This window comes from Pseudophryne corroboree, chromosome 3 (genome assembly GCF_028390025.1).
Source record: "Pseudophryne corroboree isolate aPseCor3 chromosome 3, aPseCor3.hap2, whole genome shotgun sequence".
NCBI lineage: Eukaryota > Metazoa > Chordata > Amphibia > Anura > Myobatrachidae > Pseudophryne > Pseudophryne corroboree.
Genome location: NC_086446.1, coordinates 701,537,169 through 701,681,347, shown reverse-complemented (window position 1 = coordinate 701,681,347; position 144,179 = coordinate 701,537,169).

Below are 144,179 nucleotides of genomic sequence, written 5' to 3'. Positions count from 1 at the left end.
GTGACAGCGGAAGCAGTCCTCTGACAACTAAATCCCTTCTTCCTCTTGTACCCAAGCTCCTGCAAACCACACCACCAACTCCCTCAATGTCAATTTCCTCCTTAGACAGGAACGCCAATAGTCCTGCAGGCCATGTCACTGGCAAGTCTGATGAGTCCTCTTCTAACTGGGATTTCTCCGATGGATCCTTGAGTGTAACGCCTACTGCTGCTGTTGCTGCTGGAGCTGCTGTTGTTGCTGCTGGGAGCGATCGTCATCCCAGAGGGGAAGTCGGAAGACCACTTGTACTACTTCCAGTAAGCAATTGACTGTCCAACAGTCCTTTGCGAGGAAGATGAAATATCACAGCAGTCATCCTGTTGCAAAGCGGATAACTCAGGCCTTGACAACTATGTTGGTGTTAGACGTGCGTCCGGTATCCACCGTTAGTTCACAGGGACTTACAGAATTGCTTGAGGTAGTGTGTCCCCGGTACCAAATCCCATCTAGGTTCCACTTCTCTAGGCAGGTTATACCGAGAATGTACACAGAGGTCAGAAAAAGTGTCCTCAGTGTCCTAAAAAATGCAGTTATACCCACTGTCCACTTAACCACGGACATGTGGACAAGTGGAGCTGGGCAGACTAAGCATTATATGACTGTGACAGCCCACTGGGTAGATGTATTGCCTCCCGCAGCAAGAACAGTAGTGGCGGCACCAGTAGCAGCATCTCGCAAACGCCAACTCGTTCCTAGGCAGGCTACGCTTTGTATCACTGCTTTCCATAAGAGGCACTCAGCTGACAACCTCTTACGGAAACTGAGGAACATCATCGCAGATTGGTTAACCCCAATTGAACTCTCCTGGGGATTTGTGATATCGGACAACGCCACCAATATTGTGCGTGCATTACATGTGGGCAAATTCCAGCACGTCCCATGTTTTGCACATACAATTAATTTGGTGGTGCATAATTTTTTGAAAAACAACAGGGGCGTGCAGGAGATGCTATCAGTGGCCCGAAAAATTGCGGGCCACTTTCGGCATTCAGCCACCGCGTGCCGAAGACTGGAGCACCAGCAAACAGTCCTGAACATGCCCTGCCATCAGCTGAAGCAAGAGGTGGTAATGAGGTGGAATTCAACCCTCTATATGCTTCAGGGGATGGAGGAGCAGCAAAAGGCCATTCAAGCCTATACATCTGCCTACGATATAGGCAAAGGAGGGGGAATGCACCTGACTCAAGCGCAGTGGAGAAGGATTTCCATGGTGTGCAAGGTTCTCCAACCCTTTGAACTTACCACACGTGAAGTCAGTTCAGACACTGCCAGCCTAAGTCAGGTCATTCCCCTCATCAGGCTTTTGCAGAAGCAGCTGGAGAGATTGAAGGAGGAGCTAAAACAGGGCAATTCCACTAGGCATGTGGGACTTGTGGATGGAGCCCTTCATTCGCTTAACCAGGATTCACGGGTGGTCAATCTGTTGAAATCAGAGCACTACATTTTGGCCACCATGCTCGATCCTAGGTTTAAAGCCTACATTGTATCTCTCTTTCCGGCAGACAAAAGTCTGCAGATGTTCAAAGACCTGCTGATGAGACAATTGTCAAGTCAAGCGGAACATGACCCGCCAACAGCTCCTCCTTCATTTTCTACCACCACTGGAGCTGCCAGGAAAAGGATTGCATTTCCAAAACCACCCGCTGGTGGTGATGCATGGCAGTCAGGAGCAAGTGCTGACATCTGGTCCGGACTGAAGGACCTGCCAACGATTACTGACATGTCGTCTACTGTCACTGCATATGATTCTGTCACCATGGAAAGAATTGTGGAGGATTATATGAGTGACAGCATCCAAGTAGGCATGTCAGACAGTCCGTACGTATACTGGCAGGAAAAAAGAGGCAATTTGGAGGCCCTTGCACAAACTGGCTTTATTTTACCTAAGTTGCCCCCCCTCCAGTGTGTACTCCAAAAGAGTGTTTAGTACAGCCGGTCACCTTGTCAGCGATCGGCGTAGGAGGTAACTTCCAGAAAATGTGGAGAAGATGATGTTCATCAAAATTAATTATAAATTCCTCCGTGGAGACATTTACCAGCAATTGCCTCCAGAAAGTACACAGGGACCTGTGATGGTGGATTCCAGTGGGGACACAGTGAAAGGGGTGAGGAATTTGATGATGAGGATGAGATGGACATCTTGCCTCTGTAGAGCCAGTTTGTGCAAGGAGAGATTGATTGCTTCTTTTTTGGTGGGGGCCCAAACCAACCAGTCATTTCAGCCACAGTCGTGTGGCAGACCATGTCGCTGAAATGATTGTTTTGTTAAAGTGTGCATGTCCTGTTTATACAACATAAGGGTGGGTGGGAGGGCCCAAGGACAATTCCATCTTGCACCTCTTTTTTTATTTATCTTTGCATCATGTGCTGTTTGGGGACAATTTTTTTAAGTGCCATCCTGTCTGACACTGCAGTGCCACTCCTAGATGGGCCAGGTGTTTGTGCCGCCCACTTGGGTCGCTTAGCTGAGTCATCCAGCCACCTCGGTGCAAATTTTAGAACTAAAAATAATATTGTGAGGTGTGAGGTGTTCAGAATAGACTGGAAATGAGTGGAAATTATGGTTATTGAGGTTAATAATACTATAGGATCAAAATTACCCCCAATTTCTATGATTTTAGCTGTTTTTGAAGTTTTTTTTTAAAAAAACACCCAAATCCAAAATGCATCTGAATCCGACAAAAATCCGAAATGGTGGTTTTGCCAAAACGCGTCCGAATCCAAAACACGACCGCGGACCCGAATCCAAAACCAAAACACAAAACACGAAAAATGCCTGCTGCACATCTCTAATTTTAAGGTCCGTGTCCACTGAAGAAAATGAATACAGTACACCCTTAAATAATTTATTCTGCGATATGAAATTATACTTATCGGGGCAGGAAATGAAGTGGGCATGATAAATATGCCCCTAGATTCCTTGTTACATGTTGTCAATAACACATGGGTTTGTGACAAATTGTACCCACTCAGCATCTTGTAGAGACAAATAGCATGAGAGGTAAAGTGCATTTTTACATGCATATGTTCCAATGGGAGCATCTCAAGATGTGTCCAGCTGTAGATCAGTAGCATATGGGCAGACGCGTGTTGGACATACAGTACAGTAGAAGTATGTATACTTATGCCACATGACAGCGTAGCGGCTCACTAGTTTTAGCTGTAAATGCTAAAGTCACATTACGCTATTACCCTATTAGTACACAATATAATGTAAGGAAGTGTCATATGGGGCAGTACGGATGGTGTAATGGTTAGCATTACTGCCTCACAGACACTGAGGTTATGGGTTCGATTCCCACCATGGCCCTAACTGTGCAGAGTTTGTATATACTCTTCATACTTGAGTGGGTTTCCTCTGGGTACTCCGGTTTCCTCCCACAATCCAAAAATATACTGGTAGGGTAACTGGCTCCCAACAAAAATCCTAGCGTGAATGTGTGTGTGTGTGTACATGTGGTAGGGAAAATAGATTATAAGCTTCACTGGATCAGGGACTGACGTGAATGGCCAAATATTCTCTGTAAAGCGCTGCGGAATATGTGTGCGCTATATAAGTAACTGGTAATAAATAAATATAAACAAAAAACAATATTGTCTTAACAGTTACTGCAACACATTTTTAATTTGCTGGAGGGATCCATTTGGACAGGGCTGGTGATCATAATCATCAATAAACCCTCCAGCAGCATATCTGCGCCTGCGTCTAGGTCTACTTCTGTCGTCCCGCCCCTGAAATATCTTTAATGGCTTAAGGAATTGAATAAAGTGTGCAAAAATGTGAATATGAATGTATGCATACTTTTCATTCATTTGCGTTCGCAGTACAGAAATAAACAGTACAGAAATAATGCACCTCTCCCACTCTAGACACATCATGTCTTTAACAGGAAATGTGAATATGAATGTATGCATACTTTTCATTCATTTGCGTTCGCAGTACAGAAATAAACAGTACAGAAATAATGCACCTCTCCCACTCTAGACACGTCATGTCTTTAACAGGAAATGTGAATATGAATGTATGCATACTTTTCATCCATTTGCATGCGCAGTACAGAAATAAACAGTACAGAAATAATGCACCTCTCCCACTCTAGACACGTCATGTCTTTAACAGGAAATGTGAATATGAATGTATGCATACTTTTCATCCATTTGCATGCGCAGTACAGAAATAAACAGTACAGAAATAATGTACCTCTCCCACTCTAGACACATCATGTCTTTAACAGGAAATGTGAATATGAATGTATGCATACTTTTCATCCATTTGCATGCGCAGTACAGAAATAAACAGTACAGAAATAATGCACCTCTCCCACTCTAGACACGTCATGTCTTTAACAGGAAATGTGACTTTTTGCAAACGGCAAGCAATGCAACAAAATAATAAAAAATATAAAAAAGGGTCAGATCACACGTTGTCTCAGACAGTGGCATCCGAACTCAGATTTGCTGCATATGACACACTTTCCTAGTACAAGCCCAGGCCTTAATTAATCCATAATTAAATCTGCATCATTTAGCGCTGCAAGCATGGGTCTTAAAACCAGACCGGAGACGAGCGGAGGACAAATTAGAACACGTTCCGCGTTTAATTGAGTAAATATTTGAACGTAAAAAGCTACAGCTGGCATTCTCAATTTAGATTTACAGTGTGATGACCATGAATAATTAAAAAAAAAAGTTCAAATTCCTTAAAGCGAATGGTCACGACCTTTAAGTAAGTCGGTTAAATCTAATTACTACATCTTTGTTTCTGAAAGTGTCTCTCTAAGCTGGAAGGAAGCTGAATGAGCTTCCTAGATGCTTCCTGCGTTCTGACTTTCAATCCCCTGCCAGGACAAGTGGGGATAAGGTGAAGTTTGTTTTGAAGAAAAAGTAATTTTACCTCTGATTTGTTTGCACAGAAAGACAGTGATCTTTATCTTCCGGGTGTCCTATATGCCCACCCTAACCCATGGGATTCCGAAGGTTATCTGTCTGCTTTTAGCTGCTCTCACAAGGAACCATAAGGTAGCTGAAACATATACATGAAATACAAGGCAGGAGCACTAATATGTCAATGAACTATGATTTACCCTGATGCTCTTTGTGAACTTCTGCTCGCTGGGTGACCTGATGTTATCTATTGCTTTCCCACTCAGTGCAGCTTCTGGTTGTAATTACCCCATTTAAGGAGCATCCTTTTAAAAGAGCTTACATGTTGGGATTCTCCTGAGATAATCATATTAAGACCATACTGGAGCGGGACAGAAAGAGGAGATGTTCCAGTCCCCATACTCAGTGGTATAGACAGAAAATAGACGGCAGTCGGAGAAGGGAAAAGCATTATTATGTGGCCATAGCATGATCAATATCCTGGTATCGCACAGCACATGGGTCCCTGCAGACAGACGGTTTATGTCACTAAATAGAATATATATCTAAAGATTTGGCTATTATAGTAGCAGGATCCTGTATAAAGCAGGGACATTAGTGACTGACAGCCAGCGCCATTTTAATAGAGGAGGGTGCCCCTGTGCAGACTCCCGTTGCCCCTCCCCCCCTGCACCTCTCCACGGCGCAGCAGTCTACTGCACATGCGCAGGTCTCCGGAAACATGGCGCCCGCCATGTTCTGAAGACTATTTTCACTACTCTGCATTCGTGGTTGCCATTTTGGCTGTGATTTTTGCTGCGGCTGCAGCACCCAAGGCAGGACTTCTGATAGTATGTATTAAAACATGGGTGCAGTGTGTGCAGTGTGGGCCCCCCCTGGACCAAGGAGCCCATGTGCACTGCACACATTGCACCCATTATAGAAACACCAATGGAGTCAGCCACGTATCTAGGTACATGTGACATCAGAAGTGCATTTACCTGCTAATTCGAACCATGTTGCAATGCAAATGGTGCCAATATATTTGCAGGGTAAATACTTGCTGCTTCTGCATGTAGCCCATAAATCATACTTACCTACTTATCTACTCTCCCAGAAGGTGCGGTAGACTCCTGAATTATCGGGTAGTCCTTCTGGACTCCCAGAAGAGTGGGCGAATCTCCCTCATCCTGCCCACTTTTGTAGCGAAGTGGGCAGGATAGGGATATAATACTGGGAATCACGGCACAATATGGAGGGGGTGGGGCCAAAGTGACATAATTTGCCTAGTGAGAGCTCGGCCCCATCCCTAGAAGTGGTCTGCTGCATCTCCTCTCCGGGCTTCTCCCAGAGAGGAGCAAGTAAGAAAGTAAGCCATAAATCAGGGGTGGCCAACCAGTCAGAGGCAAAGTGCCAGAAAAGATCTGTAGTCAAGGGCAAGAGCCAGTATCATGCGCGTGCCCAAGGCGCGTGCGCAAAAATGGGGGCGTGGCCTATTTTTCACAAAGCCACACCCCATTTTGTGCGCACACCTTTTGTTATGACGTTCGTAGGAGTATGACCTTGTGTCATAACTCCGTTTTTAGTCATGTTGTACAGTGCCAAATACATATAATGCCCCAGTACAGTGCCACATACATATAAAAATGTAAAAAAATGAGTGCCTCCACACTGCCAGAAACATATGTCCCCACAGTGCCACATACACATATGTCCCCACAGTGCCAGATACATACATGCCCCACAGTGCCAGATACATACAGTATATGCCTCACAGTGCCAGACACATATATGTCTCACAGTGCCAGATACACATGACCCCTCAGTGCCAGATATACATGTCCCCCCAGTGCCAGATATACATTTCCCCCCAGTGCCAGCTATGCCCCCAGTGCCAGATATATATGTCCCCACAGTGCCAGCTATGCCCCTAGTGCCAGGGTATATATGTCCCCAAAGTGCCAGCTAATGCCCCCAATGCAGTGTCCCCACAGTGCCAGATATGCCCCAGTGCCAGATATTCATGTCCCCACACAGTGCCAGCTCTGCCCCCAGTTCCAGATATACATTTCCCGCCAGTTCCAGCTATGCCCCTAGTGCCAGATATATATGTCCCCAAAGTGCCAGCTATGCCCCCAATGCAGTGTCCCCACAGTGCCAGATATGCCCCCAGTGCCAGATATACATGTCCCCCAGTGCCAGATATACATTTCCCCCCAGTGTCAGCTATGCCCCCGTGCCAGATATATATGCCCCCAGTGCCAGATATATATGCCCCCAGTGCCAGATATGCCCCCAGTGCCAGATATATATGTCCTCACAGTGCCAGCTATGCCCCTAGTGCCAGATATATATGTCCTCACAGTGCCAGCTATGCCCCTAGTGCCAGATAAATATGTTCCCTCAGTGTTAGCTATGCCCCCAATGCCAGTGTCCCCACAGTGCCAGATATGCCCCCCAGTGCCAGATATACATGCCCCCCAAGTGCCAGATATATATGTCCCCACAGTGCCAGATATATATGTCCCCACAGTGCCAGCTATGCCCCCAATGCCAGTGTCCCCACAGTGCCAGATATGCCCCCCAGTGCCAGATATACATGTCTCCCCAGTGCCAGCTATGACCTCAGTGCCAGGTATACATGTCCCCACAGTGCCAGCAATCCCCCCAGTGCCAGATATACATGACCCCCTCCCCCCCATCCCCCGTGCTGCTCACCGCGCTGCTGCTGTCTGTGAGGGGAGGAGAGCGCAGCGTGCGCCTCTCCTGCCTCTCATTCTCCGGCGGCTGTGTCTCTCTTCAATTAGGCGCTGGTCCGTGAGCCAATCAAAGCTCGCGGTCTGGCAGCCTTAGCTGCCGGTCCGCGAGCTCTGATTGGCTCACGGACCTGCGCTGAATTGAAGCGAGACACAGCCGCCGCAGAGGCGTGTGTGTCTGGGGCTGAGGGCAGCAGTGGGCAGGAGCCAGCTGAGCCGCATGCGGCATATGAAAGAGCTACATGCGACTCTATAGCCGCGGGTTGGCCACCCCTGCCTTAAAGGCTGGGCAAGGGGATTTTTCCACACCTCGCAATGGCCGCAAGGAACATCAGACACAGGGGCCTAATTCAGACCTGCGGGGGGAAGCCAAGCACAGGGCTAGTCCGCCCCGCATGTCAAGCCCAATCCCCCCGCACAAGTACAAAAGCATTGCACGGCGGCAATGCTTTTGTACTTGAAGATTAGCTCCCTACCAGCGCAACTCCTGCGTGCTGGCAGGGAGCTACTCGTCGCTGTGAGGGTCGCAGCGGCTGCGTGTGACATCACGCAGCCACCGCGCCCCTCCTCCCCCCCGCGCATGGTCCGGGAGCCCCTGTGTTGCCCGGACTGCGCACCGAAAACGGCAGCCAAACGCCGCCGGCCTGCCCCCTCCTGCCCAGCAAATGCCTCTGCCTGTCAATCAGGCAGAGGTGATCGCAGGGCTGAGATGGTCGTTGGCTGTCTGGCATGCGCCGGCGCACTGTGCGGAAATGCAGAGCAGCGATCAGGTCTGAATCACCCCATAAGTGTGGATACCCACTGATTATAGGAAATCATTGAAATATTGAAACAACTTGTGCTCAGAATTTAAAAAACAATGGGGGTCATTCCGAGTTGTTCGCTCATTGCCGATTTTCGCTATACTGCGATTAGTCGCTTACTGCGCAAGCGCAAGGTTCGCAGAGCGCATGCGCTTAGTTATTTTACACAAAAGTTAGGTATTTTATTCACGGCATAACGAGGATTTTTCATCGTTCTGGTGATCGTAGTGTGATTGATAGGAAGTGGGTGTTTCTGGGCGGAAACTGGCCGTTTTCTGGGAGTGTGCGAAAAAAACGCTGGTGTTTCTCGGAAAAACGCGGGAGTGTCTGAAGAAACGGGGGAGTGTCTGGGCGAACGCTGGGTGTGTTTGTGACGTCAAACCAGGAACGAAACTGACTGAACTGATCGCAATGTAGGAGTAAGTCTGGAGCTACTCAGAAACTGCTAAGAAATTTCTATTCTCAATTCTGCTAATCTTTCGTTCGCAATTCTGCTATGCTAAGATACACTCCCAGAGGGCGGCGGCTTAGCGTGTGCAATGCTGCTAAAAGCAGCTAGTGAGCGAACAACTCGGAATGAGGGCCTATGGGGGTAATTCAGAGTTGATCGCAGCAGCAAATTTGTTAGCAGTTGGGCAAAACCATGAGCACTGCAGGGGAGGCAGATATAACATGTGCAGAGAGAGTTATAGGCCCTACACACTTGGCGATATTCTGAAAGATATGAACGATCTCGTTCATAAATGAACGAGAACTCGTTCATATCTTTCAGTGTGGAGACTTAAGCGATGAACGATGCGCGTCCCCGCGCTCGTTCATCGCTGGTCTCCCGTCGGCTGTGCATGCAGGCCAATATGGACGATCTCGTCCATATTTGCCTGCACTTCAATGCAGCCGGGTGACGGGGGGAGTGAAGAAACTTCACTCCCCCCGTCACTGCCCCCCCGCCGCCGGGTCGCTCGTCGGCCGTCGGGCACCTCGGCGGCACATCGCCAAGTGAGTAGGGCCCATTAGATTTGGGTGGGATGTGTTCAATCTGCAATCTAATTTGCAGTGTGAAAATAAAGCAGCCAGTATTTACCCTGCACAGAAATAAAATAAGCCACCCAAATCTAACTCTCTCTGCAAATGTTATATCTGCCCCCCCTGCAGTGCACATGGTTTTGCCCAACTGCTAAAAAAAATTCCTGCTGCGATCAACTTGGAATTACTCCACATGTGCACTGCAGGAGGGGCAGATATAACATGTGCAGAGAGAGTTAGATTTGGGTGTATTATATTGTTTCTGTGCAGGGTAAATACTGGCTGCTTTATTATTACACTGCAATTTAGATTTCAATTTGAACACACCCCACCCAAATCTAATCGCTCTGCACATGTTATATCTGCCTCCCCTGCAGTGCACATGGGGGTAATTGCAAGTTGATCGCAGCAGGAAATTTTTTAGCAGTTGGGCAAAACCATGTGCACTGCAGGGGGGGCAGATATAACATTTAGGGAGAGAGTTAGATTTGGGTGGGTTATTTTGTTTCTGTGCAGGGTAAATACTGGCTGCTTTATTTTTACACTGCAATTTAGATTGCAGATTGAACTCACCACACCCAAATCTATCTCTCTCTGCACATGTTATATCTGCTCCCCCTGCAGTGTACATGGTTTTGCCCAACTGCTAAAAAATTTCCTGCTGCGATCAACTTGGAATTACCCCCCATGGTTTTGCCCAACTGCTAACAAATTTGATGCTGCGATCAGCTCTGAATTACCCCCAATGTTCCCCTTTATTTCATCCCCTTTATTTCACTAAGCTTCCTTTACATTCTACCACTAAAGTGTTCCTCTATATATGGCACAACGCACTCCCTCCTGTAAATTATAGGTATTAAGTCATAGAGGAGTAGAAAAGCACCAGACAGAAGGCCTTGACTTTATATGGTTCTCGGGGCTGTGGATCATTGGATCGTCCAGAATTAGGTCGACAGTGTCTAGGTCGACACCTGAAATAGGTCGACACAAGCTATAGGTCGACATGGGAAAGGTCAACATGACAAAAAAGTAAACTGGTGTCGTTTTTGGGGAAAAAAAAAACCGGTGTCGTTTTCTTCGTAGAGTGACCGGGAACCCCAATTAGTGCACCGTGTCCCCTCGCATGGCTTGCTTCGCTCGCCATGCTTCGGGCAAGGTTACCGTTCCCAATTGTAGTCCACGTGGATTGGAAATTATGAAAAAGTTCTTTTTTTTTTAAATTGTGAAAAACTCATGTTGACCTAATGCATGTCGACATAAGTGTGGTTGACCTAGAGACCGGATACCGATTCTCGGACATCTCACATCAGTAAAAATCATGCTGTCAACGTTTATAAAAACCACCAGGTCTGATGTGCCATGGTGATTGTGTTATTGTGGCTCCCCCAACTCCCATTGTCCAAAGCTACAATTTGCACCATTCCTCGGCAGGAGAGTCACGATGACGCAATCCAATGTGAATCGCAAGATCATATCCCCAGGTCCCCCAATTCACTCCGTGCCTGGCCATCTCTTTCAGAAAGCCCCCCTAGCCCCCTAATTTCAGTATTCTGGACATTTGAGGAGAGTTGGCAAACATGGTAATAATGTATAGTAGGAGAGTATTGTCCCTTATTATACATAACATTCCAGCAACAAGTGGGGAAGTCAATGGCTGGGGAGGCACTGCCTTATAAAAAAAAAAAAAAAAAAAGGGTGCCCCCCAAATCAGTAACTAGTCCTGGACGACCACTCAGCTGGGTCTGGTATTGGAAAATATAGGGAAAATTTGGCGTGGGGTTCCCCTTATTATTTTTCAATAACCAGCATCGGGCTGATCTAGCCTGTGTGATAATGCCATAGCAGGATGACACACAGAGTGGGGTCCCCCTGCCATTACATTAACCAGCCCCAAAATGGTCAGCCCAGGGCGGATTCCCAAAGAAAATGGAGGCCCCAAAAATAAAACGAGCAAAAACCAGTCCAGGGCTATTCCCTGCACCGCTGGTGGTGGTGGGTGCAAGGTTAATGGTATGGAAAAAGTGTGTATTATTCTATACAAGCCACCCACAGGTCCCAGCAAGCCCGTCCCGGCATGCTGCCATTTGTGGAACAATAAGTGCCAGAATGTCTGGACATTAAGTACCTGTAGTCCATCTGTAAAGAAAATGTTAAAATAGAGACAAGACACCAAATGTTTTAGTAATTTATCAAACACCTGGTGTGCTCCGTCTTCCCTGCCTGCATGTCACTGCAAGATTCCCAAATGTTAAGTGGTGGCATTTCAACGGTTTATAAAGATATTATTTACAGGAGATTATAATAAGAATTTACTCACCGGTAATTCTATTTCTTGTAGTCCGTAGTGGATGCTGGGAACTCCGTAAGGACCATGGGGAATAGCGGGCTCCGAAGGAGACTGGGCACTCTAAGAAAGAATTAGGACTACCTGGTGTGCACTGGCTCCTCCCTCTATGCCCCTCCTCCAGACCTCAGTTAGGGAAACTGTGCCCGGAAGAGCTGACACAATAAGGAAAGGATTTGGAATCCCGGGTAAGACTCATACCAGCCACACCAATCACACCGTACAACTCGTGATACTATACCCAGTGAACAGTATGAACAACAACTGAGCCTCTCGAATAGATGGCTCCAAACAATAACCCTTTAGTTAGGCAATAACTATATACAAGTATTGCAGACAATCCGCACTTGGGATGGGCGCCCAGCATCCACTACGGACTACGAGAAATAGAATTACCGGTGAGTAAATTCTTATTTTCTCTGACGTCCTAGTGGATGCTGGGAACTCCGTAAGGACCATGGGGATTATACCAAAGCTCCCAAACGGGCGGGAGAGTGCGGATGACTCTGCAGCACCGAATGAGCAAACTCAAGGTCCTCCTCAGCCAGGGTATCAAACTTGTAGAATTTTGCAAACGTGTTTGAACCCGACCAAGTAGCAGCTCGGCAAAGTTGTAAAGCCGAGACCCCTCGGGCAGCCGCCCAAGAAGAGCCCACCTTCCTCGTGGAATGGGCTTTTACAGATTTAGGATGCGGCAGTCCAGCCGCCGAATGTGCAAGTTGAATCGTGCTACAGATCCAGCGAGCAATAGTCTACTTTGAAGCAGGAGCACCCAGCTTGTTGGGTGCATACAGGATAAATAGCGAGTCAGTTTTTCTGACTCTAGCCGTCCTGGAAACATATATTTTCAGGGCCCTGACTACGTCCAGCAACTTGGAATCCTCCAAGTCCCGAGTAGCCGCAGGCACCACAATAGGTTGGTTCACATGAAAAGCTGATACCACCTTAGGAAGGAATAGGGAACGAGTCCTCAATTCCGCCCTATCCATATAAAAAATCAGATAAGGGCTTTTACATGACAAAGCCGCCAATTCTGATACACGCCTGGCCGACGCCAAGGCCAACAGCATGACCACCTTCCACGTCAGGTACTTTATCTCCACGGTTTTAAGTGGCTCAAACCAATGCGACTTTAGGAAATCCAACACCACGTTGAGATCCCAAGGTGCCACTGGGGGCACAAAAGGGGGCTGAATATGCAGCACTCCCTTTACAAAAGTCTGAACTTCAGGCAGTGAAGCCAGTTCTTTTTGGAAGAAAATCGACAGAGCCGAAATCTGGACCTTAATGGAACCCAATTTTAGGCCCATAGTCACCCCTGACTGTAGGAAGTGCAGAAATCGACCTAGCTGAAATTCCTCCGTTGGGGCCTTCATGGCCTCACACCAAGCAACATATTTCCGCCATATGCGGTGATAATGTTTTGCGGTCACATCTTTCCTAGCTTTAAACAGTCTAGGAATGACTTCCTCTGGAATGCCCTTTTCTTTTAGGATCCGGTGTTCAACCACCATGCCGTCAAACGCAGCCGCGGTAAGTCTTGGAACAGACAGGGCCCCTGCTGCAGCAGGTCCTGTCTGAGCGGCAGAGGCCATGGGTCCTCTGAGATCATTTCTTGAAGTTCTGAGTACCAAGCTCTTCTTGGCCAATCCGGAACCACGAATATAGTTCTTACTCCTCTCCTTCTTATTATTCTCAGTACCTTGGGTATGAGAGGCAGAGGAGGGAACACATAAACCGACTGGTACACCCATGGAGTCACTAGAGCGTCCACAGCTATCGCCTGAGGGTCCCTTGACCTGGCGCAATATCTTTTTAGTTTTTTGTTGAGGCGGGACGCCATCATGTCCACCTGTGGCCTTTCCCAACGGTTAACAATCATTTTGAAGACTTCTGGATGAAGTCCCCACTCTCCCGGGTGGAGGTCGTGTCTGCTGAGGAAGTCTGCTTCCCAGTTGTCCACTCCCGGAATGAACACTGCTGACAGTGCTATCACGTGATTTTCTGCCCATCGGAGAATCCTTGTGGCTTCTGCCATCGCCAACCTGCTTCTTGTGCCGCCCTGTCGGTTTACATGGGCTACCGCCGTGATGTTGTCTGACTGGATCAGCACCGGCTGGTGTTGAAGCAGGGGTCTTGCCTGACTTAGGGCATTGTAAATGGCCCTTAGTTCCAGAATATTTATGTGTAGGGAAGTCTCCTGGCTTGACCATAGTCCTTGGAAGTTTCTTCCCTGTGTGACTGCCCCCCAGCCTCGAAGGCTGGCATCCGTGGTCACCAGGACCCAGTCCTGTATGCCAAATCTGCGGCCCTCTAGAAGATGAGCACTCTGCAGCCACCACAGCAGAGACACCCTGGTCCTTGGAGACAGGGTTATCAGCCGATGCATCTGAAGATGCGATCCGGACCACTTGTCCAACAGATCCCACTGAAAGATCCTTGCATGGAACCTGCCAAATGGAATTGCTTCGTAGGAAGCTACCATCTTTCCCAGGACTCGCGTGCAGTGATGCACCGACACCTGTTTTGGTTTCAGGAGGTCTCTGACTAGAGATGACAACTCCTTGGCTTTCTCCTCCGGGAGAAACACTTTTTTCTGGTCTGTGTCCAGAACCATCCCCAGGAACAGTAGACGCGTTGTAGGAACCAGCTGCGACTTTGGAATATTCAGAATCCAGCCGTGCTGTTGTAGCACTTCCCGAGATAGTGCTACGCTGACCAACAACTGCTCCCTGGACCTCGCCTTTATAAGGAGATCGTCCAAGTACGGGATAATTAAAACTCCCTTTTTCCGAAGGAGTATCATCATTTCGGCCATTACCTTGGTAAATACCCTCGGTGCCGTGGACAGACCAAACGGCAACGTCTGGAATTGGTAATTACAGTCCTGTACCACAAATCTGAGGTACTCCTGGTGAGGAGGGTAAATGGGGACATGCAGGTAAGCATCCTTGATGTCCAGTGATACCATGTAATCCCATTCGTCCAGGCTTGCAATAACCGCCCTGAGCGATTCCATTTTGAACTTAAACCTTCTTATATAAGTGTTCAAGGATTTCAAATTTAAAATGGGTCTCACCGAACCATCCGGTTTCGGTGCCACAAACATTGTGGAATAGTAACCCCGTCCTTGTTGAAGGAGGGGTACCTTGATTATCACCTGCTGAGAATACAGCTTGTGAATCGCCTCCAGCACTGCCTCCCTGTCTGGGGGAGCTGTTGGCAAGGCTGATTTGAGGAAACGGCGAGGGGGAGACGTCTCGAATTCCAGCTTGTACCCCTGAGATACCACTTGTAGAATCCAGGGATCCACCCGTGAGCGAGCTCACTGGTCGCTGAAGTTCCGGAGACGGGCCCCCACCGCACCTGGCTCCTGTGGAGCCCCAGCGTCATGCGGTGGACTTAGAGGAAGCGGGAGAGGACTTTTGTTCTTGGGAAGTGGCTGTATGGTGCAGCTTTTTCCCTCTACCTCTGCCTCTGGGCAGAAAGGATGCGCCTTTAACCCGCTTGCCTTTCTGGGGCCGAAAGGACTGTACCTGATAATACGGTGCTTTCTTTGGCTGTGAGGGAACATGGGGTAAAAATGTCGACTTCCCCGCTGTTGCAGTGGAAACGAGGTCCGAGAGACCGTCCCCAAACAATTCCTCACCTTTGTAAGGCAAAACCTCCATGTGCCTTTTAGAATCTGCATCACCTGTCCACTGCCGAGTCCACAATCCTCTCCTGGCAGAAATGGACATTGCATTAATTCTAGATGCCAGCCGGCAACTATCCCTCTGTGCATCTCTCATGTATAAGACTGCGTCTTTAATATGCTCTATGGTTAGCAATATAGTGTCCCTGTCGAGGGTATCAATGTTATCAGACAGGGAATCTGACCACGCAGCAGCAGCACTGCACATCCATGCTGAAGCAATAGCCGGTCTCAGTATAATACCTGAGTGTGTATATACAGACTTCAGGATAGCCTCCTGCTTTCTATCCGCAGGCTCCTTTAAGGCGGCCGTATCCTGAGACGGTAGTGCCACCTTCTTTGACAAGCGTGTGAGCGCTTTATCCACCCTAGGGGATGTCTCCCAACGTATCCTGTCCTCTGGCGGGAAAGGGTACGCCATTAGCAACTTTTTAGAAATCACTAATTTCTTATCGGGGGAAGCCCACGCTTCTTCACACACATCATTCAACTCATCAGATGGGGGAAAAACCACTGGTTGCTTTTTCTCCCCAAACATAATACCCTTTTTTTTTTTTTGTGGTACCTGGGTTAATGTCAGAAATGTGCAACACATTTTTCATTGCCGTAATCATGTAACGGGTGGCTCTGTTGGAATGTACACTAGTCTCATCGTCGTCGACACTGGAGTCAGTATCCGTGTCGACATCTGTGTCAGCCATCTGAGGTAGTGGGCATTTTTGAGCCCCTGATGGCTTTTGAGACGGCTGGGCAGGCACGGGCTGAGAAGCCGGCTGTCCCACATCTGCTATGTCGTCAAACCTTTTATGTAAGGAGTTGACACTGTCGCGTAATTCCTTCCACATATCCATCCACTCAGGTGTCGACCCCGCAGGGGGTGACATCACATTTATCGGCACCTGCTCCGCCTCCACATAAGCCTCCTCATCAAACATGTCGACACAGCCGTACCGACACACCGCACACACACAGAGAATGCTCTGACTGAGGACAGGACCCCACAAAGTCGTTTGGGGAGACAGAGAGAGAGTATGCCAGCACACACCACAGCGCTATATAATGCAGGGAGTTACACTACACAAGTGATTTACCCTATAGCCGCTATATATATAGTATTTGCGCCTAAATTTAGTGCCCCCCCTCTCTTTTTTACCCTATTGAGCCTGGAAACTGCACGGGAGAGCCTAGGGAGCGTCCTTCCAGCGGAGCTGTGAGAGGAAATGGCGCCAGCGTGCTGAGGGAGATAGCCCCGCCCCTTTTTCGGCGGACTTCTCCCGCTTTTATAATAATAATGTGGCAGGGGTATTTTACACATATATAGCTTCTTAGGCTATATTATGTGTGATTAGCCACTTTATGGTACTCTAATTGCTGCCCAGGGCGCCCCCCCCCCAGCGCCTTGCACTCATCAGTGACCGGAGTATGTGGTGTGCACAGGGAGCAATGGCGCACAGCTGCAGTGCTGTGCGCTACCTTAATGAAGACCGGAGTCTTCAGCCGCCGATTTCCGTGAAGATCTTCATGCTTCTGGCTCTGCAAGGGGTACGGCGGCGCGGCTCCGGGACTGGACGACCGAGGCTGGGCCTGTGTTCGATCCCTCTGGAGCTAATGGTGTCCAGTAGCCTAGAAGCCCAAGCTAGCTGCAAGCAGGTAGGTTCGCTTCTCTCCCCTAAGTCCCTCGTTGCAGTGAGTCTGTTGCCAGCAGATCTCACTGAAAATAAATAACCTAATAAATACTTTCTTTACTAGAAGCTCAGGAGAGCCCCTAGTGTGCAACCAGCTCGAGCCGGGCACAGATTCTAACTGAGGTCTGGAGGAGGGGCATAGAGGGAGGAGCCAGTGCACACCAGGTAGTCCTAATTCTTTCTTAGAGTGCCCAGTCTCCTTCGGAGCCCGCTATTCCCCATGGTCCTTACGGAGTTCCCAGCATCCACTAGGACGTCAGAGAAACATATATTACCATCACTTTGTTTATTATAATGGGGATGTAGTTATGTGACCGACAGCCAGGAGATATTACCGGGGGCCGGGATCCTAAACACTACAACGCCCGACAGCTGGCATGCCACCTAGCAGGTATTATTCCCACCAAGCCCGCTGCATGGCGATTGCAGTGAGCCCCCCCCCCCCCCCCCTCCCCCCCAGCATTCTAAACCTCGGGATCCCGGCGTCCGTATGGTGACCGACGGGATCCCAAATGCCAGTCACCCATACCCAACCATTATAATGTACTAATTTGTAATGTGATCTCTTTGGAACAATACCCTTGCTATAATGCTTGATTTGTTCTGTATTGCAAAGCAGAGAATGACAGCACTAGCACATTACTTACCGTACATAAAGTGTCACACATTTTCTACCAGTTTCAGTTGTATGGAGCCTGAGAGGCAGTGAAGTGCCGGCATGACACCACACAATGATATATGCACTTTTTGACTCCATTGACTGCCTTAGGCAAACGCTAGCTACTGAACACATCCCCCTGTGTCTACAGACTCAAGTACTACTTTTACTTACAGACAGGATGTCTACTACTGCTTGCAAACTTGTCACATGTATCTCATATTAGCAGTCGGTTCCACCAGGAGCTGGAGTGGTAGCCCAATGTGTTTTACACAGTCACGTCATCTCTATCAGTAGATGTCAAGCTGTGATAATTTACTAAGCAATGATAATTCATTATTAATATTTAACCACTTATGCTAATTTTATATTTTGTAAATGTTTCCACTCATTTTATACTGAAAATTATTTTGTTATATGCTTATCTTTTGGTGTTACAGTATTTCTTGGAACGTTAACCAAGCATTCTACCATTATCATGAATATTTTATTACCAGGGTGTAATCTATTGATAGTAGCAGTAGAAATGAATGTAACTTGCGCCACATTTTCATACATAAAGGATAAAATCATAAAGGCAATTTACAAGATGCAGCACACGCACATGTTACTGTACAAATACATAAGCATTGCCTATATCTTGTGGCCGTGCAAAGGGCAATACAAACAAGAAAACATCTTCCAAGAGAATATTATCTATAAATGGGAGCATGTGAAATCAATTTCCAAAGACAAAACTGGACAGCCATGTACAGTAGGTGTACACAGACACTGTTTGCAGATTTAAGACTCAAACGACCCCTTCCTAACACGACCTGACAACTAACGTTATAGAACAATATTACACTGTATTCAAATATAGGGCACAATAACTGTCCAGCATGCCCTGACCACTGGATAGCATCATAGTACATAATACAACACTAATACACTCTACACAGTTATAGGGCACTATAACTGTTGTCAAAGTCGAAAAATATTGCAGTACACACATCACGTACAAACTACGCACAGATGGCCTCCGTGCGCGTACTTGCTCTGCTGTGCGTGCACATATTCGCAATTTGCGTATGGTCGCTCCCGTGGTCCTGCGCATTAGCGCGTGGTATGGGTATTTACGGTAGAGTTTGTGAACGCGTGGAAGGCTATCAAAACACATTACATATTTAATCCAAATAGTGCACAATGTACACATAGTATCCCTGCACCACATCAGAAAGTAACAGCAGTTTAAATGGTATCAGAACAAAGGGATTCACCTTTACAGGATAGGAGGGGACAGAACAAGGTTATAAGGTCGTGTTTGGTATCCAGCTGAAGGGTATTTTAAGGGTAACATTCTGGTGTTGGTTTGAGAAAGATCGCATGTTCCTGCGGATAGTTATGTGCAGGAGCAGAATATAGATATAAACTGTATTTACTGTACATTATGTATGCAGCGGGAATCCAGAGGAGACCACCCACAAGAGCAGTTGGGAAAGACATCGCCTACCTATTCAAACCTACCTATGACCTCTCCTGTACTGTAAATGTGCATCCCTGTGTCCAATGGACAAAGAGATTACAGTATCCATTGTGTTAAGTTTTGGATGAATTGTATAAAGAGAGCCTGCAGCAGGCCTGGTCAGACACAAGACTCACAACGTTATCTATCAGATGACGGTGGACCAGACTGGGTAGCCCGGCGAATCCACTCACGTATGTAACATTGACTGTAGCCATTTACTCTGTTATACATATATTGTATTGATTGTATTGTAACCCCCTTTCAGCAATAATACGCTGTGGTGTCGGAACCCAGTGGTTTAGCCACAGACTGGTGTCGTGTCTTTCCTTCCCTGCTAAGGTTTAAAGTGTAATAGCATCACACTGCATTGCTGCATAAGGTTTAAAGTGTAATAGCATCACACTGCATTGCTGCATAAGGTTTAAAGTGTAATAGCATCACACTGCATTGCTGCATAAGGTTTAAAGTGTAATAGCATCACACTGCATTGCTGCATAAGGTTTAAAGTGTAATAACATCACACTGCATTGCTGCATAAGGTTTAAAGTGTATTAGTAACGCATCACATTGCTGTATAAGGTTTAAAGTGTGTTCATTGGGTGTGTGCGCGCTGTATGTACTTTGTACCATCAGCGCGGCGTTTGTACGCTAAGTCCGTACACAGTACGGGACTTTGTACGCTAATAGCGTACAAAGGCCCTCATTCCAAGTTGTTCGCTCGCAAGCTGCTTTTAGCAGATTTGCTCACGCTAAGTCGCCGCCTACTGGGAGTGAATCTTAGCTTCTTAAAATTGCGAACGACGTATTCGCAATATTGCGATTAGACCTCTCTTAGCAGTTTCTGACTAGCTCCAGACTTACTCGGCATCTGCTATCAGTTCAGTGCTTGTCGTTCCTGGTTTGACGTCACAAACACACCCAGCGTTCGCCCAGACACTCCTCCGTTTCTCCAGCCACTCCCGCGTTTTTCCCAGAAACGGTAGCGTTTTTTTACACACACCCATAAAACGGCCAGTTTCCGCCCAGAAACACCCACTTCCTGTCAATCACATTACGATCACCAGAACGATGAAAAAGCCGTGAGTAAAATTCCTAACTGCATAGCAAATTTACTTGGCGCAGTCGCAGTGCGAACATTGCGCATGCGCACTAAGCGGAAAAACGCTGCGATGCGAAGAAATTTACCGAGCGAACAACTCGGAATGACCCCCAAAGTACGTAGAGTGTGTATTCAGTACAGCGGCCGCAGCGGCTCCGTGGTAAAGTGTATTTAAGGTGTGTTTAAGGTATAGCTTTCATTCCTGCATATAAAACGGCATTATCACTGTCAGAGCCGGCCCTAACCAATATGATGCCCTAGGCAAGATTTTGGCTGGTGCCCCCTAGCACCACCGCTGGTTCTGCCTCTGACCTTGCACCTCTTTCCCAGCACCATCACCCCTCACCCATAGCAGTCCTTGTACCCCCTATATTTTAAATAGGAACAGTTCGCACATTTGACGCACAGCCCAAAAAGGGGCATCTTCTTGCTGGGAAGGGGCATGGCCACACAATAGTAACCCCAATTCCAATTACGCCACACAGTGCTGCAACTTTATTCACATTTTATCTTGCGATAGTGTCCATAATTCATATTACATCCCACAGTAGTATCACTTTACCTTATAAACGTTACTCCTCACAGTAGAGCTCCTTATTCACATTACATCACACTGAATTGCTCCTTATTCACATTACACCACACCTTATTGCTCTTTATTCACATTAGACGACACAGTAGTGCCCTTTCTATATGCAACGCCACATAGTAGAGCACCTTATACACATAATTCCACACATTAGTAATGCATTTATACAAAATTCCACACAGTAATGCCCCTTACACATATGAGACACATTAATGTCCTTATAAACATAATGCACCTTACACATTATGACAACCTTTATTAATACCCTTTTACACATAATGTCCCTTACACATATGCCGCACATTATTAATGCCCTTATACACATAATGACACACATAGTGCCCACTACACATTTGCTGCACATTATTAGTGCCCCTATACACATAATGACACACATACAGTAGTACCCTGTTACACATATGCCACACATTATTAATGCCCTTATACACATAATGACACATAGTGGCCCCTACACATTTGCTGCACATTATTAGTGCCCCTATACACATAATGACACCCTTACAGTAGTATCCTGTTACACATATGCCGCACATTATTAATGTCCTTATACACATAATGACACACATAGTGGCCCTTTACACATATGTTGCACATTATTAAAGCATTTTTAAATGACACACATAATGCTCCTTACACATATTCTGAACACTACTGCACAACCAACCCACTCACATGCACACAGCACTCACACTTCCACTAACACTGTGACCTCTGCTTGGATACAGATGTGTCCTCATAAATCTTGCATCAATGCTAACGTCGGGCACCTTTTTTTTTTAATGAAAATGCATCTTATTTGCATTGCTATGTGACTAGGATGCACAAGCAGCTTCTGCTGATTAAACTGATATGCAACATGCCTATATACTGTGTGAGACTGTGGCTGTATCTGCATATGAAATGCTACATACAGAATATAGGCATGCCGCATATCATTTTAATCAGCAGAAGCTGATGATGCCCCTAGGCATATCAAATGCCCTAGGCAATTGCCTAGTTTGCCTATGCCTATGGCCGGCTCTGATCACTGTCCAACATGGCATGACCATTGGATAGCATCATAGTACATAATACAACACTAATACACTCTACACAGACATAGGGCACTATAACTGTCCAACATGCCCTGACCACTGGATAGCATCATAGTACATAATACAACACTAATATACTCTACACAGACATAGGGCACTATAACTGCCCAACATGCCCTGACCACTGGATAGCATCATAGTACATAGTACAACACTAATACACTCTACATAGACATAGGGCACAATAACTGTCCAACATGCCTTGACCACTGGATAGCATCATAGTACATAATACAACACTAATACACTCGACACTGACATAGGGCATCATTACTGCCCAACATGCCCTGACCACTGGATAGCATCATAGTACATAATACAACACTAATACACTCTACACAGTTATAGGGCACTATAACTGCCCAACATGCCCTGACCACTGGATAGCATCATAGTACATAATACAACACTAATATACTCTACACAGACATAGGGCACTATAACTGCCCAACATGCCCTGACCACTGGATAGCATCATAGTACATAATACAACACTAATACACTCTACACAGACATAGGGCACGATAACTGCCCAACATGCCCTGACCACTGGATAGCATCATAGTACATAGTACAACACTAATACACTCTACATAGACATAGGGCACTATAACTGCCCAACATGCCCTGACCACTGGATAGCATCATAGTACATAATACAACACTAATATACTCTACACAGACATAGGGCACTATAACTGCCCAACATGGCATGACCACTGGATAGCATCATAGTACAACACTAATACACTCTACACAGACATAGGACACTATAACTGCCCAACATGCCCTGACCACTGGATAGCATCACAGTACATAGTACAACACTAATACACTCTACATAGACATAGGGCACTATAACTGCCCAACATGGCATGACCACTGGATAGCATCATAGTACATAATACAACACTAATATACTCTACACAGACATAGGGCACTATAACTGTCCAACATGCCCTGACCACTGGATAGCATCATAGTACATAATACAACACTAATATACTCTACACAGACATAGGGTACTATAACTGCCCAACATGCCCTGACCACTGGATAGCATCATAGTACATAATACAACACTAATACACTCTACACAGACATAGGGCACTATAACTGCCCAACATGGCATGACCACTGGATAGCATCATAGTACAACACTAATACACTCTACACAGACATAGGACACTATAACTGCCCAACATGCCCTGACCACTGGATAGCATCACAGTACATAGTACAACACTAATACACTCTACATAGACATAGGGCACTATAACTGCCCAACATGGCATGACCACTGGATAGCATCATAGTACATAATACAACACTAATATACTCTACACAGACATAGGGCACTATAACTGTCCAACATGCCCTGACCACTGGATAGCATCATAGTACATAATACAACACTAATATACTCTACACAGACATAGGGTACTATAACTGTCCAACATGCCCTGACCACTGGATAGCATCATAGTACATAATACAACACTAATACACTCTACACAGACATAGGGCACTATAACTGCCCAACATGCCTGACCACTGGACAGCATCATAGTACATAATACAACACTAATACACTCTACATAGACATTGGGCACTATAACTGCCCAACATGCCGTGACCACTGGATAGCATCATAGTACATAATACAACACTAATACACTCTACACAGACATAGGGCACTATAACTGCCCAACATGGCATGACCACTGGATATCATCATAGTACAACACTAATACACTCTACATAGACATAGGGCATTATAGCTGTCCAACATGCCCTGACCACTGGATAGCATCATAGTACATAGTACAACACTAATACACTCTACACAGACATAGGGCACTATAACTGTCCAACATGCCCTGACCACTGGATAGCATCATAGTACATAATACAACACTAATACACTCTACATAGACATAGGGCACTATAACTGCCCAACATGCCCTGACCACTGGATAGCATCATAGTACATAGTACAACACTAATACACTCTACACAGACATAGGGCACTATAACTGCCCAACATTCCATTACCACTGGATAGCATCATAGTACATAATACAACACTAGTATACTCTACACAGACATAGGGTACTATAACTGCCCAACATGCCCTGACCACTGGATATCATCATAGTACATAATACAACACTAATACACTCTACATAGACATAGGACACTATAACTGCCCAACATGGCATGACCACTGGATATCATCATAGTACATAATACAACACTAATACACTCTACACAGACATAGGGTACTATAACTGCCCAACATGCCCTGACCACTGGATAGCATCATAGTACATAGTACAACACTAATACACTCTACATAGACATAGGGCATTATAACTGCCCAACATGCCCTGACCACTGGATAGCATCATAGTACATAGTACAACACTAATACACTCTACACAGACATAGGGCCATATAACTGACCAACATGTCCTGACCACTGGATATCATCATAGTACATAATACAACACTAATATACTCTACACAGTTATAGGGCACTATAACTGCCCAACATGCCCTGACCACTGGATATCATCATAGTACATAGTACAACACTAATACACTCTACATAGACATAGGGCACTATAACTGCCCAACATGCCCTGACCACTGGATAGCATCATAGTACATAATACAACACTAATACACTCTACACAGACATAGGGTACTATAACTGCCCAACATGCCCTGACCACTGGATAGCATCATAGTACATAATACAACACTAATATACTCTACACAGACATAGAGCACTATAACTGTCCAACATGCCCTGACCACTGGATATCATCATAGTACATAATACAACACTAATATACTCTACACAGTTATAGGGCACTATAACTGCCCAACATGCCCTGACCACTGGATAGCATCATAGTACATAGTACAACACTAATACACTCTACACAGACATAGGGCACTATAACTGCCCAACATGCCCTGACCACTGGATAGCATCATAGTACATAATACAACACTAATATACTCTACACAGACATAGGGCACTACAACTGTCCAACATGCCATGACCACTGGATATCCTAATAGTACAATTCTACTACACTCTGTACAGACTTAAGATGTTATAACTGCCCAACATGACATGCCGACTGGATATCATCACAGTACAATACTATTAGACTCTATACAAATATAGGACACTATACTGTACCTACCTAACATGACATGACAACTGGATAACATCACAGTACAATTCTATTACACTCTATACAAATATAGGACACTTTACCTACCCAACATGACATGACCACTGGATATCATCATAGTATAATTCTATTACACTCTATACAAAATTCAGACACTATACTGCACCTACCTAACATGACCTGACACTTGGATAACTAACACAAATGTATAAAACTCTGTACAAACATAGGACACTATACATACCCAACATGAACTGATCACTGGATAACATAACACTAATGTATAAGACTCTGTATAAACATAAGACACTATACCTACCCAACATGAACTGATCACTGGATAACATAACAATACAAATCTATTACACTCTGTATAAACATAGGACACTATACCTATCCAACATGACCTGACAACTGGACATACTCATAACACAATTCTATTACACATAGAAGAATACACAAACAACATGACATGACAACTGGATGTACTCCCAATACAATTGTGGTTAATTACAAATACTCCTTTTTCATGAACTTTAACAGTCCTAACTTCCTAGTGAGAACTGCATCAGACAATCCAAAGAAATAGCGGACATCTGAAAATTGTCTGAGTGTTTAAATGAAGCACGATCATTTTGCATTTTTGGCCCAACAAAATAAGGTGCTAAGTAGTGTAACACTTAAATGCAACACTTATTTTGCCTCCTCAATTCCATAAAACTTCTAAGAATAAACACAAATTGCAAAAACAGTACTATAGTGCATAGGTGGGTCTCTCACACTCACTAAGAGAATGATGCTCTCTCTCTTTACCACTTTGCAATTACTGTAACTTGGTTTGCACCACCTAATACAGCTTTGTCCTTTCCTCTGATTTCAATTTTAATATACTTTCTTCGGACTTTCCCTCTCCTTCCTTGAAGTCTATACCATCCAGATTGCTGTTTCGTCTCCATATCATAGTCATCTATGACCCTCCAGGCCCAGTCTCGCCTTACATTGATCCAGGGGCACTTCAACAGAAGAGGGGGCCCATGTGCGCCTCCGGGTGGGCCCTCTCCTCTGTACGGCGCTGTAGACTCCGGCATTGTGCTGGAGTTTACTGCGCATGCGCAGGTCTCTGGAAACATGGTGTCCGCCATGACCCAGAGACCAATTTGGCTACCGCGCATGCGCAGCGGCCATTTTGACAGCAATTCCTGACGCTGGACTCTGGAAAGGTAAGTATTAAAATGGGTGCAATGTGTGCGATGAGGCCCCCCCCCCCCGGAACCAGGGTCCCATGTGCACTGCACACATTGCACCCATTATAGAAACGCCAATGCTTTGATCCCTCCCAAAGGGAGATCATCTCCCACTCATCAGACTCTTCTCTCAACATTATTACATTCCAACTTCACCAACCCAGCATTCACACTCTCAGATTTTGCCTTCATTTTTTCATACATTACCCCGCCTTCAATAATGCACTGCAAATCCATGTGAGACCTCAATGTCCTCAACCTGAAACTCACTTGTGCCAGTCTTTTCTTCTATTATTATTAGAGATGAGCGGGTTCGGTTCTCCGAGATCCGAACCCCCCCAAACTTTACCTATTCTACACGGTTAACCCGAACGCGGCCGAACGTCATCATCCTGCTGTCGGATTCTCACGAGATTCGTGTTCTATATAAAGAGCCGCGCGTCGCCGCCATTTTCACTCGTGCATTGGAGATTGAACGGAGAGGACGTGGCTACGTTCTCTGCCTGAAAAGCTCCATATCTGTGCTCAGTGTGCTGCAAATATCTGTGCTCAGTGTGCTGCAAATATCTACGTTCTCTGCCTGAAAAGCTCCATATCTGTTCTCAGTTTGCTGCAAATATCTGTGCTCAGTTTGCTGCATTTTGGTGGCCAACAGTATATAGTTGTACAGTACAGTAGGCCATTGCTGTATCTTGCAGCTCTGTGTCACTTCAAGTATCCATTCCATATCTGTGCTGCATTTTTGTGAGCAGTATATATAGTAGTACAGTGCAGCATTTTGGTGACCAACAGTATATAGTTGTACAGTACAGTAGGCCATTGCTGTATCTTGCAGCTCTGTGTCGCTGCAAGTATCCATTCCATATCTGTGCTGCATTTTTGTGAGCAGTATATATAGTAGTACAGTGCAGCATTTTGGTGACCAACAGTATATAGTTGTACAGTACAGTAGGCCATTGCTATTGATATAATAATATTATTGGCATATAATTCCACACATTAAAAAATGGAGAACAAAAATGTGGAGGGTGAAATAGGGAAAGATCAAGATCAAGATCCACTTCCACCTAGTGCTGAAGCTGCTGCCACTAGTCATGGCAGAGACGATTCAATGCCATCAACGTCGTCTGCCAAGGCCGATGTCCAATGTCATAGTAGAGAGCATGTAAAATCCAAAAAACTAAAGTTCATTAAAATGACCCAAAAATCTAAATTAAAAGCGTCTGAGGAGAAGCGTAAACTGGCCAATATGCCATTTACGACACGGAGTGGCAAGGAACGGCTGAGGCCCTGGCCTATGTTCATAGCTAGTGGTTCAGCTTCACATGAGGATGGAAGCACTCATCCTTCTGCTAGAAAACTGAAAAGAGTTAAGATGGCAAAAGCACAGCAAAGAACTCTGCTTTCTTCTAAATCACAAATCCCCAAGGAGAGTCCAATTGTATCGGTTGTGATGCCTGACCTTCCCAACACTGGACGGGAAGAGGTGGCTCCTTCCACCATTTGCATGCCCCCTGGAAATGCTGGAAGGAGCACCCACAGTCCAGTTCCTGATAGTCAAATTGAAGATGTCACTGTTGAAGTACACCAGGATGAGGATATGGGTGTTGCTGGCGCTGAGGAGGAAATTGACGAGGAGGATTCTGATGGTGAGGTAGTTTGTTTAAGTCAGGCACCCAGGGAGACACCTGTTGTCCATGGGATGAATATGGCCATTGACATGCCTGGCCAAATTACCCAAAAAAATCACCTCTTCGGTGTGGAATTATTTCAACAGAAATGCGGACAACAGGTGTCAAGCCGTATGTTGCCTTTGTCAAGCTTTAATAAGTAGGGGTAAGGACGTTAACCACCTAGGAACATCCTCCCTTATACGTCACCTGGAGCGCATTCATCAACTTTGCGGTCAGCGGTCAGCAAAGTTCCCACCATTGGCTACAATGGAGCGCATAGGCGCTACATTGTATCTCTGCCGTGTGCAGCCTGACAGACACTACAGGAGCACACAGCCAATCAGGAGAGTGCCACGACGTGGCGCTCCCTGATTGGCTGAAGGGACCCTCTTTGACAGGAGTCAGGGGGGTCCTGGCAGTCGGGGAAAGGGGTCCCATGTGTAAACATGGGACCCCTTTCAGTGCGTGGTCGGGTTTCCATTTTATTATTTTGCCAAGTACGTGGATTATACAAAGGTCTAATTCTACACTGTAGATGAGCGGGTTCGGTTCCTCGGAATCCGAACCCCCCCGAACTTCAGCCTTTTTACACGGGTCCGAGGCAGACTCGGATCTTCCCGCCTTGCTCGGTTAACCCGAGCGCGCCCGAACGTCATCATCCCGCTGTCGGATTCTCGCGAGGCTCGTATTCTATCGCGAGACTCGGATTCTATATAAGGAGCCGCGCGTCGCCGCCATTTTCACACGTGCATTGAGATTGATAGGGAGAGGACGTGGCTGGCGTCCTCTCCGTTAGAATAGATAGAGACACTTGAGTTGATTTACTACTAACTTAGTAATTTTGGGGAGCATTAGGAGTACTCAGAGTGCAGAGTTTTGCTGATAGTTACTAGTGACCACCACCAGTTTTATTTATTATTTAATATAATCCGTTCTCTGCCTGAAAAAAAACGATACACAGTCACATACCATATCTGTGCTCAGCCTCAGTGTGCTGCATGATAATATCATCTATGTATATCTGACTGTGCTGAGTGCTCACTGCTCACACAGCTGAATTGTGGGGGAGACTGGGGTGCAGTTATAGCAGGAGTACAGTGCACACTTTTGCTGCCAGTGTGACTGACCAGTGACCACCAGTATATTGTCTGCCTGAAAAAGTTAAACACTCCTGTGGTGTTTTTTTTTTTTATTCTATAAACGCATTCTGCTGACAGTGTCCAGCAGGTCCGTCATTCATTATATTATATAAATATTTACCTGCAGTAGTGTTATATTTTTTTTGTTCATCTCTATCATCTTTATCATCTCTATATTAGCAGACGCAGTACGGTAGTCCACGGCTGTGGCTACCTCTGTGTCGTCAGTGCTCGTCCATAATTGTATACCTACCTGTGGTGGGGTTTTTTTTTCTATCTTCTTCATACTAGTAGTTTAGGAGTCTGCTGACAGTGTCCAGCAGGTCCGTCATTATATTATATATACCTGCAGTAGTGATATATATATATTTTTTATATCATTATCATCTCTATACTAGCAGACGCAGTACGGTAGTCCACGGCTGTAGCTACCTCTGTGTCGTCAGTGCTCGTCCATAATTGTATACCTACCTGTGGTGGGGTTTTTTTTTCTATCTTCTTCATACTAGTAGTTTAGGAGTCTGCTGACAGTGTCCAGCAGGTCCGTCATTATATTATATATACCTGCAGTAGTGATATATATATATTTTTTATATCATTATCATCTCTATACTAGCAGACGCAGTACAGTAGTCCACGGCTGTAGCTACCTCTGTGTCGTCAGTGCTCGTCCATAATTGTATACCTACCTGTGGTGGGTTTTTTTTTTCTATCTTCTTCATACTAGTAGTTTAGGAGTCTGCTGACAGTGTCCAGCAGGTCCGTCATTATATTATATATACCTGCAGTAGTGATATATATATATTTTTTATATCATTATCATCTCTATACTAGCAGACGCAGTACGGTAGTCCACGGCTGTAGCTACCTCTGTGTCGTCAGTGCTCGTCCATAATTGTATACCTACCTGTGGTGGGGTTTGTTTTTCTATCTTCTTCATACTAGTAGTTTAGGAGTCTGCTGACAGTGTCCAGCAGGTCCGTCATTATATTATATATACCTGCAGTAGTGATATATATATATTTTTTATATCATTATCATCTCTATACTAGCAGACGCAGTATGGTAGTCCATGGCTGTAGCTACCTCTGTGTCGTCAGTCACTCGTCATCCATAAGTATACTAGTATCCATCCATCTCCATTGTTTACCTGAGGTGCCTTTTAGTTGTGCCTATTAAAATATGGAGAACAAAAATGTTGAGGTTCCAAAAATAGGGAAAGATCAAGATCCACTTCCACCTCGTGCTGAAGCTGCTGCCACTAGTCATGGCCGAGACGATGAAATTCCATCAACGTCGTCTGCCAAGGCCGATGCCCAATGTCATAGTACAGAGCATGTAAAATCCAAAACACAAAATATCAGTAAAAAAAGGACTCAAAAATCTAAAATAAAATCGTCGGAGAAGCGTAAACTTGCCAATATGCCATCTACCACACGGAGTGGCAAGGAACGGCTGAGGCGCTGGCCTATGTTCATGGCTAGTGGTTCAGCTTCACATGAGGATGGAAGCACTCAGCCTCTCGCTAGAAAAATGAAAAGACTTAAGCTGGCAAAAGCACAGCAAAGAACTGTGCGTTCTTCGAAATCACAAATCCACAAGGAGAGTCCAATTGTGTCGGTTGCGATGCCTGACCTTCCCAACACTGGACGTGAAGAGCATGCGCCTTCCACCATTTGCACGCCCCCTGCAAGTGCTGGAAGGAGCACCCGCAGTCCAGTTCCTGATAGTCAGATTGAAGATGTCAGTGTTGAAGTACACCAGGATGAGGAGGATATGGGTGTTGCTGGCGCTGGGGAGGAAATTGACAAGGAGGATTCTGATGGTGAGGTGGTTTGTTTAAGTCAGGCACCCGGGGAGACACCTGTTGTCCGTGGGAGGAATATGGCCATTGACATGCCTGGTGAAAATACCAAAAAAATCAGCTCTTCGGTGTGGAAGTATTTCAACAGAAATGCGGACAACAGGTGTCAAGCCGTGTGTTGCCTTTGTCAAGCTGTAATAAGTAGGGGTAAGGACGTTAACCACCTCGGAACATTCTCCCTTATACGTCACCTGCAGCGCATTCATCATAAGTCAGTGACAAGTTCAAAAACTTTGGGCGACAGCGGAAGCAGTCCACTGACCAGTAAATCCCTTCCTCTTGTAACCAAGCTCACACAAACCACCCCACCAACTCCCTCAGTGTCAATTTCCTCCTTCCCCAGGAATGCCAATAGTCCTGCAGGCCATGTCACTGGCAATTCTGACTCCGCCGATTCATCCTTGAGTGTAACGCCTACTGCTGCTGGCGCTGCTGTTGTTGCTGCTGGGAGTAGATGGTCATCCCAGAGGGGAAGTCGTAAGACCACTTTTACTACTTCCACCAAGCAATTGACTGTCCAACAGTCCTTTGCGAGGAAGATGAAATATCACAGAAGTCATCCTGCTGCAAAGCGGATAACTGAGGCCTTGGCATCCTGGGCGGTGAGAAACGTGGTTCCGGTATCCATCATTACTGCAGAGCCAACTATAGACTTGTTTGAGGTACTGTGTCCCCGGTACCAAATACCATCTAGGTTCCATTTCTCTAGGCAGGCGATACCGAAAATGTACACAGACCTCAGAAAAAGACTCACCAGTGTCCTAAAAAATGCAGTTGTACCCAATGTCCACTTAACCACGGACATGTGGACAAGTGGAGCAGGGCAGACTCAGGACTATATGACTGACAGCCCACTGGGTAGATGAATTGACTCCCGCCGCAAGAACAGCAGCGGCGGCACCAGTAGCAGCATCTCGCAAACGCCAACTCTTTCCTAGGCAGGCTACGCTTTGTATCACCGCTTTCCAGAATACGCACACAGCTGAAAACCTCTTACGGCAACTGAGGAAGATCATCGCAGAATGGCTTACCCCAATTGGACTCTCCTGTGGATTTGTGGCATCGGACAACGCCAGCAATATTGTGTGTGCATTAAATCTGGGCAAATTCCAGCACGTCCCATGTTTTGCACATACCTTGAATTTGGTGGTGCAGAATTATTTAAAAAACGACAGGGGCATGCAAGAGATGCTGTCGGTGGCCAGAAGAATTGCGTGACACTTTCGGCGTACAGGCACCACGTACAGAAGACTGGAGCAACACCAAAAACGCCTGAACCTGCCCTGCCATCATCTGAAGCAAGAAGTGGTAACAAGGTGGAATTACACCCTCTATATGCTTCAGAGGTTGGAGGAGCAGCAAAAGGCCATTCAAGCCTATACAACTGACCACGATATAGGAGGTGGAATGCACCTGTCTCAAGCGCAGTGGAGAATGATTTCAACGTTGTGCAAGGTTCTGCAACCTTTTGAACTTGCCACACGTGAAGTCAGTTCAGACACTGCCAGCCTGAGTCAGGTCATTCCCCTCATCAGGCTTTTGCAGAAGAAGCTGGAGACATTGAAGGAGGAGCTAACACTGAGCGATTCCGCTAGGCATGTGGGACTTGTGGATGGAGCCCTTAATTCGCTTAACAAGGATTCACGGGTGGTCAATCTGTTGAAATCAGAGCACTACATTTTGGCCACCGTGCTCGATCCTAGATTTAAAACCTACGTTGTATCTCTCTTTCCGGCAGACACAAGTCTGCAGGGGTTCAAAGAACTGCTGGTGAGAAAATTGTCAAGTCAAGCGGAACGCGACCTGTCAACATCTCCTCCTTCACATTCTCCCGCAACTGTGGGTGCGAGGAAAAGGCTCAGAATTCCGAGCCCACCCGCTGGCGGTGATGCAGGGCAGTCTGGAGCGACTGCTGATGCTGACATCTGGTCCGGACTGAAGGACCTGCCAACGATTACGGACATGTCGTCTACTGTCACTGCATATGATTCTCTCAGCATTGAAAGAATGATGGAGGATTATATGAGTGACCGCATCCAAGTAGGCACGTCAGACAGTCCGTACGTATACTGGCAGGAAAAAGAGGCAATTTGGAGGCCCTTGCACAAACTGGCTTTATTCTACCTAAGTTGCCCTCCCACAAGTGTGTACTCCGAAAGAGTGTTTAGTGCCGCCGCTCACCTTGTCAGCAATCGGCGTACGAGGTTACTTCCAGAAAATGTGGAGAAGATGATGTTCATTAAAATGAATTATAATCAATTCCTCCGTGGAGACATTCACCAGCAGCAATTGCCTCCACAAAGTACACAGGGAGCTGTGATGGTGGATTCCAGTGGGGACGAATTGATAATCTGTGAGGAGGGGGATGTACACGGTGATGAATCGGAGGATGATGATGAGGTGGACATCTTGCCTCTGTAGAGCCAGTTTGTGCAAGGAGAGATTAATTGCTTCTTTTTTGGTGGGGGTCCAAACCAACCCGTCATTTCAGTCACAGTCGTGTGGCAGACCCTGTCACTGAAATGATGGGTTGGTTAAAGTGTGCATGTCCTGTTTATACAACATAAGGGTGGGTGGGAGGGCCCAAGGACAATTCCATCTTGCACCTCTTTTTTCTTTCATTTTTCTTTGCGTCATGTGCTGTTTGGGGAGTGTTTTTTGGAAGGGCCATCCTGCGTGACACTGCAGTGCCACTCCTAGATGGGCCAGTGTTTGTGTCGGCCACTAGGGTCGCTTATCTTAGTCACACAGCTACCTCATTGCGCCTCTTTTTTTTCTTCTTTGCGTCATGTGCTGTTTGGGGAGTATTTTTTGGAAGGGCCATCCTGCGTGACACTGCAGTGCCACTCCTAGATGGGCCAGGTGTTTGTGTCGGCCACTAGGGTCACTTATCTTAGTCACACAGCTACCTCATTGCGCCTATTTTTTTTCTTCTTTGCGTCATGTGCTGTTTGGGGAGTATTTTTTGGAAGGGCCATCCGGCCTGACACTGCAGTGCCACTCCTAGATGGGCCAGGTGTTTGTGTCGGCCACTAGGGTCGCTTAGCTTACTCACACAGCTACCTCATTGCGCCTCTTTTTTTCTTTGCGTCATGTGCTGTTTGGGGAGTGTTTTTTGGAAGGGCCATCCTGCGTGACACTGCAGTGCCACTCCTAGATGGGCCAGGTGTTTGTGTCGGCCACTTGGGTCACTGAGCTTAGTCACACAGCTACGTCATTGCGCCTCTTTTTTTCTTTGCGTCATGTGCTGTTTGGGGAGTGTTTTTTGGAAGGGCCATCCTGCGTGACACTGCAGTGCCACTCCTAAATGGGCCAGGTGTTTGTGTCGGCCACTTGGGTCGCTGAGCTTAGTCATCCAGCGACCTCGGTGCAAATTTTAGGACTAAAAATAATATTGTGAGGTGTGAGGTGTTCAGAATAGACTGAAAATGAGTGGAAATTATGGTTATTGAGGTTAATAATACTTTGGGATCAAAATGACCCCCAAATTCTATGATTTAAGCTGTTTTTTAGGGTTTTTTGAAAAAAACACCCGAATCCAAAACACACCCGAATCCGACAAAAAAAATTTGGTGAGGTTTTGCCAAAACGCGTTCGAACCCAAAACACGGCCACGGAACCGAACCCAAAACCAAAACACAAAACCCGAAAAATTTCCGGTGCACATCTCTACTAAACAGACCCTTTCCCATAGATAACCATGCACAGATCTCACTGATCCGTGCATGGTTATCCAAACTCGACTGGAAAAAGCAGGTCTGTTTTTTTGCTGCTTTTTCTAACGAATCTAAAAAAACAGACCCGCACTTGAGCACTCAGAAACTAACACCCAAATACGAATGAATAGTGAATGCCCATATTGTATGAAATAACAGCCGTGTTTGACCGATGGTCTATTCATTCGTATTTCGGAACTTTGCAAATCAAACCATTACGAATAGTCCAAACACTGCCGAGATTGGTGCTTAGTGAATTCCCGGATTGGGACTTAGAAAAAAAAACACAAATCGGACAAACTCGGATTTTTAGTAAATACTGGCCAGGGTCTACCTTATTGGTGTGTCACATAAGTGTTTGTGTTCTCAGGCACTCAGTCAGAACTCACTTTGGAGGCTATACTCAGATGGTCATTTTGCACCACATAGGATTGGTGCAAGTTTTGATGGTGGCTTCATGCACCAGGCAGTATTACAGCACCTCTCTTGATGAACTGATATGTTTCTTCATCTTCCGCTACAAGCACTATGTAAATGACACACAAATTTACCTATGTTCCCCCTTACCTCTCTGTTATCCTACATGTTCCACTGATTCTCTAACTGGATGCCTCAACGTTACATAATTACGTAAAGCTGAGCATAGTCAAACCCAAGCTCAATCTCTTTTCTAAGGAATGCTCTGGCAAGGCACCCTGCAGCCTGTGGAGCATCTTTAGGACCTTCGGGCAAGGCCTACTTCCCAGAAACAATGGCCCCACCTCCTAGGCATGACATCACAGGTTTTAGGGGCAGTGCTGGCACAGGGTGCGCTGCTGCCCTGTTACGATGCTGTATACAAGTAGGCACATCATACAGGCAGGCACTCTGGCAAATTTTCTGCTCTGCCTCATGCCTAGTCAACAACAAAATGTTACAGTGCATTGACAATAAAATAACCAATAAAACATGACAAGCGCATGGGACAAAAATGAAAGACAGCTGTCTCTGTATACCTTTAGCACAGATGCTTTAGTGATCATTGTCCACTTTAACAAGTGCTGTTTCCAACACATTCACATATGAACATGCGAGTAGAGAGTAGAGACAGGAGCAATTTTTATAGGGAACAACGCCAGTTGCATTTATATTTGGCTTATAGATGTTTTGCGACAAATACTTCCTCTGTATGTTGGCAATGCCAATTGAGATTTCCAATTTTTTCCTTAAATCATAGCTAATACACCTTAAGGCCTGTTGTAAGGAATAATATGAACCTGATCCTCAGATATAAACAATCTTTTTTTTTTTTTAAATCATATAGGTTTTTATTGAATTTCAGGCAGGAGAATAAGCATTGCGACAACAATAGGCGAAATATGCAGGCATCTAAACAGATACAATGCTGTATGCAAAGTTATAGCAATGGCAATATAACAAAAAGACAATAAAACGGATTTTAAACAAATGAAGTGCCGAGTTCCATTTGTTATTATTAGAGTAAGTAGCACAGCATTAACTGAGAGGCACAGCAATGCATCTAAGACCAGGGTCATAGTACCGAAATAAACAATCTGTTTTAAACTGAATTCATTTATTTCACTGTGTCGCTTTCATTTCATTTATAGAGTTCTATATTTAATTAAGCACAAGAATGTCAATACAAAAATACAGGTATTAGTACTTCTGATGTAAGTAATGTTTTATTTCCCCCTTGTAGTTGGGCACTAAGAATATATTGAGTCTTTAGAACATAATATAATATTAGTACAATAATTATTTGCTTTTGCCTATGTAGTGTCAAATATTTAGTTTTATTTGTATAACGTTAAATCCAAAAACTCTAAAAGGGGAACAATTTCACATTGTTCCCACTAACCTTCATGGGAGGTGAATTTTAAAAAGTGGATAAAAGGGGTCTTCAAAAGACAACTGACACTTTTCAAAATATTTAGTGAAAAACAAAGAGAAGAAAAGAGGCGTCTTTCTTCAATCAATTGAAAGGTCACAGAGCTCGGGGCAGATCTGAGCGGAGAAAGAGGGAGCCAAAGGCAAAAGAAGAACAGCAGGTGTCATATTGCCAAAAGGATTTGGCAGGTAAGCTTTCAATGGAAGCCGTCTAAGCTCAGATGATGCCTATTGTTCCGCTGCAATACTCATATGGATTATTTAAATGTGCGGCACACATGACTACATCTGAATACCTCTAACCAAGGCGGACAGTTAAAGTATCGGAGTGATTATTAAGAGGTTTCAAATCTGCTTGCATTATAGGCTGCCACTAATGATCTAGGAGGCTCCTTAATTATGTGTTGCTAAATAATTAATTTATATATATATATATATATATATATATATATCTCCCAAAGCAAGTGCACTCACTACTTTTTCAGTTCCAAAATACTGTATACAGTTATTTTATTCAATTCAATCTGCAGGTACAGTTGTATCAATTCATCATCTTCATACACATGTCCATATAGGAGTCAATACACCACTTCAGGTTTATCCGTTATATCAATCCTCCTTTATCATTCCATTAGAGATACACAAATACTCTCAATATCTCCAAGTATTAATATCAATGGTATGGCTCCATTTGTTTATGGTTTTTACATGTTATGAATTCTTATGGTACATCATGTCATTTTCTATGTCTGTCGACTTCGGCCGCTTTTCGTGCCGTTTAAGACCCACATCTAAAACATACCAAAAAACAAAAAAAAACAAATACACACTATTACAAACTTGTATGAATGTGTGTTTACACCAGCGAAATCATTACATCCAGCAACTACCTGATCAGCCGAACTCCCCGGCGTGCGTTCCACCGTCCTGCGCATGTCTGTTCTCACAGCGGGAGTACGGGCATTAAGTCCCGTCAATCCGGTCACATGGTACGCTTCAGCTACTCCCACTATTTGGCCGCGTCCACCGCATATTGCGTCATCAATAGACGCCTTATGCGGGTCACCTGCGTTCCACTTCGTTCTCCCTTTACATTAACTTTAACTTATAGCATACAATGCGGTATGATATCATTCCTGCTGTCTCTATCTCTTTAACTTCGCTGGTGGTCACACATCCATACAATTACAAGCTACAATACCCACCAACATTTAGGTTAAAAACTCTTCAAGTAACTATTCCCTAATCTCCTATTCTTTTTTTATTTAAAAAAAGCAGATTCTAACATCATTGAATGGTGTACATCCTAGCAACCTCTATCACAGTAATATTCCCTTACTCTATTTTTATTTTTATTTTTTTACTCCATGGCCCTCATCCTTAACATCCGAGAAAGCATTTAAAATTAATATTTTCATTCATCCCCCTTGGGGCTATTGTATCTAGATCATATATCCATCTAGCCTCTCTCCTTAATAATTTCTGATCCCTATTGCCACCTCGTTCTAATGGTGGCTCGTGATCTATTAATTAACATACACCGTAGAGATGCTACTCTATGTGATTTCTGTAAGAAATGTCGGGCCACTGGTTTATCACTTTTACCCTCCCTGATTGCTTCCCTGATAGATCTCCTATGATTGGCCATTCTTTCTCTGAAATTCCTTGTGGTCTTCCCCACATAGACTAAACTACATGGACAAATTGTATCTCTAATGGAATGATAAAGGAGCATTGATATAACGGATAAACCTGAAGTGGTGTATTGACTCCTATATGGACATGTGTATGAAGATGATGAATTGATACAACTGTACCTGCAGATTGAATTGAATATAATAACTGTATATTTTGGAACTGAAAAAGTAGTGAGTGCACTTGCTTTGGGAGATATTGGAGGTCGCTACAAGGGACTATTAAGGACGCACCCTACATGTTGAAAAGGAGAGTGCATCTATGCAAAGGAGGATATATATATACTAGCTGAATACCCTGCTTCGCTATGGGATGAGAATGGTAAATTAAAATTATAGTTATTCATTAACTGATGTTGGTTGGAGATCTAGTATATAGGCATATCTTGCTGACCTGACCCACTTTGTGTAGTGTCCGGACTCCTTTTTGGTCCCCCAAGGGACCCTGCTCTTCCCACTATACAACTCTCAGTCTGTGGCTTCTTGCTGCCTCCATTCCCTTCCTCACATCATGTCAGTGCCCCTGTGAAATGATCAATTTATTTACAGTTTCTTATATAGCTCAGCACATTATGCATCTCATTATATACTCTGTGCTGCTGGGGGACCCTGCTACTTCCACTATATAACTCTTAGGGGGAGATTCAAATGTTTGAAAAGTCAGTTGGGTGTCTGTTTTTTCCTGTCTATTAGATAGGAAAAAACAGACACCCAACTGACTTTTCAAACATTTGAATCTCCCTCTTAGTGTGTGGTTTTGTGCTACTTCCATTCCCCTCCTGACATCATGTCACTGCCCCTGTCACATGTAGCCCTGTCCTGCCTGACATATCATGCATCTCCTAATATACTCTGTGCTGCTGGGGACCCTGCTCCTCCCACTACATGACTCTCAGCGTGTGGCTTCCTGCTACCTCCATTCCCCTCCTCACATCATGTCACTGCCACTGTCACATGAAGCCATGTCCTCAGAGACATATCATGCATGTCCTGATATAGTCTGCACTGCTGGCCCACCCTTGCACCAGGCATTCCAGAGTTATGTTGTCTGCTGAAATACTCTGTGCTGGTGCCTCACCCCTAGGGGTACTATGGGTGTCTTACCCGCACAGTGTTTGTTCCCCGATTGTAAGTCATATGTGTACCAAGTTTGGTGTAAATTGCTACAGGCCTTCCGGAGTTATGCTGGAACATACATATACTCAAACATACATACATACATACACACACATCCATTTTTCAAGTTTTCCATGGATGGGCAGTGACATTTGTAAAACCAGTTCTTAGCAAGCACCTGGGACCTAAGGAGAAGATACATGCCAAGTTTCAAGATTATAGGTCTTGTGGTTAAAGAGATTTTGTGATGAGTCAATCAGTAAGTCAATCTCCTTTTTTGCCTCTTATATATATACAGTAAATTGTAAAACGGGTACTGGAAATAAGGACTCATGCAGCAAGTCTTCCGGTTTAAAACACAGTGTCTTTACTGGCATCAGACACTATGCAAGCGTACTCAGGCTTAGGCATGGTCATACACAGGTACATAACTGAAAAATAAGCAAAGAAACTTAAAAAGTCCTAGCACTCCTTGTGCTCAGCAATCAGTCTGCCATGCTCTCCTTGCACAGCCAATGTCATAAGTCCCTGGCACTATAAAACTGCAGCCTACTCGCTTGCCCCTAACGGGCATCAGTGCAACATGCAGTGGGTGTATGGGAGTTTTAGGTGGTAATTCCGAGTTGTTTGCTCGCTAGCAGTTTTTAGCAGCCGTGCAAATGCTGTGCCGCCGCCCACTTGGAGTATATTTTAGCTTAGCAGAAGTGCAAATGAAAGGATCGCAGAGTGGTTTTGTGCAGTTTTAGAGTAGCTCAATACCTACTCAGCGCTTGCGATGACTTCAGACTGTTCAGTTCCTGTTTTGATGTCATAAACACGCCCTGCGTTCGCCCAGCCACGCCTGTGTTTTTCCTGACATGCCTGTGTTTTTTTGAACACTCCCTGAAAACGGTCAGTTGACACCCAGAAATGCCCACTTCATGTCAATCACTCTGCGGCCAGCAGTGCGACTCAAATGCTTCGCTAGTCCTTGTGTGAAACTACATCGTTCGTTTTAATAGTACGTCGCGCGTGCGCATTGCGCCGCATACGCATGCGCAGATGTGGCTTTTTTTGCCTCATTGCTCCACAGCGAACGAATGCAGCTAGCAATAAACTCAGAATTACCCCCTTAAACTCTTCCCCTGCACCTGACTTCCTAGTGTCTCTGGGTGAACTGGAAAACCCGGACCTCTGTTTCTCCAGCAGCAGCTGTGCAATTCAGAAAGCTCAGAGTCATAAATCTCCACTGCAGGTGTAAAATGTGCAGGTCTTGTTTTCTTCTCCCTTGGAGGAAGCTGATCACGCCAGAATGTGGGCAACTGTGGTGAGACACACGCTCTCTCACCACAATATATATATAGTTACATGTAACTATGTCTGCACCTGTTATTTGAATGCTTTGAAAACACGTTTACATGTTTTCAAAAGTCCGTGGAGTGCCGCCTGGTTCTTATTGCATGGAGAAGTGGAGCAGCAATCCATCCCAGAGAGCCGGTATCGCTTTGTATCAGTGGAGGAAGGCACCCCAGTGGATGATATCAGGACAGTGTATGCCATTATAACACATGTATGTATGTGTATATATATATATATATATATATATATATATATATATACGTAGCAGAATGGCCCGGCACGCTCCCGTGCCTTCCAGGATCGGAGTGTTAACTCCGTAATGCAATGTACCCTGACGAAGGGGCTGCGACCCCGAAACTGTTGATATTCTAACAGCACTGCATTAAATCACTTTAAGCAACGTTTGAAAGTCTCCAAGTGCTGCCTGTTTGGTACATTATATATATATATATATATATATATATATATATATATATATGTACAGTATATATATATATATATATATATATTTATATATATATATAATATACTGGCAGAATTTTGCTATTTGTGGCATTATCCATCTTTTGCAACAGCTTGTTATGGGGCATTGTGAAAAGGTAATGAACCCCTTTATTGGATCTGCATCAGTGCATCTACATACTTCCCAACTTAATAGGTTAGAAATTCGGGGAAACTTCTCAGGAGAATGGTGTGAGGACGCTTAACACCTCCCTCCCTTCCCATCTCCTAAATGCACAATTTCAATGCCACGCACACTATGAAAAGTGAGCACAACTCCTGCTCACAGCTGCTCTGCTACAAGGACTAGCAGTGAACTGGGCCTTCCAGCCTGATTGGGATAGAGGACCTGATTCAGAGATGTACGTTAATACGATGTTAACTCCGATGAAGACGAGCTGCACATGTGCAGATCTGGGGCAGTGGTGTCGCTCTCAATGCCCCAAAAGCTGCAGCATGGAGGACATGCTGCTGGCGTTTGGGGGTGGCGTCGCGATGGGTAGCTTTCCTGAAATGGGGACATGTCGACCCCATTTTCTGGGCATGCTGAAGCTAGTGGCTGCATCCTCAGACACAGATTTACTGGCTCAGATGTCCGATGTTCATGCAGATGACTCAATGCTGCCTTTTCGGATGCAGCAGCAGATCAGAGAAGCCGGTAGTGGGTTTCTTATTACAGGACACGCCTTCTGTGGATTTTGCATAATGCCGCATAGCTGCTGCATAGAACTACTGCATAGTGACTATGTGAATATCGTCCACATGTAAATCAGCCTCAGGGCTCTCAAAGTGGAAGAAGAATGAGTTTAGTTTTGCGAGAAAGAGGAAAAAACCCTCAATATCCGAGAATTTGTCCCAAATCTTTGGAACGTTAGAGCTGGCTGGATGAACCGGTTCCAAAAGCACTTTCAAAGCAAATTTGAGCATCTCTCATTGGAAGTTAATATTGATCCAGTTGTATACTGTATCCTTTCCTAGCAGGGCTTAAGATCTGGCACAGCCTGTAGTACAAACAGTGACTTTCCTTCATCATCATTAGACAGAAGGCTCCTTAACCTGCAGAACCCTTTGATGGTAAATTGAAGATATAAATCACTAATTGTGTAAAAAACAACATTGCAGGTGTCTGTCACATTGAAGAATGAGTCCATCTAGCTATGTCTAAGGACTGGGGTTATTGCATCAATGTGGAAACAGATGCTCAGCACTCAACGTGTTACCCTAACCTGAGAAGTGTCACTTGTCCGCATTCGTGGCACTGAAGAATACATACTGTAGCTGTCACCTCCAGACAAGCAGCAAATATTCCTTAGCCTATGCTGACATGTGTCACAGTGTCAGGAGCCTTCAGGACATATTGTTACAACCTACAGATTCTATAGCATGTGTGAGGCTGTGCGCAGATGCAAAATTTAAAATGACCATAAAACAAGTAAAATGAATGCTTCTGAGTAGGGCTTCCAATAATCCATGCAGAGGAATAACTGCAATATTTGTAGGAATATTACACGCAGAATACGTGTATATGTGAAAGGAGACAGAGAAATACTAACCCCTGAAATGCAGTGATATCCACAGGGCTGGTGCTAGGTAGCCTAGGGCAGCAATGGTTCGGCTGTGCACGCATAATATCACTCATCCAGCTTCAGCGGCATCCCGTACAGAATGAAGGAGAAGCTGGAAGCAGGTTTTTACCGCTGAAGCCGCTTGCTGCTCTTATTCCAAGTCAGTGTTACGCTGGGAGTGTGGCTTGGCTATAATGTCACAGCCAAGTGCCACCCTTCCTGACTGAGGTGCCAAGAATGTTGCCCCCACCTACTGCATGCCAATGTAACAGGCAGCAGGGTGGATGCGCCACCTCTGAGGTGCATGGGTTCCGCCCAGGGATGGCCATTGACAGGTCTCCCATTGAAGGTGCCACTGGTGGCTTACACGGACAGCAGGAACCTATCAACAGGAAAAGGAAACCATAGATGGTTTACACCTTCCACAACCATCAGTGGAGGAGACAGTGGTAAGACTCTGTATGTTTTTAACTCCAACGGCTGCTGCACACCTCTGGGGTCATGTGTTAGATTCCATTAAGGGCTGTAACCTGCGTTGGATTTGTATGTTCTCCCCGTGTTTGTGTGAGTTTCCTCCGGGTGCCCACTAATGTCTTTGTGTGTGTTAGACTGAAATTTTAAATGGTTCAGAGACTGATGTGAATGTTTATCCTCTGTACAGCACTGTGTAATATGGTGACGTTACACATAATTAAATCATAATAATTCCCTGCACCAAATATAATAAATGAAGATATTTCATGGGTGGTGCTAAATGCCTTAGAAATATATATATATATATATTAGAGATGAGCGCCTGAAATTTTTCGGGTTTTGTGTTTTGGTTTTGGGTTCGGTTCCGCGGCCGTGTTTTGGGTTCGACCGCGTTTTGGCAAAACCTCACTGAATTTTTTTTGTCGGATTCGGGTGTGTTTTGGATTCGGGTGTTTTTTTCAAAAAACCCTAAAAAACAGCTTAAATCATAGAATTTGGGGGTCATTTTGATCCCAAAGTATTATTAACCTCAAAAACCATAATTTCCACTCATTTTCAGTCTATTCTGAATACCTCACACCTCACAATATTATTTTTAGTCCTAAAATTTGCACCGAGGTCGCTGTGTGAGTAAGATAAGCGACCCTAGTGGCCGACACAAACACCGGGCCCATCTAGGAGTGGCACTGCAGTGTCACGCAGGATGTCCCTTCCAAAAAACCCTCCCCAAACAGCACATGACGCAAAGAAAAAAAGAGGCGCAATGAAGTAGCTGTGTGAGTAAGATTAGCGACCCTAGTGGCCGACACAAACACCGGGCCCATCTAGGAGTGGCACTGCAGTGTCACGCAGGATGGCCCTTCCAAAAAACCCTCCCCAAACAGCACATGACGCAAAGAAAAAAAGAGGCGCAATGAGGTAGCTGACTGTGTGAGTAAGATAAGCGACCCTAGTGGCCGACACAAACACCGGGCCCATCTAGGAGTGGCACTGCAGTGTCACGCAGGATGTCCCTTCCAAAAAACCCTCCCCAAACAGCACATGACGCAAAGAAAAAAAGAGGCGCAATGAGGTAGCTGACTGTGTGAGTAAGATAAGCGACCCTAGTGGCCGACACAAACACCGGGCCCATCTAGGAGTGGCACTGCAGTGTCACGCAGGATGTCCCTTCCAAAAAACCCTCCCCAAACAGCACATGACGCAAAGAAAAAAAGAGGCGCAATGAGGTAGCTGACTGTGTGAGTAAGATAAGCGACCCTAGTGGCCGACACAAACACCGGGCCCATCTAGGAGTGGCACTGCAGTGTCACGCAGGATGGCCCTTCCAAAAAACCCTCCCCAAACAGCACATGACGCAAAGAAAAAAAGAGGCGCAATGAGGTAGCTGACTGTGTGAGTAAGATAAGCGACCCTAGTGGCCGACACAAACACCGGGCCCATCTAGGAGTGGCACTGCAGTGTCACGCAGGATGTCCCTTCCAAAAAACCCTCCCCAAACAGCACATGATGCAAAGAAAAAAAGAGGCGCAATGAGGTAGCTGACTGCGTGAGTAAGATAAGCGACCCTAGTGGCCGACACAAACACCGGGCCCATCTAGGAGTGTCACTGCAGTGTCACGCAGGATGTCCCTTCCAAAAAACCCTCCCCAAACAGCACATGACGCAAAGAAAAAAAGAGGCGCAATGAGGTAGCTGACTGTGTGAGTAAGATAAGCGACCCTAGTGGCCGACACAAACACCGGGCCCATCTAGGAGTGGCACTGCAGTGTCACGCAGGATGGCCCTTCCAAAAAACCCTCCCCAAACAGCACATGACGCAAAGAAAAAAAGAGGCGCAATGAGGTAGCTGTGTGAGTAACATTAGCGACCCTAGTGGCCGACACAAACACCGGGCCCATCTAGGAGTGGCACTGCAGTGTCACGCAGGATGGCCCTTCCAAAAAACCCTCCCCAAACAGCACATGACGCAAAGAAAAAAAGAGGCGCAATGAGGTAGCTGACTGTGTGAGTAAGATAAGCGACCCTAGTGGCCGACACAAACACCGGGCCCATCTAGGAGTGGCACTGCAGTGTCACGCAGGATGTCCCTTCCAAAAAACCCTCCCCAAACAGCACATGACGCAAAGAAAAAAAGAGGCGCAATGAGGTAGCTGACTGCGTGAGTAAGATAAGCGACCCTAGTGGCCGACACAAACACCGGGCCCATCTAGGAGTGTCACTGCAGTGTCACGCAGGATGTCCCTTCCAAAAAACCCTCCCCAAACAGCACATGACGCAAAGAAAAAAAGAGGCGCAATGAGGTAGCTGACTGTGTGAGTAAGATAAGCGACCCTAGTGGCCGACACAAACACCGGGCCCATCTAGGAGTGGCACTGCAGTGTCACGCAGGATGTCCTTTCCAAAAAACCCTCCCCAAACAGCACATGACGCAAAGAAAAAAAGAGGCGCAATGAGGTAGCTGACTGTGTGAGTAAGATAAGCGACCCTAGTGGCCGACACAAACACCGGGCCCATCTAGGAGTGTCACTGCAGTGTCACGCAGGATGGCCCTTCCAAAAAACCCTCCCCAAACAGCACATGACGCAAAGAAAAAAAGAGGTGCAATGAGGTAGCTGACTGTGTGAGTAAGATAAGCGACCCTAGTGGCCGACACAAACACCGGGCCCATCTAGGAGTGGCACTGCAGTGTCACGCAGGATGTCCCTTCCAAAAAACCCTCCCCAAACAGCACATGACGCAAAGAAAAAAAGAGGCGCAATGAGGTAGCTGACTGTGTGAGTAAGATAAGCGACCCTAGTGGCCGACACAAACACCGGGCCCATCTAGGAGTGGCACTGCAGTGTCACGCAGGATGGCCCTTCCAAAAAACCCTCCCCAAACAGCACATGACGCAAAGAAAAAAAGAGGCGCAATGAGGTAGCTGACTGTGTGAGTAAGATAAGCGACCCTAGTGGCCGACACAAACACCGGGCCCATCTAGGAGTGGCACTGCAGTGTCACGCAGGATGTCCCTTCCAAAAAACCCTCCCCAAACAGCACATGACGCAAAGAAAAAAAGAGGCGCAATGAGGTAGCTGACTGTGTGAGTAAGATAAGCGACCCTAGTGGCCGACACAAACACCGGGCCCATCTAGGAGTGGCACTGCAGTGTCACGCAGGATGGCCCTTCCAAAAAACCCTCCCCAAACAGCACATGACGCAAAGAAAAATAAAAGAAAAAAGAGGTGCAAGATGGAATTGTCCTTGGGCCCTCCCACCCACCCTTATGTTGTATAAACAGGACATGCACACTTTAACCAACCCATCATTTCAGTGACATGGTCTGCCACACGACTGTGACTGATATGACGGGTTGGTTTGGACCCCCCCCAAAAAGAAGCAATTAATCTCTCCTTGCACAAACTGGCTCTACAGAGGCAAGATGTCCACCTCATCATCATCCTCCGATATATCACCGTGTACATCCCCCTCCTCACAGATTATCAATTCGTCCCCACTGGAATCCACCATCTCAGCTCCCTGTGTACTTTGTGGAGGCAATTGCTGCTGGTCAATGTCTCCGCGGAGGAATTGATTATAATTCATTTTAATGAACATCATCTTCTCCACATTTTCTGGATGTAACCTCGTACGCCGATTGCTGACAAGGTGAGCGGCGGCACTAAACACTCTTTCGGAGTACACACTTGTGGGAGGGCAACTTAGGTAGAATAAAGCCAGTTTGTGCAAGGGCCTCCAAATTGCCTCTTTTTCCTGCCAGTATAAGTACGGACTGTGTGACGTGCCTACTTGGATGCGGTCACTCATATAATCCTCCACCATTCTTTCAATGTTGAGAGAATCATATGCAGTGACAGTAGACGACATGTCCGTAATCGTTGTCAGGTCCTTCAGTCCGGACCAGATGTCAGCATCAGCAGTCGCTCCAGACTGCCCTGCATCACCGCCAGCGGGTGGGCTCGGAATTCTGAGCCTTTTCCTCGCACCCCCAGTTGCGGGAGAATGTGAAGGAGGAGATGTTGACAGGTCGCGTTCCGCTTGACTTGACAATTTTCTCACCAGCAGGTCTTTCAACCCCAGCAGACTTGTGTCTGCCGGAAAGAGAGATCCAAGGTATGCTTTAAATCTAGGATCGAGCACGGTGGCCAAAATGTAGTGCTCTGATTTCAACCGATTGACCACCCGTGAATCCTTGTTAAGCGAATTAAGGGCTCCATCCACATGTCCCACATGCCTAGCGGAATCGCTCCGTGTTAGCTCCTCCTTCAATGTCTCCAGCTTCTTCTGCAAAAGCCTGATGAGGGGAATGACCTGACTCAGGCTGGCAGTGTCTGAACTGACTTCACGTGTGGCAAGTTCAAAGGGCATCAGAACCTTGCACAACGTTGAAATCATTCTCCACTGCGCTTGAGACAGGTGCATTCTACCTCCTATATCGTGCTCAATTGTATAGGCTTGAATGGCCTTTTGCTGCTCCTCCAACCTCTGAAGCATATAGAGGGTTGAATTCCACCTCGTTACCACTTCTTGCTTCAGATGATGGCAGGGCAGGTTCAGTAGTTTTTGGTGGTGCTCCAGTCTTCTGTACGTGGTGCCTGTACGCCGAAAGTGTCCCGCAATTCTTCTGGCCACCGACAGCATCTCTTGCACGCCCCTGTCGTTTTTTTAAAAATTCTGCACCACCAAATTCAAGGTATGTGCAAAACATGGGACGTGCTGGAATTTGCCCATATTTAATGCACACACAATATTGCTGGCGTTGTCCGATGCCACAAATCCACAGGAGAGTCCAATTGGGGTAAGCCATTCCGCGATGATCTTCCTCAGTTGCCGTAAGAGGTTTTCAGCTGTGTGCGTATTCTGGAAAGCGGTGATACAAAGCGTAGCCTGCCTAGGAAAGAGTTGGCATTTGCGAGATGCTGCTACTGGTGCCGCCGCTGCTGTTCTTGCGGCGGGAGTCCATACATCTACCCAGTGGGCTGTCACAGTCATATAGTCCTGACCCTGCCCTGCTCCACTTGTCCACATGTCCGTGGTTAAGTGGACATTGGGTCCAGCTGCATTTTTTAGGACACTGGTGAGTCTTTTTCTGAGGTCCGTGTACATTTTCGGTATCGCCTGCCTAGAGAAGTGGAACCTAGATGGTATTTGGTAACGGGGGCACACTGCCTCAATACATTGTCTAGTTCCCTGTGAACTAACGGCGGATACCGGACGCACGTCTAACACCAACATAGTTGTCAAGGCCTCAGTTATCCGCTTTGCAGCAGGATGACTGCTGTGATATTTCATCTTCCTCGCAAAGGACTGTTGAACAGTCAATTGCTTACTGGAAGTAGTACAAGTGGGCTTACGACTTCCCCTCTGGGATGACCATCGACTCCCAGCAGCAACAACAGCAGCGCCAGCAGCAGTAGGCGTTACACGCAAGGATGCATCGGAGGAATCCCAGGCAGGAGAGGACTCGTCAGAATTGCCAGTGACATGGCCTGCAGGACTATTGGCATTCCTGGGGAAGGAGGAAATTGACACTGAGGGAGTTGGTGGGGTGGTTTGCGTGAGCTTGGTTACAAGAGGAAGGGATTTACTGGTCAGTGGACTGCTTCCGCTGTCACCCAAAGTTTTTGAACTTGTCACTGACTTATTATGAATGCGCTGCAGGTGACGTATAAGGGAGGATGTTCCGAGGTGGTTAACGTCCTTACTCCTACTTATTACAGCTTGACAAAGGGAACACACGGCTTGACACCTGTTGTCCGCATTTCTGTTGAAATAGTTCCACACCGAAGAGCTGATTTTTTTGGTATTTTCACCAGGCATGTCAACGGCCATATTCCTCCCACGGACAACAGGTGTCTCCCCGGGTGCCTGACTTAAACAAACCACCTCACCATCAGAATCCTCCTGGTCAATTTCCTCCCCAGCGCCAGCAACACCCATATCCTCCTCATCCTGGTGTACTTCAACACTGACATCTTCAATCTGACTATCAGGAACTGGACTGCGGGTGCTCCTTCCAGCACTTGCAGGGGGCGTGCAAATGGTGGAAGGCGCATGCTCTTCACGTCCAGTGTTGGGAAGGTCAGGCATCGCAACCGACACAATTGGACTCTCCTTGTGGATTTGGGATTTCGAAGAACGCACAGTTCTTTGCGGTGCTACTGCTTTTGCCAGCTTGAGTCTTTTCATTTTTCTAGCGAGAGGCTGAGTGCCTCCATCCTCATGTGAAGCTGAACCACTAGCCATGAACATAGGCCAGGGCCTCAGCCGTTCCTTGCCACTCCGTGTGGTAAATGGCATATTGGCAAGTTTACGCTTCTCCTCCGACAATTTTATTTTAGGTTTTGGAGTCCTTTTTTTACTGATATTTGGTGTTTTGGATTTGACATGCTCTGTACTATGACATTGGGCATCGGCCTTGGCAGACGACGTTGCTGGCATTTCATCGTCTCGGCCATGACTAGTGGCAGCAGCTTCAGCACGAGGTGGAAGTGGATCTTGATCTTTCCCTAATTTTGGAACCTCAACATTTTTGTTCTCCATATTTTAATAGGCACAACTAAAAGGCACCTCAGGTAAACAATGGAGATGGATGGATACTAGTATACAATTATGAATGGACTGCCGAGTGCCGACACAGAGGTAGCTACAGCCGTGGACTACCGTACTGTACTGTGTCTGCTGCTAATATAGACTGGATGATAATGAGATGTAGTATGTATGTATAAAGAAGAAAGAAAAAAAAACCACGGGTAGGTGGTATACAATTATGGACGGACTGCCGAGTGCCGACACAGAGGTAGCTACAGCCGTGGACTACCGTACTGTACTGTGTCTGCTGCTAATATAGACTGGTTGATAATGAGATGTAGTATGTATAAAGAAGAAAGAAAAAAAAACCACGGGTAGGTGGTATACAATTATGGACGGACTGCCGAGTGCCGACACAGAGGTAGCTACAGCCGTGGACTACCGTACTGTACTGTGTCTGCTGCTAATATAGACTGGTTTATAATGAGATGTAGTATGTATAAAGAAGAAAGAAAAAAAAACCACGGGTAGGTGGTATACAATTATGGATGGACTGCCAAGTGCCGACACAGAGGTAGCTACAGCCGTGGACTACCGTACTGTACTGTGTCTGCTGCTAATATAGACTGGTTGATAATGAGATGTAGTATGTATAAAGAAGAAAGAAAAAAAAACCACGGGTAGGTGGTATACAATTATGGACGGACTGCCGAGTGCCGACACAGAGGTAGCTACAGCCGTGGACTACCGTACTGTACTGTGTCTGCTGCTAATATAGACTGGTTGATAATGAGATGTAGTATGTATAAAGAAGAAAGAAAAAAAAACCACGGGTAGGTGGTGTACAATTATGGATGGACTGCCAAGTGCCGACACAGAGGTAGCTACAGCCGTGGACTACCGTTTTCTACTGTGTCTGCTGCTAATATAGACTGGTTGATAATGAGATGTAGTATGTATAAAGAAGAAAGAAAAAAAAACCACGGGTAGGTGGTATACAATTATGGACGGACTGCCGAGTGCCGACACAGAGGTAGCTACAGCCGTGGACTACCGTACTGTACTGTGTCTGCTGCTAATATAGACTGGATGATAATGAGATGTAGTATGTATGTATAAAGAAGAAAGAAAAAAAAACCATGGGTAGGTGGTATACAATTATGGATGGACTGCCGAGTGCCGACACAGAGGTAGCTACAGCCGTGGACTACCGTACTGTACTGTGTCTGCTGCTAATATAGACTGGATGATAATGAGATGTAGTATGTATAAAGAAGAAAGAAAAAAAAACCACGGGTAGGTGGTATACAATTATGGATGGACTGCCGAGTGCCGACATAGAGGTAGCTACAGCCGTGGACTACCGTACTGTACTGTGTCTGCTGCTAATATAGACTGGATGATAATGAGATGTAGTATGTATGTATAAAGAAGAAAGAAAAAAAAACCACGGGTAGGTGGTATACAATTATGGATGGACTGCCGAGTGCCGACACAGAGGTAGCTACAGCCGTGGACTACCGTACTGTACTGTGTCTGCTGCTAATATAGACTGGTTGATAATGAGATGTAGTATGTATTAAGAAGAAAGAAAAAAAAACCACGGGTAGGTGGTATACAATTATGGATGGACTGCCAAGTGCCGACACAGAGGTAGCTACAGCCGTGGACTACCGTACTGTACTGTGTCTGCTAATATAGACTGGATGATAATGAGATGTAGTATGTATGTATAAAGAAGAAAGAAAAAAAAACCACGGGTAGGTGGTATACAATTATGGACGGACTGCCGAGTGCCGACACAGAGGTAGCTACAGCCGTGGACTACCGTACTGTACTGTGTCTGCTGCTAATATAGACTGGTTGATAATGAGATGTAGTATGTATAAAGAAGAAAGAAAAAAAAACCACGGGTAGGTGGTATACAATTATGGATGGACTGCCGAGTGCCGACACAGAGGTTGCTACAGCCGTGGACTACCGTACTGTACTGTGTCTGCTGCTAATATAGACTGGATGATAATGAGATGTAGTATGTATAAAGAAGAAAAAAAAAAAAACCACGGGTAGGTGGTATACAATTATGGATGGACTGCCGAGTGCCGACACAGAGGTAGCTACAGCCGTGAACTACCGTACTGTGTCTGCTGCGACTGGATGATAAATAATGATATAAAAAATATATATATATCACTACTGCAGCCGGACAGGTATATATTATATAATGACGGACCTGCTGGACACTGTCTGTCAGCAGAATGAGTTTTTTATAGAATAAAAAAAAAAACACCACACAAGTCACACGACGAGTGTTTAACTTTTTCAGGCAATCACAATATAGTATACTATACTGATGGTCAGTGTGGTCAGGTCACTGGTCAGTCACACTGGCAGTGGCACTCCTGCCTGCAGCAAAAGTGTGCACTGTTTAATTTTAATAATATGTATGTACTCCTGGCTCCTGCTATAACCTATAACTGCTCCCCAGTCTCCCCCACAATTAAGCTGTGTGAGCACAGTCAGATATTATACATAGATGATGCAGCACACTGGGCTGAGCACAGATATGGTATGTGACTGAGTCACTGTGTATCGTTTTTTTCAGGCAGAGAACGGATTATATTAAATAAAACTGCACTGGTGGTCACTGGTCAGTGGTCAGTCACTAGTAAACTCTGCACTCTCTAGTACTCCTAAGCTCCAGTAAATCAAGTGTCTCTGTCTCAATCTCACTCTCTCTCTTCTAATCTAAATGGAGAGGACGCCAGCCACATCCTCTCCCTATCAATCTCAATGCACGTGTGAAAATGGCGGCGACGCGCGGCTCCTTATATAGAATCCGAGTCTCGCGATAGAATCCGAGCCTCGCGAGAATCTGACAGCGTCATGATGATGTTCGGGCGCGCTCGGGTTAACCGAGCAAGGCGGGAAGATCCGAGTCGCTCGGACCCGTGTAAAAAAACATGAAGTTCGGGCGGGTTCGGATTCCGAGGAACCGAACCCGCTCATCTCTAATATATATACTGGTGATGTGCACCGGAAATTTTTCGGGTTTTGTGTTTTGGTTTTGGATTCGGTTCCGAGGCCGTGTTTTTGATTCGGGCGCGTTTTGGCAAAACCTCCCTGAAATTTTTTTGTCGGATTCGGGTGTGTTTTGGATTCGGGTGTTTTTTTTTCAAAAAACCTCAAAAACAGCTTAAATCATAGAATTTAGGGGTCATTTTGATCCCATGGTATTATTAACCTCAATAACCATAATTTCCACTCATTTTCAGTCTATTCTGAACACCTCACACCTCATAATATTATTTTTAGTCCTAAAATTTGCACTGAGGTCGCTGGATGACTAAGCTAAGCGACCCAAGTGGCCGACACAAACACCTGGCCCATCTAGGAGTGGCACTGCAGTGTCAGACAGGATGGCATATTTAAAAAATAGTCCCCAAACAGCACATGATGCAAAGAAAAAAAGAGGTGCACCAAGGTCGCTGGATGGCTAAGCTAAGCGATCCAAGTGGCCGACACAAACACCTGGCCCATCCAGGAGTGGCACTGCAGTGTCAGACAGGATGGCACTTCAAAAAAATAGTCCCCAAACAGCACATGATGCAAAGAGAAAAAGAGGCGCAATGAGGTCGCTGGATGACTAAGCTAAGCGACCCAAGTGGCCGACACAAACACCTGGCCCATCTAGGAGTGGCACTGCAGTGTCAGACAGGATGGCACTTCAAAAAAATAGTCCCCAAACAGCACATGATGCAAAGAGAAAAAGAGGCGCAATGAGGTAGCTGTGTGACTAAGCTAAGTGACCCAAGTGGCCGACACAAACACCTGGCCCATCTAGGAATGGCACTGCAATGTCAGACAGGATAGCAGATTTAAAAAATAGTCCCCAAACAGCACATGATGCAAAGAAAAAAAGAGGCACAATGAGGTCGCTGTGTGACTAAGCTAAGCAACCCAAGTGGCCGACACAAACACCTGGCCCATCTAGGAGTGGCACTGCAATGTCAGACAGGATAGCAGATTTAAAAAATAGTCCCCAAACAGCACATGATGCAAAGAAAAAAAGATTTGCACCAATGTCGCTGGATGGCTAAGCTAAGCGACCCAAGTGGCCGACACAAATACCTGGCCCATCTAGGAGTGGCACTGCAGTGTCAGACAGGATGTCAGATTTAAAAAAAAGTCCCCAAACAGCACATGATGCAAAGAAAAAAAGAGGTGCACCAAGGTCGCTGGATGGCTAAGCTAAGCGACACAAGTGGCCGACACAAACACCTGGCCCATCTAGGAGTGGCACTGCAGTGTCAGGCAGGATGGCACTTCAAAAAAATAGTCCCCAAACAGCACATGATGCAAAGAAAAATTAAAGAAAAAAGAGGTGCAAGATGGAATTGTCCTTGGGCCCTCCCACCCACCCTTATGTTGTATAAACAGGACATGCACACTTTACCAAACCCATCATTTCAGCGACAGGGTCTGCCACACGACTGTGACTGAAATGACTGGTTGCTACTTGCTTTGGGCCCCCACCAAAAAAGAAGCAATCTCTCCTTGCACAAACTGGCTCTACAGAGGCAAGATGTCCACCTCCTCCTCATCGTGCGATTCCTCACCCCTTTCACTGTGTACATCCCCCTCACAGATTATTAATTCGTCCCCACTGGAATCCACCATCTCAGGTCCCTGTGTACTTTCTGGAGGCAATTGCTGGTGAATGTCTCCACGGAGGAATTGATTATAATTCATTTTGATTAACATCATCTTCTCCACATTTTCTGGAAGTAACCTCGTACGCCGATTGCTGACAAGGTGAGCGGCTGCACTAAACACTCTTTCGGAGTACACACTGGATGGGTGGGGGGGGCAATTTAGGTAAAATAAAGCCAGTTTGTGCAAGGGCCTCCAAATTGCCTCTTTTACCTGCCAGTATATGTACGGACTGTCTGACGTGCCTACTTGGATACGGTCACTCATATAATCCTCCACCATTCTTTCAATGGTGACAGAATCATATGCAGTGACAGTAGACGACATGTCAGTAATCGTTGGCAGGTCCTTCAGTCCGGACCAGATGTCAGCACTCGCTCCAGACTGCCCTACATCACCGCCAGCGGGTGGCCTCGGAATTCTTAGCCTTTTCCTCGCACCCCCAGTTGCGGGAGAATGTGAAGGAGGAGCTGTTGACGGGTCACGTTCCGCTTGACTTGACAATTTTCTCACCAGCAGGTCTTTGAACCTCTGCAGACTTGTGTCTGCCGGAAAGAGAGATACAACGTAGGTTTTAAATCTAGGATCGAGCATGGTGGCCAAAATGTAGTGCTCTGATTTCAACAGATTGACCACCCGTGAATCCTGGTAAAGCGAATTAAGGGCTCCATCCACAAGTCCCACATGCCTAGCGGAATCGCTCTGTTTTAGCTCCTCCTTCAATGTCTCCAACTTCTTCTGCAAAAACCTGATGAGGGGAATGACCTGACTCAGGCTGGCAGTGTCTGAACTGACTTCATGTGTGGCAAGTTCAAAGGGTTGCAGAACCTTGCACAACGTTGAAATCCTTCTCCACTGCGCTTGAGTCAGGTGCATTCCCCCTTCTTTGCCTATATCGTAGGCAGATGTATAGGCTTGAATGGCCTTTTGCTGCTCCTCCATCCTCTGAAGCATATAGAGGGTTGAATTCCACCTCGTTACTGTTATGCACACCAGTGCCTGCAGGAAAGTACTGGTGTCAGGACTGTTATGCACTCCAGTGCCTGCAGGAATGTACTGGTGTTTGAACTGTTATGCAAAACAAATGGACTTACAGACAGACTGGGGAATATGACATAACGTACACAGAAGGTGATAGGGTAACAAAATACACACAAAGTGAACAGAGAAGCCCAGAGGCTAAGGAACTGGGTATCTCCCTTGTATTAGAACTGCTCAGATGAGAAAAGTAAGATGTTGTGTTTTAATACGTAGAGAACACGAAATGCTGTTGCTAAGGGCAACAGCAAAACCCTAAAGGGTTACCAACGGGTGTGGCAGTAAACTCCTTGGTCAGAGATGGAATGATAGACACAAGGAGAGTCTCCACAATCCTAATTCCCACTTGCAGTGCACAGGTTCAGCTTACTGCCACTAAACTGACCCCTGACACCTAGCAAAGTGAGACAGGATTAGACAGGCAAGTCTTAGAATACAGCCGCAAACTTGCTAAGTTCACAGAGTAGTAACAGAACCCCAGCAAGCTAAACGACTGACTCCAGTCTTACTGCTAGGTCTGGATTGGCAGAGTGTAATACCAAATCCCCAGGCCTATTTGCAGTAAGCAACAAACAAATACAAAGCTACACAGTACTGGCTAACTTTCAGAAACTGACTAACCAACAAAGATTCAGCAGCATCTGCTTACCCTGAGAAGAGGCCTTATAAAGCAGGTGCTGTCCACGCCCCACTCAGACCTCACAGACTGTGAGCACAAAAACCAGCACCGGATCCCCTGCCATGCACAGAGCCTATAACCACTGCACAGCAAAAGACCCGAACCGGAGTATCAGCTGCGCTCAGGTCACTCCGCTAGCACTTGTCTCCCGGTTGCCATGACGACGTGGCAGCACAGGGCAGGAGACCCTAACAGTACCCCCCCTCTGATGAGGGGTCAAAGAACCCCTACCACCGGGTTTATCGGGGAACTGCGAGAAGAAAGAGCGTATCAGTCTGGGGGCATGAAGATCACAACTGCGCACCCACGACCGCTCCTCCGACCCCGAACCAGCCGACCCCGAACCACCTTGGAGTCAAGAATCCTTTCAACAACAAACTCCCTCTGGCCACGTATCAGAAGAGGGGAAGGTCTTCCACTGGAAGAAGGATTACTAATCGCCCGTTTTAAAAGGGAACAATGAAATGTTTTATTGATACCCAAAGAACGGGGCAGATCTAACTGAAATGCCACCGGATTGATAACCCTGGTGATATTATAAGGGCCGATGAACCGGGGGCCTAACTTATGAGATGGCTGTCTCAACTTCAAATTCTTGGTAGACAACCAGACGAAGTCTCCTAATTTGAAGCTGCAGGGTCTTTTCCGCTTATCAAAAACCCTTTTGGTCACTAATGACACAGACACAAGGGCTTTCTTCACTTTCCGCCAAATACCTCTAAGGACCGAAACCACAGAGGAACCACCAGGCGTGGAGTCCAGGGGGTCAAAAGAATTGGCCTTAGGATGATGCCCATACACACAAAGGAAGGGAGAGATCCCTGTAGCAGAGTGAGCCGCGTTGTTATAGGCAAACTCCGCCATGGACAGATGAGCAACCCAGTCAGTCTGACACTTGGAGACATAACACCTGAGGAACTGCTCCAAGGACTGGTTCACCCTTTCAGTCTGCCCATTAGACTGCGGATGGTAGCCCGACGACAAGCTGACAGAAATCTGGAGATCGGAACAAAATGCCCTCCAGAATTTGGCCACAAACTGGGATCCGCGGTCAGAGACCACATCAAGTGGCAACCCGTGGAGACGCACAACATGCAGCATAAATAATTCAGACAGGCGTCTGGCCGATGGCAGCCCAACCAGTGGAACGAAGTGCGCCATCTTCGAAAACCTGTCAACGACAACCCAGATGGCTGTCATCCCCGAGGATTTGGGCAAGCCCACCACAAAATCCATTGAAATGTGGGTCCATGGCTTAGATGGGATAGAGAGTGGATGTAATGGGCCAACAGGAACCCCTCTAGGAGTCTTATTTCGGGCACAGATGTCACATGCCCGAACCCACTGATCCACATCCTTAGCCACCGAGGGCCACCACACCGCCCTAGATAGCAACTCCCGAGTTCTGGCAATACCCGGGTGACCTGCAGACTTCTCGGCATGGAATTCCAGGAACACTCGCTGTCTTAACCTAGGAGGCACAAACAAAAGACCTACCGGAAGGTCTGGAGGAGCCTGATCCTGTGCTCTAAGGACTAATGATAAGAGGTCCTGGATAATGCCCACTTTAATACATGATGGGGAAACAATGGGCATCGGCTCCTCGGTGGTCTCCTGGATTGGAGCAAAACTCCGCGAGAGCGCATCAGCCTTGATGTTTTTTGACCCAGGGCGATATGTTATCAAAAAATTAAAGCGAGCAAAAAACAAAGCCCATCGTGCCTGCCTGGCATTGAGACGCTTCGCTGACTCTAAATATGCCAGATTCTTATGGTCAGTGAGAATTGAGACCACAAACTTAGCCCCCTCAAGCCAGTGTCTCCACTCCTCGAGTGCATCCTTAATAGCCAACAATTCCCGGTTACCCACGTCATAATTCATCTCGGCAGGCGAAAATTTACGGGAAAAGTAAGCACAGGGATGAAGGCGATTATCAGACACTCCCATCTGAGAAAGCACTGCCCCAATACCCATCTCAGAGGCATCCACCTCCACCACAAAAGGACGCTCTGGATCTGGGTGTCGCAGCACCTTGGCCGAAACAAATGCCCTTTTGAGACGGGCAAAAGCCGCTTTAGCCTCACAAGACCAGTGAGCAACATCCGCCCCTTTCTTAGTGAGTGCCACCAAGGGCGCCACTATAGACGAAAATCCAGCGATAAATCGTCTATAAAAATTTGCAAAGCCCAGGAAACGCTGAAGCGCCTTCAAACTAGTGGGCTGCACCCAATCCAGGACTGCCTGTACCTTGGAACCCTCCATTTGGAAACCTTCTGGGGAGATAATATATCCTAGAAATGCGATTTGCTGAACTTCAAATTCGCACTTCTCCAGCTTCGCCCCAAGCCGGTGGTCTCTGAGTTTCTGGAGGACTAAGCGTACATGCTTCCGATGTTCCTCCAGGGAATGGGAGAAGATTAGGATGTCATCTAAGTATACAACTAAGAATCTATCCAAATATTCCCTGAGCACATCATTCATGAAATCCTGGAAGACTGCCGGGGCATTACAGAGCCCAAAAGGCATCACCAAATATTCATAATGCCCTGAGTGGGTATTAAAGGCAGTCTTCCATTCATCCCCCTCTCTTATTCGGATTAGATTGTACGCACCGCGTAGGTCAATCTTAGAAAAAATGGTGGCAGTACGAAGCTGGTCAAACAAGACCGAAATGAGAGGCAGTGGGTATGAGTTTTTAATCGTGATACGGTTCAATTCCCTGAAGTCGATGCAGGGTCGCAACGAACCGTCCTTTTTACCCACGAAGAAGAACCCCGACCCAACTGGAGACTGTGAAGGTCTGATAAATCCCTTAGCCAAGTTCTCCTGAATGTACTCTGCCATAGCCTGAGTCTCAGGACGTGACAGGGAGTACAACCTGCTCTTGGGAAGCTTAGCATTTGGCAACAAATCAATGGCACAGTCATAGGGGCGATGGGGAGGTAGTACCTCTGCAACTTTTTTGGAGAACACGTCCGCAAAATCTGCATAACACCCTGGCAATCCTGGCAAACTTAGCTGCGAGAGCCTGACTGGAAGGCTCAAGCAACTCCTGAAACAATCAGTACCCCAACTAAGAATCTCCCCAGAGACCCAGTCAAATTGAGGATTGTGGGCCCTTAACCAGGGTAACCCCAACACCAATGGGGCAAAAGTACAGACAGTCACATAAAAGGACAATTTTTCAGAGTGTGTGGCTCCAATAAACAAAGAAATCTGGCTAGTGCAAGAGGTAATTTTACCTTGGGATAATGGTTCCCCGTTTAACCCACAAATCTCAATTTCCGATGCCAAGGGTACTAAGGGAACAGAGTGTTTCAGGGCGAATTGGCGGTCCATAAAAACCCCGTCGGCCCCACTGTCCACAAAGGCCTCAGTCTTGACAGTTTGACCGAGGATCTTCAAGGTCACCGGAATGATAAAAGTCTTCTTGGGAAATTCTGACTTCTGGCCTGACAGGATATTTCCCATCACCCTCAGGCCCTGAAGTTTTCCGGCTTTTCTGGGCATGATACTACCACATGACCTTTATTCCCACAGTACAAACACAACCCCTGCTGTCTCCTCCGCATCTTCTCACGCGAGGAGAGGCGGGTAGCCCCAATCTGCATAGGCTCCTCGGAAAATTCCTCAGAGTCTGAGGATCCCTTGGGAAGGAAGGAAATCTCAGTCTCCCTTTCAAGCCTACGCTCTCTCAGCCGTCTATCCACCCGGATGGATAACTGCATGAGCTGATCCAAGCTATCAGGCAAGGGATATTGTACCAGTTGGTCCTTTATCTGGTTAGAAAGACCTCTTCGGTACTGGTGTCTCAGGGCTGGGTCATTCCACTGGGTATCATGGGCCAACCTCCGAAACTCCGTACAGTAAACCTCAACTGGCCTTCGCCCTTGCTTAAGGATCGAAATCTGAGCCTCGGCTGAGGCCGTATTGTCAGGGTCATCATACAACATGCCCAGTGCCATAAAAAAAGCATCAACACTTTTAAGCGACGGACAGTCAGGCTGCAACCCATATGCCCAGACCTGTGGGTCTCCTTGTAGCAAGGAAATCACTATGCCCACCCGCTGAATCTCCGACCCAGAAGACTGAGGCCTAAGCCGGAAGTATAGCTTGCAGCTCTCCTTGAAACAAAAGAACTGCGAGCGATCTCCAGAAAAACGATCCGGGAGATTTACTTTCGGCTCCTTAACCCCTGCAGGTGCTGCTGCTGCGGGAGCTCCGCCAGCAGCCTGGGAGGTGTGCATTTTAATGGACAAATCATTAAATTGTCGAGTCAGGACCTGCACCTGATCGACCACCTGTTGCAACGTATTTTGAGGGGTATGCTCCATATTCCCACAAAAGTTCAACAGGAGTATTAGGCTGCTGAATATGTTATGCACACCAGTGCCTGCAGGAAAGTACTGGTGTCAGGACTGTTATGCACTCCAGTGCCTGCAGGAATGTACTGGTGTTTGAACTGTTATGCAAAACAAATGGACTTACAGACAGACTGGGGAATATGACATAACGTACACAGAAGGTGATAGGGTAACAAAATACACACAAAGTGAACAGAGAAGCCCAGAGGCTAAGGAACTGGGTATCTCCCTTGTATTAGAACTGCTCAGATGAGAAAAGCAAGATGTTGTGTTTTAATACGTAGAGAACCCGAAATGCTGTTGCTAAGGGCAACAGCAAAACCCTAAAGGGTTACCAACGGGTGTGGCAGTAAACTCCTTGGTCAGAGATGGAATGATAGACACAAGGAGAGTCTCCACAATCCTAATTCTCACTTGCAGTGCACAGGTTCAGCTTACTGCCACTAAACTGACCCCTGACACCTAGCAAAGTGAGACAGGATTAGACAGGCAAGTCTTAGAATACAGCCGCAAACTTGCTAAGTTCACAGAGTAGTAACAGAACCCCAGCAAGCTAAACGACTGACTCCAGTCTTACTGCTAGGTCTGGATTGGCAGAGTGTAATACCAAATCCCCAGGCCTATTTGCAGTAAGCAACAAACAAATACAAAGCTACACAGTACTGGCTAACTTTCAGAAACTGACTAACCAACAAAGATTCAGCAGCATCTGCTTACCCTGAGAAGAGGCCTTATAAAGCAGGTGCTGTCCACGCCCCACTCAGACCTCACAGACTGTGAGCACAAAAACCAGCACCGGATCCCCTGCCATGCACAGAGCCTATAACCACTGCACAGCAAAAGACCCGAACCGGAGTATCAGCAGCGCTCAGGTCACTCCGCTAGCACTTGTCTCCCGGTTGCCATGACGACGTGGCAGCACAGGGCAGGAGACCCTAACAGTTACCACCTCTTGCTTCAGATGATGGCAGGGCAGGTTCAGGACTGTTTTCTGGTGCTCTAGTCTTCGGCACGCGGTGGCTGAATGCCGAAAGTGGCCCGCAATTCTTCGAGCCACTGACAGCATCTCTTGCACGCCCCTGTCGTTTTTTAAATAATTCTGCACCACCAAATTCAATGTATGTGCAAAACATGGGACGTGCTGGAATTTGCCCACATGTAATGCACGCACAATATTGGTGGTGTTGTCCGATGTCACAAATCCCCAGGAGAGTCCAATTGGGGTAAGCCATTCTGCGATGATGTTCCTCAGTTTCCTTAAGAGGTTGTCAGCTGTGTGCCTCTTATGGAAAGCGGTGATACAAAGCATAGCCTGCCTAGGAACGAGTTGGCGTTTGCGAGATGCTGCTACTGGTGCCGCCGCTGCTGTTCTTGCTGCAGGAGGCAATACATCTACCCAGTGGGCTGTCACAGTCATATAGTCCTGAGTCTGCCCTGCTCCACTTGTCCACATGTCCGTGGTTAAGTGGACATTGGGTACAACTGCATTTTTTAGGACACTGGTGACTCTTTTTCTGACGTCTGTGTACATTTTCGGTATCACCTGCCTAAAGAAATGGAACCTAGATGGTATTTGGTACCGGGGACACAGTACCTCAATCAAGTCTCTAGTTCCCTGTGAATTAACGGTGGATACCGGAAACACGTTTCTCACCATCCAGGCTGCCAAGGCCTGGGTTATCCACTTTGCAGCAGGATGACTGCTGTGATATTTCATCTTCCTCGCAAAGGACTGTTGGACAGTCAATTGCTTACTGGAAGTAGTACAAGTGGTCTTCCAACTTCCCCTCTGGGATGACGATCGACTCCCAGCAGCAACAACAGCAGCGCCAGCAGCAGTAGGCGTTACACTCAAGGATGCATCGGAGGAATCCCAGGCAGGAGAGGACTCGTCAGACTTGACAGTGACATGGCCTGCAGGACTATTGGCTTTCCTGTGTAAGGAGGAAATTGACACTGAGGGAGTTGGTGGTGTGGACTGCAGGAGCTTGGTTACAAGCGGAAGGGATTTAGTGGTCAGTGGACTGCTTCCGCTGTCATCCAAAGTCTTTGAACTTGTCACTGACTTATGATAAATGCGGTCCAGGTGACGTATAAGGGAGGATGTTCCTAGGTGGTTAACGTCCTTACCCCTACTTATTACAGCTTGACAAAGGTAACACACGGCTTGACACCTGTTGTCCGCATTTCTGTTGAAATAATTCCACACCGAAGAGGTGATTGTTTTTGTATTTTGACCAGGCATGTCAATGGCCATATTTGTCCCACGGACAACAGGTGTCTCCCCAGGTGCCTGACTTAAACAAACCACCTCACCTTCAGAATCCTCCTTGTCAATTTCCTCCCCAGCGCCAGCAACACCCATATCCTCATCCTGGTGTACTTCAACAGTGACATCTTCAATTTGACTATCAGGAACTGGACTGCGGGAGCTCCTTCCAGCACTTGCAGGGGGTGTGCAAATGATGGAAGGCGCAACCTCTTCCCGTCCAGTGTTGGGAAGGTCAGGCATCGCAACCGACACAACTGGACTCTCGTTGGGGATTTGTGATTTAGAAGAACGCACAGTTCTTTGCTGTGCTTTTGTCATCTTAACTCTTTTAAGTTTTCTAGCAGGAGGATGAGTGCTTCCATCCTCAGGTGACGCTGAACCACTAGCCTTGAACATAGGCCAGGGCCTCAGCTGTTCCTTGCCACTCCATGTCGTAAATGGCACATTGGCAAGTTTACGCTTCTCCTCAGACGATTTTGATTTAGATTTTTGGGTCATTTTACTGAGCTTTATTTTTTGGGATTTTACATGCTCTCTACTATGACATTGGGCATCGGCCTTGGCAGACGACGTTGATGGCATTGAATCGTCTCGGCCATAACTAGTGGCAGCAGCTTCAGCATGAGGTGGAAGTGGATCTTGATCTTTCCCTATTTTACCCTCCACATTTTTGTTCTCCATTTTTTAATGTGTGGAATTATATGCCAGTAATATATCAATAGCGATGGCCTACTACTATATATACTGCGCACAACTGAAATGCACCACAGGTATGGATGGATAGTATACTTGACGACACAGAAGTAGGTAGAGCAGTGGCCTACTGTACCGTACTGCTATATAGTATATACTGGTGGTCAGCTTACTATGCAAAACTGAAATGCACCACAGGTATGGATGGATAGTATACTTGACGACGCAGAGGTAGGTAGAGCAGTGGCCTACTGTACCGTACTGCTATATATTATATACTGGTGGTCAGCAAACTGTGCAAAACTGAAATGCACCAAGGTATGGATGGATAGTATACTTGACGACACAGAGGTAGGCAGAGCAGTGGCCTACTGTACCGTACTGCTATATATTATATACTGGTGGTCAGCAAACTGTGCAAAACTGAAATGCACCACAGGTATGGATGGATAGTATACTTGACGACACAGAGGTAGGTAGAGCAGTGGCCTACTGTACCGTACTGCTATATAGTATACACTGGTGGTCAGCAAACTGTGCAAAACTGAAATGCACCACAGGTATGGATGGATAGTATACTTGACGACACAGAGGTATGTAGAGTAGTGGCCTACTGTACCGTACTGCTATATATTATATACTGGTGGTCAGCAAACTGTGCAAAACTGAAATGCACCACAGGTATGGATGGATAGTATACTTGTCGACACAGAGGTAGGTAGAGCAGTGGCCTACTGTACCGTACTGCTATATATTATATACTGGTGGTCAGCAAACTGTGCAAAACTTAAATGCACCACAGGTATGGATGGATAGTATACTTGACGACACAGAGGTAGGTAGAGCAGTGGCCTTCTGTACTGTACTGCTATAAAGTATATACTGGTGGTCAGCTAACTGTGCAAAACTGAAATGCACCACAGGTATGGATGGATAGTATACTTGATGACACAGAGGTAGGTAGAGCAGTGGCCTTCTGTACCGTACTGCTATATAGTATATACTGGTGGTCAGCAAACTGTGCAAATCTGAAATGCACCACAGGTATGGATGGATAGTATACTTGACGACACAGAGGTAGGTACAGCAGTGGCCTACTGTACCGTACTGCTATATAGTATATACTGGTGGTCAGCTAACTGTGCAAAACTGAAATGCACCACAGGTATGGATGGATAGTATACTTGACGACACAGAGGTAGGTAGAGCAGTGGCCTTCTGTACCGTACTGCTATAAAGTATATACTGGTGGTCAGCAAACTGTGCAAAACTGAAATGCATCACAGGTATGGATGGATAGTATACTTGACGACACAGAGGTAGGTAGAGCAGTGGACTACTGTACCGTACTGCTATATATATATAGTTATACTGGTGGTCAGCAAAATTCTGCACTGTCCTCCTACTATATAATACAATGTAGCACAGATATGGAGCATTTTTCAGGCAGAGAACGTATAATACTGGTGGTCACTGGTCAGCAAAACTCTGCACTGCCCTCCTACTATATAATACTGCTGGTCCCCAGTCCCCACAATAAAGCAATTAGCACACTGAGCACAGATATTTGCAGCACACTGAGCACAGTCAGATATGGAGCGTTTTTCAGGCAGAGAACGTAGATATTTGCACTTGCAGCACACTGAGCACAGATATTTGCAGCACACTGAGCACAGATATTTGCAGCACAATTTGCAGCCCACTGAACATAGAAACTGAGAGGACGCCAGCCACGTCCTCTCACGATCATCTCCAATGCACGAGTGAAAAATGGCGGCGACGCGCGGCTCCTTATATAGAATACGAATCTTGCGAGAATCCGACCGCGGGATGATGCCGTTCGGGCGCGCTCGGGTTAACCGAGCAAGGCGGGAGGATCCGAGTTGCTCGGACCCGTGAAAAAAAAGGTGAAGTTCAGGCGGGTTCGGATCCCGAGGATCCGAACCCGCTCATCACTAATATATATATATATATATATATATATATATATATATATATATATACTGCTCAAAAAAATAATGGAAACACTAAAATAACACATCCTAGATCTGAATGAATGAATTATTCTTATTAAATACTTTGTTTTTTACATAGTTGAATGTGCTGACAACAAAATCACACAAAAATTATCAATGGAAATCAAATTTATTAACCCATGGTGGTCTGGATTTGGAGTCACACTCAAAATTGAAGTGGAAAAACACACTACAGGCTGATCCAACTTTGATGTAATGTCCTTAAAACAAGTCAATATGAGGCTCAGTAGTGTGTGTGGCCTCCACGTGCCTGTATGACCTCCCTACAACACCTGGGCATGCTCCTGATGAGGCGGCGGATGGTCTCCTGAGGGATCTCCTCCCAGACCTGGACTAAAGCCAACTCCTGGACAGTCTGTGGTGCAACGTGGCGTTGGTGGATGGAGCGAGACATGATGTCCCAGATGTGCTCAATTGGATTCAGGTCTGGGGAACGGGCGGGCCAGTCCATAGCATCAATGCCTTCGTCTTGCAGGAACTGCTGACACACTCCAGCCACATGAGGTCTAGCATTGTCTTGCATTTGGAGGAACCCAGGGCCAACCGCACCAGCATATGGTCTCACAAGGGGTCTGAGGATCTCATCTCGGTACCTAATGGCAGTCAGGCTACCTCTGGCGAGCACATGGAGGGCTGTGTGGCCCCCCAAAGAAATGTCACCCCACACCATTACTGACCCACTGCCAAACCGGTCATGCTGGAGGATGTTGCAGGCAGCAGAACGTTCTCCTTGGCATCTCCAGACTCTGTCACGTCTGTCACATGTGCTCAGTGAGAACCTGCTTTCATCTGTGAAGAGCACAGGGCACCAGTGGCGAATTTGCCAATCTTGGTGTTCTCTGGCAAATGCCAAACGTCCTGCACGGTGTTGGGCTGTAAGCACAACCCCCACCTGTGGACGTTGGGCCCTCATACCACCCTCATGGAGTCTGTTTCTGATCATTTGAGTAGACACATGCACATTTGTGGCTTGCTGGAGATAATTTTGCAGGGCTCAGGTAGTGCTCCTCCTGTTCCTCCTTGCACAAAGGCTCCTCCATGTCTCCTGATGTACTGGCCTGTCTCCTGGTAGCGCCTCCATGCTCTGGACACTACGCTGACAGACACAGCAAACCTTCTTGCCACAGCTCGCATTGATGTGTCATCCTGGATGAGCTGCACTACCTGAGCCACTTGTGTGGGTTGTAGACTCCGTCTCATGCTACCACTAGAGTGAAAGCACCGCCAGCTTTCAAAAGTGACCAAAACATCAGCCAGAAAGCTTAGGAGCTGAGAAGAGGTCTGTGGTCACCACCTGCAGAACAACTCCTTTATTGGGGGTGTCTTGCTAATTGCCTATAATGTCCACCTGTTGTCTATTCCATTTGCACAACAGCATGTGAAATTGATTGTCGATCAGTGTTGCTTCTAAGTGGACAGTTTCATTTCACAGAAGTGTGATTGACTTGGAGTTACACTGTGTTGTTTAAGTGTTCCCTTTATTTTTTTGAGCAGTGTATATGTACGCCCCACCTCGGACCCTAGTTGTTGGGGTAATGTGGACACAGGGGAAACTCTTTCTATATTTGGTGGATGTGCCCCCAAAATCTCTCTGTTCTAGGATAAAATCCACAGTCTCATAAATGCATGAAGAACATAACATATTACTTCCACAACAGGCCGGACTAAGATCTAGGCACTTTCAGAAGGACCCTTCCCACCCATCCAGTTCCATCCAAGTCTCACCCCTTTCCTTGTTCCCGTCTATTCCCTGAATACAATGAGGCTATCTCTTCTTTGTGCGGCCACTTCTTTCAGGTTGTCTATATTTATATGGTGCCACAAGCCCCGTCCAATGTACATAAGCAGAAACAGTATGAACACACACACAAGAACAGATGATGAAAATTTTGACCATATCATTCTGCCTTCTGTCATGCTTCTGGCTGTATTTATTTACATGCCGTCATTTTAAATCAACACTTTAAAAAATATTAAATCAGTACTTCTAGCTTAATGGGCATGAAGCGCCCTAGACAGATCAGCTGAGCTTAATTTGTCTCACACTGTCCACTAGTGGGAATATGTATCAAGCCTTGGATTGAAATAAGGTACCAACCAATCAGCTCCTGTCATTTTTCAAACACAGCCCATAACATGACAGGAGCTGACTGGATGGTAGTTTGGGGTCTATTCATGAAGCAGTGAAAAGTGTGGAGAAGTGAGCCAGTGGAGAAGTTGCCCAACCAATCAGCTGCTCCGTACAATTGTATAGTATGCAAATTAGAAATGTTACTTCAATGCTGATTGGTCACCATGGGCAGCACAGTTCAGGATCAGGAGTTATTGTCAGACAGGTTCAGTTTAGGCAGCAAATTGACATTGGCATTGGCAGGCAGCTGGCAACTACTTGGCTCTGGCTGGCTAAGGGCTTGCTTGCTTGCTTGGTTGCATTTAAGAGCAGCAGCAGCAGAGCCCAGACACTGTGTTACTCACACTGAGTGATTGGCTGGGCGGTGATGGCACTGAGGAAGGCAGTGGCAGCAGCAGGACTCCCTCCTTCTCCTGTCCCAGGCAGTCCTTCAACCCCTCCCCCTAGTCCCGACTCCCGACTCCAAGTTCTGGTCAGGAGTCAGACTGAGGCACCCTCCTCCTCCCCTTGTGCTCCTCTCCGCAGTGCCTGGGCTGACTCTCTCTGTGATGTGAGAGAGACTGAGAGTCAACACACTATACCCGCGTTAGCCATGCCAACAGACTGTCACATGCAGTGTGCTGTTGCTGTGCACTAGTTGAGCGACAGGTGTCACACAGGCGCAGCAGACAGTCCTCCTGCTTAAAGCTTAAGTGTGGTGCGTGTTGGTGGGCTGGTGTGTCTGGCGTCATGCTGCGCAGTGACCTCTGACATCATGCTGCAGGTGCTCAGCACTGCCCAGCATTAAAAAAAAATGAAAAATGCTCATGTGCTGACTAATACTAAAATCCCGGGATTTAAATCCCGACAATTTTGGCCCAAAATCCCAGGATCTGGCCGATCCCAGGATTGGTCTTCCTACTTGCAATGTGAATAAGGTGTAAATAAATGGCTCTCTGCCACCTGTAACACTATACCAGCTGTCAATTTGTTAATCAGATTTTCCACTTTTTTAAGCAATATTTAATTTAATCACCTGTACTGAAGTTGGTCAGTTAATGATACAACTACAGTTTACATCAACCTTACCTAATGAAACTATACTCATTATCCATCCTATACTCATTATCCATCCTGTGCTTTTTACCGTTCTAATTCAGTGCATGTGCAAATACAAATGATTGCATGTCTAGTAGATTAGGGGGATATCCAATTATCCCCGGTAAAACATCGGGTCCGAAAAACGCCAGTTTTTCTGACTTTTTTCAGATGTTTCACAATTTTTTTTCTACAGGCTATCCAGATGGATCGCCTGTAAAAAAAAAAAAAAAACCTTCTCGCGAAAACGCACAGGTTCGGTGAAACCTGTGTGTTTTCGTGTGAAATAGCACCGTTTTCGGTGGCAGGTGAAACAAAATCCCCGATAAGCCGGCCTGTGCCACGGCTTATCGGGGCTAATTAGCTAGCCCCCGGCGGGATAATTAGCCCCCGTAATTTACCGGGGCTAATTGGATATCCCCCCAAGAAAGGGTTAAAAAGAAACACAAACTGTGAAAATATAATTAAAACTTATCGCTTAAAAAACAAATACACTGATATGTTAACAGAAGCCTACACTGACAAGGCCTAAGGAGGTAATTTCTCTTCTAGTCTGACAAGCCTTAGCTCTCCTGCCAGACACCACTACTGTAGCCTCCTACATCTCCTCCGACAGTGGGAAACATGTTGAGGCCTGGACAGGACATTGTGCTATATGACAGGCCTCAAAGCTTGCCTTCTATTGTTGTCAATCAAACAGACTTCTGAACGTCAGGAAAAGTCATACAACAATAAATGTCCATAACTCCGCAGAACCAGATTTAAATGATTTTAAAGATTTGTGTAAAATGACCAGTGCCTGATCTGACAGTAGCAAGCCACACAGCTCAGTAGAGTTCATTTTATAAGGACACAAGCACTGAAAGTAACAGTACTACTGATCGATGACACTGAATTGAATTTAGAAGCCACTTGACATTATTTGGAGCCACTAATTTAGCTTATCTTTCAATACATCTAAGCCAAATAAGGACCATAACGTAACAAAAATAGCAATAAACGAACATTTATTTATATAGCACCAACATACTCCACTGTACAATTAGGGGAAAAATCAGCGATAAAGCAAAACTGGGTACTAACAGACAGACAAAGAAGAGGGTGCTGTAAGCCTATGGGGAAAGAGGAAGATGATACAAGTGGTAAAGTGCCATATAATGCATACTGGCAATGGGAACAGCAATGGTGGTTTGGTGGGAATCAGTAGGCTGTTGGGTTATAGTAAGATAATACAGCTAAAGTTTGCTTGAACTATGTAGGATGTGGTATCAGGATGGATATTCCAGGGAAGCTAAGAATCTGCTTCAGAAATGTGGTAAGTTTCCATGAAGTGAATCTTTACAGAATAGCTGAATGTTTGGTGGGTATGAAGCAAGTCTTATTGTATAAGAGAGGGAACCCCACAGAATGGGTGCTAGTAAAGAAAATTCTGGTAACCGGGAACGGGAGCATGTAATGAGTGTGAATGAGAGGCCCCTCACCAATAAATATTGAGGCCATCCGCCCCCACCTATTTTTCAGCTCTGGCGACCCCACCTCCCCAGTGGGGTACGGGCACAGAGTGTGCAGTGCCTGTAGTACCTGCAGCTACACCACACTATCTCACCTTCTCTGAGGCTCTCCGCCTCCAGCCTCTGTGCAACAGCACCAGCAAATCCCTCAGTGCTGATGATGGGGCCTCTGCATTCCTCAGCTCGGGCAGGTCTAGCTGCGCTGTATGAAGCCGAGACAGCAGCTGACAGGAGGTGACTGACCCCTTGTGCAAAATATGTACTGATAATGGTGATGATCAGTAGCCACTTTTGATTGGCTGAGCACGTTCTGATCCCTCCGACTGATACTGCTACTACTATTATGGGGTCTATTTATTAAGCCTTGGATGGAGATAAAGTCGCTAGAGATAAAGTACCAGCCAATCGGCTCCTAAAGCTAGGTACACACTATATAAATATCTGGCAGATAATCTGCCAGATCTGGCTGGTTGGAATGAAAATCTGGTAATGAATGAGAGCAAAATGACAATCGACCATTTGCTCCCAAATACTGGAAAACTAACAAAATCTGACGTTCATACAAATTGGTTAAACACAACTTTAACCAACTTGGATGAACGACTGATTTGCCCATTTTGCAGTGTTTGGGAGCAAATGGTCGATTGTCAATTTTCTCTCATCCATTACCAGATTTTCATTCTAACCAGCAAGATTTGGCAGATAATTGTATAGTGTGTACCTAGCTTTACTGTCATTTTTCAAACCCATCCTGTGGCATAGCAGTTCGGAGCCGATTGACTGGTACTTTATCTCCGTCCACTTTGTCTCCATCCAAGGCTTAGTAAATAGACCCCTTAGTGTGACTGTTGCCAGTGGTGGATACATTAAAAAATGATAGGGGGAGGGGCACCATAATAAAGTGTGATGGGGTGGAGGGTGTGGCCAAGTCTGATTGGTTGTGGCAATGTGCCTACTGTGAAAATAGGGCCGGCCTATAGGTGCTGTGTTGTCACACAGTGGCAGCACAGATCTGGCGGGGGAACGGGTTCAATGAGTTGCTGGGTGAAACTGGTGATAAACCAATACAGAATACCTGACTGGGCTGTCCTATTGCAAATAACTAAATTAACATTTTTATTTTTTACATAGGACCTCCTACCCTAAAAGGATATTGTAGCAATACAAGAAAATATAAAATTGGTGAAAAGGAAAAAGACACCCCCCAGGGCCCCTCACACAGCAAGCAACCATGTGTGACATACAGATATTCGCAACACTATACAGCACACAGAGCATCCCAGAAACGGCCATACCGCATAGACATCACTCAGTGTCCACAATATAGTGCAGGCAGCATCAATTACCACCGTACAAACAGACAGCATCACAGTGACCACCATTAAATCCCACAAGAAGGGTCCCTAACATCCCGATTACTAAATGTATCTAAAATGTAGACAGCTTGGACTGCACACCCAACTTTGTAGTGACCGTCATACTGCACAACAGACAGCATCCCAATGTCCGCCATTCTACACAGACTGCATCTCAGTGATCGCCAAACCACGCAGACAGCATACTAAAGATTGCCATACCACAAAGATAGCATCCAGCGACCACCATATAGCACAGACAGCATCCCAGTTACCGCCATACAACACCGACACAGTATCACAGTGACCACCAAACAGCACAGGTGCCATTACAATGACCACCATAATATTGTGTTCAAAACAATTGAACAATTGATCGTGTTTAAAACAATTGACGCCGCTGGACAGTATCTTCTGCCTGCCTCTAGGCTGCCATACACATCGATTCAGTATATGGTTGCAGGCAGTCCCCTCTGGATACGCTAGTGGAGTGCTTAAATGAAAGATATTTTGTGAGACTGATTAGTACCCTGGATACGTGTCACCATATCTGGAAACAGATTGTATGTGGGTAACACAGGACAGTTTTGGGACAAGGAAGACACATAGGCAGTGAGTTTTGAGGGTATGGTTTACTGTTGTGCTGTCAGCATTAATAGAGATATCAGGTAAGACATTCAGGAACATGTGACAGATCTGGAGAGGAAAGGTGTGAGGAGGTATTAGTATTCCAAGATAAGTGATATGATATATAAGCGGAAGGACAGAGGTCCTGAAACAGCTTGATGATGAGGATGTGCTCCTCGGCGCACGTTGCGCCTAAGAAGTGAGATACCATTTATTATACTTTATTATATACTCATTATTTTATACTTATTTTTTTATACTCATATTTTACTAAAACTAATTAACTGATATTATTAATTAGTGGCCAAATTATCTTGACAAACACGAAGGTCTCTTGTCTTTGTTGGACTGGAGATACCCAACCTCCTTCATACATGTAAAGAGCTATTTTGGGAAACTCTTACATTCTCCTACAGCTGCAACCATTGCCTGGCACTAACCAAAGCCCCAGTTCAGTTCTATGTAAATGGACTTTCGCCAATGATGTTCTACTATATATATATATCTACAGATGCACATTTATAAACATTTACAAAAGTATCTAAAAATAGCTATGTAAGAAGTTAATATGATCAATTAGTTAAAGTTAATCCTTACAGGATACTAAGTGAAAGGTATGTCACTGAAAGGAAGACTGGGAAAGAGAACATTAAACTGTACAGAGAAAAAGCCCTATCCTGGGTGAAAACACCCATTAATAACGCTACTCACCCTGCAGGTTTTACTCAAAACCACAGTATACTTCTCCACTAATATTAAAATGTACAGGATCTGTGATACCCTGCAGTTGTGAGGCATCACTTAAAGACCGACATAGTATACTGCTGTCACATACTGTTACTTTACATGCAATTTTGATGACAGTCATTTAATTGCCAGTCAGATCCTACTTAAATTAAGCCATTTTGGCCATTTAAATAAAGTTGATTTAAAAAAACAAAAACAAAAGAGCAGCTTGAGGGGAGACAGTTGGAGCCGGTGAGAGGGAAGAGCTGGAAGACGCCACTGAGCAGCGTGACGCAGACAATGGGATAAGCAGCTGATAGAGTAAAGCAAGTAGACTTGCTGAGACTCGTAGTTCCATGTAGAGAGTCCCACTGAAGTGAAAGCTGTACATGCCTTTTGGAGGGGAAGTAGCATCCTGACTCAGTACAGTACATTGGTGAAATGAACCATTTATATGTCCATACTGTACATATTCATTGCTGTGGAACAGAAATAGGGGTCAAACTAACACTTAAGGTACCGACGACTGGCAAATTTTTGTTTGGGGCCACGATGGGTGTGAGTTTGGGTACAACGGCACCTTGTACCCTTTGCAGGAATTGGATTGACCCCACAGTATGTGATCACTAGTAGATAAACAGTGTGGTGACAGAGGGCGCTAATATAGGCTAAGAATCTATAGACCCAATGGGGGGAATTCAAATGTTTGAAAAGTCGCGTGGGTGTCTGTTTTTTCCTGTCTATTAGATAGGAAAAAACAGACACCCAACTGACTTTTCAAACAATTGAATATCCCCCATTGACTAATTAATCTTTATTTTGATAGAATATAACTATAATACATAAAAATAGGGAAATGTACCCTTTTATCAATATTTTTCACCCAACAATAATACAATACATTTTTTTGGAAATAAACATTTATTTTCCATAGGGCTACAATAAAATAGGAGATAAAATATCACAATACATAAGGCTGCAAGCTTTACCGCAATTAGACACAGAAATGGATGTTTTGCACACCTATTACCCTCAGGGGTATGAGCTCACTAGGTGGATGTCACTCTGTTGGTTAATTGGTAACTGCAGGTCAATACCATATATATATATATGGGATGCGGTTAAGTTCTCGAAGGACGGAATCCTGGCAGTCAATATACCGACGCCAGGATCCCAAAGGACACCACAAGCCCAGCATCTAGACACCGACGCAGCTCGGGATACCGGCATCAAAATATTAACAGACAGAATCTTGAGCATCCTTCCAACGGGATGCGCTGGCGTCCTGTCGCAGGGGGGTGGGGTAGGTTTAGGCATGAGAAGGGGAGTTAGGGTTAGGGTGCAGGGATGAGAAGGTTAGGTATCGGGGAAAGAGGGTTAGGGTTAGGCACTTAGAAGGGTTGGAGGTTAGAGTTTAGTCACCAAGTGGCAAGGATTAAGTTTAGGCAGCGGGGAAGTGAGGGTTTGGGTTAGGCACCACCTGGGAGTGTTAGGGTTAGGCACCACCGGGGATGGTTGGATTTAAGCACCCACAAGGGTGGGTTAGGGTAGGTTGCAGGGGAGGGTTAGGGTAATTTACTGGGGGCTGTAGATAGGATGGCGCTGTCTGTATTCTAACCGCCGGCATCCCATCCATCGGGAAATCATACTGAACCCCACACACACACATATATACAAATACTTTTTGTCCATATAATGTATATATGGACAAAATGTATTTGTCCACGCCTGTTAATTATTAAGTTTAGGTGTTTCAATCAGACCCTTTGCCACAGGTGTATAAAATCAAGCACCTAGCCATGCAATCTCCATTTTCAAACATTTGTGATACAAAATAGGCTGTTTTGAAGAGCTCACTGAGTTCAAGAGTGGTACTGTCACAGGATGCGACCTTTGCAATAAGACGGTTTGTAACATTTTATCCCTGCTGAAAACTCCACTTTCAACTGTGATATTATTAGAAAGTGGAAGCGTTTAGCAACAAAATCAACCCAGCTACGAAGCGGAAGACCACGTAAAATCACAGAGTGGGGTCAACGACTGCTAAGGCTCATGGGCCAGATGTACTAAGCCATCAAAAGTGATACATTTCACAGTCATAAAGTACCAGCCAATCAGCTCCTAACTGCCATGTCATAGGCTGGATTTGGAAAATTATAGTTAGGAGCTTGTTGGTCGGTACTTTATCACCGTGAAATTTATCACTTTTCAAGGCTTAGTACATCTGGCCCATAGGTGTCAATGACTGCTAAGGCGCATGGGGGGTAATTCCAAGTTGATCACAGCAGGAATTTTTTTAGCAGTTGGGCAAAACCATGTGCACTGCAGGGGAGGCAGATATAACATGTGCAGAGAGAGTTAGATTTGGGTGGGGTGAGTTCAATCTGCAATCTATATTGCAGTGTAAAAATAAAGCATCCAGTATTTACCCTGCACAGAAACAAAATAACCCACCCAAATCTAGCTCTCTCTGCAAATGTTATATCTGCCCCCCCCCCCCCTGCAGTGCACATGGTTTTGCCCAACTGATAAAAAAAATTCCTGCTGCGATCAACTTGGAATTACCCCCTTGGTGCGTAAAAGTCACCAATGCTCTGCTGATTCCATAGCTGAAGATGAACTTACACTGGCATTAATATAAGCACAAAAACTGTGAAGCAGGAACTTAATGGAATGGGTTTCCATGGCCGAGCAGCTTCATGCAGGCCTCACATCACCAAGTCCAATGCAGAACGTTGGATTGAGTGGTGTAAAGCACACCGACACTGGACTGTGGAGCAGTGGAAATGTATTCTATGGAGTGATGAATCACGCTTCTCTGTTTAGCAGTCAGATGGGCGAGTCTGGGTTTGGTGGATGCCAGGAGAATCTTACCTGCCTGGCTGCATTATGCCAACCGTGAAGTTTGGTGGTGGAGGGATAATGGTATGGGGCTGTTTTTCAAGGTTTGAGCTAGGCCCCTTATCTCCAGTGTAGGGCAATCCTTTTGCTTCAGCATACCAAGACATTTTGAACAATGCTATGCTTCCAACTTTGTGGCAACGGTTTGGAGATGGCCCTTTTCTATTCCAATATGACTGTGCCTCAGTGCACAAAGCAAGGGCTGTAAAGACATGGTTTTATGAGTTCAGTGTGGATTCAGTGTGGAAGAACTTAACTGGCCCCCACGGAGCCATGACCTCAACCCCATCTAGCACTTTAGGGATGAACTGGAACAGAGGTTGCGAGCCAGGCCTACTCCTTCAACATCAGTGCCTGACCTCATAAATGCTCTACTGAATGAATGGACTCAAATTCCCACAGAAACACTCCAAAATCTTGTGGAAAGCCTTCTAAGAAGAGTGGAAGCTGTTATAGCTGCAAAAGGGGCACCAACTCCATATTAAAGTATGTCATTACATCAGCTCTGCATCATTGCTATCTGACTTCTAGTTGTGTATACACTTTAAAGGCCCCGACATACACAGAAAGACTCTGATGTGACAAGGATTACCAGCATTAACATCATTTACAGAGTCTTCGGCAGATTTCATAGTGTTCCGGACATTGGTATTTCGGTTAAAACACCCACCATTACTAAAAGGGCCTTTAGAAGAGTGCTAACCTAATGCATTTTATATTAGGTTAATTTCAATATGCAATTTTTTGTATTTTGTATGTACAGAATTTGTCTTAATTAAACATTCTATAGCTTTATAGTGATCGTTCATTAGTGATAAAATTCCCAGTAATTGTGAGACTGCATTTCATTAATAGTGAACATGTAAAAATAATTCATTTGTTCCATTCTTGTGCATGCTAGCCAGGTTGTGCATTTGCTGTGTCTGGGAGAAGAACCCCTGGCTATCTGCCGGCACGTGTTGGAAATAAAAAATAAAAAAAAGGCATAAATTGTATCTATCAGAGAAATAACTCCAACTTGCACCCACGACACACCATCCATATCATCACCTTAAGCGGGGTATCACAGATATTATACCTCCTTAATGATATTATTGGGGTTCCCTAATGAAGTGAGAATACCTGGGACTGAAACCTAGACCAGCCCAGATTAACCTGTGATCATCTCCCACTGGAAACATGAGATGCTGTAAAAATTAAACTATATCTGTAGCCTCCCCCTAAGCATAGCCAGATTAAAGGGGGGATGCAGGGCATACTGTAACCCGGGCCCCCCTTTGTCAGGTGGCCCCCTGGCTAGAGCACACTGACATCATTAGCTTTCCCTCTTAAGCAGCAGCAGAACCAGCAGCCAGAATGTGAGCAGGACAGTATGCAGTGAAGGCATAGACCCAGGAGTATCATGAGCTACCAATAGAGCTTTCGGAACAGAGGAGAGAAAGGAGGATGGAGAGAACTGTAAGTGACACAGAGATCCCAGCTTATCCTCTTCCCTGCTTGGGTGTCTGAGCCTTGTGTAAACTGTTCTGCAACTAAACCATTTGGGTCTAGAGATAGAGACATACACAGAGTCCTCCTGAGTCCTGTCCCATTGTGTAAGTAGTACAAAGGCTGTTGCTATTCTTGCATGTGACAAGATAAATTATTTTATTTTTCTAAGTGTATTTTAAGGTTAAGTTATCTGAAAATGTTATATAATAGTTGTCTTTCAATTAGGCGGAGCTATAAACAGTACCCAGCCATTATTAAAGTATTAGTTTAAAACTAACATACACCAGTGGTTTAAATTTAATATACACAATCCATACCTCCCACCATGACCCATTCCAGGAGGGATAACATGCTCTCTACCTTGACTTCCTTCTTAATTTATGATTGCAGTCACCTGTGTTGAAATACCTTTCTTATCAATTAAATAGTTCAACACAGGTGACACCAATCATACTGTATATTAAGTGAAAAGTCCAGGTAGAGAGCATTTTGTCCCTCCTGGAATGGGACATGTTGGGAGGTATGCACAATCTAATATACACCCCCCACCTTCCACTGCGGCCCTCCTGTCTTAAGTGCCCCGGGCACCCCCAAGGCTTAATCCGGCCCTGCCCCCAAGGTCTATTCTGACCTGCAGCAGATAAACTCCATTAGACAAATTAAGAAGTAAAGATAAAAGTTGATAGAACACAACCTCAATTCTAACTATAATTTCCCTAAAGGCCAGTACTCACTGGCCGATGTGAGAGAGATGTGTGCTTAGCGTGCGGGGGGAGATGTGTGCTGAGCGTGTGGGGGGAGACGGGGGTCACTCACTTCACCCAGCGGGTGAAGTGAGTGACCCACTAGATTGGTCTGCATGCAGGCCAATCTAGCACAAGCGGTAGCGATGCGCGGGGCTGCGCATCGCTATCGCTGTAGCGGGTACACACGGAGAGCTAATGCTTAAATTCTAAGCAATCTAGTCAGATTGCTTAGAAAATCGCTCCGTGAGTACCCCCCTTAAGACTCAGTCCATAAGGAACACGTTTTTATTGAAATATAACAGTATAAAAAAAATGCATCGACAAGGTCATTGTTTAAAATAATATTAACAAATTCCTAATTAGTTAGTTACTTGCCAATATCTAACAGTTTAGGAGTTATAAAATTACATTTTAAAGTTGTTGCATTATTAACTAATAAGCGTAGTGTATGATCAAATGTGCAGTAACCCACAGCAACCATTCTGTTTATATTTGAACGAAATAGAGCAAGATTGATAATGACAGCAAATGTCTGACTGTCTGAAAAGGATTACAGTAAATATCCCCAGTATCATACGATATATGGGAACATTGTATATTGGTCACTTAATAGTAAGACAGCTCCATTATTAGGAGCTGGCCAGTAAGGTAGGGACGCCGTACACCTCTAAATATCAAGGTCTGAATAGTTGCCGTTAAATTAAGGAAGTGTTTCATTCCTGCACCAGGGGTCACCCTTTAAATGAACCATGGATTCAATCCCAGTAACAGCTGCTTCTTTTATAAGCAAAACGGGTTCATGTACAGTTCAGTGTAACGTAATAATTTAAGGAACGAGGATGCACCTTCCCCTCTCCATATTCGTGGTTCTGTTACAAACTTTCTGTCATCCGAGTGCCTGTGGCAGAGTTCTCTGCACTTACTGTGAGTTATCACATACAGAAAAGAACATGTACCGAATAAATAAACCAGGGAATGTGTGATATGATTGCATTATAGTACAACAACTGAAGCACCCAGAGCCGGTCCTAGGCATAGGCAAACTAGGCAATTGCCTAGGGCATTTGATATGCCTAGGGGCATCAGCAGCTTCTGCTGATTAAAATGATATGCGGCATGCCTATATTCTGTGTGTAGCATTTCATATGCAGATACAGCCACAGTCACACACAGTATATAGGCATGCTGCATATCAGTTTAATCAGCAGAAGCTGCTTGTGCATCCTAGCCACATAGCAATGCAAATAAGATGCATTTTCATTAAAAAAAGGTGCCCGATGTTAGCATTGAGGCAAGATTTATGAGGACACATCTGTATCCAAGCAGAGGCAGAGGTCACAGTGTTAGTGGAAGTGTGAGTGCTGTGTGCATGTGAGTGGATTGGTTGTGCAGTAGTGTTCGGAATATGTGTAAGGAGCATTATGTGTGTCATGTAAAAATGCATTAATAATGTGCTGCATATGTGTAAGGGACATTACAGTATGTGTAAAAGGGCATTAATAAAGGTTGTCATAATGTGTAAGGCGTACTATGTTTATAAGGACATTAATAATGTGTCTCATATGTGTAAGGGGCATTACTCTGTGGCATTATGTGTACAAGGTGCTCTACTGTGGCGTTGCGTATAGAAAGGGCCCTACTGTGTGGTCTAATGTGAATAAAGAGCAATAGGGTGTGGTGTAATGTGAATAAGGAGCAATTCAGTGTGATGTAATGTGAATAAGGGGCTCTACTGTGAGGAGTAACGTATATAAGGTAAAGTGATACTACTGTGTGATGTAATGTAAATTATGGACACTATCGCATGATCAAATGTGAATAAAGTTACAGTACTGTGTGGCGTAATTGGAATTGGGTACTATTGTGTGCCATGCCCTTTGTCAGCAAAAACACACCAATTTTTGGGCTGAGCGCCAAATGTGTGAACTGCTCCTATTTAAAATATAGGGGGTACAAACACCAAAATAAGGACTGCTATGGGTGAGGGGTGATGGTGCTGGGAAAGAGATGCAAGGTCAGAGGCGGAACCAGCGGTGGTGCTAGGGGGCATCAGTCAAAATCTTGCCTAGGGCATCATATTGGTTAGGGCCGGCTCTGGAAGCACCACCTATTGGCAACAGCTGTTTATAAGCCACAGAGAGAGCAGCGTGTAACACTTATTTCCGGTGTAAGTGCACCGATTTCTCCACCTAGCGCATTTTAGGGGACACGCCCCCGTCACAGACTGTGGAGATAATAATGTCAATGCAATCTTTTCCTTCATTTTTTTGCTCTCTCTTAACATAATTAATTATGAGAGTGGGACATTGGGCCTAATTCAGACCTGAGCATAGCAACAAATTTGTGAGCAGATGGGCAAAACCATGGTGGTCATTCCGAGTTGTTCGCTCGTTGCCAATTTTCGCTATGCTGCGATTTCTTGCAGGACGCATGCGCTTAGTTATTTACCTAAAAACTTAGCAGTTTTGCTGTGGATCCTGCGGCGCTTTTCAGTCGCACTGCTGATCGGTGAGTGATTGACAGGAAAGGGGCGTTTCTGGGTGGTAACTGAGCGTTTTCTGGGAGTGTGCTAAAAAACGCAGGCGTACCAGGGAAAAGCACGGGAGTGTCTGGAGAAACGGGGGGAGTGGCTGGCCGAACGCAGGGCGTGTTTGTGACGTCAAACCAGGAACTAAACGGACTGAGCTGATCGCAATCTGTGAGTAGGTCTGGAGCTACTCAGAAACTGCAAAGAATTATTTAGTAGTAATTCTGCTAATCTTTCGTTCGCTATTCTGCTAAGCTAAGATACACTCCCAGAGGGCGGCGGCCTAGCGCGTGCAATTCTGCTAAAAGCAGCTAGCGAGCGAACAACTCGGAATGACCCCCCATGTGCACTGCAGGTAGGCAGATATAACATGTGCAGAGAGAGTTAGATTTGGGTGGGGTGTGTTCAAACTGACATCTAAATCGCAGTGCAAAAATAAAGCAGCCAGTATTTACCCTGCACAGAAATTTGCTGCTACGATCAGGTCTGAATTAGGCCCAATATTGAGACTTCCTCTTTTATAACCCTCCAAACCATCCTACTTTCAGGAGGTTCATCCAAATCTGTGAGGGGGGGAACGTAGGTATTCTAGCAGAAAGGAAACTGCTCGAGATGTGGCTATGCCTGATGAAACATGAACACATCTACCATGATGCGGTCCCACCCTCCTGTCTGATTGCTGGTCCCCCAACGTTGGGACAGTTTCGGACTGGGGCATGGAGGGCCCACCGGGGGAATGCGGTTATAGGGGCCCATACTTAGGGGTGTGGCCAGCCTCCACAGAGGTTTGAAATACACAATAGTTTAGTGCAGTGTAATGCAAAATATCTACCATGTATAATACAAGTGCACAGTCTGGAACCTGATCCCTAGAGGAAGGAGTGGGCCCTCAGGCAGTGGGGCCTACTGGTGGTTTCCCTGGAACACCTGTGGGTCAGTCCGACCCTGCGTTGGGATGTATACTGTATTATTGCATGTGGCATATCTTTTTATTACATTGCTCAAAGTATGCCTAAACATGCCTTCTCCTGTGCCGCCCATCATTTCAAAAAGTGAAACAGTGCCCCCAAAGAGGGTATGGCCATGCCACAGTGGGAGTGCATGGTCAGACACACTAGTGGCGCACTTTGTGATTTTGCAGCACATCCATGCACCTAAATCTCACTTGCCACGTGGCATGCCATACACCCTACCGGCATGTACGTGTGGCACCCTTTCACTGCTGCTCTACCCTCTGCATTATTGTTATAAAATGTGCAGCTCAAAAAACATCATTTAAAACAACAATTTGCTTAAGAATTACAAAAGATTGCGCAGTGAGCCGTTTGTAAACCCAATTACCCAGTCTCGAGATCTGACACAATCTTGCCCTAGTCTGTAATGTGGACTATTGTCTTTAAAAGTTGACTGAAAGTGCTGACTGCTTGCAAACAGGTCATATACACAGCCCTTACTTTCCTTTATTCATTTACATTGTTTTATGTAGCAGACAAATAGAGTCCTTTATCTCTCCTGACAAATCATTTTCTCAGCCTTCGATCCATTTTAGCTCGTTTTCCAAAGATTTCATGGGATACATTATTACATAAAACGGTAATATGGGTAGAAGAAAAAAATGGATGTATGGTTCCTGTTTAAACAAATGACATCTTGCAATTGAATCGTCCATGTACAATGTACCCTTACAGGGTTATAGCATTATAGTTTGTGTAGCATCTTTTGAGGGAATGTAGGCTCCGATATTTCACGCGCAGTTATTGAGAAGCCAGCACTGTCTGTGGTAAAGTATGCTGACAGTTGTAAGGTGAAGTCTGGGTCACATCTCTGATGCTGTCATTTTAGCGCTCCAGTTTCTGCCATAGTTCAGTGCTGCAGGGGACTAGGTTTCTGCAGAAGATAAAAGCAATAAAGGTATTTAGTGGAGTGTGCCGATATAAGTATCAGTATCTAATGCCCCCCATCCCCAAAATATGCAGTCTCTTATACTTACTTGAAAGGGATATCGTCTCATTTGTATAATTTACTGCCTCCAATTAATAAATAAAAAAGTAATTGCTATGATGTTTTATGGGATAAACATATTACCTTCATTTCAACAGAAGAGTTATCTGTGCTTCAGAATATTACACTAGTCTGAGACTCATTTTTTGGACTAAAAGTGTGGGGCATGGTGATGACATTCTTATCATCATTATATGCCCACTAGTGCACAATGATGTAACTCATAACATACTTGCCCACTCTCCCGGAAAGGCCGTAAGGCTCCCGAAATTAGGGTGGCACTCCCGGCCCCCCGGGGAAGGGGGTAAGTCTCCCACATCCTGCTTGCCCCCCCCCCCCTGCCGCACCACGCTCTCCTCCCGCTGCTCCCCACGCCCCCCACCACTTTCAGCCCGTTAAACAGAAAAAGGGGCCCTGCAATACCGATATTGTGGGCATTACAGAGCAGGGGCGTGGCTATGATGATGCAAACTCATCACCATGCCCCCATACCGCCTCCTCCACGCCCCTTCTTTTGTGACCTGGCTGCTCCACAAAGTAGGTAAGTATGACTCATACTTCCAAACCATCCCCATTTTTGTGGGACAGCCCCTATTTTAGAGTCCTGCCTTCCTGCCATTGATTTAATCTGCCTTGGAATTGGGAAGTATAAGCCATTCATATTGTTCTGCATAACAGAGCAGTGGTGACAGTGCCGTAACTAGACATTTTAGCACTGTGTGCAAGAAACAGCTTTGGCGCCCCCCACCACATATAAAAACAGGGGCAATGTGCGCAGCAGGTGCGCGCAAATTTTTTTAGGGCCGTGGATTCATGCGGAAGGGGCATAGCCACATAGCTCCCTTTTATACAGTACGGCAGAGGTTCTCAAACCTTTTAAATCACGGCACCCCTAGAGTATAAAAAAAAAATTCATGGCACCCTGTGGCCAAAATTGTCTTATTGAGAAATTTATAAAAAAAGATATTAAATGAAGTAAATTGTGTTGTATGTCATTGTTAGGGTCAGTTATGTGTTGAGGGATATGATTTGCTTCTGTTTGTCCACGTATTTTATATTTTGCAGCCACCAGTAGTGGTTTTGACTATTACTGTACATTGACCATAAATAATTTGAATTGAATACTGGACCACCAATCCAAGGCACCCTGCAAGTGCCCTGAGGCACCCCAGGGTGCCACTGCATACAGTTTGGGAACCACTGCAGTACGGCATGCAGAGTTCCCCTTTTACACAGTACAGAGAACAGTGTCCCCCTTTTTTTACACATTATGCATGCAGAGTCCCCCTTTTTTACACATTAGGCAGGCAGAGTCCCCGTTTTTACAGTTTAGGCAGGGTCCCCGTTTTTACACATTACGGCCGCAGAGTCCCCGGTTTTACACATTATGGCAGCAGAGTCCCCGTTTTTACACATTAGGCAGGCAGAGTCCCTGTTTTTACACATTAGGCAGGGTCCCCTGTTTTTACACATTATGGCAGTAGAGTCCTCGTTTTTACACATTATGGCAGCAGAGTCCCCTTTTGTACACATGAGGCAGGCAGAGTCCCTGTTTTTACACATTATGGCAGCAGAGTCCCCGTTTTTACACATTATGGCAGCAGAGTCCCTGTTTTTACACATTAGGCGGTGGAGGGAGAGAGAGTGTGAGTGTGTGTGTGGGTGTCTCACCTGAGGCGGCAGCTGAAGACAGGCGGTGGGGGCAATCCGGCATCCAGGGCTTCCAACACACAGTGCCGTAACCAGGTATTTTAGCGCTGTGTGCAAGAAACGACATTCGTGCCCCCCCTACGCAAGACAGGAGCAGTGGGCGTGGCTTCATGGGGAAGGGGCGTGGCCACAAAATAATGCCAATTCATACTACTGTGCATAGTAGTCCCCATTATTCAAATTACGCTGCACAGTAGAGCCACTACACCAGGTAGAGACCCTTTTACACATTACGGCAGACAGTCCCCCTTATTACACATTACGGCAGACAGAGTCCCCCTTATTACACATTACGGCAGACCGCATCCCCTTTTTTACACATTACAGCAGACAACGTCCCCCTTATTACGGCAGACAACGTTCCCCATATTACACATTACGGCAGCGTCCCCTTTTTGTACACATTATGGCAGACAGCGTCCCCCCTTTTTACACATTGTGGCAGCCAGTCCCCCTTTTTACACATTGCGGCAGACAGACATCAGAGAGAGAGAGACAGAAAGAGAGAGTACTAATGTACATCGCCACCCATCGCCGCCCTGCGCCACAATGCTGATCACATATGTACTAACATATGCGATCAGCATTGCGGAGGACAGCTATTCCGATAAGAGCTGACCTCCGCAATGCACAGCGGCTGCCTGACTTCCAGGATTTGGCCCGGGAGTCAGTCTGCGCATGCGTGGGGTGACGGGGGCGGCCGCAGGGCATGCTGGGAGGGATCCGATCGGATCCCTCACACAGCGCCGCGGAGAGAAGTCCATAGGCTTCTATGAACTATCGCCAGCCAAAGCTGGCGTACCCCCGCCGCTGCGCTGACCTGCCGGCCAGGGGTTAGTACATCAGGAAAATGCGGTAAACAGGGAGTTTACCGCATTTTCTGTACATCCGGCTCACAGAGAGAGAGAGATACTTACCATCTCTCCCGCTGGCAGTCAGGCTCTTCGTGCTGGCAGAGATCCCGGGCAACCGCAGGGAAGAAGGAGGAGGAGGGAGGGGACTTAAGCCGCAGCAGCGCTATGTCATTTGTAGCGGCGCCGCTAAAGCACTCCCCTCTCCTTCCGTATTGGCTGGCCGCTGCTGAGAATGCTGGGATGAGGGAACCGCATCCCAGCATTCACAGCAGCGCCGGGCGGCCAATACAGAAGGAGAAAAAAAGTGCAGCGGGTCCTAGTGACCGAATAACGAGACAGGTGTGTGTGCTGCCACATACAGCCTGCAGCACCGCTCCCCATCCCTTGCAGAGGCGACAGCTGGAGGCAGGTGGTGGGGGTTGATCCGGGGGAAACTTTCGCCCTGGACGCCACACGGTCTAGAAAAGGCCTGGGGCCTCATGATAAAGACACATACAGAAATACATCCAAATTGAGAGCTAGCTTACCTAGGAGCCACCCCTGGGATCTCCAAGTAGCACTACAGGAACCAGCATGCCTTCCAAATGCTGATCCCATGCTATGCCTCTCACAGCTGCAACACAGTGCAAGCTGCTCAATCAGTCTGGCAGCACTTATCAGGTGCATGAAAGGGAGGAGTTACAGCAAACAGAAAACAAAAAGGGAGGAGTTTTTTCCCCCTGCAACAATACTTGAAAACTATATGGTAATAGAAATTCAGAGATATTTGTTGCATGCATTTGCAAATACACGGTAAGCTGCCGGGCCCCTTCACAGCTTCTCCCCACTTTTTGTTTTGTAAGTGCTATGACCCCTCCCTTTCATGCAGATCATAATGACAGAATTTGGTGTAATCAACATGAACCACCCTGCCTTGTCCCAAGCACAATAACGCACAAAGCACACATCATTTCATGCTAGTTCCACAGACAGGTTTGGTATGGGATGCCGACGTTCATGATGCCGGTGGTCAGAAAGCCGACCCCGGCATCACGACTGCTGGAAATCCCGACAGGGGCAGTGGAGGTAAGTATCCCTAATCCTAACCCTCCCCATAACCCTCCCTCCCCACATCCTAACCCTAACACTCCACTCCGCAGCCTAAGTCTAACCTCCCCTCTACACAGCTTAACCCTGACCCTCTCTCCCTGTATCCTAAACCTAACCCTCCCACAGCCTAACCCTAACCCTCAGCCCACAGCCTATTCCTAACTTCCCTGGTATACTTGAGTTCATGATTCCGATGTCAGGATTCTAACAGTCGGCGTTCTGACAGCTGTCGGGATTGTGGCACCGGTATTCTGAGTCCCCGGATCCCAACTACATCCCCCACAGACATGACAATGAGTACAGTGGACTCCAATGGCCTCCTCCACAGTCCCCAGACCTCAGTCCAATAGAGCACCTTTGGGATGTGAAGGAGCGGCAGATTTGCAGCCGAAATGTGCAATCGATAAATCTACAGCAACTTTGCGATACTATCACGTCACAATGTACCAGAATCTAAGGAATGTTTCCAGTACCTAATTGAATCCATGCCAAAGAGAACACAGTTGTTTTGGGATAAATGGGTGTCCTACCCAGTACTAGAACGGTGTTACTAATAATGAGCCTGATTCATAGCTGCATGCAGTCCTGATCAATGGTGTCAGGTCAGTGCTAGCACTGAGGCCGCAGTGCAAATGTGCTGCAATGCCGCTCCGATGCAAAAGTCTACTTCTGATGCAGACAGTGGATCACAGAAGCCGCCGGAGGAATTTGCAAATGCATGCAGATTCTGGTGCAGCCACATCCTCATTAGCCATGCCTCCTGCGTGCGGCTCATGAACCAGTCCCTATGTGGCCACTGAGTGTACATACAAATAGGCAATCATTGAAACTATAACATAACTCCGGGGGCAACTCATGAACCATTAACCAGTTCCACGTGCTACAATCTTTTCATTGTCATTAGTTAGTTTTATTTTTATTCATTTTACGTGAAATGAATGTATATTTTCCTGTTGGTAGACATAAAGAAAAATAAAAGATTCACGTGTTACTTGCTATCAATCAATTACAGAAAATAATCAAAACTTCTAAGACAATGGGGGTAATTCCAAGTTGATCGCAGCAGGAATTTTGATAGCAGTTGGGCAAAATCATGGCCCTCATTCCGAGTTGATCGGTCGCAAGGTGAATTTAGCAGAGTTGCTCACGCTAAGCCTACGCCTACTGGGAGTGTATCTTAGCTTCTTAAAATTGCGACCGAAGTATTCGCAATATTGCGATCACAAACTACTTAGCAGTTTTAGAGTAGCTCCACACTTACTCTGCCTGTGCGATCAGTTCAGTGCTTGTCGTTCCTGGTTTGACGTCACAAACACACCCAGCGTTCGCTCAGACACTCCCCCGTTTCTCCGGCCATTCCTGCGTTTTTTCCGGAAACGGTAGCGTTTTCAACCACACGCCCCTAAAACGCCGTGTTTCCGCCCAGTAACACCCATTTCCTGTCAATCACACTACGATCGCCGGAGCGATGAAAAAGCCGTGAGTAAAAATACTATCTTCATTGTTAAATTACTTGGCACAGTCGCAGTGCGAATATTGCGCATGCGTACTAAGCGGATTTTCATTGCGATGCGATGAAAAATACCGAGCGATCAACTCGGAATGAGGGCCCATGTACACTGCAGGGGAGGCAGATTTAACATGTGCAGAGAGAGTTAGATTTGGGTGTGGTGTGTTCAATCTGCAATCTAATTTGAAGTGTAAAAATAAAGCAATCAGTATTTACCCTGCACAGAAACAAAATAACCCACCCAAATCTAACTCTCTCTGCACATGTTATATCTGCCTCCCCCTGCAGTGCACATGGGCCCTCATTCCGAGTTGTTCGCTCGCTGCTAATTTTAGCAGAATTGCTAATAGGCTAAAATCTGGCAGTTCTGCGCATGCGTATGCATCTCAGGGTGCACGCGCTAAGCAAATTTACACAAAACTATGCTATTTTACTCACAGGCGAACAAAGCTTTTCAATCGCTCTGCTGATTGACAGAAAATGGGAGTTTCTGGGCGGAAACTGGCCGTTTTCAGGGAGTGTGCTAAAAAACGCAGGCGTGCCAGGTAAAAACGCAGGAGTGTCTGGAGAAACGGAGGAGTGGCTGTTCGGACGCTGGGCGTGTTTGTGACGTCAAACCAGGAGCTAAATGGACTGAGGTGATCGCAATCTAGGAGTAGGTCTCGAGCTACTCAGAAACTGCAAGGAAATTGCTTTCGTTAGCAATTCTGCTAATATTAGCAGAATTGCTACTCTTTCGTTAGCAATTGCTAATCTTTCGTTAGCAATTCTGCTATGCTAAAATACACTCCCAGAGGGCGGTGGCTTTGCATATGCATTTCTGCTAAAAGTAGCTAGTGAGCGAACAACTCGGAATGAGGGCCCTGGTTTTGCCCAATTGCTAAAAAATTTCCTGCTGCGATCAACTTGGAATTACCCCCAATACTAGGTTAGTTTATAGCACACTTTACACAGCACATTTCACATACAGGCACATACTTTATCAGCACATATATCATGGTTTACACTATGGAGACAAAATCCTTACTTAAAATAAACACACGCAACATTGTATTACACTAATAAACCAAAATGTATGGATACTGCACAATATGGAACAGATTATAGTAATAGCATCCACAGCTACTTTTATAAGATAAGATAACGCTCTAGTGACCTTTTACCCTGCCAAGGTCATTGCAGATCCACAGGCATCCCTGTCATTCTGGTAATAAATTGGTAGTACTTTGTAAAATCTAGGCACCCGCGTGAGGCCTTATACAGACAGAGATGCAGGTAATATGTTATAGTTATGAAGTCAGTTATTACCCTCAGATAAGCGTAGATCTGTTCTTACAGTAGACAGTCGCACATGTTGCTAAATTAAGAAGAATGTGCAATTTGTTTTATTTTATGAGAAGGTTTGGAGACAACACAGATACGGTCAGGAGAGGTATTCCGACTGGCGGGATCCCGACACCCGATATCTTAACCAGATCCCCAGGAGATGATGTACACACGGATTCGGGATGTAATACCGGCACACGGAATGCTGGCTGTACCAACAGCTGCATCCCGTCTGCCTGAATATCGGCAGTAAGTGCACTAGCAACACATCTGGCCACTCGCCACAGGTTCTCTTCCCACTCTGTTGGTGGTGTGGACCCACCAACCGAGTGGGAATTACGGCCGTGTGTTGGTATGAACGTTGGCTGTCGGGATTCCGGTGTTGGTCTCCTGAACGCTGGTATTCCGACAGCCGGCATTTTGACTGTGTACCGTTCTCACAGTGCAGTCAGTACAAATGCACGGGGATCCATGGGCAGAAGAAACAGATAGATAGATAGATAGATAGATAGATAGATAGATAGATAGATAGATAGATAGGTGTTTCAATAGTATTACAAAACTGTAAAATATCTAGCCAAGGATGAGCGGAACAACATCTTCACTTGAGTTTCCTTCTAAATCAAAGGCATAAGAAATCGGTTCCAAAATGTTAATTTAAAGCAAAGAAAACACATACTAAAGCAGAGATATAAGGCATAATTTATTGGGCAAATTCAAAATCAGGAATCTGTGAGAGTTCTATTGTATACAAGATAAACAGTAATTTCTTCTGACCAAAATGGTCTGTGGGGCTTGTGTTTGACCCTAGCAATGTGGCCTGGGACAGGTGACGGCCTTCCTGAGGAACTTTTCTCTTTAGTTCTTAATTCACAGCAAGATACCCGCCATTGAGTTTCCCCACTGACATAGACTTTCCCTTTTCTGCACCACTATCTCCATTTACATAGTGGCATAAATAAATAGATATATGAACTATTTTAGAGGTGCATTTGTGCATGGAGACTGTGGGCTTAACTCAGAGGTGGAAGTCACGCAGTAGCTGCTGCAACTTTGTCACACCCACTACTGCAAAATGATGCTAATGCTGCAGCCGATCAATGTCCATCGGCGATGACCGTCGGGACACATGTGTATAAGTAACACATCGTCCACCTATATCCATTACTTATATACTAGTATCTTGGACCTGTCATTCACCAAATTGCAAGATGCATGAAAAATCTGAATGTCCAATAGTCCAAAGCCACTCACATTGCACATTATCGTGGACATGCATACAGCATGGACATACAAAAGGTACAAGCTTCACTTTCTAAAACAAAAAGGGTCCAAATAGGGGTTGTGGGCAAATAACTGATTTAGGGGTCTATTTACTAAGCCTTGGATGGAGGTAAAGTCGCTGGGGATAAAGTACCAGCCAATCAGCTCCTAACTGTCATTTTTCAAACACAGCCTGTGACATGGCAGTTAGGATCTGATTGGCTGGTACTTTATCTCCAGCAACTTTATCTCCATCCAAGGCTTAGTAAATAGACCCTTTAGTTAGTGGGGAAGGTGGATGAGTAGCCTGGCCAAGCTGCCCAGAGGTGGTATATTACCGCTGCGTGACATTTAATGGGTGATTGTAGTGATCACTTTCAGGACAGTTGCTATGTAGGCTGATAGTAGGCCATATCGTTTCATAAAGCAATTCTAAAAAATTCCACTTAGATGTTTCCTATGTTACCTCATAGTTGCTTACTTTCCCAAATGGCGGGGAGGCTACAGGAAATCGGGGGTCCCTCCCCGGCCCCCCAGAAGAACAGGCAAGTCTCCTAATATCAACTTGATCCCCATTTGTGCAAATGTGTGCTAAGAACTTCAATTAGACTGCATGTTAATTGTGAGGGTTTGTTTAAATGATTCTTACTATCAGTATTCTTAGTGCTAGGAGTGTGCATCTGCATCTCTCTTCCTCCATCAACTTGATCCCCTGCCTGGCAGCCCACTTAGTGAGTAAAGTGGGCGGTCCAGGCGGCTGATGACGTGATTCTTGATTAATTTCGTCATCGTAGCCACGCCCCCTGCTGTATAATGTTTGTAATCTCTGCATTATTTACCTCCTTTTAATTGGTATGTATCTACTGCTCCCACCCCTTCCTTTTATACATCACCCCCCCCCCCCCCCGTACCGCCCCCATTCTGCGCTGACCTGGTTGCTCTTTACTGCAGAGAGCAGCCAGGAAGTTAACAACTAAGTCTTACCTCTGTCTCTGAAGATTGGTGCAGATGTAAGGAGTAACCAAAATAAGACATTTATTAGGTAACAGCTACATTACAGTTACTGACAGGTGGTCTGAGGTCTAACCAATCCCATCAGTCAGTCAGACTTACTGGTATATTTGTACCTAATAAGGAACCCAGCACATGTGGGGTCACCTAAGTCTGCCTCCTGCCCCACCCCATTCTCCACTCCATCCTGCCCCCTCTCTGCTTTGTACTGCCTGATCCCCACTGTATACTTACCCCATCGTTCCTGCCCTCTTCGGCACTGTTGAACAACTAGGACTGGACAGGAGTGCATAGGCAAACGCAAGGGAGGGTTCCGGTTGCAATCATAGAGAAAACATAAAATCTCTATTCAGATATCGCCCTGACCAAGCTAGAACCCATGACCCAGTGCTGTGTTGCGGCTGTGCCAATAACATTATTATCACAAGACATTTGAAGCAATGGAAAATGTAAAAGAGGAGATTTACTATATATTTCTGATTTGTGAGGCGGGGTTACAAAAAAGAAGAAGCATATTGTAGTAGTTATTCTGAAACCAAGTGTATCTCACTCACAGAGAAGCATTTTATATTAGTGTCCGGACACAGTAGAATAAATTAGATAAATACAAACCCTACTAATTTATATTAAGGAGGAAATTAAAAATATATGTCATCTGCATTGTGAGCCAATTTGTATGCAAATGCACCTGTTTTTAGAACAATTTGTTTCCTAATGACTATTTATTTGGTGTCATACAGGCAAAGATTGTTCCCTGTTTTGTTAGGAGATTGTACTACAGTACTACCCCATGCAATGAACAATTACTTTTCCCTTTTTTTTTAGGAATGTTGGCAGGTTAAAAAAAACATGACAAAGCAAAACTTATCCTGCACCAGACTAAATATAATTAATTGACTAAATACTGATAACCAACTAAACAAAAAAAGATTTAGGCTCCCATGGGCAACTATTCTAACGTTGGAGGTGCTCCTAGGAATAATGTACCAAATACACATAAATTTGGTGGATGTAGAAGAACCCACATCTCACCAAAAGAAAGGAATTCCTTTGTTAGGAGCACTCTTTTAAATAATATATATGAATTTATGAAAAATGTGTTCTTATTAAAACTTAACTTTTATTACTCCTTACTTGACTAAAAATTATAAAGGGGGTATGCTATAATTAATGAATCCCCTTTTAAACAGTGGTAAAAATCTGTGAATAAGAGCAATTACAATCGTTTATTGTATAATGATGTAATTGTCCAAAAATTAAAGAATACAGTGATAGTAATCTATCAGACTAATCAGGTAAGCAGCAGTAGTGATATTTTTGACTCTCATATGCTCAGAAAATTCAATACCTCTTGGGTATTTAATATCACATTAGAAATTTTTCAGACCAGTTGTATGTGTCTGGATTTGATCAAGCGGTATAAATAATACTAGAAAACTTCTTTGGATCAGCTTCTCCCCACAATTCAATCAACTTGTATATAAAAAACTAATACTTTCTCATAGAGAAAAGCAGTAATGCTATCCATAACTGTGTGGTGAATAAAGAGTACAAAGTTACAATCTGACTTCTTTAAACAAGAACCTGACATATATTGTATCACAATTGTATGGAACAGGTGTTGGTGCATAAATGAGTATCTATTATTAAAGCCAGATTCTAGTCACAGTTTGATCAGCACATAATCACATTGAAAGGGAGGGTTATACATCACAAATCCTGTACTCCTTAATGATTGTCCATATTCTGGAGACTCATGACTACATATAGACAAAAATTGTATTGTAATATAACAAAAAAAGGGGGGGGGGAGGGGAAAAGGAAAGGGAAAAAAACAAAGTGTGGACACTCTAGTCAACTGATCCCATCTGCTGTCTGACCTCATCCAAGAGCGGAGGAAAGATGAGAGTGGGACCGTCGACTGTGCCGTGGAGATGAGAAAGACAGGCACATTGGCTGAAGACCCCGTCGTGGTGTTAGATGGGCCCTGATGCTAGCAAGCCTTGCAGGGTCCAAATGCGCCACTTGGGCCAGAGCCAGAGGCCGAAAATGAAAAGGGAAGTATTACAGAATAAAGGTTACATTTCTGCTCTCAGCTTAATGAAAGAATGAAATCAATAAAACTTTTGTTTTTTAGAGCAGAGTTTAAATTTTAACTGCAATTGCCCACATCTGAATTGCTCCTCAATTAATAAAGGCTAGTTTCATTATATAACCTTATGAGCACTGGCTAATTAATACAAATATTGGTGTGTCCACCTTTGTTGCACCTTGCTCATTGCCATATCTTTCAAAGAGACATGTACCTATTGGGAGAAATAGAAAATGTGTTTAAAAATACCTAGCAGGTAAGAGCTGAAGAAAAAAGGGATAGTAGGCACTCCAGTTCACTGATCCCATCTGCTGTCTGACCTCATCAGGAGAGCGGAGGACAGATGAGAGTAGGATCGTGGGCTGTGCCGTGAAAGAAGAAAAACCGGGTGGCACTTGAGAAGCCGTATGTGGTGTTAGGCGGACCCTGATGCTAATTAGCCTTGCAGGGTCCGGATGCGCCACCGGAGACCAAATGTCCGTCCGTGAAATAAAAGAGGGGGAGGAGAAAGGGTATGGGGAGTACCGGATTGTTGTATCTGGAGCGCAGATCGCTATACGTCACAGCTCTGGCAGCGGTCCGTTAATCCAAGCCGCTCGATCGTTTTGAGCTGCTACTGCTGATCACGTCTCCCCCGCTGCTAGCCGCGGTTAGTTGATCCAAGCCGCTCGATTGCTAGAAACTGCTGCTGCTGATCACGGCTCCCCCTGCAGTGAGGAGACCGTGCATTGGGCCGTAATTAGGACGTACGTTTCACCAAAATTATAAAGGGGGTATGCTATAATTAATGAATCCCCTTTTAAACAGTGGTAAAAATCTGTGAATAAGAGCAATTACAATCGTTTATTGTATAATGATGTAATTGTCCAAAAATTAAAGAATACAGTGATAGTAATCTATCAGACTAATCAGGTAAGCAGCAGTAGTGATATTTTTGACTCTCATATGCTCAGAAAATTCAATACCTCTTGGGTATTTAATATCACATTAGAAATTTTTCAGACCAGTTGTATGTGTCTGGATTTGATCAAGCGGTATAAATAATACTAGAAAACTTCTTTGGATCAGCTTCTCCCCACAATTCAATCAACTTGTATATAAAAAACTAATACTTTCTCATAGAGAAAAGCAGTAATGCTATCCATAACTGTGTGGTGAATAAAGAGTACAAAGTTACAATCTGACTTCTTTAAACAAGAACCTGACATATATTGTATCACAATTGTATGGAACAGGTGTTGGTGCATAAATGAGTATCTATTATTAAAGCCAGATTCTAGTCACAGTTTGATCAGCACATAATCACATTGAAAGGGAGGGTTATACATCACAAATCCTGTACTCCTTAATGATTGTCCATATTCTGGAGACTCATGACTACATATAGACAAAAATTGTATTGTAATATAACAAAAAAAAGGGGGGGGAGGGGAAAAGGAAAGGGAAAAAAACAAAGTGTGGACACTCTAGTCAACTGATCCCATCTGCTGTCTGACCTCATCCAAGAGCGGAGGAAAGATGAGAGTGGGACCGTCGACTGTGCCGTGGAGATGAGAAAGACAGGCACATTGGCTGAAGACCCCGTCGTGGTGTTAGATGGGCCCTGATGCTAGCAAGCCTTGCAGGGTCCAAATGCGCCACTTGGGCCAGAGCCAGAGGCCGAAAATGAAAAGGGAAGTATTACAGAATAAAGGTTACATTTCTGCTCTCAGCTTAATGAAAGAATGAAATCAATAAAACTTTTGTTTTTTAGAGCAGAGTTTAAATTTTAACTGCAATTGCCCACATCTGAATTGCTCCTCAATTAATAAAGGCTAGTTTCATTATATAACCTTATGAGCACTGGCTAATTAATACAAATATTGGTGTGTCCACCTTTGTTGCACCTTGCTCATTGCCATATCTTTCAAAGAGACATGTACCTATTGGGAGAAATAGAAAATGTGTTTAAAAATACCTAGCAGGTAAGAGCTGAAGAAAAAAGGGATAGTAGGCACTCCAGTTCACTGATCCCATCTGCTGTCTGACCTCATCAGGAGAGCGGAGGACAGATGAGAGTAGGATCGTGGGCTGTGCCGTGAAAGAAGAAAAACCGGGTGGCACTTGAGAAGCCGTATGTGGTGTTAGGCGGACCCTGATGCTAATTAGCCTTGCAGGGTCCGGATGCGCCACCGGAGACCAAATGTCCGTCCGTGAAATAAAAGAGGGGGAGGAGAAAGGGTATGGGGAGTACCGGATTGTTGTATCTGGAGCGCAGATCGCTATACGTCACAGCTCTGGCAGCGGTCCGTTAATCCAAGCCGCTCGATCGTTTTGAGCTGCTACTGCTGATCACGTCTCCCCCGCTGCTAGCCGCGGTTAGTTGATCCAAGCCGCTCGATTGCTAGAAACTGCTGCTGCTGATCACGGCTCCCCCTGCAGTGAGGAGACCGTGCATTGGGCCGTAATTAGGACGTACGTTTCACCACCTGGGCTTGCTCACCTAGCAGCCTATAGTGGTGTTCAAATGGTATCCTTAAAAAGAGATCATTAGCCAATCGCTTCCCTAGGGTCTTAAGGGTCCAATTATAACAAGAATGAATCCAGCTGTTCTATCCCTTAGGTAGTACGTGTCCTACACAGCTATAAAACCACATAGAGTAGCAGATCGTCATCTCAGAAATGGATGTAGAATTTCTATTATATACACGGATAGTTCCTACAGAACAAAATTAGTAAACCATGATATTGTCATAATTAAAATAACATTTCATAGATTGTGTATATAATTAGATCTTATACATCAAAGGATTGCGAAGTGAGTGAGCAGAGTTAATTAATCAGGCAAATGGTATAAGCCTGATTATCCGACAACAGGGGGCGGAAATCCAGATTGAATCACCAATGAAAAAACAAACAAATTTGTTATTGATCAGAAAAGTTTAAAGATGAGCAATTATTTTAATAAGATTAGAAATAGTAAAATTAAATTAATGTATTAAATATCAATTAATCAATAATTAATTAGTGATTCAACACTATAATAAATAAAATAAATTTATAGATATTATGTGAATTTTTAGAGATGAGGGGAGTGATGGAAATATTGAAATGATGATTTCTTACTAATGGTAGTGATTATAAAAGCAATATTGTGAGTGTTTAACGAAGTTAAACATTATTTCAAATAATAAAAATAATAAATAAAATAACGCTTTGTTAAAAAGGAAGAAAAAGGGTACCTATAACATGCATGATTGCAAAAACCTAAAGAGGGTGGGGGGGGGGAAAGGGGGAGGGAAAGAAAAGATGGGGAATGTCCCTGCCTAATGTTATGACTGTAAAGTACAAAATAGTGCATAAAATTAAGTGTATGGTGAAAACTAGAAACCAATTATATATAGGTATGAAAAAAAGGGGGAGGGGGAGAGGCGCGTGTATGACAATATTAAAGAATGGAAGAATTGTGGTGTATCATGAGTGCTAATCGTCGGTTTGGGATGTATAAGAGAGGTGTGAGATGGTATGTCAACATGGTGAAAAATTTGAGTCATGTATGTGAATCTACTACTTGCTAATCAAGTAGCATAATTGATGCCTAAGCAAGTGTAGCCTGGAAAATAAAAGTATGTATATGTGAGTAAAGTGATTGAAGTGCCTCACAACGAACACGTGCATACGTGAAAAATAGTCAAATCAAAACAGGTGAAAGTGCTGGAAATAGTAGTGTTAAAATGTGCTAGAATCATTGAGAAAAAAAAAAAAATATATATATATATATATATATATATAAAAATTAGAATTATAATAATATCAGTACAAAGAAAAAGAAACCTGATGGGAAAAAGTGGGGGAGGAAAGGAAAAAAGGAGGAAAGAGGAAAGAAAAGGGGAGGGAAGAGGAAAGGAGGGATGGATGAAAGAGATTATGATACACTGATGATTATATGCAATTTGAACTGAATTAATTATAGTGTTGTAGGTATAATATATGGATAATGGCTGGGGATACCTGTGTAGGTCTAGGAGGAGTGTCTCCACTCCACATAGATATGATCATAAGAACACGGTGTAATTTATGTGTTCATTAAGACCTGATGGGGCTAGGCTTCCCAGTAGATAGGTCCACTGACTCTCCTTTTTGAGTAATTCCTGCATTGCATCACCCCCTCTAATTCCAAGTTTCACTTTTTCCAAACCAAAGGCTTGCATTCGATGAGTGTTATCATTACGATGGAGATAAAAGTGTCTGGCCACCGTTGTTATTTGTCGGAAATTCTGCATGTCTCTACTCGCATTCCGAATTGTTCCTGCATGTTCCAATATCCGCTGTTTGAACATCCGTGTGGTTATTCCCACATATCTTTTACCACATAGGCACTGTAAACAGTACACCACATTTGTTGTTTTGCAGTTGAAGTAGTCAACAATCCTATGTTGATTACCAAATTTGTCTGTAATCTCTTGTATTGGCCTCATGTACTCACAAGCCCTGCAGGTCCCACATGGGTATGTGCCTCTTACTGTGGGAGAAATGGAAGGCTGTCGTTGGTAATGACTTTGTACCCAGTGATCCTTTAAATTCGGTGACCTTCTCCAGCTCATCGAGACCTTATCTCCCAGATTGATTGCTATATTACAATACAATTTTTGTCTATATGTAGTCATGAGTCTCCAGAATATGGACAATCATTAAGGAGTACAGGATTTGTGATGTATAACCCTCCCTTTCAATGTGATTATGTGCTGATCAAACTGTGACTAGAATCTGGCTTTAATAATAGATACTCATTTATGCACCAACACCTGTTCCATACAATTGTGATACAATATATGTCAGGTTCTTGTTTAAAGAAGTCAGATTGTAACTTTGTACTCTTTATTCACCACACAGTTATGGATAGCATTACTGCTTTTCTCTATGAGAAAGTATTAGTTTTTTATATACAAGTTGATTGAATTGTGGGGAGAAGCTGATCCAAAGAAGTTTTCTAGTATTATTTATACCACTTGATCAAATCCAGACACATACAACTGGTCTGAAAAATTTCTAATGTGATATTAAATACCCAAGAGGTATTGAATTTTCTGAGCATATGAGAGTCAAAAATATCACTACTGCTGCTTACCTGATTAGTCTGATAGATTACTATCACTGTATTCTTTAATTTTTGGACAATTACATCATTATATGATAACACTCATCGAATGCAAGCCTTTGGTTTGGAAAAAGTGAAACTTGGAATTAGAGGGGGTGATGCAATGCAGGAATTACTCAAAAAGGAGAGTCAGTGGACCTATCTACTGGGAAGCCTAGCCCCATCAGGTCTTAATGAACACATAAATTACACCGTGTTCTTATGATCATATCTATGTGGAGTGGAGACACTCCTCCTAGACCTACACAGGTATCCCCAGCCATTATCCATATATTATACCTACAACACTATAATTAATTCAGTTCAAATTGCATATAATCATCAGTGTATCATAATCTCTTTCATCCATCCCTCCTTTCCTCTTCCCTCCCCTTTTCTTTCCTCTTTCCTCCTTTTTTCCTTTCCTCCCCCCCTTTTTCCCATCAGGTTTCTTTTTCTTTGTACTGATATTATTATAATTCTAATTTTTATATATATATATATATATATATTTTTTTTTTCTCAATGATTCTAGCACATTTTAACACTACTATTTCCAGCACTTTCACCTGTTTTGATTTGACTATTTTTCACGTATGCACGTGTTCGTTGTGAGGCACTTCAATCACTTTACTCACATATACATACTTTTATTTTCCAGGCTACACTTGCTTAGGCATCAATTATGCTACTTGATTAGCAAGTAGTAGATTCACATACATGACTCAAATTTTTCACCATGTTGACATACCATCTCACACCTCTCTTATACATCCCAAACCGACGATTAGCACTCATGATACACCACAATTCTTCCATTCTTTAATATTGTCATACACGCGCCTCTCCCCCTCCCCCTTTTTTTCATACCTATATATAATTGGTTTCTAGTTTTCACCATACACTTAATTTTATGCACTATTTTGTACTTTACAGTCATAACATTAGGCAGGGACATTCCCCATCTTTTCTTTCCCTCCCCCTTTCCCCCCCCCACCCTCTTTAGGTTTTTGCAATCATGCATGTTATAGGTACCCTTTTTCTTCCTTTTTAACAAAGCGTTATTTTATTTATTATTTTTATTATTTGAAATAATGTTTAACTTCGTTAAACACTCACAATATTGCTTTTATAATCACTACCATTAGTAAGAAATCATCATTTCAATATTTCCATCACTCCCCTCATCTCTAAAAATTCACATAATATCTATAAATTTATTTTATTTATTATAGTGTTGAATCACTAATTAATTATTGATTAATTGATATTTAATACATTAATTTAATTTTACTATTTCTAATCTTATTAAAATAATTGCTCATCTTTAAACTTTTCTGATCAATAACAAATTTGTTTGTTTTTTCATTGGTGATTCAATCTGGATTTCCGCCCCCTGTTGTCGGATAATCAGGCTTATACCATTTGCCTGATTAATTAACTCTGCTCACTCACTTCGCAATCCTTTGATGTATAAGATCTAATTATATACACAATCTATGAAATGTTATTTTAATTATGACAATATCATGGTTTACTAATTTTGTTCTGTAGGAACTATCCGTGTATATAATAGAAATTCTACATCCATTTCTGAGATGACGATCTGCTACTCTATGTGGTTTTATAGCTGTGTAGGACACGTACTACCTAAGGGATAGAACAGCTGGATTCATTCTTGTTATAATTGGACCCTTAAGACCCTAGGGAAGCGATTGGCTAATGATCTCTTTTTAAGGATACCATTTGAACACCACTATAGGCTGCTAGGTGAGCAAGCCCAGGTGGTGAAACGTACGTCCTAATTACGGCCCAATGCACGGTCTCCTCACTGCAGGGGGAGCCGTGATCAGCAGCAGCAGTTTCTAGCAATCGAGCGGCTTGGATCAACTAACCGCGGCTAGCAGCGGGGGAGACGTGATCAGCAGTAGCAGCTCAAAATGATCGAGCGGCTTGGATTAACGGACCGCTGCCAGAGCTGTGACGTATAGCGATCTGCGCTCCAGATACAACAATCCGGTACTCCCCATACCCTTTCTCCTCCCCCTCTTTTATTTCACGGACGGACATTTGGTCTCCGGTGGCGCATCCGGACCCTGCAAGGCTAATTAGCATCAGGGTCCGCCTAACACCACATACGGCTTCTCAAGTGCCACCCGGTTTTTCTTCTTTCACGGCACAGCCCACGATCCTACTCTCATCTGTCCTCCGCTCTCCTGATGAGGTCAGACAGCAGATGGGATCAGTGAACTGGAGTGCCTACTATCCCTTTTTTCTTCAGCTCTTACCTGCTAGGTATTTTTAAACACATTTTCTATTTCTCCCAATAGGTACATGTCTCTTTGAAAGATATGGCAATGAGCAAGGTGCAACAAAGGTGGACACACCAATATTTGTATTAATTAGCCAGTGCTCATAAGGTTATATAATGAAACTAGCCTTTATTAATTGAGGAGCAATTCAGATGTGGGCAATTGCAGTTAAAATTTAAACTCTGCTCTAAAAAACAAAAGTTTTATTGATTTCATTCTTTCATTAAGCTGAGAGCAGAAATGTAACCTTTATTCTGTAATACTTCCCTTTTCATTTTCGGCCTCTGGCTCTGGCCCAAGTGGCGCATTTGGACCCTGCAAGGCTTGCTAGCATCAGGGCCCATCTAACACCACGACGGGGTCTTCAGCCAATGTGCCTGTCTTTCTCATCTCCACGGCACAGTCGACGGTCCCACTCTCATCTTTCCTCCGCTCTTGGATGAGGTCAGACAGCAGATGGGATCAGTTGACTAGAGTGTCCACACTTTGTTTTTTTCCCTTTCCTTTTCCCCTCCCCCCCCTTTTTTTTGTTATATTACAATACAATTTTTGTCTATATGTAGTCATGAGTCTCCAGAATATGGACAATCATTAAGGAGTACAGGATTTGTGATGCATAACCCTCCCTTTCAATGTGATTATGTGCTGATCAAACTGTGACTAGAATCTGGCTTTAATAATAGATACTCATTTATGCACCAACACCTGTTCCATACAATTGTGATACAATATATGTCAGGTTCTTGTTTAAAGAAGTCAGATTGTAACTTTGTACTCTTTATTCACCACACAGTTATGGATAGCATTACTGCTTTTCTCTATGAGAAAGTATTAGTTTTTTATATACAAGTTGATTGAATTGTGGGGAGAAGCTGATCCAAAGAAGTTTTCTAGTATTATTTATACCGCTTGATCAAATCCAGACACATACAACTGGTCTGAAAAATTTCTAATGTGATATTAAATACCCAAGAGGTATTGAATTTTCTGAGCATATGAGAGTCAAAAATATCACTACTGCTGCTTACCTGATTAGTCTGATAGATTACTATCACTGTATTCTTGAATTTTTGGACAATTACATCATTATACAATAAACGATTGTAATTGCTCTTATTCACAGATTTTTACCACTGTTTAAAAGGGGATTCATTAATTATAGCATACCCCCTTTATAATTTTGGTGAAACGTACGTCCTAATTACGGCCCAATGCACGGTCTCCTCACTGCAGGGGGAGCCGTGATCAGCAGCAGCAGTTTCTAGCAATCGAGCGGCTTGGATCAACTAACCGCGGCTAGCAGCGGGGGAGACGTGATCAGCAGTAGCAGCTCAAAACGATCGAGCGGCTTGGATTAACGGACCGCTGCCAGAGCTGTGACGTATAGCGATCTGCGCTCCAGATACAACAATCCGGTACTCCCCATACCCTTTCTCCTCCCCCTCTTTTATTTCACGGACGGACATTTGGTCTCCGGTGGCGCATCCGGACCCTGCAAGGCTAATTAGCATCAGGGTCCGCCTAACACCACATACGGCTTCTCAAGTGCCACCCGGTTTTTCTTCTTTCACGGCACAGCCCACGATCCTACTCTCATCTGTCCTCCGCTCTCCTGATGAGGTCAGACAGCAGATGGGATCAGTGAACTGGAGTGCCTACTATCCCTTTTTTCTTCAGCTCTTACCTGCTAGGTATTTTTAAACACATTTTCTATTTCTCCCAATAGGTACATGTCTCTTTGAAAGATATGGCAATGAGCAAGGTGCAACAAAGGTGGACACACCAATATTTGTATTAATTAGCCAGTGCTCATAAGGTTATATAAAGAAACTAGCCTTTATTAATTGAGGAGCAATTCAGATGTGGCAATTGCAGTTAAAATTTAAACTCTGCTCTAAAAAACAAAAGTTTTATTGATTTCATTCTTTCATTAAGCTGAGAGCAGAAATGTAACCTTTATTCTGTAATACTTCCCTTTTCATTTTCGGCCTCTGGCTCTGGCCCAAGTGGCGCATTTGGACCCTGCAAGGCTTGCTAGCATCAGGGCCCATCTAACACCACGACGGGGTCTTCAGCCAATGTGCCTGTCTTTCTCATCTCCACGGCACAGTCGACGGTCCCACTCTCATCTTTCCTCCGCTCTTGGATGAGGTCAGACAGCAGATGGGATCAGTTGACTAGAGTGTCCACACTTTGTTTTTTTCCCTTTCCTTTTCCCCTCCCCCCCCCCTTTTTTTGTTATATTACAATACAATTTTTGTCTATATGTAGTCATGAGTCTCCAGAATATGGACAATCATTAAGGAGTACAGGATTTGTGATGTATAACCCTCCCTTTCAATGTGATTATGTGCTGATCAAACTGTGACTAGAATCTGGCTTTAATAATAGATACTCATTTATGCACCAACACCTGTTCCATACAATTGTGATACAATATATGTCAGGTTCTTGTTTAAAGAAGTCAGATTGTAACTTTGTACTCTTTATTCACCACACAGTTATGGATAGCATTACTGCTTTTCTCTATGAGAAAGTATTAGTTTTTTATATACAAGTTGATTGAATTGTGGGGAGAAGCTGATCCAAAGAAGTTTTCTAGTATTATTTATACCGCTTGATCAAATCCAGACACATACAACTGGTCTGAAAAATTTCTAATGTGATATTAAATACCCAAGAGGTATTGAATTTTCTGAGCATATGAGAGTCAAAAATATCACTACTGCTGCTTACCTGATTAGTCTGATAGATTACTATCACTGTATTCTTGAATTTTTGGACAATTACATCATTATACAATAAACGATTGTAATTGCTCTTATTCACAGATTTTTACCACTGTTTAAAAGGGGATTCATTAATTATAGCATACCCCCTTTATAATTTTTAGTCAAGTAAGGAGTAATAAAAGTTAAGTTTTAATAAGAACACATTTTTCATAAATTCATATATATTATTTAAAAGAGTGCTCCTAACAAAGGAATTCCTTTCTTTTGGTGAGATGTGGGTTCTTCTACATCCACCAAATTTATGTGTATTAGGTTAAAAAAAACAAAACCTGTTGTGTTAGTATAAGGACTTGGAACGCATTAATATTCACCACTAGCAGCCTACATGGGGAAAAGGCATATGGATATATTATATATGGATGCAGTTAATATACCTGCTGTCGGGATCCCGGTGATCAGGAGACCGGCGCCGGATTCCCGATAGTCGGTGAAATGCCGATGGATGGAATCCCAAACAACATAGGTTATTCCCACTCGGTTGGTAGGTCCACACCAATCGAGTGGGAATATAACCTGTGGCGAGCAAATTGTGTCCAGGAGGGGACTCGCTGCCGGGATTCTGACAGACGGGATGCCGCTGTTGGTATAGTGACAGCTGGCATCCCGTCAGTTGGTCAAATGGGTGGTATTCATGTGACCGACGGTCGGGAGACCGATGGTCACATGACCTCCCGCAGCTTCCCGACACCCACTATCCCGATGGTCGGCATGCCGACCAACAGGGACTATTTCCACTCGTGGGTGTCCACGACACCCATAGAGTGGGAATAAAACCTGTGGCGACCGTAGGTCGCCACTGAGCCCGCAGCGTGGCGAGCGCAGCGAGCCCGCAAGGGGCTTGCTGCACTCGCCTCTCCCCGCCGGGATCCCGACGTCGGTATGCTGCCGGGATCCCGGCGTCGGTAAGCTGACCGGCGGTCAGCCATCCTACACCCGGTCAAACATATGTATTTCATTATATACTGTACCTTCAGGTGAGGTTCTGTACAGCTAGGTACCATACAGCTGAGCAGGGGCACATTATTAGGTGACATATCTTTAAATAAATAATGTTACATTTAACAAAATATCAGTACTTTAAAAATCATTAGTTCTTATTGTAAAATAACAAGTATTTTGAACCCATTATTTGCTGGTTCATTAGCTATTGTTCCTAGTTGCTATCTCTAGCACCGCCGCTAGCTCTGCCTCTGACCCTGCACCCCTTTCCCAGCACCATCACCCCTCACCTATAGCAGTCCTCATTTTGGTGCTCCTACCCCCTATATTTTAAATAGGAATAGTTCGCACATTTGGCGCACATCTCAAAAATGGGCATGTTCTTGCTGGTAAGGGGCATGGCCACACAATAGTACCCCCAATTAAAATTAAACCACACAGTAGTGCAAATTTATTCACATTATATCATGCGATGGTGCCTTTATTAACGTTACATCCCACAGTAGTACCACTTTACCTTAAATATGTTACTCCTCACAGTAGTGCCCCTTCTTCATATTACAACACACTGAATTGCTCCTTATTCACATCACGACACACTATATTGCTCTTTATTCACAATAGACCACACAGTAGTGCCTTTTCTATACATTATACTGAGTAGAGCAGTAGAGCACCTTATACACATAATGCCACACATTAGTAATGCATTTATACACATAATACCACACAGTAATGCCCCGTACACATGACACATATGATTAATTTCCTTATAAACATAATGCGCCTTACACATTATGTCAACCATTCTTAATGCCCTTATACACATAATGTCCCTTACACATATGCTGCACATTATTAATGCACTAATACACATAATGACACACATAATGCCCCTTACTCATATGCCACACATTATTAATGCATTTAAATACTTGACACACGTAATGCCCCTTACACATATGCCAAACACTACTGCACAACCATCCCACCCGCAGACAGCACTCACATGGTCGCTAACACTGTGACCTCTGTCTCTGCTTGTATACAGACGTGTCCTCATACATCTTGACTTAATACGTCATTGTCTGCTAACGTTGTGTTCCTTTTTTGATGAAAATGCATCTTATTTGCATTACTATGTGGCTAGGATGCACAAGCATCTTCTGTTGATTAAAATGATATGTGGCATGCCTATATTCTGTGTGTGACTGTTGATGTATCATCATTAATCCATTCCATTCTAATTAACACTCATGAGCTTTTAACCTATCTATGTATACTAACTATAACATCTTCAACCTGTCACCGTAAGAAACTATCACACACCTCCCCCAACTATACCTATCTCTCCCTTCTTCTGCTTTTACTAGCTGGTGACATATCCACAAATCCAGGTCCCATCCACATACCACACTCACATTCAGCTGATTCACAACGGAATATAAATCCAACAAACCTTATAAACATCACATGTCTCCCATCTCCCCCCAAGTCACTAAAATGTGTTTTATGGAATGCACGCTCTGTTAGCAACAAATTAACATCTATTCATGACCTCTTCATTTAAAAAACTCAATATGCTAGCTATAACAGAAACATGGCTCACACAATCAGACACTGCCTCCCCTGCAGCACTGTCCACTTCACCCCCCCCCCCCCCCCGGCCTGTAACAGTAAAGGAGGTGGGGTTGGAATTTTACTGTCCAAATCTTACACACACACAGGTTTACCACCTGTTCCTTCACTTGCATTTACATATTTTGAAGTACATTCTATTAGGATTTTCACCCCTTTCTCTCTGCGTTTTGCAGCTATCTATTGCCCACCTGGGCAACCCACAAAGTTTCTGGAAGTTTTTTCTGCTTGGCTCCCTCACTTTTTATCCTCTGACATCTCCACCATCATTATGGGTGATTTCAATATCTATATTGGCAGTCCACAATCTCCACATGCCTCTAAACTACTCTATCTAACCTCCTCTCTTGGCCTCTCCCAATGGACTGATTTCCCTACTCATCAGGAGGACCACTGCCTTGATCTTGTATTCACCAGACTATGTGCTGTTTCTGAATTCACTAACACTCCTTACCCTCTCTCAGATCACAACCTTATCACCTGCGTGCTCTCCTCCATTACTTCAAACTCAATGTCCCTGAAGTCTACCAAGCTTCATCTAACCCGCAGAAATATTAAGTCTATTAATTTTCAACAACTATCTACCTCTCTGCAACCACTGCTCTCACCAATTTGTACATTCACCTCCCCTGAGACTGCTGTATCACACCTTAACTAAACTCTAGAAACAGCACTTGATGAAGTGGCTCCGTCTACCCATTACACTCCACGTAGTCTTAGATGTTAACCATGGCACTCTAAATACACAAGACACCAACAAAAACTCTCACGTAAAGTAGAATGCCGGTGGCGTAAATCTAGTAGTTCAAGTGACTTTCTCACATATAAGACCGTGTACCACTCCTATCGTAGTGCTCTGGACACTGCCAAACAAACACATTTCCAATCTCTCATCTCTGCTCAAGCCTCTAACCCCAAGCGACTTTTTAACACATTTAAATCACTTCTTGTCCCTCCCTCACCTAACCCACCAGCCACTATCAGTGCGCAAAATCTTGCGTCCTATTTCAAGGACAAGATTGATAAGATCCGAAATGAAATGGTATGCTCTTCCATAGCCAGTGACCTGCTGAATTCTCTTCTTGAACCCTCTAACACCTTCTCTTCATTTGATCCCCTTCTGAAGATGAAGTATCTGCACTCTTCTCATCTGCCTACTCTTCCACCTCTCCTCTTGATTCTATACCCTCACAAATTAGTAAATCTCTGTCTCCTGTGCTCATCCCAACCTTAACTAAAATCTGTAATCTCTCTCTGTCTACTGGTATCTTTCCATCTCTGTGCAAGCATGTAGTGATTATTCCCATTCTCAAAAAACAAAATTCTGACCCAAGCACTCTCTCAAAGTACCGTCCCATCTCTCAGCTCCCATGCCCCTCCAAGCTACTTGAGAGACTTGCCTAAACTCGCCTCACACACTGTCTTAACTCACACAGCTTAATGGACCCACTTCAGTCAGGATTTCATGCACAACACTCCACAGAGACAGCACTGACTAAGGTGGTGAATATAAAGGCCATTACTCACTAATTCTCCTTGATCTCTCTGCTGCCTTTGACACTGTTGACCACTCTCTCCTCATACAAACACTACAATCCCTAGGTCTTCAGGACACAGCCGTTTCTTGGTTCTCATCCTATATATATATATATATATATATATGCTCCTTCAGTGTTCGTTTCTCTGATTCCACCTCCTCTTCGCTACCTCTCTCAGTTGGAGTAGGTCCTCTGCTTTTCTCTATCTATACCACATCTCTTGGCAAACTAATCATCTCTTTCGGATTTCAGTATCATCTGTATGCAGATGATACTCAAAATCTACCTATCCTCCCCAGATTTGTCACCATCTGTATTGGTCCGTGTCACTGAATGCCTTTCTGCCATTTCATCTTGGATGATATCTTGCCACCTCAAACTTAATATTTCCAAAACAAAATTAATTATATTTCCTCCGGCCAATAGTAGTTCCCAACATACAGTAACATAGTAACATAGTAACTAAGGTTGAAAAAAGACAATTGTCCATCGAGTTCAACCTATTTGTGGTCTCCTATGCAGTCTTATTATAGGACTAGTTATTTTTATGTTAGGACAAGTTATATTAACTATAATGTGTGCCTACGCACCATAACCCTGAATATCTTTATCCAATAGGAATTTATCTAACCCATTCTTAAAGGTGTTGACTGAGTCCGCCATTACTACTCTCTCAGGCAGGGAATTCTAAACAAGTATTGTCCTTACTGTGAAAAAACCTTTCCGCCTCAATGTGCGGAAACTCCTCTCCTCTAACCTAAGCGAGTGACCACGTGTCCTCTGTGCTGATCTTATAGAAAACAGGTCCCTCTCAAGCTCTGTGTATTGACCCCTTATATTTTTGTAGGTGTTGATCATGTCCCCTCTTAGTCTCCTCTTTTCCAATGTAAACATGCCTAGCCTTGCAAACCTTTCCTCGTATTCCAGCATCTCCATGCCCTTGATTAGTTTGGTCGCCGCCTCTGAACCTTTTCTAGCTCCAGGATATCCTTTTTGTAATATGGTGCCCAAAATTGCACACAGTATTCAAGATGTGGCCTCACTAGTGATTTATATAATGGGAGTATAATACTCTCGTCCCTTGCATCAATTCCCCGTTTTATGCATGCTAATATCTTATTAGCCTTCTTTGCTGCACTCCTACTTTGGGTACTGCTGCATAATTTGTTATCTATGTGAACCCCTAAGTCTTTTTCCAGTACAGAATCCCCTAATATTACCCCATTTAGTATGTAGGTGTTATTTTTGGTCTTGCTCCCACAGTGCATTACCTTACACTTGTCTGTGTTGAATCTCATTCTCCATTTTGCTGCCCATGCTTCCAGTTTAGTTAAGTCATTCTGAAGAGACTCAGCATCCCCCTCCGTATTTATAACCTTATACAATTTGGTATCGTGTGCGAAAATTGACACCGTGCTCTCTAGACCTACTGTTAGGTCGTTGATGAAAATGTTGAACAAAAGTGGTCCAAGTACAGACCTTTGTGGCACACCACTTAGTATTTTAATCCAATTTGAAAATGATCCATTGACCACAACGCGCTGCTCCCTATTACCTAACCAATTACTGACCCAAGTGCATATTGTGCTCCTTAGCCCTATTTCTTGTAGCTTATAGATAAAATGCATGTGTGGTACAGTGTCAAAAGCTTTGGCAAAGTCTAAAAAGATTACATCCACCTCCTTACCCTGATCAAGGTTCGCACTTACTGTTTCATAAAAGCCAAGTAAGTTGGTCTTGACGTGATCTGTCCTTCACGAATCCATGTTGGTTCCTTTTAATGACCTTATTTGCTTCAAGGAACTTTTAAATACTGTCCCTTAGAATACCTTCCAATACTTTCCCCACTATAGATGTAAGACTAACTGGTCTATAATTACCTGGTTCAGCTTTGCTCCCCTTTTTGAATATCGGCACTACCTCCGCTATACGCCAGTCTTTGGGAACCATACCCAATTTAACCATTGATAAATCAGCAGTAACTCACTGTTGATAACTCAGCAATCATCGCTAACCCACAAGCTCGCTGCCTAAGTGTCATTCTTGACTCTGAACTGTCCTTTGTTCCCCACATACAATCTGTCTCAAAATCATGTTACATACATCTAAGAAACATATCCAAAATATGACCATATCTTACACAAGACACAGCAGAATCTCTGATCCATGCTCTCATTATCTCCCGCATTGATTATTGTAATAGTCTCCTGACTGGTATTCCCAAACATAGGCTCTCACCACTACAATCCATTTTGAATGGAGCTGCGAGGCTAATCTTCCTCGCTAGATGTTCATCATCTGCAGATCCACTCTGTCAGTCCCTCCATTGGTTACCGGTATTGTACCGTATTAAATATAAAATACTTTTACTTACATACAAGGCTATTAACCAAACTGCACCAACATACATCTCTTCACTCATCTCAAAATATCTTCCTAACCGAACTCTTCTCTCTGCAGAAGATCTGCGTCTCTCATCCACACGTATTACTTGTTCCCACTCAAAATTACAGGACTTTATCCGGTCTTCACCCACTCTGTGGAATGACCTCCCACGCACAATAAGACTCACCTCTAGTCTCCAAACCTTTAAACGTTCCCTGAAAACTCCCCCTCTTCAGACAAGCCTATCAAATTCCAGACCTACCTGCATAAACCTTCAATGCTTCCCTATCTAATTACATCCTCTCTGTACAGTACACATAACCTCACATATTTTGTTTTTCGTTACTCTCACACCCTCCTGGCAAAGCTGACCCTTTGCCAAAATTGCTGGTGATCATATCATACAACCCATTAAGAACCTAGCAATCTGGTGGACCATTATGCAATAGGTAGCATCTGCCCTTGTGCCTATTTCCCTATAGATTGTAAGCTTGCAAGCAGGGCCTTCCTACCTCTATGTCTCTATTTTTACCCAGTTTTGCTCTATTACTGTTGTTCTAATCGTAAATCGCAACAGAATATGCTGCGCTATATAAGAAACTGTTAATAAATAAATAATAAATGTATCTGCATACGAAATACTATGTTACAGTGATTTCTGGTAATACACTTTAACGTAGCAATTTATAGGCAGATACAGCCACAGTTGCACACAGACTATAGGCATGCTGCATATCATTTTAATCAGCAGAAGCTGCTTGTGCCCCTAGGCATACCAAATGCCCTAGGCAATTGCCTCGTGTGCCTATGCCTAGGGCCGGCTCTGAGGCTGGAAACTATGTGACATCATTTTGATGACATCACTGGGGGCACCCCTTAACATATGGTGGAGGATGGGAATTTGAAAATATACCACATTACATCTCTCTTTCTCTCTCTGGTTGCTAAAATAGAACTTTACATCACAGCTAAGTGAAGCTGAGGATGTTTTTTTGTCAATCAAAAAAACAAAAGAACAAAAAAATTATCCACAATTATTTTTTTAACATTTTACCAGCAAATGGGTGATGTTAAAAAGTTAGGGCCGAGTTTACCTATAAATGTATACACAACAGGAAAGTCCAAAAATTTTCAATACAGGGCCCAATAATCTGTCGCTTTTCCCTTCGGAAACCAATACCTTTTGTGTTTAAGTGTGGAATAGACTAAACAGTAATTTCCTTTGAAAAAATGAAAAGCAAAATAGTAACGTTCCCGTATATTTTATATATTCTATGTTCCATGGCTTGGGCAGCAGTGCATGTCCTGATTACTGGTGGTTACAGTATATATGCTTTTTGGACTTAAATCGTTCCTTTCTTCAGCGACTTCTCGGAGCCTGTTAAAACACCTGCAGTGAAGTGAAGTATTGAGTTTTCCATCAGAGCAGTCGCTGTACTATTTAGGAATGAAGGGCTCCGATTCATTGGAATGAACAGGCTGGTCTGACATAAGGATGAACCCAACCAGTATGGAAAGTAAAACAAAGGGTGCTAAAATAGGAGTGAAATGTTACAAGGAACATTTCTCCTTAATGAATTATAGGGAGATTTGTAGCAATAGGATATTCAGGGAGACGTCTATCAACATGTGCACAGGCAGAAGTGTCAGGGACTGGCTGCACTATATCCTAACTGCCCTCTCTGTGAACTGGGCAGTTTCCTTTCACTTAGTTTATTTTCACTTGTAATCTGGCAGCTGGTTTCACCCTGTACACATTTGTTTTAAATAATTTGCTACTTGTTTTGGAATTCTTGCCAGCTGAAAATAAAGAGGAAGCGAAGCGTCCTTTGCTGGACTACTATGTAAATGACGCAACAATCAACGGTTTGTCTGGCTGAGGCTGGTGCCCTGCAGTTCCAGACGGTACTGAGGAAATCCCTGTGTGACATAAGTAATGTGGTAGAGTAGATATTCTGATGTCAGTTGCAGTACATTGCGCTGCAGGTAAATGCAAAAGAAATAAAACAGACTACAGCAGTTCCGTGGTCTGTGGTGTGGTCATCTATATGTTTCTGCCAATCGTCCTGATGACCCCCCTCCCCCCCCAAGCTGCATACAGAGGCACAGCGTGACGTAGGGATGGTCAATGGAAACCAATGGTTAGCAAACATCAATGTTTCTGATCCAGTGGAGATGCTTCTGCCATTCTCTGCTGTGATTACAATGGTTACCATCATCGCATGAATCTTTTGGTAGTTTCTGCCGTAACTCCTGCTGCGTACCACCAGGAGGAATAGTCTGTGTCCGTAGCCAGGCTTGGACTGGCCCACAGGGGTACAGGGGAAACCACCAGTGGGCCCCACTGCCTGGGGGCCCACCTCCTGCTCTAAGGATCAGATTCCAGACTGTGCACTTGAATTATACATTATATATATGTTACCTTATACTGGACTATGGTGTATTTTCTACAGTGCATTGCTGTTATTACTGTGTTATTAATCTGGTACATTATCATGCATGCAGCAGCTGAATTTACTGTATATATTTATGAAGGGGCCCAGACATTGCACTCTCTAATGGTTAGTCAAACCAATGAGGTGGCAGACCCCACCCCGTCTGCAGACTGGCCACACCCCTAAACATGGGCCCCTCCCACTGCATTCCCCTGGTGGGCCCTACATGCCCCATTCCGACACTGTCCGTAGCAGAGCTACTTGCCCATGCGCAAACTACAGTGCGGAGCCATGGTGCCCGAAGCAAGCGCATCTAACATTGTGAAGGTGCAGTGAAATAAATTATTAAAAGATGCAGTGTTGTGTCTTTTTTTTAATATTCCCTTTACAGGAGTACTATAGGTACCATTGGGCCCTGACTACAGCACATGCTGGTACTTGTGGTTCTTCCAAATACCGGCATGTGGGGCAGGCTTGCTGGGACCTGTAGTCCCACTGTAATAAACAATATTACTTTTTACACTATCGCAAGCAGGGGCATAGCCAGAACTTTGTGGGCTCCATAGCAACATTTTGAAGGGGCTCCCGTCCCAATGCTTCTAGAGAGACACCTCTCTGCAGCAGTTGTTAATTTTATGCCCTATAATCACAGTAGTGCTTAAGTTCACCCTATGTCACATTTCAGAGTTGCCAGTACACATCATGTCGCACAGTACCCCCAATACACATTATGATAAATGGTGCTCCCCAGTCATATTGTGCCTCATTACAGTGTCCCGGTTCATATTATATAACATTATAATGCCCTCCAGTTAATTTTAATACAACACTACAATGAGCAGTTCCAGGGGCATACCTAGATATATTGTAGGCCCCAAGGAAAAAGTTTGAAAGGACCCCTACATACCAACCAATGGCAAAAATTGTATATAACACATGTAACTTTGACAGGGAATGTGGGCCCCTCTCAGCTCTGGGCCCCATAGCAGCTGCACTGCCTGCACCTATGGTAGCTACGCCCTTGTTTGCAAACTATCAACCCCGCACCACCGCCCAGGGGTGCAGGAGATAGCCCCAGGCTTTAGCTCAGGGGGTCATTCCGAGTTGATCGTATGCTGCCGATTTTCGCAGTGCAGCAATCAGGTAAAAAAAACAGCAAAACTGCGCATGCATATGCACCGCAATGCACACGCGCGTCGTACGGGTACAAACAGCATCGTTGCTGTGCAATGCTTCTAACGACGAATCCATTCGCACAGCCGATCGCAAGGAGATTGACAGGAAGAGGGCGCTTATGGGTGTCAACTGACCATTTTCTGGGAGTGGTAGGGAAAACGCAGGCGTGACCAGGCGTTTGCAGGGCGGGTATCTGATGTCAATTCCGGGACCTCCAACACTAGATTCATCGCACAGGATAAGTAACTATAGAGTTGGTCTTGTTTTGCACAAAATGTTTTTGTACCGCTCTGCTGCACTTGCGATCGCACACTTGCAAAGTGAAAATACACTCCCCCGTGGGCGGCGACTATGCGTTTGCACGGCTGCTAAAAGTAGCTAGCGAGCGAACAACTCGGAATGAGGGCCCAGGCCTGGTGTACACTGGAGAGAGGGGACACTTTTATTGGCAGATTACTAAAACAAACACAATGTATGGGCAAAATTAGATGGATTGGATAAACAATAACACAGGGAAAAAATCACAGAATCTAAGAAACAATAAATTGTGATTGCTGGTGTTTGAGTGGTATGAGCTGTCACCAGACAGTTATGGAGTACAGTAGGTGTACACAGTGGCGTCAGAAGGCAGGTGCGGGGGGTGCAGCCCGCACCCAGGTATTACCCACGGAATAGGTGACACCCTCCGGGGGCAGCCAGCATTTCCAAGGAAGCTGGATACACCCCCCGGAGTGAAGATGAGGAGACCAGCGAGGACACCCCCCCCCCACACACTTTAATTAGGCCACGCCCCCTTTCATTCGGCCTCGGCTCCGGCGGGGTGAGTGTGTGTGTGTGTGTGTGTGTGTGGGGGGGGGGGGGGGGGGGGGGTAGTAATGCAGAGTGCGCACCGGGTGTATCATTTTGCAAAGGTCTTCATCAAACATCTATCCAAATCTTAATTTGCAGAGTAACATTTAGCAGAATGGCCTAAAATATCTTCTCTGAAAATCTTGGTTCTAGAAGCAGCAAAAGCCTGATCACAAGGCCAAACACAAGGCTTTTCTGTCACTTATAAGATGAATAAGAAATGAGGCGATATGCATGTGGCCAAACGGGACAGATGTGAGCCTAATTCAGTATGGATTGCATTTGCAAAGCTGCTGCAAATGCAATCCTTAGCAATGCAAATGCAGGAGGAAGTGCATATTGCCTCTTTCCTGCATTTGTGATCTGTACAATGCGATGCGATCGCAGTTCTGGATGAACATGTGCAGTTTCCCAACCATCAGGAAACTGCGGGTTGGATCGCATAGGTGATCCAACCTGAAAAAGGCCCTATGTGCACTATATAAATAACTGGTAATAATGAATAGCTGGGGAGAATATACAAACTCCGCACAGGTAGAGCCATGGTGGGAATCGAACCCATGACCTCAGTGCTGTGAGGCAGTAATGCGTACTTGCGTGGGTTTCCTCCGGGTACTCCGGGATGATGTGAATGGCCAAATATTGGGGCCAATTCAGTAAGGTTAGCAAATTCTGCTAATCAGCAGAATTTGCTAACCATTAGAACGCATGCTGGGGGCCGCCCAGCATGCTGACCGGCGCCTTCCCCCCTGCTTCAGTAGAAATTGCGAACAGCACGCAATTTCTGCTTGTTAGCAGAAAATAAGAATTTACTCACCGGTAATTCTATTTCTCGTAGTCCGTAGTGGATGCTGGGTACTCCGTAAGGACCATGGGGTATAGACGGGCTCCGCAGGAGACTGGGCACTCTTAAAAGAAAGATTAGGTACTATATCTGGTGTGCACTGGCTCCTCCCTCTATGCCCCTCCTCCAGACCTCAGTTAGGGAAACTGTGCCCGGAAGAGCTGACATTACTAGGAAAGGATTTGGAATCCAGGGTAAGACTCATACCAGCCACACCAATCACACCGTACAACTCGTGATAACTATACCCAGTTAACAGTATGAACAATAACTGAGCCTCTCTCAACAGATGGCTCATTCCATAACCCTTTAGTTAAGCAATAACTATATACATGTATTGCAGAGAGTCCGCACTTGGGACGGGCTCCCAGCATCCACTACGGACTACGAGAAATAGAATTACCGGTGAGTAAATTCTTATTTTCTCTGACGTCCTAGTGGATGCTGGGTACTCCGTAAGGACCATGGGGATTATACCAAAGCTCCCAAACGGGCGGGAGAGTGCGGATGACTCTGCAGCACCGAATGAGCAAACTCAAGGTCCTCCTCAGCCAGGGTATCAAACTTGTAGAATTTTGCAAAAGTGTTTGAACCCGACCAAGTAGCAGCTCGGCAAAGTTGTAAAGCCGAGACCCCTCGGGCAGCCGCCCAAGAAGAGCCCACCTTCCTCGTGGAATGGGCTTTTACTAATTTAGGATGCGGCAGTCCAGCCGCAGAATGTGCAAGCTGAATCGTGCTACAGATCCAGCGAGCAATAGTCTGCTTTGAAGCAGGAGCACCCAGCTTGTTGGGTGCATGCAGGATAAATAGCGAGTCAGTTTTTCTGACTCTAGCCATCCTGGAAACATAAAGTTTCAGGGCCCGGACTGCGTCCAGCAACTTGGAATCCTCCAAGTCCCTAGTAGCCGCAGGCACCACAATAGGTTGGTTCAAATGAAACGATGATACCACCTTAGGGAGAAATTGGGGAGAGTCCTCCATTCTGCCCTTTCCATATGGAAGATCAGATATGGGCTTTTACATGACAAAGCCGCCAATTCTGACACACGCCTAGTCCAAGCTAAGGCCAAAAGCATGACCACTTTCCACTTGAGATATTTTAGCTCCACGGTCTTAAGTGGCTCAAACCAGTGGGATTTTAGGAATCCAACACACGTTAAGATCCCAAGGTGCCACTGGAGGCACAAAAGGGGCTGAATATGCAGCACCTCTGTAACAACGTCCGAACTTCAGGCAGTGAAGCCAGTTTTTTTGAGAGAAAAAGGGATAGGGCCGACATCTTGGCCTTTATGGATCCTAATTTTAGGCCCATAGTCACTCCTGACTGTAGGAAGTGCAGGAATCGACCCCCCTGGAATTCCTCTGTAGGGCCTTCCCGGCCACACACCAAGCAACCTATTTTCGCCATATACAGTGAAAAAGTCTTGCTGTCACGTCTTTCCTAGCCTTTATCAGCGTAGGAATAACTGCATCCGGAATGCCCTTTTCTGCTAGGATCCGGCGTTCAAACGCCATGCCGTCCAACGCAGCCGCGGTAAGTCTTGGATCAGACAAGGTCCCTGTTGCAACATGTCCTGACTGAGAGGCAGAGGCCATGGGTCCTCTGAGAGCATTTCTTGCAGTTCCGGGTACCGAGTCCTTCTTGGCCAATCCGGAGCAAAGAATATTGTTTACACTCCTCCGTTTATTACAATTCTCAGCCCTTGGGTCTGAGAGGAAGAGGAGGGAATATATAGACCGACTGGAACACCCACGGTGTTACTAGTGCGACCACAGCTATTGCCTGAGAGTCCCTTGACCCAGCGTAAAACCTTTTTTATCTTTTTATTGAGGTGGGACGCCATGTAGTCCACCTGAGGCAGTTTCCATCAATTTGCAAAACTGCGTGAAGACTTCCTGATGAAGTCACCACTTTCCCGGGTGGAGGTCGTGTCCACTCCCGGAATGAACACTGCTGACAGTGCGCTTACTTGATTCTCCGCCCAGCGAAGAATTCTGGTGGCTTCTACCCTCGCCACCCTGCTCCTTGTGCCGCCCTGGCGGTTTACATGAGCCCCTGCGGTCTGACTGGATCAGAACCGGTTGGTCGCGAAGCAGGAACTCCGCTTGACTTAGGGCGTTGTATATGGCCCTTAGTTCCAGGATATTGATGTGAAGGCAAGTCTGTTGGCTTGACCACAAACCTTGGAATTTTCTTCCCTGTGTAACTGCCCCCCACCCTCGGAGGCTTGCATCCGTGGTCACCAGGACCCAGTCCTGAATGCCGAATCTGCGGCCCTCGAGAAGGTGAGCACTCCGCAGCCACCACAGGAGAGACACCCTGGCCCTGGGGGACAGGGTGAGTAACCGATGCATCTGAAGATGTGATCCGGACCACTTGTCCAGTAAGTTCCATTGTCCTTGCATGGAACCAGCCGAAGGGGATGGCCTCGTATGATGCTATCATCCTTATCAGGACTCGAGTGCAGTGATGCACTGACACCTGTTTTGGTTTTCAATGGATTCCTGACCAGTGTCATGAGCTCCTGAGCTCTCTCTATCGGGAGATAAACCCTCTTCTGGTCTGTGTCTAGGATCATGCCCAGGCAAGGCAGATGAGCTGTAGGAACCAACTGCGACTTCGGAATATATAGAATCCAGTCGTGTTGCCGTTTCACTTCCAGAGAAGGTGATACGCTGTCCAGCAACTGCTCTCTTGATCTCGCTTTTATGAAGAGATCATCCAAGTATGTGATAATAGTGACACCTTGCTTCCGCAGGAGCACCATCATATCCGCCATTACCTTGGTGAAATTGGTAATGACAATCCCGTACCGCAATTCTGAGGTACGCCTGATGAGGTGGATAAATGGGGACACGAAGGTATGCATCCCTTATGTCCCGATTCATTTCAGGCTTGCAATGACCGCTCTTAGCGATTCCATCTTGAACCTGAACCTTTTCAGGTATATGTTCAGGGATTTTAATACAATATGGGTCTAACCGAACCGTCTGGTTTCGGGATTATAACATGGTCGAATAATAATACCCTCTTGTTGAAGGAGGGGACCCTTGACCACCACCTGTTGAAGATACAATTTACGAATTGCAGTTAACACTGGCTCCCTCTCTTGGGGGGAATCCCGCCGGGTCCTCGGTGAGGGGGCATCTTCTCACAGTCCAGCCTGTATCCCTACGATACAATTTCTATTGCCCAGGGATCTAACAGGGAGTGAACCCACTTGTGGCTGAACTTACGAAGGCGTGTCCCCACCGGGCCTAGCTCCGCCTGTGGAGCCCCAGCGACATGCGGTGGATTTTTGTAGAGGCCGGGGAGGACTTCTGTTCCTGGGGACTAGCTGTGTTGTACAGCTTCTTTCCTCTGCCCCCGGCTCTGACAAGAAAGGACGCACCTCAGACTTTCTTGTTTCTTTATTCGAAAAGCTGCATTTAATAATGTCGTGCTTTCCTAGGCTGTGCAGGAATATAAGGCAAAATATCAGAATTACCAGCTATAGCTGTGGAGACCAGGCCCGAGAACCTTTCTCCACACAATCCTCAGCCTTCCATATGCCTCTTAAGTCGGCATCATCTGTCCAATGTATATTCTACCGGACACGTCAAGCAGAAATCGACATAGCTTTTGTCTCTAGGATCCAGTATACTCATGTCCCTTTGGGCATGCTTTATAATTATATATCTATCACTTAAGACAGCATCTTAAAATATTTATATGCATACTAGGGTCTCAATCTCTGCTGATAAGGTACCCGTCCACGCTGCCACAGCGCTATAAACCCATGCCGACACAATTGCCGGTCTGGGTAGTATACTAGAATGTGCACACTATCTGCAGGATCGCTGAGAATAGCTAGTGCAAACAGGACACCCAAGGGGAAGATTCTCAACACATCCTGGCCCTAGTGGGGAAAGGATACAGCCTGAGAATTCTCTTGTGGGAAGCTGCCGTCTCTTGTCTGGAGATTCCCGCTCTTTTTCCTCATGAGAGGAGGGAAATTTACCTCAGCATTCTTCCCCTTAACATGTGTACTCTCGTGTCAGGGACAGATGAGTCATCAGTGATATGCAAATCATCTTTTATTACAATAATCATATATTGAATATCTTTTAGCCCTCTTGGCTGTAACTTTGCATTATCGTAGTCGACAGTGGAGTTAAACTCCGTGTCGATACTTTGTTATTTTGGATAGTGAACATAGAGAGACTCTGAAGGACTCTGTGACATAGGGACAGACCAGGGTAGATTTCCTTTCTGTTCCCTAACCTTTTGTGCAATAATTTTACCTCAGCACTTACACATATCCAAACAGGTGTCGGCGTTGTCGACGGAGACACCCTCCCACACACATATCCGCTCTATCACCTCCTTAGAGGAGCCTTTTACCTCAGACATGTCGACACACGCGTACCGACACACCACACACACAGGGGATGCTCTATTTGAAGACAGTTCCCCCACCATGCCCTTTGGAGAGACAGAGAGAGATTATGCCAGCACACACCACAGCGCTATATAATACAGGGATGTACACTATACTGAGTGATTTTTCCCCTATAGCAGCTTATGTACACAGTTTTGCGCCTAAATTTATGTGCCCCCCCTCTCCTTTTTACCCTTTGTGTACCAGGATACTGCAGGGGAGAGCCTGGGGAGCTTCCTTCCAGCTGAGCTGTGAAGAGAAAATGGCGCCGGTGTGCTGAGGAAGAAGGCCCGGCCCCCTCAGCGGCAGGCTTCTGTCCTTTTATGTACTTTAATGGCGGGGGTTAATGCACATATACAGTTTATCAGACTGTATTATGTGCTTTTCGCCAAGTAAGGTAATCTAATTGCTGCCCAGGGCGCCCCCCCCCCAGCGCCCTGCACCCATCAGTGGCCCTCATTCCGAGTCGTTCGCTCGGTATTTTTCATCGCATCGCAGTGAAATTCCGCTTAGTGCGCATGCGCAATATTCGCACTGCGACTGCGCCAAGTATCTTTGCTATGAAGATAGTATTTTTACTCACGGCTTTTTCATCGCTCCGGCGATCGTAATGTGATTGACAGGAAATGGGTGTTACTGGGCGGAAACAGGCCGTTTTATGGGAGTGTGGCTGAAAACGCTACCGTTTCCGGAAAAAACGCAGGAGTGGCCGGAGAAACGGGGGAGTGGTTGGGCGAACGCTGGGTGTGTTTGTGACGTCAAACCAGGAACGACAAGCACTGAACTGATCGCACAGGCAGAGTAAGTCTGGAGCTACTCTAAAACTGCTAAGTAGTTTGTGAGCGCAATATTGCGAATACATCGGTCGCAATTTTAAGATGCTAAGATACACTCCCAGTAGGCGGCGGCTTAGCGTGTGTAACTCTGCTAAATTCGCCTTGCGACCGATCAACTCGGAATGAGGGCCAGTGACCGGAGTGTGTGGTGTGCTAAGGGAGCAATGGCGCACAGCTGCAGTGCTGTGCGCTACCTTAATGAAGACCGGAGTCTTCAGCCGCCGATTTTCAACTTCTCTTCGTTCTTCTGGCTCTGCAAGGGGGACGGCGGAAGCGGCTCCGGGACCGGACGACCGAGGACTGGGCCTGTGTTCGATCCCTCTGGAGCTAATGGTGTCCAGTAGCCTTAGAAGCCCAAGCTAGCTGCAAGCAGGTAGGTTCGCTTCTCTCCCCTCAGTCCCACGTAGCAGTGAGTTTGTTGCCAGCAGATCTCACTGAAAATAAAAAACCTAACAAATACTTTCTTTTCTAGGAAGCTCAGGAGAGCCCCTAGGGTGCATCCAGCTCTGGCCGGGCACAGATACTAACTGAGGTCTGGAGGAGGGGCATAGAGGGAGGAGCCAGTGCACACCAGATATAGTACCTAATCTTTCTTTTAAGAGTGCCCAGTCTCCTGCGGAGCCCGTCTATACCCCATGGTCCTTACGGAGTACCCAGCATCCACTAGGACGTCAGAGAAATTAAGGATGACTCCTGCCAGTGCAGCTTAGCTGCGGCCACAGGAGTCCCGGCGCCATTTTTGCTGTCGCAGCGGCTGCGTGTGACGTCACGCAGCGGCTGCGGCCGCACCCCGACACGCCCCCGTTTGCACGCACCAGCCCTCCGTTTGGGCTGGCACGCCCCCGCAACGCTCCATTTCCACCCAGAAAACGGAGCATTGTCGCCCCCCTCCCGCCCCGCGACCGCCTCTGCCTGATAGATAGGCAGAGGTAATCGTATTTTCTGCGGCCCCCCGCAGAAAATGCGGGCGCATGCACAGTAGGGCCTGCTGTGCATGTGCCCGCAGCCTCTCAGCAAAAATTTAGTACGAATTGCTACTTGCGATTCATACTGAATTTGCCCCATTATTTGTAAAGCGTTGTGGAATATGTGTGCGCTATATAAATAACTAGAAATAAATAAATAGCCATCGGTGCCCTATCGGTACAATCAGTTGTGGACTTGTTAATTAGTAGTTGGCAGTTGACCACACACACACACACACACACACACACACACAGGCTGACTATTGTCCGCTACTGTTGAAATGTTCATGCCTGATAATTGTGATTAGTTTCTTAATTTGGGAAAATCCTAATGACGTGGCTGAGCCCTGTATTCAGTGCATCCCATGTAACATGTAAGATGGTGACACTGACAACAAGACGGAGTTCATGAACTGGACACTGGAAACCCTGGGGAAACACCGGTATTCCAAGCATCGCTCATTACAAATGATTTGCTGAAAGATTGGGAGTAGTGAAACCTAAATACCCAAGTGACATCTTATGCAATGCAGAGAAAGTCAGAAGTTCAGAGATACAGGTGAAAAGTACATTAACGTGACTTCTGGAGAATGCATAATTTACTTTCATTTGAAAGTGACCTCTGCCTGACATCAAAAAGGTCAGTCGTACAGTGGTTAGAAGACAATTCACGTGAGTGTATTGATGCCCTGCAATTGTGTGCGAACAACTTTACCAAATAATTAAAAAAAAAGTTACAAAAAAAATAGTTTTGAAGATAAAAGTCATGGAACTCACAGTATCAATAACAGCATGCAGGGAACAGGTTACAACAATGAGGCACTAAGGTTCACACATACCTTTACACATATTTTAAGACTGTTTTATTATGTTATTGCTCTGTTAAGTCAGTTGTTTTTCTTTCCTGCCCCTAAAATGTGCCCAAGGCATGGTTAAGTGGACCCATAAAACGTGTCCTGGAGTGCCTCATTGCAGCTGATAGGGTTAGTATGCCGGCCCTTCGGTCAGTCTTCCAGAATATTCTCCAGGAGGTCTTTGTGAACCACTTAACAACCTTGTGCGAGAAACATGAACCTTTCCTCCCCAAGCACCGAAACGAACTGAAAATAAAATAAAAGTAAAATGCTCTTCTCTATTCTCCCTCTTGGGATGTCCACGACACCCCTGGAGGGAGAAGACGCGCCCGCAGTATGGCGAGCGCAGAGAGCCTGTAAGGGGCTCTTTTGCACTCGCTCCACTGCCCGGATTCCGGCGGTCGGGATCCTGGCGCCGGGATCCCGACAGCCAGGATATCGTAGTACACTCCTCTAAGAGAACAGATCAAATGTAGAGAATCAGATTTAAAACAAAAATGTCCTGAAGTCATATATTATAATGTCCTTTCATCTTCACAGTGTAGCAAATATATTATAGAGCAGTGCCGTAACTAGACATTTTAGCGTTGTGTGCAAGAAACAGCATTGGCGCCCCCCCACCCCATATACAAAACAGAGTGCGTGCCAAAAATATAGGAACATAGATTCATGGGGAAGGGGCGTGGCCACAAAATAATACCAATTCATGGCATTACCAATTCATAGAGTGGTGTGGTTGTGTCATTGCGGTGGTCTGGGCATGTCACGGGAGTGGTGTGGGCGAGTCACTGGAGTGGTGTGGGGATGTCATGTGAGTGGTGTAGGCGTGTCATGGGATTGATGTGGGCGTATCATGGGAGTGGTGTGGGCGAGTCACTGGAATGATGTGGGGATGTCATGTGAGTGGTGTAGGCATGTCATGGGAGTGGTGTGGGCGAGTCACTGGAATGGTGTGGGGATGTCATGTGAGTGGTGTAGGCATGTCATGGGAGTGATGTGGGCGTATCATGGGAGTGGTGTGGGCGAGTCACTGGAATGATGTGGGGATGTCATGTGAGTGGTGTAGGCATGTCATGGGAGTGGTGTGGGCGAGTCACTGGAATGGTGTGGGGATGTCATGTGAGTGGTGTAGGCATGTCATGGGAGTGATGTGGGCGTATCATGGGAGTGGTGTGGGCGAGTCACTGGAATGATGTGGGGATGTCATGTGAGTGGTGTAGGCATGTCATGGGAGTGGTGTGGGCGAGTCACTGGAATGGTGTGGGGATGTCATGTGAGTGGTGTAGGCGTATCATGGGAGTGGTGTGGGCGAGTCACTGGAATGGTGTGGGGATGTCATGTGAGTGGTGTAGGCGTATCATGGGAGTGGTGTGGGCGAGTCACTGGAATGGTGTGGGGATGTCATGTGAGTGGTGTAGGCGTATCATGGGAGTGGTGTGAGCGTGTCATGGTGTGGACATGTATCTAAAGCTTTGCTCAATTCTGAGGCATGCATGCGGGGAAGTGAAGCCTGTTTCTGATGGATCACTTGCTCCTAGCATGGGGTTGGTGCAAGCAGATTTCCACATGGAGATGCACAAAGCCCCACATTAGGTAATGGTGGGCATCTCAGCTAAGTCAGCATATTTTCAAAAGTCCACAGCATCCGATATGGGTACCTCTGAATCAGGCCCACTACTCACTATCATAAGATAATTTATATTTCTTGATTGCTCGCACATTATAATGGACATTGTTGTGTTCATTCATATCAGTCTGGTCTATGTGTTATATCCACGTTGGGGTGCCCCTGCTGCATACTATTGCAGCAAGTTGGCTATGAATCTGGCCCTGCATTTTATACTTCTATAGATGCAAGCAGGCCAGAGCAGTTACAGCCAGTGTCATCTACCTATGTCATACTGTATGTATACTAGAGTTTACCTCTATACTGAGCAAGCTGAATTCCAATAGCAGAATGTCACAGAGATATGGAAAGAGGTAGACAGCAGCCAAATAACAAGTAAGCCTGGTTTTGTGTAGTGGACAGTATATATACAGACTTTAGTAACTCCATGAAAGCTGGATGTTAGATACAGTCTAGAGCAGTTCTTCCCAAACTCGCTCCTCAGGACCCCACACAGTTCATGTTTTTCAGGTCACCTGTGGATTTTTAAAAATGTGACAGTTGGTGTGATACACAGTTCACCTGCTGAGTGACCTGGAAAACGTGACTTGTGTGGGGTCCTGAGGAGTGGACTGAGTTGTCCTCAGGTCCACTGGTCTAGAGAGCTCACAAGGTTGAATAAAGTCAGAGAGCTCAAAATGGTAAACACACGGCTAGCACAAATTACAGGTTTTATAATAATCCGGGGCCAGCAACAGGTATAATATAAATAGTGAGCACAGGCAATAAAAAGGTCTTGTAAACAATCTGGGTCTAGAAACAGGTATAATATAATAGTGGGCACAAGCAAATAGAAGGTATTGTAACAATCCTGGTCTGTCAACAGGTATAATATTAATAGTGGGAACAGGCAATGTACAAGAGCTAGGGACTAAAGTGGCTGTAGGAAGGCCAATCACCTTACACCTGTTGTTGGGTGAGGCTCTTTAAATAGTTTGAATGGGATGGACATTTTGCACTGGTCTCAGAAGCTTCTCCTGTGCAGGTGCCTGAACTTGTGCCACTTGTGTTCCGCCAGCCTTAAGACTTTGCACTTCTGTGCAGGCGCCTGATCTCCAGTCTTTGTGTAACTCCAGTAGTGGCATAGAAGCGGATGCAGAATCCAGAGACAGCTTGTGGAAAGCAAACAACTATATTGCAATTATTCATCAACGCATTTAGAGAGCAAAACCATGAGCTTGTTTACACATGCGTTTGCCTGGCCAACAAAATAGATTAATAATGAGAACGTTGCAAAAGTCATTGATAACTATGGGAGCACTTTCCCATCTGTATTAGCAGGCATTAAATGTCCACCATACTGGGAACACCCTATCCAGGCCAGATTAAGGGCCACATGGGCCTGGAGCTGATAATATTCAAGGGCCTATCGTGAGAAATGGGGGAGTTGTGATCAGTGCTGTGTGGGTGTGGCCAGATCCCTGTGGGCATGTGTGATTTCCACATCCCTGTCGATATCCCCATACAATCCCCTGCCTCTAAACTCCTTAAGCTCACCTCTTCACTTGGTCTCTCCCAGTGGACCTCCTCACCCTCCCATGTGAATGGGAGCTCACTGGATCTGGTCTTCGTTCACTTGTGATATTTCTGATTTTTCCAACTCCCCATTTCCCCTCTCTGACCACCACCTGCTCTCCTTTAACCTATCTCTCTCTCTGCTTCCCCATCTCTACCTCCTAAGGCTACCATCACTAAGCGTAACATTGAGGCTATTGACACCACATTCCTTTCCTCCCTGTTTGACTCATTTTCTCTCTCCTATTCTCTCTCTCTCATGCCCTGAACAAGCCACTTCCATATACAATGCATCCCTTACTTCTGCTCTTGACTCTGTTGCTCCACCAACCATTATTCATCCTCACAAATTAACACCTCAACTCTGGCACACCAAATGCACCAGATATCTGCAAAAATGCTAACGTACTGCTGAGCGACACTGGAGGAAATCGCGCTCTAAGGCAGACTTCCTCTATTTCAGACTTATGCTCTCATCCTTCAGTGTTGCCCTTTCTCTTGCTAAACAGTCATACTTCAAGAACCTCATCTTCTCCCAGTCTTCCAACCCCCACCGCCTCTTTGCCACTCTTAACTCACTCCTCTGCCCACCTCCACCTTGTCTCCCCTCCTCATTCTCTGCTCTTGACTTTGCCACTTACTTCACATCCAAAATTGACTCCATACGTCAGGACATCACATCATACCAGACCATCAGCAACCAACCTCCTCCCATAGCTTACCACCCCTCCCCATCCCTCTCACCAACTCTTACATCTTTCTCCCATGCATCTGGCGAGGAAGTCATGGCCCTCATTTGTTCCTCTCCCCTTACCACCTCCCCTCTTGACCCTATACCCTCCCGCCTCCTCCGCTACCTCTCTCCTTCTGCTTGTTCCCATCTTTCCCACCTTCCCAATCTCTACCTCTCATCAGGCACTGTCCCCTCTGCCTTCAAGCATGCACTCATCTCTTCTATTGTTAAAAAACCTACCCTTGATCCAAACACTCTCTCCAACTATCGACCCATCTCCCTTCTCCCTTTTGCCTCCAAATTCCCTGAGCATGTTGTCTATATATCTATTGATGGCACTACTATCTCCTCTAGCCCCAAGTGTGCTGTCTTGGAGTAATCCTTGACTCCTCCCTCTCCTTCAAACCACACATTCAGCACCTCTCGCAAACCTGCTATTTTCATCTAAAAAATATTTCCAGGATCAGACCCTTTCTGACCCAGGATGCTGCTAAGACCCTTATCCACTCACTGGTCATCTCCAGACTGGACTACTGTAATCTCCTCCTGACTGGCATTCCTGACAAATACCTCTCTCCACTCCAATCTATCCTCAGTGCTGCTACCCAGCTCATTTTCCTCACCAAACGCACTACGTCCACCACTCCTCTCCTACAAGACCTTTACTGGCTTCCCTTTCAGAATCCATTTCAAGCTTCTCACACTCACTTACAAATCCCTCACCCACTCTTATCCCATTTACATCTCTGACTTTATCTCCCCTTACACTCCCACCCGACCTCTTCGCTCTGCTAATGCACGCCGACTCTCCTGCCTCCTGATTACTTCCTCCCACTCCTACCTCCAAGATTTTTCATGTGCTGCTCCCATTCTCTGGAATTCCCTACCTCTCCCCCTCAGACTCTCCACCTCTGTACAAAACTTCAAACGGGCTCTCAAGACCCACTTCTTCACCAAATCTCATCCTAACCCTTTGTTCCACGCTCTCTATGTACCCCGTCTGTGTCACCCCTGTCTGTCTACCCCTCACCTTTAGAATGTAAGCTCTCACGAGCAGGGCCCTCTTCCCTCATGTGCTTATCCTTTCTCTTACTTTAATAATCTTCAACTGGATCAACTCCAGCAGTCGTCTGCCACCTGATACTTATTTCAGTGTTATCTGCTGATGTAGCTATGTTTATTTACCCTGTACTTGTCCTATATAGTCTTCAACTGTAAGTTGCTGTTTTCCTATTTTGATTATTTGTTTATGTACTCTGTAATTGGGTGCTGCGGAACCCTTGTGGCGCCATATAAATAAAGAATAATAATAATAATAATGTACACCCCTACACTATCAGCTACAATATCTGCCTAAATATGTAAAAATACAAACAAATTGCATAATTTTGTAAGAAAAATATAAATGCAATCTTAATAGTTATGATTCTTAGCCGATCGTATGGCCAACTGGTGGCTAGTGATCAAACAGCCAGGATGATGGGCCTATTTTTATGTGGAGGCCTGGAGCTGTAGCTCCATCCGCCTCATTGTTGATCTGGCCCTGACCCTTTCTTACATCACTAGGATACCACTCACTTCCACATGACGGAGCCTCTGTGATACCGGCAGAGCACTGGATTATGTCTAGTGCCTCCTGGCTTTTTCACATCACCATTTCTTTCATGCAAACATGACAGCATCTCATTATTGTAGCACTCTAATGAAAGGTCTTAAAAAGTAAACCACTCTGTTAAAAGTCTACACAATTCACCAAGGAAACCATATTCCTTCAAAGATTCTTCCATGAGTGTGATTGTCAGTGAAGAACATCACAATCATATTCAGATGTCCATCATTACACTACTGGTTTCACACCAAAGGACAATCCATGTTTGTAAGTAAAGCACAAAAGTATGCAACTGGGCAAACCATGTTGCACTGCAGATATGGCAATTGTAACATGTGCAGAAAGAGCTTGATTTATGTGGGATGTGTTCAAACTGAAATCTAAATTGCAGTGTAAAAATAAAACTGTCTAACATTTGTCTCCTACGTGCAAAAACAGCCAGTATTTATTTACTCTGCACAGAAATATAAATGTATTTGCTCCCCTTGCATGGCAACATGGTTTTTTCCAGACATAAAGTTACTTGCTTCCTTTGCTTTACTTACAAACATGAATCAGGCCTTAAATGAACATATATTTTCTCATCACTTATATCCTTGATCTTGATACAATGCTACATATGATGCCTTGTGCACTATATTAATTACAAAGAAATGGGGTTCATCTCTGGCACTGGTCAGCAGAGAGCATTAAATGCAGCACTCCCTTGATGTGCTGCGCGCTCTCCAGACCACATAGCAGGAATCATTGCCGTTTCTATCATGGGTGCAATGTGTGCAGTGTATGCGTGCCCCTGGATCCAGGGGGCCCACACCGCACACACTGCACTGCACCTTTGTTGTTTTAATACTTTCCTTTTTAGGAGTCCCACGATGGGTGCTGCAGCAAAATCACTCCCAGAATGGCTGCCGCACATGCGCAGTAGGTAATTAGGCCCTCATTCCGAGTTGTTCGCTCGCAAGCTGCTTTTAGCAGCATTGCACACGCTAAGCCGCCGCCTACTGGGAGTGAATCTTAGCTTAGCAGAATTGCGAACGAAGTATTCGCAATATTGCGAAAAGACTTCTCTGTGCAGTTTCTGAGTAGCTCAAAACTTACTCTGCCAGTGCGATCAGTTCAGTGCTTGTCGTTCCTGGTTTGCATCACAAACACTCCCAGCGTTCGCTCAGACACTCCCCCGTTTCTCCAGCCACTCCCGCGTTTTTCCCAGAAACGGCAGCGTTTTTTCACACACTCCCATAAAACGGCCAGTTTCCGCCCAGAAACACCCACTTCCTGTCAATCACATTACGATCACCAGAACGAAGAAAAAACCTCGTAATGCCGTGAGTAAAATACCAAACTTCTTAGCAAATTTACTTGGCGCAGTCACAGTGCGAACATTGCGCATGCGCAATTAGCGGAAAATCGCTGCGATCCGAAGAAAATTACCGAGCGAACAACTCAGAATGAGGGCCTTATTCTCTGAACCATGGCAGGTACCATGTTTCCAGAGACCTGGGCATGGCCTGCAGACGCCAGCACAATGCCAGAGCCTATGGTGCTGTGGAGAGGAGGGGGACCCACCCGGAGTCTGCACATGGGCCCCTCCATACTTGCCTAATTTTGAAAAAGCATTTCAGGGAGATTGTGAAAGTAACAGCTATCAGTGCGGGCGCGTACTGCTACATCTGAGAGACGGGTCATAAACATGACTTACAGCCAAATGTACATGAGCCCCAAAGTTAGTAAGATCTACTTGTTGAATAAAAGACACTGATATTTTTCAGGAATTGTTTGTGTATTGTGCTTTACAAGAGGTTTCATATAGGGCCGGAGTGCCCATCTGGCAATTCTAACAAATGCCAGAAGGGCCGATGGGCTAGTGGGCTGGTCCTGCCATTCAGAGAGCCGGAAGGCCGCGCACAGCGCAGCCTCCGGCTCTCTACTGTAGAAGCTCCCCCGCTCCCTGCCAGTTTCCACTAAAAAAAAAAAGCTGCAAGCTGATTGCAGCGAAATGCGTCAGTTACCTTGATTACCAAGTCAGGAACACTGGAGCTAAAAAACCGGACCATCCCCTGCAGCAACAACACTTCACCCCATTCTGAGAGGACCCCAGCACAAGTCTAAAATGAAGTAACATTGACACCGTGATGCATGAGGAGCCCACCCCAAAGGTGACTATTGGAGCTAACTTTCCTCTAACGGTGAACTGCCAAACATCTCCTACTGGACTCTCATTTGCATATGGGACATTGCTTTTTGGATTGGTGCAATTTGACACAGGGGTTATAATAGGAACGGACTACTCCAGTACAAACATCTCCCAGTTCCAGACGTTTATGAAGGGTAATCTTATCATAACCCAGTATATGAATTCATACTTTTTTAATATATATATGTGACATGTATGTCTTTTTTATATTATTTTTCATTAAATTGCTCAATTAGAGAATTTCTATGTGCTCTTTGACAATGGGGGGTAATTCTGAGTTGATCGCAGCAGAAACTTTGTTAGCAGTTGGGCAAAACCATGTGCACTGCAGGGGGGGGGGGGGGCAGATATAACATGTGCAGAGAGAGCTAAATTTGGGTGTGGTGTGTTCAATCTGAAATCTACATTGCAGTGTAAAAATAAAGCAGCCAGTATTTACCCTGCACAGAAACAAAATAACCCACCCAAATCTAACTCTCTCTGCACATTTATTTACAGTGTGGCCTGATTCTGGGCCGCATCCCGCGATTATCGGCAAAGAAAGCAATGAATACTCTGCATACCCATCTTGATAGAGCATATGAGAGCAGACGCTGGCTATTCCTTCATCCCCTTTCATTTCTGAAATATTCCTGATTTAATTCCACAGCCTTCATCATCCAAGTCTGTAACTGTCTCTCTGCCTTTCTGTCCATTCAGTACTCACCTAAGATGTAGAATAATTCCTTGCAAGGAAACATCAGATATCAGGCATATACACTATACAATTGTTCTTTCCAACCCTCACTATGGGGCTTATTCTGTCGGATGCAGACATGGCTGTAGCTGCGTCTTTTGCCGCAATCGCATCTGCGTCTTTATGCAAATGCCACTACAAAGGCCTACCCTGGTATACAGCCATGTGTCAGCGTCTGTAGGCACTGAAAATACTGCTTGGTGCATCTGTAGACACACCATTGGAACTTGCACCAGCTCTATGATAAGTGCAGTTTCCCTATATGGAGTATAGCAGCTGCGTTGTCTAGGCTACGGAACTGCTAATCATCGCAAGTGAAGCTGTCGCCCAGAAAAGGATACAGACACCTGCCGAAACCATCGCAATTGCGTACTCATACACAGCACCAATGCAATATTAAGGAACATCGACTCCTAGGGTTGACCTATGGCTATGCTGACTGGCCGCGGCGGTAGTAACACTGGCGCCATGTTTCTTAATGTACATGATGAAGGCAGATACAATCCTTGAAAACAGGCAGGACGCGTCTGCATTATGACGCCACTCCCACGTTAACAGCGCCAAATAGTCCCTTCCTGTCAGTCACTCGGCATGAAAAATGTCAGTACGAGCGTGACTGCAAAGATACCTTGGCGTGTGCGCAGTGAGATCACAGCACAGGCACAGTCTGCTGATAATTGCTCCATTCCGAATCGGCATTGGGTACAAACATGAATTTGTATGCAACTGCTTTCATAGACACTCATGTAAAATGTATCTCTGTGCATCTTATTAGCCACCCCATTAGCTTTAAGTCACCATCCAGGAATGTCCTTATATAATTCAATTAGTTCCGGGCATACCCATAGGGTAGCTAAGCACTATTAGACGGATTCAGCCGGCCTGCACAGGGGGTGATTCCAGCCGCCATTGGTGGCGTGTAAATGCTGCGGCAGCTGCAATTTGTCCTCTTTGCTCATTATTGCATTCCCCCTATGCATCTAAATTTGATCTGCTACAAGAAAAACATTGTCCATTTGCATGAATATTGGCATAGCGTTCAGCTCTGAATCAGGCCCAATTTATCTGCCCGAATGATTAAAAGGAATACTGATTTACATATGCACTCCCACAACAACTGGAATGTGTCACACTATAAAGGCCAGAACTCACTGGCCGATGCGGGAGAGATGTGTGCTGAGCGAACCGCTCGGCACACATCTCTCCCGCCGCTCAGCACAGCACGATCTGTGCTGAGCGTGCGGGGGGAGACGGGGGGGGCGCTCACTTCACCCAGCGGGTGAAATGAGCGACCTCCTAGATTGGCCTGCACGGCAGGCCAATCTAGCACCAGCGATAACGATGCGCGGGGCTGCGCATCGCTATCGCTGTAGGGGGTACACACGGAGCGATCCTGCTTAAAATCTAAGCAATCTAGTCAGATTGCTTAGATTTTAAGCAGCAATCGCTCCGTGAGTACCCCCCTTAAGACTTTTCCGAACATAGACCGATTCAGACTCACTAAAACCATCCTGAAAACACCTGATGTACAGCGTACACATTACCTAATCGTTCAGTTCTAAACGCCGTCTTCAATTCCAAATCGTCTTCGTACACTGGGCCTAATTCAGACCTGATCGCTGTGTTGCAAATTACGATGTCCTGCGATCAGATAGTCGCCGCCAAGGGGGGGTGAAAATTTGCCCCGTGCAAGTATTCGATTGCATGTGCACGCTGTGCAAAAATTCTTCTCAGCCAGTGGACAGCTGCAAAACCCTTCGCATCACACTCACCATCAAATGATTTTTCCCATTCTGTACAGTGTGTGCGTAGCCCAGGACTCACTCCTACAGTGCAATCCAAACAGGCTGATTGGGTCCTGAGCTGACGTCACACACCCACCCTGAAAAAGCCGGAGCCACCGTGGGTGGTTGAGGGGGGTGTGGGGGTGCCGCGGATGGAGGCCGGAGGTACTGCGAGTGGGGTAAGGGTGGATAATGCTTCTCCTGCTTCGCCTCCTGGAAGCAGCTAAGCTGCGGTCCTACCTTTGGCAGTGACTCTCCCAGAGACTCGCACAGCAGCCAAACAGCCAGTCACTATTGTTAGCGCCGGTGTCCCAACACGACGCATTACAGGGAAGAAGATGTACTCAATAAACTACAGCTCCTAGCAGCCCTTAGCGCCGGAATGCTTCGGCGCTAAGGGCTGCTGGGAGCTGTAATTTATTTAGTGCATCTACTTCCCTGTAATACGGCGCGTTGGGACACCGGCGCTAACAATAGTGACTAGCTGCTTGGCTGCTGTGTGAGACTTGCTGAATCAAAGTAAAATGTGAGGGTGCTGTGCAGTGTCAGTGACACTGCACACCCGCACAGCACTGTTACCTATCACCCACTCTATCCATTACATTAGCCATCTCGGGGCTGGCAGGCCAGGTGCTGTGTTGCGAAGTCAGGGCCTCTGGGGATCTGGGCGTGGCTGTGGTGGGGAGGTACTTCTGTGACATCACGCGCAGAGGAGGCCCCGGGGCTCAGAGAGTATGCGGCGCAGGGAGGGCTATGAAAGCTTTCTGCTGCGCCACTTTCATACACATCTATGCTGGTGGCCGCAGCAGCTTTTGTTCCCCCTGCACCGTGGCTAGGGAGTGGGGATTGTTGATGTTGGAGGGGGCAGGCGGACTGGCAGCAGGACATAGGACGCTGCAGTAAAAAGATTTTTTGTTTCCCTATCTACAGCGCAGTGACTTACTTCATACTCTCCAACTGTACCTTTTTGGCAGGTACAGAACCTTTTTTTACGGTCTGTACCGATTTTTGGCTCTTCAAACTGCCATTGAAAGTATAGGAAAATGCCCCTTAACCCGTGGCCATGCCACCTTTTTGAATTTGTACTGATTTTTATGTGTAAATTGTTGGAGGGTATGTTGCTGCACATGCAGGGGGCCTATTTTAGGGTGTGGGCCTGGAGCTGCAACTCCATCTGCCCCATTGTTAATCCTGCTCTGGGAACACACGGCAGCCAAAGGGCAGAGCCTCCCATTGGATGTAACCTGTGTGGGAGGGCGCTTCTCGCCTAATCAGCTGTGGACTGGGTGTGACAGACCTGCCGCTAACCCAATGAGAGCTCCTAGCCACGCCCAGCGTTATACACACAGTCACAGAGTGACAGATCTGGGCTATTATATAGGAGATGCTTGAAGATGCAGTCAAGAGATGAGACAGATTTACCTTCCATAACTAGAGATTGTACGTGCGTACACAATATACAGTTCTCTGGCCAATCATAAAATTCCCAGGCTATAAGGCAGATTATTGCATAGCCATAGTGTATACCGAGTTTAAGTGTTTCAAGCTGCAAATTTGTTTCAATCGTATTTGTAACATTGTCAGCAGTGACCTAATTACAAGGGGATGTAACTGTATTTAATTATCATCTCATAGGATTCTGTATTTCATTGACACTACAAGTTGGATAGGGATCCGGACTATGGTCAACATACATTAGCTCGACAGTCATTAGATTGACCCCATATGGTTGACAGACACAAGGACAAAATGTCGACATGTGAAATTACATATGAGCCTGACAACTTTTTTGACCCTGTCGACATGTGAAATGTCGACAGGGTCAAAAAAGTCGCCAGGCTCATATGGTCAACATGACAAAGGTTGATACACTTTTTTTTCATGTTTTTGGACTTTTTCCATCTTGACTATCCATGTCAAAAATCATAACCTTTAGCTCCCTTGTGGCGAGCGAAGTAAGACACTGTATGCAACAAAATGGTGTTCACTCTTTCTGGCGCTGGTCACACATGCACTAGGATGCGATATATATAAATCTTTATTTTCTAGCATTGGTCCAATGAACCATAAAATCAATGTATTATAAAACTTTGCAGTTAAAATTTCACACGTAAAATGCGTAGTAAATAAGGACAATGGTGAATATTAAATATGTAGCCGGGCTGTATGTCCCTTAACAAATGTTTGTCAGTACGTTGTTCATAGGTATTTTAAATCTTAAAATAAAGTCTTGTACCGCAGAAAGGTGGAGGAGCCGGCAAGTGGTACCGCAGAAAGGTGGAGGAGCCAGCAGGTGGTACCGCAGATAGGCGGAGGAGCCGGCAGGTGGTACCGCAGAAAGGTGGAGGAGCCGGCAAGTGGTACCGCAGAAAGGTGGAGGAGCCAGCAGGTGGTACCGCAGAAAGGCGGAGGAGCCGGCAGGTGGTACCGCAGAAAGGTGGAGGAGCCGGCAGGTGGTACCGCAGAAAGGTGGAGGAGCCAGCAGGTGGTACCGCAGAAAGGTGGAGGAGCCGGCAGGTGGTACCGCAGAAAGGTGGAGGAGCCGGCAGGTGGTACCACAGAAAGGTGGAGGAGCCAGCAGGTGGTACCGCAGAAAGGTGGAGGAGCCGGCAGGTGGAACCGCAGAAAGGTGGTCATTAAAGAAATAATACATGATAGACTGCACCTGTAATAAAACTTATATACGAAGAACCTCAAGAGCGCTAAAAACACGACTGGGGGAGCACCTTAGAAATATCAAAAAAGTTTTGACCACCCACAGCCTGTCGGAACATTTTCGACTCCATCATGGATGCTCTACAAATGCCATCAAACAATTAATGGGAATCAAAAACATGAAAGCAACACGGAAAAATAGAAATTTGGAAACAACACTGGGCAAAGCTGAAATGAAAATCATTTTCAAATTACAGACATTGGTCCCAACAGGTCTCAACCAGGAGTTTGAAGTCAAGTGGTTTCTTTAACCACCACTAGTAGCTCTCTTTTCCACCTAGAGCAGCAGAAGCCGTTAAAGAACATCCAAACCACTGGCGTATCTATAATCGGTACAGTGTGTGTGGTGCACACGGGCCCCTGGGTCAAGAGGGGGTCTACACCGCACACACTGCACCCATTTCTTCTATACTTACCTTTCCGGCGTCCATCGGCGACTGTGTGTGGGCCCCCTCCTCTCCCGTAGCCGTCACCGCTGCTGCTAGTGCACTGAGCACTAGAGACTCTGGCATAGTGCCAGAGTCTACAGCGCATGCGCAGTACTCCGGAAAAATGACGCAACAGCCATTTTTCGACGTCCTGCGCATGCGCTGTAGACTCTGGCACTGTGCCAGAGTCTCAGCGCTGAGAGTGCTAGCAGCGGCACTACGGCTATGGGAGAGGAGGGGGCCCACACAGGGAGTCTGCACATGGGTCCCCTCCTCTCTAGAAATGCTGCTGATCCAAACTCTCTCTTAACTCATCATGTAAACTGCTTTAATACTCACCTAAGTTTATAGCAATCCCCTACAATTATGTCTCTTATATTCATAAAACCATGCAGTTAATTTCATTATTTCTTTATTTTTTAATTATTTTTATTTTTATTATACTGTATCATCTTATCATTATTATCATCTCTACCATACACCAATAATATATTCTTTCTATTTGAGGACTATTCGTGCATCATGAACAAGATGGACTCTGTTTACAACTTTCCATTTAAAGAACATGGCCACAGTCTCCATCTGCCAACCATACGTTATTAGGCCAACCAGGAAACTGGAATTGAGGATCCTTACATTACTACCGGCCATCAGGAACGGAAGTCATTGAACGGCCAACCAGATGCGCTTCCTCGCCAACCAAAGAACCGCAAAATCGGAAGTCACCACGCTACTTCCGGTTCTGGGTAACCGTGACCGGAAGTGAGCTGCAAATCAATCAGGAGATTGACATGCCACTGACATGGCACAGGACAGGTAAACAGCCTGAGGAAGGGTCAAGTTATCCCGAAACGCGTCGACTATACCAGCCAGTGCCTTTTCCTACACCACCAGCGCATCACCAGCCGCATTGGGTACAAATCTGAGGAGCCTTTGCAGGGTACCCTGCAATATCTACCACTTGCCGGCTCCTCCACCTTTCTGCGGTACCACTTGCCGGCTCCTCCACCTTTCTGCGGTACGAGACTTTATTTTAAGAATTAAAATACCTATGAACAACGCACTGACAGACATTTGTTAAGGGACATACAGCCCGGCTACATATTTAATATTCACCATTGTCCTTATTACTACGCATTTTACGGGTGAAATTTTATCTGCAAAGTTTTAAAATACATTGATTTTATGGTTCATTGGACCAATGCTAGAAAATAAAGATTGATATATATCGCATCCTAGTGCAAGTGTGACCAGCGCCGGAAAGAGTGAACACAATTTTCTTACATAAATATTATTATGGCTCATTTAGGGTAGTCAGACCGATCACTCATCCGGCAGCTCCTAGAGTCATCACGCGCAGGACCAGCACACCTAACCACATTGTACGAAGTAAGACACTGTGCCCAAAGCGTGGTGAGCGAGGCAAGCCCACAAGGGGATGCATTTCTACAAATGGTAATCCCAGATGAAAAAACTATCCACACTAACCCCAAAAATGGCAAAAAAAAAATAAGCGCGTTGACCATTTTTGTGTTGACCATTGTCATGTCGACCTTTTGTCCATATCGACCTTTTCCATTGTCGACCTTTCATAATTCAACCTTTTGTTCATGTCAGCATTTTTCCTTGTCGACCGTTTGTCCATAACAAACCTTTTCCAGTGTCGACCTTTCAGAATTCAACCTTTTTTTATGTCAACCTTTTTTTCAATGTTGACCTTGTGTCTGTCGACCATATGGGTTCAACCTAATGACTGAAGACCTAATGAATGTAGATCTTGTATACCACACCAAGTTGGATTCAAGTGCAGATATTTTGCATCTCAATGCTGCAGGACTGTGGTTATGGGTCAGCAGAAAGCCAACTGCTGGCCCACAGGCCCAAACTTAGGTGTGTGTCAGGCTCTAAACGAGGCCAAGACATTGGCTGGACGTCAGTACTATACGGGAATGGTCATGGGATGTTTTTTACCTCTAAATTTGGTAAAGGGCAGTTTGAATTTCTAAAACTAAAACCACTTATTATACCTGGTGTTTCAGAAAGTGACCAACAGCCAGGAGGGAGTCTAATTTAGGTGACTACAAGATGTGCAGCTCTGTAGAAGGTCTTCATTTAATGATGGATTTCTATTGGCTAAGAAAAAGGCCATGCAATTTGACATCATCACATGCAGTATAGATTCCCTGCCCACTTTCTACTACCTTCTGATGGGTGTGAGGCATGCTAGTGAAGGGTTACTTAATAGAGGATCCATTGAGGAGATATATTTGGTGAGGGGTGCTGTTCGGTCAAATACTGCCTTGAGCTCATGCCATTGTGACTCTGGCTGGTGAAACTAATTGGGGAAAACAACAGGGCAGCAAGGGTCTGCAAAATATGCCTACACAAAGTGGGCTGGGTGATACTGATGGCCATGGTGCAGACTGACTAGAAGCAGAAAGAGCACACAGGAGCTTGTGCAGGCTGGACATAGAGGACCTGAATCAGAGGGGGGCTCTAACTGAAGCCGCTCGCAACTGCACAAGGGCAAGGCTGAAACTATCATTTGCAAATTAACGCCCCCACAAATCCACCAACCGGTGCTACAACGGATGCGGCAGCAACTATCTGTGAATCAGGCCCAAAGTGTGTGAATGTGACTTATCGGACTCTAACTGTTCCATAACCTGGCTATACAGATGAATGACGTTTTTATGATTAAAAGCAAACATCTCTATGACCGCTGGCATGTAAAAATAAATCCTGGCATGCGGAGCATCTGCAGGACCTGCATCTGCTGCTCCCGATGCTCCTCTTAAATAAACAAAAGTATAAAAGTAAAGGTGTGTACACACGGTAAGATATTTTCTTCCGATTCTGACTATATAGTCAGAATCGGAAGAAAAGATAGTGCAGATCGCAAGGTGACAGTCACCTTGCGATCCCGATCCGATGCCGATGCGCGGCCCTGCACGGTCGGCATCGGCAGAAAAAATAGGCTGTGCAGGCAAGTCAATCCTGGCTATCTCTATAGAAGAGATAGTCAGGATTGACATCGCACATAGCCAGCATCGCAAGCACACTCATTATGTGCTTGCGATACTGGCTAAGTGCCGACCCGGCCCCCTGTCGCACGGTGAGAATCGGATAAGTCCGAATCTCACCGTGTGTATGCACCCTAAGATTGCTTCTTTTACTAGTGAAAATGATGAGACTTAGAAAATAAACAGCCCATGACACACCCATAACATGCCCATGACACACCCATAAGACACCCATGACACAGCTATGGTCACCTCAAAAACTTGAGGTCACTTCTCAGTCTCCACCCTGAACCACCCATGGATCACAGTAGCCATCTGAAGTAATAGCAATGTCATATGTAAATGCACACGCCATCGCACACTTTGGTTTACTAGACTTTTTGCCCACTTGCAGGAGCAAAAAAAAAATAGCTCAATTGTGCAAACATCAGTACTTCGTCCACCTCTGAATCAGACCCTGGCCAGCTTTGATTTAATGAGCTGGATCATAACAAAGATATATTTGGGAAATGTAATGTTTTTTTTTTTTAAAGCGGCAATTATTTACATGGCAAAACCAGGTTGATTTTGCCATGTAAATGATCGCCACTTTAAAAAAAACCAAGAGAATTTTACCAAAATCTCTCAGTTCCTGATTCTCACACCCTATTACATTTCACCCATTATGTCTGTTGACAAGTACACCAGCACTCTACCAGGTAGCTCTAAGTGGGTCATTCCGACCTGATCGCACTCTAGCTATTTTTTGCAGCGCTGCGATCAGGTCAGAACTTGGCAAAACTGCACATGCGTATGCACCGCAATGCGCAGGCGCGTCATACGGGTACAAAGTGGATCGGTGCTGGGCGATGGATTTAATGAAGAATCCATTTGCACAGTTGATCGCAAGAAGATTGACAGGATGAAGGCGTTTATGGGTGTCAACTGACCATTTTCAGGAAGTGTTTGGAAAAATGCAGGCGTGTCCAAGCGTTTGCAGGGCAAGTGTCTGACGTCAATTTCGGGACTGGACAGGCTGAAGTGATCGCAGCGGCTGAGTAAGTTCAGACCTACTCAGAAACTGCACAAAACTTTTTTGTACCGCTCGGCTGCACATGCAATCGCACACTTGCAAAGCGAAAATACACTCCCCTCTAGGTGGCGACTATCTGATCGCAGCGCTGCAAAAAATAGCTAGCGTGCGATCAGGTCGGAGTGACCCCCTATGTGTAGCTTGCAGTATGTACCTACACAGGCGTCTCCTGTGGAGCTATGTTTTGAAGTAGATTCCTTTACACGGAAGCCTGAAACATATCTGCACAGCTGGGCTTTTAACATGAATAATTTATATTTAAATATAATAGTACTAACACAAGATGTGGAGGGTTCATATGAAGTTTAGCTGCCTAAATATAATGGCTAAAGAGATCGGCCTATAGCATAGGATTCTACATGCATTATAGGCCTAATTAAGATCTGATCGAAGCAGCAAAATTGTTCTCTAATGGGCAAAACCATGTGCACTGCAGGTGGGGCAGATATAACATGGGCAGAGAGATTTTAGATTTGGGCGGGTTGTGTTCAAACTGAAATCTAAATTGCAGTGTAAATATAAAGCAGACAGTATTTACCCTGCACAGAAACAATATATCCTACTCAAATCTAACACTCTGTGCACGTGTTATATCTGCCCCCCCTGCAGTGCACATGGTTTTGCCCATTAGAGAACAATTTTGCTGATGCAATCAGGTCTGAATTAGGCCCTATATGTATGTATGTATGTATGTATGTATGTATGTATGTACTAGCGTTTGCCCCCGGCTTCACTCACGTGGATATTTTCGGGGGGGGGGGGGGAATTGCCTCCATGGTTCAAAAACTGCCCCTAGAAGTATGTTTCTCCACAAAAATGTTTATTTAGAATTATATACATACTGTATAATCAGTTTTGGCTTGAGGAGCCTGCACACTGCACTCACCAAGTGTCAGTTGTCCGGTTTTTCCTTGATTGCTCCTCTCCCTGATGTCACATCGAGATAATACTTACCTCAGTTTCCTTCTAGATCAATAAGCTATACAATGTGAAAACACCATCCAAATTCATCCAGTAGTTTTTGCGTGATACCGTAACGAACAGACAAACAAAAATGACAACTGTATCATAGTTGCCTACCGTCCCTCATAGTAGTAGCAATCTCCATTACTCCCTGAATAGAAAAGCAAGCTCCCTGATTGCACCTTACCCCCATTATATAGTTTTTACATTCTTGGGGTAAAAAAAGAAATCAGAGACACATACTGTACATTCAAATGAGTTCATCAGTGCCATTTTCCTGCATTGGTTATAAGTAGAGATGAGCTGGTTTGGTTCGTCGAGATCGGAACCCCCCGAACTTCACGTGGTTTACACGGGTCCGAGGCAACCTCGGTTCTTCCCGCCCTGCTCGGTTAACCCGAACGTCATCATCCCGCTGTCGGATTTTCGCGAGATTCGTATTCCATATAAAGAACCGCGCGTCGCTGCCATTTTCACTCGTGCATTGTAGATTGAGCGGAGAGGACGTGGCTACGTTCTCTACCTGAAAAGCTCAATATCTGTGCTCAGTGTGCTGCATTGTGGTGACCACCAGTATATAGTAGTACAGTACAGTATGCCATTGCTGTATCTTGCAGCTCCGTGTTAGACTCAGTTCTAGTATCCTGATCAGTGCGCAATATCTGTGCTGCATTGTGGTGACCAGTATATAGTAGTACAGTGCTGCATTGTGGTGACCACCAGTATATAGTAGTATAGTATAGTAGGTCATTGCTGTATCTTGCAGCTCCGTGTCACTTCTAGTATCCTGATCAGTGCTCAATATCTGTGCTGCATTGTGGTGACCAGTATATAGTAGTACAGTGCTGCATTGTGGTGACCACCAGTATATAGTAGTACAGTACAGTAGGCCATTGTTGTATCTTGCAGCTCCATGTCAGACTCAGTTCTAGTATCCTGATCAGTGCTCAATATCTGTGCTGCATTGTGGTGACCAGTATATAGTAGTACAGTGCTACATTGTGGTGACCACCAGTATATAGTAGTACAGTACAGTAGGCCATTGCTGTATCTTGCAGCTCCGTGTCACTTCTAGTATCCTGATCAGTGCTCAATATCTGTGCTGCATTTTGGTGACCAGTATATAGTAGTACAGTGCTGCATTGTGGTGACCACCAGTATATAGTAGTACAGTACAGTAGGCCATTGCTGTATCTTGCAGCTCCATGTCAGACTCAGTTCTAGTATCCTGATCAGTGCTCAATATCTGTGCTGCATTGTGGTGACCAGTATATAGTAGTACAGTGCTGCATTGTGGTGACCACCAGTATATAGTAGTACAGTACAGTAGGCCATTGCGGTATCTTGCAGCTCCGTGTCAGACTCAGTTCTAGTATCCTGATCAGTGCTCAATATCTGTGCTGCATTGTGGTGACCAGTATATAGATGTACAGTTCTGCATTGTGGTGACCACCAGTATATAGTAGTACAATACAGTAGGCCATTGCTGTATCTTGCAGCTCCGTGTCACTTCTAGTATCCTGATCAGTGCTCAATATCTGTGCTGCATTGTGGTGACCAGTATATAGTAGTACACTGCTGCGTTGTGGTGACCACCAGTATATAGTAGTACAGTAGGCCATTGCTGTATCTTGCAGCTCCATGTCAGACTCAGTTCTAGTATCCTGATCAATGCTCAATATCTGTGCTGCATTGTGGTGACCAGTATATAGTAGTACAGTGCTGCATTGTGGTGACCACCAGTATATAGTAGCACAGTACAGTAGGCCATTGCTGTATCTTGCAGCTCCGTGTCAGTCTCAGTTCTAGTATCCTGATCAGTGCTCAATATCTGTGCTGCATTGTGGTGACCAGTATATAGTAGTACAGTGCTGCATTGTGGTGACCACCAGTATATAGAAGTACAGTACAGTAGTCCATTGCTGTATCTTGCAGCTCCATGTCAGACTCAGTTCTAGTATCCTGATCAGTGCTCAATATCTGTGCTGCATTGTGGTGACCAGTATATAGTAGTACAGTGCTGCATTGTGGTGACCACCAGTATATAGTAGAACAGTACAGCAGGCCATTGCTGTATCTTGCAGCTCCATGTCAAACTCAGTTCTAGTATCCTGATCAGTGCTCAATATCTGTGCTGAAATGTGGTGACCAGTATATAGTAGTACAGTGCTGCATTGTGGTGACCAACAGTATACAGTAGTACAGTACAGTAGGCCATTGCTGTATCTTGCAGCTCCGTGTCACTTCTAGTATCCTGAACAGTGCTCAATATCTGTTCTGCATTGTGGTGATCAGTATATAGTAGTATAGTGCTGCATTGTGGTGACCAGTGTATAGTAGTACAGTAGAGTAGGCTATATCTGTATCTTGCTGCACTGTGTCACTTCTAGTATCCTGAACAGTGCTTAACATCTCTGCTCAGTGTCAGTGCTGCATTGTGGTGACTAAAAGTCCAGTGTCTTGTGCTGCATCTTGCTGCTGTAGGGTGCTGTTGTAGTGTCCTGTCACTGTGCATAGGTCATCATCATTCCAGTCACAGTGGTATCTGGTATCTATATAGTGGTATCTCTGATTCCAGACATTACTGCCGTCTAATTCCAAATATATTACTGAGAACAAAAATGTGGAGGGTAAAATAGGGAAAGATCAAGATTCACTTCCACCTAGTGCTGAAGCTGCTGCCATAAGTCAGGGCAGAGACGATGAAATGCCATCAACGTCGTCTGCCAAGGCCGATGCCCAATGTCATAGTAGAGAGCGTGTAAAATC